Consider the following 144,179-nt stretch of genomic DNA (forward strand, 5'->3'; position numbering starts at 1 on the left):
GTCACCGATATGTTCAAGAGAAGTCGCTCAGAGAATTCACCTGTGTCTCACCCACTGCAATACATTCACGCTCCATTCTTTCATGACCGCCACCCTAAACCTTATATCACCAGGTCATTTTCACTTCCATTAAAATCATTTGCTCCGTTCCATGTCATTGATGTGGGATTCACTAAGGCCCTCCTATGACGGATCGCTTCTTGTCGACATCAGCTCATTATCCAAGAAGTCGATCTAGGAACAACCCTTTTAGTACTTTGAAGCTTGCATGCCTCAATGGCAAGTTTCTCACTTCGGCGACATGTTTACATCAATGGCCTTCGACCGAAATATTTTGCGTGGTGTTCAACGCTAAGTCCCTTATTCACACCACGTGAATTTTACTGTAGTACTTTGAGGGTCATCATCATTATCGATGATTCCTCTCGCGCCTGTTAATAGCTTACATCATTGGTTGGTAATCAGGCGATGTCTTTCCATGTTCGACTCCAGAACATCTCTCACATGGATCGACTTATACTTCGAGTGAAGATCGAACGAGATTGAAGACCCCGGATCTAGTTTCATCCATCTGGGCTGCGATATATATTCAAGAAAATAAAAACATCAAATGTACATCACTGCTGCACAGATAATCATCCAATCTAAGGGATGATGGCTCTACTAGAATCATCAATCTACACTCAGACGATTGTCTGTCTCATGTACATGAAAATGAATTTATAAAGCTGAGAATGGGAATGCCCGCCTCAGCTAGATCATGAAAATATTATGAAGATAATGTATTGTATTGTATCTTATTACAGGTCGCCTTCCAGCTCGAAAAAACTTTGGATCCTCATGATAAAGCATTTCACCCGACATCAAAAGACTAACGACCTCATGCTTTATGGGGCAACTGTTATAGACATTTTTGGCCACTGCAACCCCAATCATAAATTTCCATAAACCAATGGCTCCTAAGTCCCTAAAGGTGTTGTTCCAACACCTAAAAGAACAAGGTCAATTGATTACAACATCTCCCAGAAGTTCTCCATGAAAAACTACTCAGAACTGGTCAAAACTGGACCATTTCACCTGCTCCATGGTCCAAGTGCATTGCATCCCACCTAGATACACACAGTCGGTGTGATGCATGTTGAAAATCCCTTCTATGGGGTGCGATGGGCGAGAGTGGACAAATGGCAGGGTCAATCCGCAAGGTGGAGGATCATGGAATCTTCCAGAAACTTCTCTTGTGACACTTGCCTCTCGGCATTCGCCCAGAGATGAGTAAGAGATCATCAATCTCCAAGTGGAATCAAGAACTATTAGAGAGAGGACGCTAATCAAATCTCAAAAGCTGACCCATTCCCGTTGCAAACATCTATATATGGATCCCTCATCCCAGAGATCTAGAGGCTGGAATTTTGTATCTTGTAAGGAAGTGCTGTTGGTTTCTTGGTGCAAAATCATAGTGTTGGGTGATCTAAGCTTTTCATGACGTGAAGAAGGGCTTTCTTGCTGAGAGGATGATATTGGGTTAGAACAATTGGTTGTAATCCTCTTTGCTCTTTCTTGATTATCAATAAAGCTATTCAAGTTTTCCTCCACATTCTTGTATGATTAATGTTATATGCATTTGTGTGGTCAATATATATCTGGTCCTATATTGTTTATGATAATAGATCGATGTTCTTGGATAGTGTTATGATGCTTTCATTCTACAGGTGCTCTTTGAATATGGGTAGACGAGGAAGCAAGTGGTGAAGACCTATCAGAAAGGAGAGGAATCGAGCAAGGAACCAAGCACAAGACAGAGGTTGGTGTCCTTATTCCATTCTTATCTATTTCTCATAAAGGAAAACAAAAGTAGTTTTTAGTTTGTTTGTTTCTAAGGTAGCTACCAGAATTAGTGGGACTAGCAGTTCTGCATAGACACTAGTTTTCCCGATAACAGTAGAGAAGCGCGAAATGAAAGGAATGTGACAGGGATCAAGAAAAGTTCCTATAATAACTTTTCTCTTCTTGAAAATGATATAGAATGCTCAATCTATAACAACTTTGGCCATGAAGAATCTGAATGCAGGAGCAAATTTCGGCAAACATCTCAAAAGGAGAAAACTCCATTAAATCCCAAGATATGGAGAAGGAAAGAACCTCAAACAAAAAGATGTGGTATAGCCTTGTATGCAGAAGGACAAGAAAATCAATGGTACATTAACAATGGATGCTCAAAACACATGAAAAGTGACAAAGAAAAACATCACTCATATAATGCCTTAGGAAAGGAAAAGAATGTCTCATTTGGAAATGAAACTCTTGTTGTCATCAAAGGTAAAGGATCTATTTTCTTGAAAGAAAAAGTTAAAGCTAGGAATGTTATGTATGTAGACAGTCTGAAGCATAACCTGTTGAGTGTCAGTTAAATTTGTGATCAAGGAAATGAAGTGGTGTTTCGATCAAACGGATGTGTTGTTCGTGAGCTTGATACAGGAGACTGTGATAAAAGGTACAAGAACTCAAAACAACTTATACATACCCAAGGGAGGACAAAAACAGTGCTATCTAAGAAAAAATAATGAAAATTGGCTGTGGCATAGAAGATTGGGACATCTAAGATTTTCTCAAATAAGAAAAACTTGTAGATTCCTGGCTGTTCGTGATCTTCCAAATATCAACATCCCTAAAAATACAATATGAAAACCATGTCAATTCGGTAAGAAAACCATAGCTCACTTCATTGAAAAGGAAGGATCAGCTAGTAAGCCTCTTGAACTTGTCCATACTGATTTATGTGGACCATCAAGGAAAAGTCACCTTGTGGAGAAGAATACTTTATTTTGTTCATTGATGATTTTTCTAGAATGTGTTGGATAAGTCTTCTAAAGAATAAAGATGAATCATTTGAAAAGTTCAAAGCCTTCAAAGCTTTGGTTGAAAATGAATCATACCTCAAAATCAAATGCCTCAGATCTGATCGAGGAGGGGAATTTACCTCGAATGAATTCTTTGACTTTTGTGAACAACATGGAATAAAAAAGAAGTTCTCCACCGCAAGGACTCCTTAGCAAAATGGAGTGGTAGAAAGAATGAACAAAACTATTCAACAAATGGCTGGAACTATGCTAGATGAATTTGGAACACCTGCAACCTTTTGGGGTGAAGCTGCATTCGCCACTGTAACTATTGCAATCAAACAAATGTTCGGGTAAACAGCACTCAAACTCCGCATGAACTTTGGTATCGTAAGACTCCTACTATAAAATACTTTAAAGTTTTTGGAAGAAAATGTTATATCAAAAGGACTGATGAAAAACTTGGTAAGTTTGAGCCCAAAGCATATGAAGGTATTCTTCTTGGTTACTCTTCTCGAAGTAAAGGATATAAATGTTATAACAAAAGACTTGGGAAAATTATTGAAAGTATTGATGTTGTAGTTGATGAAGCATGCAAAAATCCAAAAAAGATAAAAACCAATGATTATGACAATGAAGAAGATGGGGATTATTTTCCCACATCAAATCACAATGATTCTGAAGAAGAAACCAATGAAGCACCAGAAGAAGAGATAACAGTAGAAGAAAAGACTCCGTCCAGGTATGTTCAGAAAAATCATCGAGAAACTAAAATTTTAAGGGAAAAAGAGGCAAGTGTACAGACAAGAAGAACTATTACAGAAACCTCAAGCTATCTAGCATTACTATCCTCCACCGAACCTCAAAATGTAAATGAAGCATGCAAATATGAATGTTGGGTCAAGGCCATGAATGAAGAACTTGATAAAATTGAAAAGAATAATACTTGGGAATTAGTTCCTAGACCTCATGATAAAAATATCATAGGAACTAAATGGATATTCAAAAACAAGCTGAATGAAAATGGATAAGTTATTAGAAACAAGGGCAGACTTGTTTGTAAAGGATATGCTCAACAAGAAGGTATAGATTTTGAAGAAAAGTTTGCACCTATTGCTAGACTTGAAGCCATAAGGATTTTTCTTGCTCTATCTAGCTTTCATAAATTCAAAGTAAACGAAATGGATGTAAAATCTACCTTCCTTAATGGAGACTTAGAAGAAGAAGTCTATATTGAACAACCAAAAAAATTCATTGTTGGAAATGGTGCAAAACTTTTATGCAAACTCAGAAATGCTCTTTACGGTCTAAAACAGGCTCCAAGGGCCTAGTATTACTGCCTTGACAAATATCTCCACCAGAAAGGTTTCTCAAAAGGGTCAGCAGATAGCAATCTATATACAAAGATTGACACTGATAAATTGCTAATAATTTTTGTTTATGTTGATCATATCATTTTTGGTAGCAATGAAGAATCCATGAGCTAGAATTATGGTTCAGTAATGTAGCAAAAATTTGAAATGTCCTTTCTTGGTGAGCTTACCTATTTTCTTGGTCTACAAGTTCAACAAAATAAAGATGGTATTTTTCTTTCACAAAACAAATATCTCAAACACATCTTGAAAAAGTACAGCATGGAAGATTTTAAACCTGTATGTACCCAAATGGTAACAGGATGCAGTCTCAGCTCAAATAATGAATCAGAAGCAGTACATCAACCAACTTACAGATCTAAGTTATTTGGTCCATGGTATTTTGATCCATGGTATTGGTCCAAGGTATCTAGTCTGAGGTATTGACCCTAGGTATTTGGTCCAAGGTATTGGTCCTAAGTGGTTTTGTTCCATGGTATTGAGAAAGGCCTAAAACTATAAAAGGAGGAGAAGATCATTAGGCCAGGAGAGCAGATATCGAATATCTGATGAAGTGTGAGATCTAGTATGCAAGTTATTGGCTTATGGTGTTGTGCTTGATCTGAACCAAGGATGAACCTTAGCGGTTGATAAAGGATAAGATCTAATGATGGATCAGGATCTTAAGGCTTGAAATGAATTATCATTATGTGGTTTGATCATGTATAGTCTAGATCTGAATACTGATGCATGTGTTGTTTTGTAAATATTATGATCTGGGTATAACTGAAGTCCGGAATAGCTGTAGAATTATGAATTAATATTTGCAGATGTGTACGCTGGTTGGCTTTGATAAAAGCACGTATGTATGTAGGTTCGACACATGGAAGTAGTGTATACCTCACAAAGTATGTTTCAGTTGTTTCTGTTTACTGTTGTAGAGTTCTAGATTCTAGTTTGGGTTCTGGTTATTGTATTCTAGTTACAGTATTCTAAATGATCAAATTGATTGTGATTTAATGATGGGTTGCCAAAATGATTGATTGATTCAGTTGTGAGTTTCAGTGATTTGCTGATGCAGATGTATTTGATGATTGAATTATGATGTTGTTGATGGATCCATTCTGAAAATTTATGAAACGTGGTCCTTGAAGGAAGAAAGAAGGTCGTAGCCTTTTGTAGGTTTCCACTTATGTACTAGTAAACATATCAGCTAGTACAAGAGTTAGGGGGTTGTAGCTCTGTTCTAGTAGAAGCTGGAGAACGTGAGAAGGTTGTAACCTTCTGTAGGTAGATGCCTGCATACTGGTATAAGTCTGCACCAATACAAGATTGTAAACAGATTTTCTTATTATTAAAAGAAGACAGAGATGACAGTAGCAGGTGGTTTTTACCCACATTGGGTTTCGACCTTATATCTTGGTGTTCATGTGTGTTTCTTATGTGTGATTCTTTATTCTGCTTTTACTGCACTATCTAATAAATCTCTAATATATTGGTTAGTTAAATGCATGATAAATTGGGTAAATCAAAATTTCTCTACATATATGTTGGTTGCTTTAAGTCACGTGTACATGTTGGTTCACTTAGCTGAAGTAGCGTATACAAATCTATTTGGGAAATAAAATTATTAGCCTAATAACACTGATTCACCCCCCCCTCTCAGTATTATTTCCAACACTTTATGCTCTGACAAGGGAAGTTGTCCGTTTGTCCCTCAGTCCCATCATTTTCCATTGTCCCTAGTGTCAATCCATCAATCACATTACTATTTTCCTCGTGCCTTATTTGATGGTCCTCATTGTCTCACCTGTCACGGGCCTTATTCTATTGACATAAACTCATTTATTCCAGAAGAATGACCTAGAGGGTGGTGTATCTTGGTCCCATCTTCCATTCTTGTTCGGTGCCTCAGATCGAGAAGAGGGACTCATTATTTCCCTTTGACTTGGTTTTTTCATGCTCATGACTGATACACTTGATGGTCCAGTGATGCAATAGATTGTACCAGTGATTCTCGGGTGTGTGTGATATGTTTTAGACCTCGTGAGGGGGTGGCCCTTCAGGTCGGCCCCCACATTCCCAGATGACTTCATATTATGTTATAGTCTCAGATGCAGTTCTGTAGATTTGATGGGTTTGCTTCCTACCAATTGTAGTGTTCATAGCATGCACGTCTCCTTTAGATGATCCATTCAGTTTTGGAAGGTCCTTTCCTGTTCTACAGGGCTTCTTCGATTTTTCTACCCTCCCTCCCACCCGTTTTTTGAGGGAAGGGCCATTATATCTCATGTACTCAGATGATATTTTATTCAGTCATGGGTCATGTTTTTTCTAGGTGCATTATGTATATGAGACACATTGTATTACTTTCTAGCTTAATTGTGCAAGTGTGTCATGTATCATTCAACATGTACTTCATTGCTTAGTTTTATGTTTTTGGGCGGATCATTATTTTTGTACTAAGTTATCTCGGGTGATATAAGTATGCCTCCCCTGCCTTACTAAGATCTGGTACCACAACATACAAGGAGACTTGCATTGGTCTCACCCCCTCTATCCCTATCCTATTTTACTTCAGCTCTATTGGTCTCTCTCTCTCTCTCTCTCTCCACTTTATTTTCTAGTGATTGTGTCTTTACAACATACTTTGTTCGTTTTGATCCTAACACTCGTACATTGGTGGTCAATCTGTTATCACCAAAAAATTGATCATCTAGCCTAATTTACTAGATAGATCAAAGTACATCTTGTAAGGCCAATTTTACAATAGTAAATTTTCTTTCATTGTGAGAAATTACTTAATAAACCACATTCGTTAAGTAATTTATAATTAAAACCATGAAGAATAATTAAATAAATCACTATTTATTTAATTTTCTTCTAGCAATAATTAATTGAACCATTGATTAATTAATATTTCTTGTCATATTTGACCCAGTTATGAAAAATAAACAGATAAATTATTAATTATCTTATTTTTCTCTAGGAATAATTAATTAATCACTGATTAATTATTATTCCTTGTCAAGTTTGACTAAATCCCTTGGGAATAATTAAATAAATCATTATTTCTTTATTATTCCTTAACCATAATTCTTGAGATGATAAATAAATCATTTATTTATTTATTATTTCTAAATAAAAGTTTAAATACTTTTTCCCTCCTAACCAAATATAATAAAATATTCCAAGTGGTTATTCCTAGAATGGGTTTAATAATATTTTATTATTGCTCATTATTCGAGGATTACTCTATATTTTGTTATAAATAGAAGGGTTTTCCATTCATTATCCACTTTTGATCATTTTCATTGTTGCACTCATTGCTATAACATTGATTATTATCATTGTCGCACACTAGTTTTCTTCCATTTGAGTTCCCATTGAGCTCAAACATTTTATTTGTTGGGTTTACACATTATAGATTAGAAAGACTCTACACAAGCTAAACACGTTTGAGGATATCCATGAACCCATCCCATAAAGGGAGACTAGTAACATTTATTTGTTCCCTTCACAGGTGTTATAATAAAATATATTCTTTGTATATCTGGTTTCCATTAGATTATTGGAGTTATTACTATTTTTTCATTTTGTTGTTTAGCTATGATTGTGGTGTAGATTAGGTCTTTGGCAGGTTTTTTTTCTATCAGGAGTTGTAGATCTACAATGTTTAGTAGCCATTTATATTGTTGAGACTATTTGTCATCCACAGTCTTAAGTGTTTCCTTTCATACATATTCGAGGAGAAAACACTGTAACATAATGCCTCCCTAATAGTTTTGTGACCACAATCAATAATAGATAAATAAAAATTTGAATAGAAAGTAGATGGACTATACCTTTATGGCTACCTTCTTTCTCAAACTGATCTTCTCATCGCTGGAGTTTTTGGCTCTTCATCTTCTGATTCTTGTTATAATGTAGAGTCTAATTTTACCTCCTTTAGCTCAAACTCTATCTTCTCAGGTTCCTTTGGTAGGACTTCATGTTTAATAATATATTTCATCTCTGTAAACACCACATCTCGGTTGTACACAACCTTCCTTATTTATGGGTTCCAAAGCTTATAACCTTTTAAACCATCCTTATACCTAATAAAAATTCACGTTTCCAAAGTACTATCCAACTTGGTTATTTTGTTCTTTGGAACATGTACATATGCATCACATCCAAATACCCTCATATATGAAAGAGAGGCTTTCTTCCTAGTACATACCTCATGTGGAGTCTTATCCTCCAACACTGATGAAGGTGATCAATTGATCAGGTAACATGCAATCTCCACCGCCTCTAACCAGAATTCTTGTCCTAACCTGGCTCCAATGAGCATGCTTCTTGCCTTTTCCCTAAACATCATGTTCATTCTTTTTGCAACTCCATTTTATTGAGGTGTGTATGGAGTATTATTTTGTCTTGCTATACCACACTTCTTATAGAACTCTTCAAATACCTTCTTGCAAAAATCTCCATCAATATTTTTCCTAAACATCTTTATCTTCTTCTATGTCTAGTTTTCCACCAGAGCCTTAAATTCCTTAAGCCTTTCAAATACTTCAGATTTATTCCTGGGTAAATATATCCATGTATTCCTTGAGAAGTCATCTATAAATGATACACAGTACATAGATTTACCCAATGATGGAACCGACATAGGTCCAAACACATCACTGTGCACAAGCTCTAATATCCCTTTCGCCCTCTTAGCACTAGAGGGGAAACTCATGTGATTTTTCTTCCCATATAAACAATGTTCATAGAAATCAAAATCCAAAGAGAAATTAGACATACCTTCTACCATACTATTAACATGAAGTATTCGAAGGCCCTTCTCTCCAATGTGTCCTAGCCTTTGATGCCATAACATGGTCTTTTCTCTAGAGACCATTAGATTTTCTGCTCTACTTTAAGGTGCCACATATATGTTGCACTCATCAATAATAGTAGTAGCTAGAAGCTTGTAAAAAGCTCCATTCCAAACTCCTTGCATCAATACCAGTTTTCCCAAAACCACCTTAAAGATATATTTCTCGAACACTATTTTTACACTTGCATCATCCATCTTGCTTACAAAAATCATATTTCTAGCCAATGGAGGAATATGCAGAACACACAGAAGTGTTCTAATCCTTCCACCTTGCAACTTTAGCTTGAATTTTTCATGTCTAGTGATTCTAGCCTTCCTGTCATTGCCTAAGAAGACATCGTCCCCATCATATTTCTCATACTCACAGAACCAATCCCTATGGGGAGTGAAGTGAAAGGATGCAGCTAAGTTAATCAACCATGGCTCATGATCTACATGTGTACTTAAAGAAGAAGTAAAGTACACATCCCCACCTTCATCTGAGGTGGTTTTTGCCTATGAATAAGGAGAATTATCATATCCATTTGCTTTCTTAGTTGCTTGAGATCTACAGTCCTTTTTGAAGTACCCTTCCTTTCCGCATTTCCAACATACATTTACAAGTTTTCTTGGTGTTAGAGCCTAGATTTGTCTCAGGCTTAAAAGACAAGGTTCTAGGTCCACATCAAACCACGCTCAGCCTCGTAGCTAGCCCTACGAGGACAGGAGAGGGCTCTCTCCAGGTCAATCTCGGCAAAAGGTAAACGATGAGGCTCGAGATGACTAAATTTGTAGTTGATCTTAGGCTAGGTATGAAATACAAGGAGTTTGAGGTTGATTTTTGGGGTTTTTGTTGAATCAAAGGAAAAGGCAATTTTGGGTGCGGGGATGAGACACAGTTTTTGCAGAGGTCTACTTGGGGCAAGGTAGGCGATTTTCTTGATGCTTTAAAGATAATGAATGGCTAGATCTGACTGATGAGAAGCTAAGGAGAGCAAGAAGCTTTCAAGGATTCTCCTTAAACAGACGAAAACATGGAAAATCAAACAAACTTAAAGGCAGAGCATAACAATCTATGGATTCTACCTTAACACTTCATTTGTTCAATTGCAGAAGATGAAAGAAGGAAAATGATACACATTAACAACTTACAATTACTGAAAGAAGCACACCATCAACACACAAAGCCATAAGGATCCCAAACAGTGCTGCAAAACCCTGGTCTTTCCTTTGCCAAAAATGCAAAAGTGAATGTACAATAGGGTGTCAAGCTTTTCCCAAGAGTCCAACCCTGAAAATGACTTGGAAATTACATCATATAGGCAAGCCAACCTCTTCCCTTTCCTCTAGGGGTCGAGCTCATCATTCTAGGTGCTATTTCAACCAATTCTAAACAAAGCACTACAATCTAGGCAGTCAAAACAACTTGCCTCTATAAGGTAGGAAACTGATTCATTCATTAAATTTTCACTCTTTGGTGAATGAATCTTCTAGATCAAGTAACTAAGTGTCAAATTACATCATGTTTCAATCAATTACATCAAGAAAAGTCACAAATTACATCACAAATCAAAACTGGTCAAACTAGCCGAGTTTTTGAGCTGAAAGATGAAAAATAGGGCAAAAAATCTATATGTGCCACGCTACTTTGCTGCTGATTTTGAGGCACTTTCCGAAGTCCAAATTCAGCTCAGGTTGGCTTGTTGGAAAGCCCTGCCTGTCTAATTTCCAACCCAAGTGGAATTTTCCAATTTTGTGTCCCATTTCGTTTTCAAAATCGCAATCTCCCAAGGCTGCTTCCTGTGTGTGAAATTAGGGGCAGAAAGGTCATTTTTTGCATGTTTTTTGACCTTTTGGGGACCCAAAACTTTCCCAAATTTTTTTTCCAAGTACCAAAATTCATGATTTTTCATGAAAAATCCAAAACTGCAAGCCATTTTTGATTTGGAGCTCCCAATCCTAAGCACCATGCAAGGTGCGCGGCGCATATAGAGAAAAAACCTGTTTTTAAAGCCAAAAAATTCAAAATTGACAAAATTTTCTCCAAATTCCTTGAAATCTGGGCTGAAGGTGCCTCATCAAGTGCCATGCTCTGCCAAAGAAGCTTCAGCCAAGATTCAGAACCGATCTTGCCTTTTACGCCGTTCCAGTGTCTTCCTGATGCATGCAGTTTCAGTTGTAAAGTTACTGCCTGTCCGCCTTCATGGTGTTTCAAAGTTTGTTTGGCTTTCAATGAGATGGAGAATGAGAGTTTGGCGCAATTGCAAAATGTGGGAGGGACTGTTGGGATAGATTCAGTTAAGGAAATATGGGATGGTTTGGGAGTTTATGTATAGGGTTAGGGTTTGAGAATTTGGGAAAGGGAATTTGGGAGGAGGAATTAATGAGCTTAGGGGGATAGGGAAACTTAGGGAATGATGAAAACAAGGGACCAATGGGATGAGGGAGTGATGGAGGAATGATAGACTTAGTAGAAAAATAGTTAATCAAACCCTGGGTAGCAATCTCTGTTTGGCAACTTTGAAGAAGTAGGGTTTGTAGTTTGTACATTCACCATGCAATAAACACCATCTCAATCTTTGATAAAAAACTATGAGAGAAGCTCATCCTACTTGCATCAAGACAAATCCACGCATTTTGGGCAATTTGGAGCAAATTTGTGAATTTTTTGATGGCTCGACACATTGGGCAACTGGCGTGGCACACATGGAAGGCGCGGCGCATATAGCCTCATTTCTCAGTGCAAAAATACACTAGCGCAGCGCACATGGAAGGCGCGGCGTATATAGCCCTGTGCGTAGCACCTTTTTGCAGGAGACTTTTGGAGGCCTTCCCGGTGTCGAAATCAGGTGCAGGATAGCTTTTGGAAAGGTCTTTGAGTATAATTTCCACCACAACTAGAATTTTTCAATTTGGAGTTTATTTTCCCTATCAAAAATTAAATCTCCCAAGACTGGTCAAAATGTGCCAAATGAGGCTGCCTCAAGGCAGAGTGCTGTTGCAGTCAACTTTTGAATGCCTTCCTCAACTCCAAATTGAGCGCATGATAGCTCATTGGAATGATATTTGTGTCTAGTTATCATTTGACTCATCAAGAAAGTCATTTGGCCAAAGAAGCTAGGAGAAAACTTGATTTTCCCATGGTCACTTCAGAGGTGCATTCATTTCTCCTGAGGTAACGGTATTTTTGACATTTCGCTAAAACCATGACACCTGTGTAAAAAGTGAAGGAGGTTTTTCTTTCTTGGCCTGTTTGTGAAAAAAACCTTTCTCAGTGTTCCCAAATTCATCTTTGATTGCTCAGAAACATCATTTGAGTAAAACCTACCCCGATGTGTGGAACAAGAGATTTGTCGAAATGAAGCGAAATGAAGGAGATAGGGAGCTTCTAAATTCTTGAGGAAATTTTAGGAAGTAGGGGAAAGTAGAATCTCAGAGATTGAGTGAGGGGAAGGGGTCCGAAAGGGAAAAACACAGGCCCAACCTAGAAAATTGCTAGGTTGTAGCAAGAAACTAGGGTTTGTGCGAAAATGAGGAATTTGGGGGATCTCAGTGATGGGAAGTGTTTGATAAGGTACTTTAAGGATAGGGGAAGGTGTATGAACCTCTGGATACAAGTTTTGCTAATGATTTGACCATTAAACAGAAATTGCCTTCAAAACACTAGGAGAGGGAAATGAACCTTGCCTAGGCGCAACTGAAGCATGAACAAGGTGTAAAATGACCCAATGGAATCTGACATGATGATGAAAACCCTCTAAATGATGATAGACTCAGCTAAATAGTGACATAGACTAACATTTGGGCAAATTTGAAAGGAGTGAAAGCAAACCCTAGACCTAATGCCTAGTGACCGAATTTTGCTTGAAGACTCACTGAAATGACAAAATTTGACCTTGAAACTTTGAGACCACTTTGTAAGAGAATATTTGATCACTGGAGGAAGGCTGGAAAGACTGACACTAACATTGGCTCCAATGGGGATGGTAGCTCCTTGGAGGTGCCAAGAACGGCAGATCTTTGGGAGAGCAGACAGTGCCTTCGTCCATTGGGCAATGGAGTCAAAACTCAAGCTAAAATGCATGACTGAAAACTGACACAAACTAACTTAACAACAAGACTAAAAATTGACTCACAAATGACTCACGACTGAACTAAAAACTAACGCGATACTTAAACACAACCGACAAACTGAAAATGATGCTCAAATTGGAGCTTATTTATCAAAACCTACTCTAACAGTTTCATTCATCACCGAGAAGCACCAAATTAAGGTTTCCAAGTTTGTATTTCCCCGAACTTTGGAGTCATAGTGTTTTTTCTTGTTAGCCTATCTCTAGCCTGTTTTGTCTCACATGGGTATATGTGGAAAATGTAATATTATTTGTAAATATGTTGTAAGTGAAATTCCAAGTGCCATTAGTGGAATGTGAAAGGTCATCATATTATGTAATGAGTTATCTGTAAAGAAGTTGAAGAGTCATGAGGGTATGAAATGAGTCACAAAGGGGAATGTCAAGGGTCACCCTACCATTTGCTATAAATAGAACCTCATAACTCGTAGATGACGCCTTTTGGAGCCAATATTTTGGCTAGGCTTAGGCTTAGAAAAGGCTTGGGAGTATTGTGACAAGCCTTGGCTTCTCTACAACGTAGAGACAATATACTTATTTGGAGGAGTAGGTGTTCTTAACTGTAATGTTCCACTATTGGGGCTAGTGGCCGTCAATGGTGTATGTATGGATGGAAATTTCTCTTATAATAATAATATCAGAGCCAACACGCTTTCATGCATATGTTGCTATTGTATTTGGACTACTATGGGTTCTTTATCAATGTATGTTGTTTAACTTAGGCATTTTCTTATGATATTCTATGAATATTTTTGAATGCGTGTTGTCGGATTAGCCCGTCACTTTAATTTGTGGACTATTCTACATTTTATCTTGTGATGTCATTCCGCTCATGTGTTCCTTTCAAGCTACATACTATTATAGGCTTCTAAGGCGCACACTTCATTTTCCCCTCCATGTGTTAAAACACCCATTCATTGCATTTGATTCACCAAAAGGTCACACACTTGCTTCAACCCAAAGTTATCATACTTATCTTTGTGTGCTACTACGGCTAAGGCATTACATTACCCCCCACTTCTCAGACTCCTACTCCAAATGGTATGAGGTGTAATTGGGACTTCTTACTGTGGAGATCCCTTGAATGTTGGTGCTTCCAGCACCATGAACATTTATGGAGCTAGAAGAAGGACCAAATGACAAGCTGAGCCCTTGAAGTTTGTTTTGAATTTTTTCATATCTTTCATGACTTATGTCCAAATCACAACCTCGACATGATTCCATCACTTTATTTATTTATATGTGCTAGTGGATGTTATAGATGAATCGTCAAAGTATAAGTTCAGTGGCGATAATGGATGATCTGATATCTTTTACTTATAGATGCATCAGAATTAAATATAACAAATTTAATTACCCATGGAACTTAAAAGCATGTAAACAATGTAGAAATAATCAGAAGAACACAAAGAACCATGACACAATGATTTTCTTATGGAGTTCGTCCAATTTGGACTACGTCTCTGGGCCCTGCTCAATAGTGGGGAAGCCTTCATTCAATTAGTGGCATAAAAGAGATAAAAGTACAAGCAACAAGCAATTAAAACCCTTATACTTCTAAGCTTAAATATGGGCAGAGAATGGAGAGCCCAACTTCAGAAACAAACAATACCACTAAACTCTTGGCAGAAAATAGTGCAAAAATTCCTATCCAAACACCCAATTTTGATAATCGGGCCTTCGGCGACCTCTCAGAACCTCCCTACTACTCAAGGCGAGGTCCAACCTACTGCTAGGGTCAGGGTCCGTTGTGTCCATGTGATTCTGAACTATGCTACTAACTCCCTCTCCCCTACTACTCCGACACAAATAGTCATATATATAGCATGATGGTAACCCCTCAAAACTCGGGAAGTTTTAACTTAAGAACCCAAGTTAGCATGCGCAATCAGGCCAGAAGGATCCACGACAATAACCTTACCATAATAGTGAATCCATGTTCCAACAAGGAAAAACCATTTCAACTACACATGACAATCAACAACATATTTATCGATGTTTCCAATTTATTGACAAACAATCCAAGCCAAGAAATAGGCATTTTGTGATAACCATGGACCCGACAGGTTTACAGAACCTAATATACAATATATTGCATTCGACGGTCACCATCACACATCGCAATCAGCATTTTGAACCATTAGTGCATTGACCCATACAGTCTGGTAATCACGTGCCCAACAGGAATATGCAATGTAACATATAGAAATATCGCATCCATCGCTCGATCCCAAATTGCAATCCGTCTATGCTGGGGCCGATTCTTCAACACTCATCGACCCCCCGATTTGCAATATGTGCTATCAGAAATCAAAAATAGGCACTGGTGGAGGGCGATTCTTGACCTGTGACCTTTGTTTTTAATGATATGTGATAGGCGAGACCCATTGGTAGCCTACCACTTAGTGCCTCCCCATTCACTGGAACTTTTTCCACGCCATATTCTCCTGCCACCTGGACAAGTCAAACTCGAATTTTTACTTTCTCTAACTTCTTCATTTGGACTCAGATTTGAGTGCCATTCACACTATTGGAGTGAGGATGATGAGCACTTTGCTCTAATGCTAAGTTTATCTAATTTCTATTGCTTTAGATTTTTAGCCTTTTTCCATGCCACTGGTACTTTTCTGAAGATTCACTTAGATCAATCCTCCCCAGTAACAGTTTTTGGACCACCAAAAGAATTTTCATTCGATTAGAAAGTGAGGAAATTTCTCCCTCACTTTTTCCTTCTCCATCCATAGAGCTTTGCTTGGATGCATCCCTTTGAAGCCAACACGAATATACTCGACATCTCCCCGTCTAGAAGTTATGGTTTTTAGGTTGAGTATTATATATTCAAGAAACTTATCTAGATGCTCTAGTACAAAATCATCCACTATAAGAATCTGTGGAACCTCCTTTGTATCCATAATCAATGGAGTTTCATAAAGCTTCAGGTTTCCTACATTTACCACTAAGTACATCTGCATATAAGCAAGCAATTCAAGACGAGAAGCATTGTATCCAATATTTGCCAATATGGTGAAGGGACCATATTGGATGGGTCTCAACTTCTTCCCTTCTCCCTTCATCCTATCCTTGCTGATGTGGAGCCATACCTTGTCCCCAACTTGAAACTTATGGTCAACTCAGTGCTTATCAAGTCAAGCTTTATACCGAGCTTGACTCTTCTCTAACTGCTCTTGTACTGCCTGATGAATCACCTATATCCATTGAATGAAATTCCGTGCTTGGTCCCCATCATCTCGTCCATTGCTATCCTCCTCTTTCCCAAGTGCCATGTCTAAGGGATCTCTAGGTATATAGCCAAAACACGTGTCAAATGGTGAGCTATGTGTAGATGAATTTGATGCTCAATTGTATGCATGCTACACATAAGGAAGTTGTTCATCCAAATACTTTGGATGTTTTCCACAATAGCCTTGCAACAAGTGTACCACAGTACAATTGACAACCTCTATTTTCACAATGGTCTATGGATGAAAGGCCATACTTCTTTTCAGTTTAGTGTCCATCATTCTCCACAAGCTGTTCCAAAACTCCCCAAGAAAGCGAGAGTCTCGATCTAACACAATAGATGTGGGCAACCTAAAATGGACCCCAACATGCTGAAAGAAAAGAAAAATAGTCTACTCAGTAGTGACCTACTTTTTACAAGGCATTAAAATACACATTTTAATAAACCTATCCACAATGACATACAAATAGTCGTGACCCTTCCTAAACATAATCAAACCTCCTACAATGTCCATGGACACACTTTCCCACAGTCAACTCAGAATAGGGAGTGGTGTGTAGAGCCCAAGTTTTCTATTATAGGGCTTTGAAATAGAACACAACACACAACCCTTTACAAAGTGAATCACAATGTTTTTCATACGAGGCCAAAAACAAAACCTGTACAAATGACATAAAGTTTTCTCAATTCCAAAATGACCAAACACCAGAGAGGTATGAGCCTCTGTGATTACATGAACCCTTTCATTACTGGGTATGCACAGTTTTCCAAGGTGGTACAATAGATTTCCCCATAGGTAATAATTTTCCACCTGCGATCCACGAGTCCATTTTTCATAGATTTCTTTAAAATCACTATTGGTAGCATATTGTCCACCATATCTTTCTAATGATAAAGAAACATTTTGCAAAACTACAAATGTAGAAGTAATAGGGCGAGAAAGCATCTCTTCTACTTTGTTGTTGGTGTAATAAGGTTGTCACCAAATGAAAATGTTGGAGGAATCCCATCCATCTGAAGTGACGGGCTTGCTGAAGCTTGGTCTATGACTGAAGATACTATAAGAACTGATGATCCATATCGATGATGGTCTCCTTGTCAATCACATAGTGTTTCCACTTCATTACACTCTAGACCAAGTTGTACAAATCCTTGTCATACATGGGATAATTCATAACAACCTAGGAGAAAGTCTCTGAATGATAACATACATGCTTTCTTTGCTACATCAATACAATGCAAATGAAATATCTATTGGCATCTATTTCAATTTCAAAAGTTTGTTGAAGGTTTGGTAAGGCTAGCACTCTTGCTGTGCTGATCTTCTCTTTCAATGTGTCAAATTATTTCTATTGTTTTCCTCCCCACTAAAAGGTCTACTTCACATTAGTCAAGGCGTTCAAGGGGGCTATGATAATGGAGAATTTCACAATGAACCTTCTCCAATATTGTACCACAACTAGAAAACTTCAAACCTATGTAACTTTCATGGGCTCATGCCAATTCATAATCGCCTCCACTTTAGAGGGATCTATCTTCAATTGTCCATTTCCGACAATGTGGCCTAACTAAATCAGAGAAGTCTTCCCAAACTCACACTTTGACAGTTTTAAATACAAATTTTCACTTTTTATAACATCAAGCACATTCTTTATATGGCACACATGTTCATCCCATGTCCTATTGTACACAAGAATATCTTCCAAATATACAAGAACAAAATGATCAAGAAAAAGCTTAAATAAATCATTCATTACCCTCGTAAATGTGGCCAGGGAATTGCACATCTGAATGGCATCACCATCCATTCGAACAAACCCTATTTGGTTTTGAACGTAGTCTTCCAAATGTCCTTCTCTGCAATTCTAACCTGGTGATAACCACTACACAAATTCAGCTTTGTAAAATAAAAAACATTTTTCAACTGATCTAACAGTTCATCAATGTGAGGGAGAGGGTATCGATTCTTCACGATGATATTGTTCAGTGCCCTGTAATCTATGCACATTCTCCATGTGCCATCTTTCTTGGGCACCAACATGATCAGTGAGCCACAAGGAGAAGAACTCGGTCTGATGACTCCTTGATTTAACAGTTCCTACACTTGTTTCTTGATCTCCTCCATCTCGATAGAAGCCATCTTGTACATGCCAACATTCGGTAAAGGAGCATCTTGTTGTAAATGGATCTCATGTTGGATTTCCCGTTTAGGGGGAAATCCTCTCAGTTCTTGAAACAATCCATCATAATTAGAAAAAAATTCAAATAATTATTTCTTATGATTGAGATTACATCCTTTGAAAGCATTAGCCATCTTGGCCTCTTTCACTCTCACTATCATGAGAATTCACCCTTTGTTGGAATTAACCAGTCGTTTAATCTATCCTACACTTACAAGGTTAGCATTAACTACCCCATCCTTTGTGAGGTGGTATTTGTTTTAATGCCAAAAGAAAATGACCTTTATGTCATATAGATATGGGCTTCCCAAGATGATTCCATAGATGTCCAAAGGCACTACATCTAACTCTACCTCATCAACTAATTTATAAGCAATAACAAATCTGCCCCTACACTACTTGGTGACCTGCAATTTGGCTTTATCACTTACCCAACCAAGCACGTATGGACTCGGATGAGGCTTAGTTCCAAGGCATAACTTTTTCACTAAGGACTCTGACATTAATTTTTCTCGGGAACCTAAATCAAATAGAGTTTCAAACTTTGTATGTTTTATGACAACTCTAATGTGGAATAACTCAATTCTCTTCTACTCATTATTTACGGGCTCATTCAAATAACTAGTATTTGCAACCGAATCATAACTATCATTAAGGGAAAGAGTATCTCTTGCATCCACGGCTGTGATCAATGTATCATCATCGGAATTTGATCCAAGGTATTGTGTTTTTTCCACTATATTCTTCTTCCCCTTTCCACTGAATTGCTTTGGTCTCAACTTTGGGTGCAGCTTCGAGAAATGGTCCTCGTCATGACCATGTTTCTTGCAATGAGTGCAAGATAGTGTTGCTTTGTCCCCTTTCTTGGCTGCAACAATATTCTTATCCTTCCCTTTCCCTTTATTCTAGAATTTTCCATGCTGAGGTTTGAATGGTGCCTTTTTGGCTTGATCATCTTGATCATTCTTGCCTCAGCTTTCAAGATGAATAGCATTTACACTGGTTGCATCAATTTTAGTAGACTTGAACAGTAATAATGAGTGTCTGATGTAACTATGTAGCGCACCTATATACTTAGTTATAGTCTCAGGCACATCTAATGAGATGCCCAGATTCAGTGCTTGTTTCCAAAATTCTTCAGTGAAGCTTTTCACATTCTAGCCCTTACCTTGTCTTAGATATTTCCAGTCCATAAGTGACCTTTTCTTATAACCCAAAGGGTAGAATTGGTATTTCAATGCAGAAATAAAACTAGACCAAGAGGATAGAAGGTTACCTGACTTTGTGCTACCTTTCTGCAACTTGATCTCCCACCAAATGAGAGTCATGCTTCTCAGCCAAAGAAAAGCTAACTATAATTTCACCTCATCTTCTTTGATATGTTGGATTTGGTAGTAAACCTGTATCTGTCCAATCCAATTATTGAGTTTTTTTCAGTACACTCTCCATTGTACATGGGCAGGTCAAACATTACATCTAACTGGAAGAATGGTTTCTTATAGGTATGCTTGGAATTTCGTTGAGAGTGATCAGAACTATCACTAGAAGAAGGAGAGGGAGGAGGATCTTCTCCACCACCTTCCTGATTTTTCGATCCATGACCATCAGCTTCCTTCTTATCATGCCCAAGTGCCTTCTCATACTCTCTGAACAACTTGTCCACTTTTCCTGCCATATCGTAGAATAATTTTTGGAAATTTTGTTCCTCTTCCCAACGAGCTTCTTTATTGGCCATGTTTCTTCTTTGTTGTGCATGTCCTGCTTCAGGATCAAAGGACTTTAGATTTATTTCTCCTTTTCGCATCTTGTTCTAGGTTAGCATAAACTCATGCAATTCGCATCTACAAATAGCTGCTCTAGTACTAAACTTGATCCAATATCTTTTACTTACACATGCATCGAAATTACATATAACATAGTTAATTACCCATGGAACTTAAAAGCATGTTAACAATGCAGAAATAATTAGAAGAACACAGAAAACCATGACACAATGATTTTCTTATGGAGTTCATCCAATTTGGACTACATCTTTGGGCCTTGCACAATAATGGGGAGGCCTTCATTCAATTAGTGGCATACAAGAGATAAAAGTACAAGAAATAAGCAATTACAACCCTATACCTCCAAGATGAAAGATGGGCAGAGAATGGAGAGCCTGTCTTTAGAAAAATACAGTACCACTGAACTCCTAGCGAAAAATAGTGTAAAAATTCCTATCCAAACACCCAATTTGGATAATCAAGCCTTCTGCAACCTCTCAAAACCTCCCTGCTACTCAAGGCAAGGTCCAGCCTACTACCAGGGTCAGGGTCTGCTACATGCATGTGCTTTTGAACTATTTTATTGACTCCCTGTCCCCTGCTGCTTCAACACAAACAATCATATGTATAGCATGGTGGTAACCCCTCAAAACCTAGGTAGTGTTAACTTAAGAACCCAAGTTAGCAAGCGGAATCAGGCCAGAAGGATACACCACAACAACCTTACAGTAATACTGAATCACTGTTCCAACAAGGCAAACCCATTTCAACTGTGCATGAGGGTCGAAGTCATATTTATCGGCATTTCCAACTTATCAATGGACAGTCCAAGCCAAGAAACATGCATTCTGTGATAACCATTGACCCGACAGGCTTATAGAACCCAATAGATAATATATCGCATCTGGCGGTCCACATCGTACATCACAATCAACACTTTGAACCATCAACACATTGACCCATACATTGTGGTAATCACAGATCTGATAGGAATATGCAATGTTACATATAGAAATATTGCGTACGGTGCTCGATCGCAAATTGCAAGCCATGTGTGCCGAGGCCAATTCTTCAACACTCTTTCAGCCCCAATTTACGATATTCTCTATTAAAAATCGAAAATCGGCACTGCTAGGGGCCGATTCTTGACCTACGACCTTTGTTTTTAACAATATGCGATAAGCAGGACCCATTGGCAACCTTCCACTTAGCGCCTCCCCATTCATGGAACTTTTTCCATGTCATCTTCTCTTGTCACCTGGACAAGTCAAACCTAGACTTTGGCTTGCTCTAACTTCTTCATCTGTACATGGATTTCAGTGTTGTTCGTACCGTTGGAGTCAAGATGATGAGAACTTCGATCTAATGCTAATTTTATCCAGATTCTTCCACTTTGAGTTTTGAACCTTTTCCCATGCCACTCGTACTTTTATGAAGATGCACTTGGATTAATACTCCAGGATCCTCTTGGATCAATGGAACACCCTTCTTCCGACACACAATTTACTTTGTTGGCTTTTGTGACAGGCATGATATCCCCTCGGATGACATTGCATATGGGTTGTTTTCATTCACATTCAAAGTGTGCACAAAGCAATGGTGTCACACATTGCTCGCAACCTCTATACACCCTTTAGATCACATGATCAGAGAATTATATTGTGCTTTCATTTTTTATGACTGAAAAACACTTCATCAAAAAATTTTAAAATTCAAAAAGCACTTGACGAATCTCTTGAGCACTTTTATGATCACTTTCTTCATTACTGTTTTGAATTTCCCGAAGATGAAGTTGACTAGAAATTTTTGGAGGGAAGATTTCAATATCTTGTTCACATCTCTAAGAATTGACACGAGTTAGAAACTTCCAACTCTCTCCCAACGTACCTCGGTGTTAGAGCTTTAGAATCTAAAATGGACAAGGTTTTTGTCCCAGGTGACCCCCCCGTCCCCTTCTCATCAATCAGCTCTAGCTCTGCAAGTCAAGGTGGGAGAAGTTGTGAATCCACCTATTGAACTATCACCATCTCCTCCTACTCCACCTTCTCAGGATTTATATGCACATTTGGATTGCAAGCCTGATGGTTGTCATGGGGTCTCATCTGTTCAGTCTCCATACTTTGGTTCCTTCGATCCTCTAGATTTTGGTGTGTTGTGTTCATCCGTTCCAGATTCCACATGTGATTTTCACGAGGATCAAGTTGTTAGGTCCCTATACTACTAGTGTAACCCCTTATTGTTATTAGTGAAACCCCCTTATTATATTATTGTGCCCATATAGTCCCCATGTTGTTATTATTATGCCCCATAGAAGCCCAATATTATTATCGTTGTGCCCCTACACTATTATTGTTATGTAGGCTCTGATGCTATTGGGACCCCTTAGGCTCCTATATATAGGAAGGAGGTCTTGTCATTTGTATCATCCAAGAATTTTTCATTTGTGTAATGTAAAGGAGGTTTCCCCCTTGAAGAGGCTGATTTTTAAGTCGTTGATCTATATTTTCTATCTTTTTGTGAGCTGGTTTCATAACATTTGGTATGAAAGCTTTGGATTCTAAGGTTTCATTGTTCCAAACAGGTTATCACAAAATTTTCGCTATAAATTTATTTCTATGATGTTTCAGAAGCTAAAATTAAAACCCATTTGATATGGAAACTTGATGAACCTCGGATCCAAATTTTAGATCTTGTCTTGCTATACCTCGGGTCCATAATTCCATCTCAAACAGATCATTGTGGAATTTTCGCTATACTTTTGTTTCTACGAAGGTTCAAACTCTGAAATTAAAACCCATTTGAGCATAAATATTGGTGAAGCTTGGGCCCCAACTTCATATATTGTTTCGTTATAGTTTTGGAAATACGGTCCAAGAATTTTAGGATTTTTGCAGACACCTGAATCACATTCCAAACAGGTGACCTTGGTAAAATATTCATAACTTTCTCTATGAGCATCATATTAAAATTTGTAAGAAGTTACACAAAGTGGATGGACTGTAAACTTCTGAGTATTTTTCTCAGGTCCGACGGTCGAAACAATGACATGTGGTAGGTCGTACAAGTTCGCTCTACTGAACGAGTCGATAATCAGGTCATTGTATGAGATGCCACATAACTATTTCTTGAAGAATCCAATTTTGATTAGACTGGTGGGGTTAGAAAAAGGACTTAGAGGGCTACCATAGGCCAAAATTTAAAAACTTGAAGATTTGAAATTATAGAGTTACAGTTGTTTAAATATTTAGCTCCTAAAATAAAGAAAACATAATGACTCGAATCAAGAAAATAGAAACACGTAGGAAGAAAAATTGGATGGATGATTTGAAGAATGCAATTGAAACTAAGATAAATAGTTTTATATGTTCCATGGGAGCTAATATCGATGGTACAAAAGCAGATTTGAAGAAAGGCATGGAATATTTGAAGAAAGACATGGAAGGTTTAAAAGAAGGTGGGACAAAGCAGCTACAAGAAAGGCCTCCCAATGATGAGAACGTAGTAGAGGAAACTCATGATGAGAAAAAAATAACTGTTAATCATGATTTCATAGAATCTAACATTGGATTGAAGACCCACCATATTCCAAAGATCGATATGAGGAATTTTGATGGCAAGGATCCCATAACATGGATATTACAGATGGAGAAATATTTTGTTCTACATGATGTGTAACTGTTACAAAAGGCATGTATTGCATCTTTATATTTAGAACCGAATCAATTTTTATGGTATAAATGTATTTGTTCTCATAAACCACTTGTAACTTGGTCAATTTTCATGGAGGAAATGATAGCACATTATGAGGATAGAAATGGAGACAACCTTTTTATCCAATTGATACAAAGATGGAAGTGTTGTTTCTCCTAACCTTTCACCACCTACAAGGTTGACACCACAACAATTGGAAGAAAAAAGAGCAAAAGGGCTTTTTTTCAATTGTGATAGAAAATACACTAAAGGTCATAAGTGTGCTGAGAAGAAATTAATTTAAATAGATGGGGAAGAGGAGAAAGAAAAGGAACACGAAATGTAAAAAGAAGAGGATATACACCACGAACCAATCCCAGAGAAATAAGAAATGAATCTGACCATATCTTGTAAAGGATTGATAGGAATTACCACTCCTCAAACTCTTAAAATAGAAGGGAAAATCAATAAGAAAAGGGTAGTAGTGTTGATTGATTCAGGTAGTACCCATAATTTTATTCATTGCAAGATAGCCAAGGAATTTGATTTCTTCCTATATCCAGCACCAGAGTGTCAAGTAATGGTTGCAAATGGAGGAACCATAAATTGCTCTAGAAAGTGCCATAATATCAAGCTATACATGGGAGAATATTTCTTGAATATTCCATGCTTCCCATTCCAGTGGGTGGTGCAAATGTTGTACTAGGAGTCCAATGGCTACACTTTTTGGGTACAATAGCTTTTAATTTTCAAGAACTTTTCTTGAAAGTTTTTTGGGAATGAAAGGAAGTTGAATTAAGGGGTATCGAAGGGAAACTAGGAAAAATAATCAACTCTAATAGCATGACAAATCTTATAAATAAATAACAATGGGGCATAATTGCATAATTATGTTCACTAGAGGTTCCCACATCGAAATCATCTATTTATCTAGATCTAAAAAATGTTTTAGACAATCATTCCAAGGTATTTGAGACTCCCAAAGGCATCCCACCTAATCTTGATCATGATAATGATATTCATTTGATTCCAGGAAGTGTTCCCCCAAACATCAGGCCTTACAGATATACATATTCCCAAAAGAGTTAAATTGAACGTAAGGTTGCAGAAATGCTAGAGGTTGGTATAATTAAACCTAGTCAAAATTCTTTCTCTACTCCATTGGTATTGGTACACAAGAAGGATGGATCATGGCACATGTGTCTGTATTATAGGGAGCTCAACAAGCTTACTATTAAAGATAAATTTCCCATTCCTTTCATTGATGAATTATTTGATGAATTACACGGATAAATTTACTTCACCAAGTTGGATCTTCATTCACGATATCATCAAATCAGAATGAAGACTGAAGACATTCCAAATCAAACATTTAGAACTCAAGAGGGTCATTACGAATTTTTGGTCATGCATTTTGGCCTTACCAATGCACCTTCTACATTTCAAGTTTTGATGAATTCCATTTTCAAACCCTTCCTTAGAAATTTTTTGTTAGTATTTTTTGATGATATATTAATCTACAGCAAGTCTTGGAAGGAGCATATTCAACATGTTGACAAGGTTCTCAAATTATTGGAGGAGAAAAAATTATATGCAAAAATATCCAAATTTTTCCTTGGAGTACAAGAGGTGGAATATTTAGGTACTCAATTAGCTCATATCTCATCTTATCATCCTCAATCGGATGGGAAAACTGAGGTAGTGAAGAAATGTTTGGAAGGATATCTTCATTGCTTTGTATCTGATAAACAAACACAATGGGTCAAGTGGTTGCCTTTGGCTGAATGGTAGTATAACACTTCCTTCCATACTACAACAAAAATGACCCCATTTATGGCACTTTATTGATATCATCCACCATCCATCACATCATCTTTAAAATGAAATTCTAAGGTTCAAGAAGTGGAAGATCACATCGAGCATCAACAACAAGTTCTAAAACTCTTAAAGGATAACTTCACTTTGACACAGAATAGAATGAAACAACAGGCTAATCAATAAGTTTTGAGGTAGGTGACCGATATTTATACAACTAGAACCATAAAAACAAATTTCCCTCAAGAAATCTAAGAAGGATAATAAATTATCACCAAATTATTATGGTCCATACAAAGTGTTACAAAAGATTGGTACTATGGAATACAAATTGGAGCTTCCTGCATCTTCCCAAGTGCAACCAATTTTCCCTATTTCATGCTTAAAGAAGGTTATAGGTGAGAAGATCCTAGTTCAAACAATATTTCCAAAACTTGAAGAAGAAGGAAAAATCATATTGGAACCAGAAGCAGTCACAAAAGAAGAAGTTGACAACTATGAAATCGATCAATTTTAGAGTATCTCATCAAATGGAAGAACGTACCCGCTGAAGATTCCACATGGGAGGATGAGAATTTTATATAGAAGCATCTAGAACTACCGAAGCATTGAGGACAACACTTTTTGAAGGAGAGGGGAATTTTAGGTCCCTATACTACTAGTGCAACCCCTTATTGTTATTAGTTCAACCCCCTTATTATATTATTGTGCCCATAGAGTTCCCATGTTGTTATTATTATGCCCCATAGAAGCCCACTATTGTTATTGTTGTGCCCATACAATATTATTGTTATGTAGGCTCTGATGGTATTGGGACCTCTTTGACTCCTATATATAGAAAGGAGGTATTGTCATTTGTGTAATTTAAAGGAGGTTGCCACCTCGAAGAGGCTGATTTTTAAGTCGTTGATCTATCTTTTCTATCTTTTTGTGAGCTAGTTTCATAACATAAGTTTTGGATGGATTTTGTGTTGAACAACCGACCTATATTATCATTTTTTATGTGTATGTGTGGGAGTCTAAACAAGAAATTGTGGTGAAGGATGAGCTCCTTCTGTTCGCACCTTGTCCACTTTATCTTGGCATCTTCCACGATTCTGCCATTTATGTTCCATCTTGTGAAAATTCAACTCCTAATGTTTCCACTTTCAATTATTCATAGAACATGTGTGGTGTCAGCTTTTAATTTTATTGTGGAGAGGACAAATCTATATTCCCAGATCCACCCAATCTCTCATCTTTCATTTCAAGGAACATAGAGGGTGAAAATTCTTGTTTTTCATCACCCCCTCTTTATGATTCATCAAATCATTAGGATGTCATTGTCCATATAGAATTTTTTGATTGTGGTTTCCATGATATTTTCACTCATTCATTTGATCACAATTCTAATTCATCTACTATTGATCTATCTAAGCCCTCGATCTTTGATGATCCATCTTTTGATGAAGTGGAAACTCCTCAAACTATTGAGGCACTTCAGCCTGAGCTGATGGTTATATTAGGTTATTGTAGCCTTGAATTTACTTCCATTTCCAATCATAAATATTTTGAATCTCCCTAGGCTCCTCACCACTCTCTTGATTACACTGAAAATCAATCAATTTCACAATTTTCGTATCCTCCACCAGAATCACACAATCCTATTGCTCATGCATTGGAGGAGTCATATGTAGCAAGCACTTTTTCCAAACAAAATTTTTCTTCTTTCTTTATTTTTTATCATTTGTCAATTTCAAAGGTGTGTACATTCTTGTCTTCCACGCATAATGTGACAAGACTCATGATACATCCCCAAAGTGCTTTTCGTGTGTGTTCAAGTTTTTCTTTTTCTGTGGATGCATTGAAGCTTAGAATGATTTGGTTTGCATTGTTTTATTTTTCTTATATGTTGGTTTCTTGAATATATTTCTTTTCAATCATGTTTTTGCCTACATGGGCCAACCAATACACTAGTGGCTGCACTGGAAATATCACTTCATGTGATTTGATCCTTGCTTAAATTAGCTTAGGAGTAGGAGTAGTGTTTTCTTTCTTATTTTGTTTCTTGATTTTCCTAATTTGTTTTGGTTTGGTCTTGCTTCTTTGCTTTTCTTGTTTGCTTGTGCACCTATAGGTTAGTTTGTCATGAAGCCACGTTTGGCCCTTAGACAGGAAGGAAGAAATCCAAGAGGAACTTGTACAACTATAAACACTTGGTTATCTATCTATTCACTCTATTTATGAGGATATTTCATTTCTTCTAGTCGATAATACCCTAATGGAAAATAAATTCCTTTAAGAGAAAATGATGATTAAATCATGATGCTGCCATTCTTAACTCATACCACCTACTCTAATCAGTTTTCTATATTCGGTTAACCCTTGTCAGCTTAGTCAAGTAGAGTAAGGAGAGGTGGAAAACCTTAACAAGTATGTCAAAGGTATATATAAACATCCTTCTTTGAAGGGACAACCTATTCTACTCTGAATAAGTCAGGATCCCTCTTTTGCCTCATTAAATAAATAAGTAAATATGCATAGTTCTCTCAAAAATGAAAAAAATGAAAAAATAAAATAAAGGTGAAAGAAATGAAAGGCTTCCTACATAGAGAGGTGAAGCATGTAACTCCGCTGGGGTACTATCTAGGCTCACTGGCAGTGGAGAAATGCATGTGTTCATGAAGTGACTTTGTTGGGGTACTGTCCAGGCCTACCGGGAGCAGAGCAACACCAAAGATTAAACTAAAACTCTCATAATCTATTTTACTTGTGCATTTGTATACCGCTCATCCCCAATCAAAACAACTCACTTTTACTTGGCTTGGTACGTATGCTACATCTTTAACTCAAGCTAGTGAAGAAGCTATGACAATTGAAGAATCGAGCAATAGTTATAGAGCAGTTAGGCTCACTTTACATGAGACAAGGTCCATACAGAGTGTTGGATTTCTACTAGTGTGTCGCCAATGCTATAGTGGCTACAACCACCCTCCAAAATTTTTCCTATGCTTCATTTTGGAGTCTCCCTTCTAAATTACAACATCTCATCTTGCACAAACCCAAGTACTTGTGATTTTATTGAGCCTCATCCTTTCCATCATGCCTTGTGTTTTCTCACTTGGTTTACTGTCTAACCCACAAGCTGATCTCTTAACAAGAGCCTTCAACTCCAAAGTTGCATAGAGCTAGTTGACAACCAGCCTTAAGCTGGGAAATTACATAGAGCATGACAGGCATCCCAGAGCCACTCAACCTAGAAATTGCACATAAGCCTCTTGCTCAAAATCTACTTAATGCATGAGCCGGTGAGTTGCCTAGTCCTTCCTAGAACTATGCAAGCTCCTCTAGTAATGCATGGAAGATTTTCCTGAAAATTCAAAAAGAAAAAAGAAAAAAATAATCCCTAGAAAATACGGATCTATTGTAGCAGCCCGAAGGAGGAACTTGATTTATTTTGGAAACTTGCACCAAGTGTCACTTTTTTGTGATTTTTGGCCTTCGCATCATAAACCCTAAATTGGAAAAATCTATTTAATCAATACTACCAGAGCTCATTTTCACATTCGATCTTAGATCTCTAGCATTCCATAGGAGATCAAGGAACCTTCGGTGCGATCATCGTCGCTTTTCTAGGTAAGGCTTACTTTTCTAGTCTTTTGCTGCTTTTTTTGTTGCTTTTCCTTGTTTAGCTTGTGAGAGTGTTGTTTTGCTTCTTTTGTTGAATGACTTCCCACATTTGAACTTTTTTTAGCTTATAGAAGTTTTCTTTTAAGTTTTGCATTGCCTTTCGTAAGTGTTGCATTCATTACCTCATTTTTGCACTAACGGTCATCGTTGCGGCAACTCTCTCCACTTGCTTCGTTTTCCTTCAATTTGATTAACACCTACACTTGTTTCATTTGCATACATAATCATTTAGTTAGATATGTACTCAATGTCACACCATCCTTCAGATCTTCTCATCTTCACACTCCCCTCGGAAAGATATAGGTTTCCCTTGCTAGATCTTGATTTCCCTTGCATGCATAAAAAATTATGGGAGGTCAAGGCCTATGCCTTTGATTATAGAACTGTGTAGAGGTTTCCCTAGCCTGCCTCCAATTGTGCACTACATAGTTCTAGGAGCCAGTATCTCAGTCTTGGCCACTGATACTACGCGATGCACAGTCTCTTCTGGCCTATGCAAAGAATGAACTATGCATTGCATAGTTCCAGTCAGCAAGCCTCCCCCACTAACCAATGGGACTACGTAGTGCATAGTTCCAACAGGAAGCCAGTCACCTATGTGAACCAAAACTGAGCAATCTCTCCCATCATTAGCCCATTTTGTGCTTGATATTGTCTTGCAGTGATTTTGGTTTTAAGCTAACATTTGCATGCCATGGGTGTCAGATCTGTCTCCAGGTACAATAGTTGTTGAGCATCTCTGTAGTAGTTACAGTTAACAAGGCTTCCAAGAGATTTGCATGAAAGGAAACTATCGAGAGTAGTATTGGGGAAGAAGTTCAGCAGGTGTTAGTTAACTTGCTAGATTATGCAAACATTCAACTATTCATTGATAAGGGCACCAAGTTTACATGGCAAAAAATCAAGGATACTTTTGCGAAGAAATTCAATGAAGACTTAGAGGATCGATATGTTTATATCAGTATCCAACGGTCAACCTTATACAAGGTTGCATGTAGGTACCCCACCTTCCCATGTGTGGAGATTATCAGTTGGATTGTCTCACACATAGATCCAGAGACTATGACATTAAGAAGTGCCAAAAGGATAGAGGTTGACACCTTTAAGGCAGAGAACTATCATCAGATGTATCATTTACCTCAGTCGGCGAGGCGCATGGACATGCTTTTCTATGCCACCCACAACCAGGTGAACATGAGAGATATAGTCAAGCACAGGGTTAAATAGTCGTCAAAGTTTATACAAACACGCAATCATTTTTACAAGACAAAGTCTCTTAAGAAGGCCTACCAATTCTTGATGATCTTTGCATGCTAAATATACGGTCAAGAAAGCACAAAGACCTTTCCTGAATGTTGGGCAGTTGTATTGGACCAATTGGTGAGTCATGGAATACCATTCAACTGGTTAGAATTTTTGGCTTATCAGTTTAAATTTCATGTGAATAAAGCACAGTGTACGTCAAAGGATGAGTAAGAAAGATTCTACATGTTCGCATACCTATTGGATGCAATCTGTGCCCATCAACAGTTTCCTGGAATGAGCTGAACATGTAATGGAATGACTGACTGACCATTTCATCATCTAGTTGTACAAGCTGATCTTTGAGCAAGATCGACCTTGAATGTCCCTAGAAGTGATGGAGGTGATATTTAACATTGCAGATTGGTATGCCTCACCCGGTGGCACATTTATTAGAGTTTTTGGCAGAGAGAAGCCTTAGCATGTTATACCAAGGTATTCCAAAGATAAGTTGGTCATGCAATAGGCTCATATCACCTCTCCACAGGGTTATCAATGGGACTGCACAGGAAGAAGAAGGAACCATGGTCCACTCTCCTTTTGCGGATCAGGTTATACAAGATTAAGATCTTTAAATATGCAGATATCAAAGCTAAGGAGATATTGAATTTCCAGTTTGACACCAAATAATTTATTTCATATGATCCCCACAGTGTTTGCAAGAACCAATTTGTGAAGGTGTACTATCTGTGGATCCATATGACATTTCATTAGCATGACGAGGACTATTGTAGATACTGTTACAATGACTCCAAGCTCCACGAGCCAGTTAGTATAACTACAACTTGCAAGGCTACTCTACATGTAACAGTAATGTAGGAAGAAACAACAACAGCAAAAATAATAAGCAACAATCTAACGCGGGACAAGGGAAAGACAAAGATTTATGAGAAATGAGAGGTAGAGAAAAGCTACAAGATGAAAGGAGATCCTATCACTGAGAAAGAAGCTTTGGTAGTGGAATAAAAGAGGGAGTAGTGGAAAAAGAGGGCAGAGTGAAGGAAGAAATAAAATCAAAGGTTGGAGGGGGTCGAATGAAAGTTGCAAGAAAAAAGGAAGAAGTTGAAGGAAGAGCAAGAGATGAGAAGCAGAAAAAGGGAAAAGAAGTAGAAACAGGAGGAAGAAGAAAGGCAAGGCATGATGACAAAGAAAACAATGCCCATATAGGTTGAGGAGTTAGAACAAACAACAACTGAAGAAGAGGGTGAACAGATGTAAGATCGGGAGCTTGCTTCGCAGATTGAGCAACTGATTGAAGTGACAAACATGGAGTTGGGGGATGAGCCATAGAATGAAGACACTAACCTTATGACGAGAGCACCCAAGGTCACCTCTCAGTCTCCATGACCTCCATTGTTGAAACCAGTCTCAAGTGATAAAGGAGAGGCCATTGTCCTTGATGATGATCTGGTTATGGATGTGTATAATCTTTCATTTAATGAGTTGTAGAAGAATATTGTATAGGCATGGAGGAAGCACTTTCTATATGATCACGCATCACCTCCATTCATAAATGAAAGGGAGATAGTGTCAAATGTCAAAAAGCATCCACCTTCCCTTATCCAGGAGCCACAAGCTCCAATGTTAAGTTCTTGCTGGTCGATAATGAACAAATGACAAAGAACTTGAAGGATGCCAGGAAAGAGGTAGAACAAATCAGATATTAGAGTGTAGTTTCCATAATGGCAGACATGAGGAAAGTGATACTTGATGAAGTATCAACACTTGAGACTACCATGCAGAAGCTATATGAAGGATTTGTGACCATGCATAACTCAATTGTCCATGTAAATGGATTACAACATTAGAGTAAAGAGTTTGTTCAAACTCTCAAGAACATATATGCTTCCATGTCCCATGTGTGTTGGCCTGATGCGCCCTAACCCAGGTTTAGCATTAGTCAGCCAAGAAAATCCCTACACTATTGGCCCTTTCGGCATCAATTTGCGGAGCGCAGAATGAAGTCTCACCCGAAGCAGTATGGGGGGATGCAGGAACCAATTTTATACACCCTGAGATGGTTGTGATGTCGGTTTTATACCTTAACTCTTCCTTCGTGTAGATCAATAATCCTTTAGGGCTTATCGATGTACTTTTTTATTAGTTTTTTAGAACTTCTGCTAAGGTATGTGATCGTCCTTTGCATAATCCTAACAAGCGATCTCTGCACTTACGCACCTATGTAACTACTTTATTGTATAGTTCTTTGAATTATCTTAAGTGTTCTCCAATTCTCTCATGAAATTTAGATTATCCTTGCATAAACATATATCTCTACTTGCGTTCATATAACAAAGGAAAACATATAGATTCATGCATCAATTTAGAAATAAAACATAAACCAAGTGCTTAACATAACATAATCACATGCAATTGACAGAAGTAAAAGACACAACAATTTCATAATACTCTTCTTTATTGATGATCCAGATGTTCAATACAGGCTCTAATTAACCTATGCACACAGTTGCAAGGCTTCGTGCACTCAGCTGCGAACTTCTACCCTAGGCATATGCGCACTCAGTTGTAGATCCTTCTTCCTATGTTAAGACTCGCGCTCTTAGCTTCTTTACAGACTCATCAATGACTCCCTAAACTGAACTGAATTAAAACTGACTTAGACTCCTCTTAAGACCTCCTTTTTATACAATACCATGGTCTGTGGACAAAGGGTAGATTTCATCAAGCTGACACAACCTATCTAGACTAAGGGTGGAAACCCTTTTTCACTCTTGATATCTTCACGCTCCGCAACCACAAAATGTGGAGACTTGACATTTTTTTAATACAAAATTCGAGCTTTCTTCCCCAAAACTTGGGTTTTTAACCCCAAAATTGACCCCAAGGGACTTGTTCCCAATAGGCCCCCAACAAAAACATGGTGACTCACCCTCGAGTCACTTGGTCGGTGTGGAGATCTTTTCACGAAGACCTCTCAAATCTACTTATACTACTGCAACTTTAACAGTGCATTATGTTACCACTTGCATCATCTCCTCAGCCAGCTGCTTCGTCATTGGCCCTCTACTATATGATTGTATCTTTTGTTGAGTCGCCTACACACTAGCTAGCTTTCCTTCAATGGTGGCAGTAAGCATATAGGCTTCAACAAGCTAAGGCCCTATTCTGGCCTTGAGGATGCTCTCTTTGTGCTGCGCTTCATCCACCTACTCCTTTAGTACCTTTGCCTCCTACAGTTTGGCTAGCCCTTGTGTAATGGTGACAGTGTGCACCGTCTCTTTGACTTCATCATATCACTACTGTAGCTCCTAGGCCTTCGTTTCCAACATTTGCAAGGTGGGATCCTCTTGCAAATTGGTAACCACTTAGAGTGCCTGCTTGAAGAGCACATTACACTCCATTATGGCATTGTTTATTGCTGCCACAGCGTCCTTCACAGTTGTCTCACACTGCTCTCTGACTTCTGGTAGAGTTGAAGGCTAGGCCTTCAACTACAGTTCTACGATGTTAAGGTTTAGGTCAAATTGAACCTTTGCCAACTCTGTTCTGGCGTCCAAACGCCAGCAGTGAGCTTCTGAATCCACACATCTACGGGTTCATCATTCGGAATGGCCAGCTTTGGGATAGACTTGCATGCCTCAACCACCACTTTGGCCATGCGCTCATTTTTTACTGTGACAGCTTTGACGAGGTTGAGAGCAGAATCTCTTTGCACCATCATCTGAGAATTGTTGACTTTCTACTCACTGATTACCTGTAACGCGCATTGTTCGCGGGCTCGAAATTCCACAATCACACCATCCTGCAAATTGTGAAGCGCCTCACTAGGAAGCATAGCCAAATTGAGCTGAATTCCTTTGAGGGCACTGATAGCAGACTTGTCAGCTTCAGTTTCTATGGTTATCACTCCATCTAGTAGTAGTATTTCCCAGGGATCCAAGGTGCACACCATCCCTGCTGCTTCCAATGTGCCGGGCACCAAACTAGTTGACGCCACGCTACTTCATCACACGCTAGACTGCACCTGTGACGCTTGGATCTACAGCTCATGCAGACCCATCTGAATGGCCCCCAAGGCCTGCTTCTATTGTAACTCGAACTGTTGTATCAGTTCCGCGGTGGTATCTCTGACCGTATCATCAATATAATTTAAATCATGTATTGTTAAGGTGATTGGATCGAGAGAGGTTTTGCTGGCCTTAGACTTCTTTTGCAGCCCTACCTTATGTCGATCTCTATTGCAGTTAACATGAAATGGAGTGGTCTCTAGGTCCGCTCGACGTTGGTCTGACTGATGTTCCTCCTCCTTTTTCTCTAGAGAAGGCGACTTCTAAACCCTGTCAGAGTCATGCTCCTTTTCTTCCGCCTATCCTCCCTCCTTCTTCACAGTGGCACGCTCTACCTTGGCCTTGTCCTCAACCTTGTTTTTTTCTTTTTGCAGCCAACTACTCCATCTTCAACTTGGCATCCTCCTTTTTTCGTTGTGCCACGGTCTTGCTAGACCCAGCTGTCAAGTCTGTGGTAGTGTGCCAATTTTCCAGCCAGTGGTCGACGACCATTGTAATTGCGTCGTCTGTGGCCAGGTATGGCAAGTCACACCATTTCTTCTTAGGGTCCTTTCATGCATGTATTGAGACTCGGTGGAAGTTGGCCTTGAATTCCACATACTCCTGCAGCTTCTCATACACAGTTGGTGACAACTGTGGTTTGCGGTTGATGTCCATATGGATGCTCATCTCCATCGAGATCCAAAACACCTTATTTTCCTTGACCCTTTGAGGGTCCTTCGTAGCCCACAACGAAGTGAACTTTGCTACCTCTGGTAGGTCAGGTGTGACTAGAGGAAATTAGCTATCCTTTGGTAACTCCCATGCGACCAACATTATGCACAACAGCATCTAGGCATAGTGGAACATTTTGATGTGATCCTGTGCCTCTCTACAGTTTGCGAGGAACTCTCTGTAGAGGTATTTCACCTAGTTAAATTGTACACCGTCCGTGCACTGGACTGCTAAGGCTACTACTGGTGTCGACACTTCATCTACGTGATAGTTTCACATAATCTTTCCTGCCAATATTTGCGTTGCGACTTGGACCACAGGGTCAGATATAGTTGTGATGGCATAGCTACATCACTTCTTAGTGAGTTTGAATTTGTCCTTCATTGCTTCAGCGATGTCATGCTTGCCAGGATTTCCGCCAAACGCCATGGCCGAATTTTCTCCCGAGTATGGCAGCTAAGTGATCCTATGGATCAGCATGTCAGTAATGGGCATTTTCTCTTCTAGCCATAGACACCCATCGTGGACCAAACATAGTAGCTGCTTGATCATGACCATGTTTATGGGTGTGCAGTTATAATGTAGTACCCAAAACATGTTTAATAGACCCGCCTTGTCCACCCCTTTCACCCACTTCCTTGGCTCCAACATAGTCACAACAGAGTCTCTATGGAAGATGCGATGCATGAGTTGGTTCATCACTAAATGGGGAAATCATTATACATCATCCAAATCCCAGTCCTCCAATTTTAAAAGGGGGATGTTCCCCACGTGTGGTCCTTCAAAGAAAATTTGGTCTGGGAGTAAGGGTGTGTGCAATGTGGCCTTACTTTCGGAACATTTTCCTTGCCTCTCAATAGAGGAATGTACTCGGATAGTTTAGAAATGGGGTCAGACCCTCCACATCAATGTCCTCTGCCTCCTCCATATCAATATCATTTGTGCCATGTGAAGTTCTTCAACCTCAGCTTCAGGCTCTAGGTCAATCACCTTCCCCTTTTCCTATGCAGTGGGCCTTCCTGTCTAAGGGTGCTTTCTGGGTGATGCGCGCACTGGTTGTTTCACTTTCTGCTTATTCTTCTTCGATTTGGACCCTCCTAGGTTGGCGTAGGCCTCAGCCTGGGTGTTCTAGGGGATTTAGGCACTTATGCCAATACTTCTCCACTTCCAACCTCTGGGGCAGCTCCCTCAGCTACTATTATGACCTTTAGGGCAGTTCCCTCAACTACCATTGCTTCTCCTACACTTAGGGTTTCTGCGAGCACCGACATTATGCTATACAACAACACGTGTCTCTGTTGGAAACTTCTTCAAGATGGAATTCAGTATTAGGGCTTTAAAGAGCTCAGGGTTCATACGCGCCTGAGAGCTTAATACCTCAATTCTCAAAATGGCAAGTGTTTTTTGTTGGGCAGCCACCTGTAATTTATAGGCATTTTCGAATTCAAATCCAACCACTCCCCTCATAACTCGTTCATAAATGCTGGATTGGGGCATATTTTCATAGATCTTGTCCTTAAATTTTGACTTAAATGTCATCCCCCTGCTCCATTTGGTCGTTTTCCAATTGTCAAGTCATGAACAGTGACCATAATGGTCACTTTCCAGCTACCCTATGCACTCCCTCCTTGGATAGCATAGCTCCCTACGCATATCTGTTGATACTGTGACATTCCTTCATTCCACGCAATTCCCCAATAGCGCAGCTCCCCAACCCGAGCAGTGTAGTTTATAGTCTCGCACCCATTTTCAGCTGCCTGGAGCACTAAGACTATGCTTCCATCATGTAGTCATCTAGCTAGATCACCAGTGTATGGCTTCAATCGGCTGTCATTCACCCGTCCTGGGAATGCTTCTCCATTCAATTTTACCAACTGAACTGCTCCACCATCGGTAATCTCCTTCATGACATAGGGCCCCAGCTAATGCATCCTAAATTTCCCTAGAAATTTATCAAACTTGCTATCATATAACAAAACCAGATCATTTACCTTGAAGGTGCATAGTTTGATGTGCCGATCGTGCCAGGCCTTTTCGCGCTCCTTTTGAACTTTTTGATGGAATCCAACTAGAAATCGATCTTCTTCAAGCTCTATTAGCTGCGCGAGCCTCTCCTTTAGGGCTCTGTGATCCACCACTCCTGTGAATTCCACTATAGTTAGACTAGGTACAATGTACTGCATTGACATCATAGCTTCCATACCATAGACCAGCCTGAACGGTGTTTGTCTAATCAACTTCTTGCAACTCGTTCTATAAGCAAAAACATTGCGGGTACACGAACATCCTAGTCATTTCTTTGAGATTGCAAACCTTCGTGAGTGCACTCTCCAAAATTTTATTGAATTCTTCCACTTTCCCATTAGTCTACGGATGATAGGGCTTGCTCTTCTGATGGTACACCTGAAACTCTTCCGTCATCGCGTTGATCGTCTCATTAAGAAAATGTGTACCACAATCACTCATTAGAATTTTACGAAAACCAAAATTTGTCAGTACGTACTCAAAGATAAATTTTGCGGCTATTGCACTCGTGTAGTCTTTCATAGGTTGTGCCTCTGCTCATCTAGTTAAATATTCAGTTGTGGTAATGATGTACCACGCACCCATCTTATTTCCTGGAGGCTAAATTGGTCCTACAAATTCAATCGCCCACTTCTCGAAGGGTTGTAGTGACATCTGTGGATTCAGTGGTAGCTCATCCCTATGCAAGGGTCTAGCCATCCTTTGGCATGCATCGCATGCCCTACAATATGCATTTGAATCCTTATGAAAGGTTGGCCACCATAACCTAGCGCGTAGAATCTTTTGTGTTGTTGCTTTTCCTGTGTAATGACCTGTCGCAGCTCCATCATGAGCCTTAGTGAGGATGCTATTTCATTCAAACTCTGGCACATAACATCACAATATTTCATCTGACCCCATTTTGTACAAATGCCCTACAATGACAGAAAAGTCTATGCCACGCATGACCAATTCCTTCTTCTATTTTCTTATATATCCTTCCAGAGCCATACTCATTGTTAGGAAGTGCATAATATCTTCAAAGTGACTATCCATTATGTGCACTGGAAGGGGTTGCACGTCAGGTAGCCCCTCCTCCAAATTAGTAGGTTCCTCTCCTGTTTCGATGTGTGACAGATGATCCGGTGCAGCATTCAAACGTCCTAGTTTCACAATAACTTCAAAATCATATTCCTGGAACAACAACAACCACCTACATATCTTTCCCCAAAACATAGGCTTGTTGACCAGGGATTTCAACGTGGAATGGTCTGTATACATCTTAAAGTGTCCACCCAACAAATAGTGCCTGAATTTCTAGAGCGTGTACACCACAGCTAGACCTTCGTGCTCTATTATGGAATAATTTTTCTACGCTTTGGATAGCTTCCTACCTGGAAACACTATAGGATGGTCCAAGTACCCTTTATTGGCCTATGTCAATACTGCTCCCAGCACAATACATGATGCATCCACATGCACATGAAATTCCTTCTTCCAATCGGGGAAGAGTAAGATCGGCGTGGTTACCATCTTCTCCTTCAGCACATCCAAGCTCTTCTTGAATTCTTCATTCCAAAATAACATAACATCTTTTTTTAACAATTTTTCCATAGACGCGGTAATCTACGAATAGCTCTTGATGAATTTCCTATAATATCTCGTATGCCCTAGTGTTGCGTGCAACTGTTTCACACTCCTCATCACCTCCAAGTTGATTATGACCGCGATCTTAGACGTGTCTACCATCAAGCCTTGTCTACATACCACATGGTCCATCAAGATCCAAAAAGGGATGCAAAACAAACATCTTCAGATTGAGTGTGATCTGGTACCTTTGGCATGTATCTAGCATCAAGTGCAGATTAGCCACATGGCGCTTCACTAGTCCAAACACTGTCCAATCATCGAAGTATACTTCCAAAAATTTATGAATAAAATCCTTGAATGTCACGATCATTATGTGCGAAAATATCGGCCACGCATTCTTCAACCCAAAAGGCATCATCGTATACTAGAAGAATCCCCATTTGGTCGCGAAGGTCGTATTAATTCTATCCTTCGACATGATCTTGATTTGATGGTGCCCATAGAACCCATCAGTGAACCAATATGCTTCTTGGCTGTCAACATTATCCAGGACTTCATCGGTGAACAGGGTTGGGAAGGGTTCATGCACATAGGAATTATTCAACTTCCTGAGGTCTATGCATATCCTTATTTATTCCTTCTACTTCTTTCCCTAAGCCACTATTGGGCTTATCCAATCAAATTCTTCCACCAATTTAGTAATACCTATCGCGAGCATCTTATCTAACTCAATGCAGACCCTTTCCTTATACTTCAAATCGAGAAGGTACGGTATTTTTTTCATAGGTTTCGTGTCTAGCTTTAGGGTGATCTTCATGACACCCAGGTCTCCTATTATCCCTTTTGGATTGGAGAACTTTGTGGCGAACAAGTCCTGATATTTGCGGAGTAGTTTAGTGACCTTATCTACTGTCACGTCGTCCCAATAGTCCCAAATCTTTGCAAACTTCAGCTTTGCCTCCATTTCAATGTTCACTTGCTTGTTCTTGAGAGGCTTAGTTATGTCTAGGTTCTAGTTGTGGTGCTTCAACTCCGCGGTGACCTTCAGTCTCCAGGATATTAATCTTTCTCAGGTCTTCATCTTCTTCTTCCATTGTTACATTGTAAAACACTAGTACATGGCTCAGCTGGGTAGTCCAATCATGTTGAAACAGATCTAGAGGATCCTGCGGTATCCTAAAGCTGGTTGTCTTAACCTCCTGCAATGCTTCATTGATGGATTCAAATCCATCCTCAAAACTAAACGTCATCAGAAATCCTTGGCGTAAAACATCCCATTCTTCGGTGCCATGACAGAGTTCTATCTCCAAGTACCAGTTCGTTGGTATAATATCCAATTTATAAAAAAACATATGGACCCACTCCGGCTAATTCTTCACTCCATATACTTCAGTCTGTTTGGCCAAATGATCATGCGGATCATTCCTCCTGTCATACTTTTCTACTAGTCGTACGTTCGGGTGGTCGAAGTGTATCCTCATCAGTGCTCTATACTCGCACCAATCCTCAAAATTGTCCTTGTGGGTACCCCACCATCTTACGGGTGTAGTGCACAGCGCCCAATCTAATGCTTGGAAGCGATGCTTCTCGGGCACTTCCCTTTCAAATGCATCCAAAAAGTTATCAACGTCAGTTAACCCATCATAGTGAGGAAGATTTCTTACCTCTGATGATACCCAAGTGCGCTCACGCCTTTGATGTCAACTATTACCCATTGCAGCCTCCCCATTGGGATGGTTTTTTGTTGATTCGCCATCCTTCACTAGATCGAAGACCACTGGAGTGCAGGCATCCCCATTATTTGCCATGTTTGTTTTGGAAAAAAATTTACGTCGGACCCCAAATCCAAGATAACTTGGCCCATTTCATTTTCCCCTATCTGCGCGGTGAGTCTCATCTCACGTCTAGTCAGCGGCTTATTCTTACCAAGCTTTCTGACTACGTGTGGTTCGCCAGTAGCATTGTCCTTTCCAGGGCACTGATTGATCAGTTCTTGCAGTCCCTTCATAGCCTTACTATCGTGTAGTAATTTCATGCAGGTCTCTAAGAATGTGGTAATCATGGATGGGTCCATTTCTTCAACCAGTTTCTCCTGAATACCTGAGGTAGAGGCCTCAGCGAAAATTTTCTTTGCTTCCATAAATGTTTCTTTTGTGCATTCTAGATCAAACTTGGTCTCCTTTTCTGACACTTTACAGAACCACTCACCCTCTCCAAGCTGCTTCCCCTTATCCTCACCGATCATCGTTCCACTCTGTAGCATAATGTTTACCTTAGGGTCTTCCTCGTGAGGCTCAGCCCTCATCATATGTAGGTTCTGAGTTGGATGTGGAGGTTGCACTCCCTTTTCACGAATCTTAGCCAATAATATAGGGCAATCCTCAGTCGCATTGTCAAACTGAGTACAATAGCAACATGATAGTTGTGTTGGATTCATGCAGTCTCTCACGTAGTGTCTTGGTCCTCCACAATTATAACAGATAAGCTACCCTTGGTCTCTACCGGGCCCTCCTCCACCTCGGCCTTGGTTGCGCCCCTGATACTCACCTCACGCTCCCCCAACGCCTTGGTGTAGAGGCCGCATTTCTGCATGCACCCTGTATGCAGGTGTCCTGTCCATCATTAATTCATAACTACAGAAATTGCGCTCGTCATGACCTACTGATTGACAAAAATTATATAAAATATGTTTTGGCGTCTATACGAATTTATACAACAAATGGAAATTGTCAGTCACATGTTTCCTAGCTACCTGGCATATAGCACACCATAGCACGGACCATGTACTTGGCCCTGCTGTAGCCTCTGGCCTTAGAGGTATTGACCCCCTTGTTGCAACATAATTCACAAAGACGAGACAATGATCCTTGTCATGCTCCTGACCTTTTCACTTTAGGCACCAGACTTCTTCGTGTGCCTCTAGCCGAGTTTTTCTTTCTTTCTTTAGAATTTGCATTTAGAGGAAAAGTTTATGCAACTGTGTGTGAATCTGTTGAACCCCCAGTTTAGCATCCTATGTAGGTGTCTCATGCAGTCTCATTGCAATTTCCAGATCTTCTGCCTGGGTCCCAATATTCTATTGTGATGGTTCAACCCTTAGGTGAGGCAGGAGTGAGGCCACAAACCATTTTTGGTGCTACCCATCATTTAGGTTCATGTTGGCTTCATGGATCATACACTTCAATGTTTGGTCCAAATCCCAGGGTGTCTCCCTAGGCTTCATCATGATCTCCTTGAATCCAACAATGGATTGCGCTTGAGACTTAGGTCTACTGAATTCCCTGTTCAGTGCGGTCTAAATATCTGCCAACGTGGACGTTGATGAGCCTCATCATTGGGTAATTATATGGGCCTTAATTCACCTCCTAGCTTAGTCAAACCAACTTTTCTCACAACTTATTACATACTTTTGATTATATTTTGTTTATGAGATGAGTTAGAGTTGGATATTTTTCTTTGTGGTCTAATGTGCATGTAATGCAGGAATAAAGGATAAAAGCAAGGAATTTTAGCAAAGACCTTGGTCAAAACTCGAATGGGACAAGGGAGAGGAATTATAGGTGGGAAATCCTCCTCATTTACTACCCCTCCATTCAAATATTCCTCCATCAGTTCGGAGTGCAGCAGCCAAATCAAGAGGACTAGAAGGCAGTCGAGAAAGTGGAAGTCAAAGCACCATTTTATCTCTAGTTTGGGAGCCGAGCCTCCCAAATTTTAAGGAAGTCGTTGGAGACTTCATTTGTATAAGTAGAGAGGCCTAGTTTTATAACCTAAATCTACCTCAAGCTGAGAAAGGCAGGTCTAGGGTAACATCAAACCACGCTTAACCTAGTAGCTAGCCCTACCAGGTCGTGAGAGGGCTCTCTCCTTGTCAATCTCAACAAAAATATGGCAAGTAAAGCTTGAGATGAATAATATGAATACTAATTTTAGGCTACGTATATGCTCAAAGGAATTTAATTGATTTTAATGGTTGGTTGCTGGATCAAATGAGGAAAGCAGCTTTGGGTCCAGGAAATCAACTCAAATTTGCAGAGGTTTCTGTGGGTCGAGGCACGCAAGTGTTTTAGAACTTTGAAATGAATGTAATGATGAGTCTAAAGACTAGTGAGGAGTTGGAGAGGGCATGCAAGTTTCATGAGTCATCTTCAAACAGCAGAAAACATTTAAAACTAAATAAAACCCCAAGGCAGAGCATTGAACATCAATGGATTCCACCTATGTCTCTTGATTCATTTAGTTATGCAGAAACAGATGGATGATGGCACATATACACATAAGATAAACTAAATAATATAGGAGAAAACAATTCTAATTCACATTACCACAAGAATCCCACAAAATGCTACAAAACACTGGTTCATTTCCTTGCCAAACTGCAAAAGTGATGTACAAAGTAGCTCAATGCATCCACAAGAGTCCAACCTTGAAAAATTGCTAAGAAAGTACAAGATATAGGCTTAAAAACACCTATGCTAGCTATCAAGGGTCTAATCCATGAGTCAAGGAGCTATTTCAGCAAGATCTAAACTAAGAATTGAAAAATAGGCAGTGGAACAACTTGCCTCTAAAACTATGGAAACTGATTCATTCATCCTCAAACCAACTCTAACTAATGTATCTACCTCTTCAAGTCATTTTTCATCATATTTACATCATAATGCATCAAGTTACATCAAATTACATCATTAATTTACCAAAGGGAGAAGAAAAAATCAAACTGGCAGCAAACTAGGCGAAATTCTGAGTAAACAGGGAAAACTGGCAAATTTTCTCCTATGCACAGTGCTTTTTCAAAGCCACTTTTGGAAGGTCTCCTGAAGTCTAAATCAGGTGCAGAATAGCTCATTAGAAAGCTTGGTGAGTCTACTTTCTAGAAAAACTTGAATTTTTTGATTTGGAGTCCATTTCCCCTCCAAAAATGGAATCTCCCAAGACTGCTTCTTGTATGAAAAAAAGTGGCAAAGAGGGCACTTTTTGGGTGTTTTTTGCCATTTTGGAGACCCAAAACTTATCAAAATTTCTCATCCATTTTTGAGCATGCATAATTTTTCATGGTGATTCCAAAAATGCAAACCTTTTTGTAAATGGAGGCCTCCATCTAAAGCGCAGCACCACCTGCTGAAAAAACCTGTTTTTTGCTTCAAAAAATTCAAAAATGTCAAAAAATGCTCCAAATTTCTTGAAATTTGGCATGAGTGATCCTTTTTATGTGCTATGTTGGGCCAGTGATGCTTCCGTGAAGATCTTAAGCTTATCTTTCTCTTTTTTTCTTCTCAAAGCTCTTTTTAGTTTAGCCTTTAACCTCTTCACCCTTGTTTTGCAAATTTTATTCCGGGTTAAGTAGTGATAGGCCATATGGCGCAACATTTTATTCTCTTTGTTAGCTTTCTCAAGCAATTTCTCCAGGTGAATGTTTGTCCTCTCTAACCATGATTCCCGGTCAGCCTCAATTTCTTGCTCAAGGGGTGTCATTTTGATTTTTCTTCTTTTTGCCACTTGCCTGTTTTCTCTAATTGTTTGCAGCTCCATAATAGCTTGTTTGTCCTCTAGTCATTTGTTATCCTGCTCAAGAAAGCTAATGATCCATTTGGCCCTCTCAAGGTCAAGTGACAAGGCTTGGATTTCAGCCTCTTTTTCTTTGATGATCATATCTTTGAGTCTTGAGCTTTGAGGGCCCAAATCAATGTCATCCTCCTCAACCAAGACAAAATCTCTGTCTTGCCCTTCAGTAGGGCCTTCATCATGCACCTGTTTCTTTCCTTTATCTTTGTCTTGTACCTGTTCAGCTGAAGAAGAAGGAAAAGCCCCTTTCACCCCTGGTGAAGATAGCATTTTCCTGTGGTCCAGTGAAGAAAACGAGACCCCTTCCACCCCTGGTGAAGATAGTACTCGTTTGGCAGTAGCAAAAAGCCTCCTGGTGCCTTTTTCATAAGTGACAAACACTGGCACAACTGTAGTTTCAGTCTCATGAACATCTAGCTATCTTGAAGGCCCTCCTTCCTCTTGAAGCACCGATGGAATCACCTGAGGGCCTTTGAAAATCTCATGTGCAATGAAGGTATCCCATGGTATGTTTAGCAAGCTAAGCTGATGCAAAACAAAAATTTTGATAAGTAAGAAGTGGTAAATGTTGTTGATCTGTTGAGGAAAAGGTTTCCTATGTACATATAGAGCCATCTTCTCAATATTACTGCAGATAAAGTATGGGAGGTTCATCATCCTCACTCTTGTGAAATGCATCAACAATCTGATATGGTATGTATATAGACGAGAAAACCTCCCTTCACAGGTAAAATACTTGATGATGAGTTTCATGAGAGGAGCATAAGTGTCCTGCAAGTATTTGAAATGAAAAACCCTATTGATTTGCCTTTGAAAACCAACCTTAATGTAAGGCTCATAATGCTCTCCACCCACATGATGCCCCTTATTCCACTGTCCACCTACATTAGGGATGCCTGTTGCTGCTGCAATGGTTTCAGGTGTCAAGGTGAAATAGAAACCAACAAGGTTCACCTGACCATTGTGAAGATGAAGAACAAACAACCTATCCAACTCATGATGATATTTCACCCTTTCTATCATTTCATAAAACTGATAACAAGATTGATGTTTAAAACAAGTTACTGCAAGAGTGCAAGAAAGTAATTCTGTGAGAGTGGTGGGCTCTTCCCGGATGATTTTCCCTCCTTTATGTGGTTTTATTAGTACATGAGTTTCTCGGGAAGAATCACTAATAGTTTCATCATCCCTCTCATAGGCTGAGTCTGTCTCCATGCTTGTGAATTTGGACTGAAAACTGATGATTATGAAGAGATTTTAAAAGTATGAGGGTTTTGATGATGGAATGGATGTAATGAGGGAATATGAAATGGGAATTAGGGTTTGGGAATATAGTATAGGGTTAGGGTTTGGTAATAGGGATTGGGGTTTGGGAGGTGAGTGCTAGTGATTTTGGGATAGGGAAAGGGAAAAGTGATTTAGGGAAATTAGTTTAAGGGAAAAGAGTGTAGGGAAAAAACTCAAGGGAATAAAAACAATAGAACACAATACCCTTTGCAAATTTTACAAGAAAATTTAGAGACAGCTAGGGTTTAGTGTTTTTGACATATAAATCACTATCACTAATAAAAAATTCCTTGCTAGATAGGATGAGAAGCTTCACTTACTTGTTGAGAGGTCAATTGTGAAATTTGAGGCAGAGGAAGGTGATGAAATTCGTTTTGAAGCTCAACAGACAAGTGCATAGTGCTACCTCTCAGGTGCACAGCACACTTTGTATGCGCAGCGCTCGAACAAATCACAGTGTAAAACCTGCGCCAGATGCACAGCACCAAAGCCCAGTTGCGCAGCGTCGGTGGAATTTCAGGCTTTTTGCTCAATTTTTGTCTCTTTCTCCCAAAAACGCGATTTTTGCCTCTAAACTCATTCACTCACAACAAATGAAGACTTCAAACCATAGATGAGCTTTTATATCTCCTTGCTTTAATTTTTCATTTACCAAACCCACTTTTCTAATGTCTTAGTCACTTTTCTTTAAAAACTCTGTTTTTCAAGTGCAGTTTGACTCTTCTTGATCACTTGATGAACTAATACATTGATGTTTTTGTTTCTTGTAGTGGCTGGAGTTGGCAAGGTGACCAAGGGCAGTAGCTAGAACTTATTACATATAGAAAACACTTTAAATTACATAAAATTTGTACATAGAAATAAAAAAAACTTTGTTTTCACCTCAAAGTAAAAACCATTTATTGAGCATATCATCAGTAAATTTATAATCTTATGAACTTATAAAACCTCCTCATGTGCCTACTGACTTTTTATTGAGTTTTGGATGACCATTTTGGCAAACCCTAGACCTAGTGAGACTAAAAACCCTAAAACTTATTTTGGTAAATGCAATGAAACAAAATGATAGCAAATGACCTAAACATGTGAAAACAGGCTAGTAGGTAAAGGCCATGAGGGAAATTGATAATGAACCACTACCATCAGTTGATCCATGACCTAATGGATTGCAGCTGATTGGATGGGACACCTAATATGCATGCAAAAAGAGAAATTTGATCACTGATGGAGGGATGAAGATGCCAACACTAACACCTAGGACATCAGTAGGATTTGATGATTATTCGGACTTTTGATTGTAAAACTATATTTTATTTTTGAGTTTTAATACTTGTGACATTTTCTTATGTAATCCATTATTTTTTATAATAAGAATGAGTTTTGTTTTGAGCTAACACTGAGTTAACTCAGAGGGCTGAAGCTCTTGGGTTAGGGCCCAACCCTAGTAGCTAAGGCTCCTCTTTACTGTACATGTATGCTAGCATAGATCCATGGTTTAATCATTTATTTTCTTAAATACCTGCATTTCCATTACAACAGTATAGTGCACAGATTCATGGTTTAATCATTCATTTGCTTAAGTAGCTGCATTTTTATTACAACAGTGTAGAGTAAATTGGTTTTGTTTCAAATTTCTAGTTATCCTATGAGATTTGGAGTTTCTTGGTTCATTTCATCGTTATCATATTCAATCACTCTCTTTCTGTAATAGATCTCACTCATATTCACATTTCCTTCAGCACAAAATTCTTAAGTGCGAGCCAATAAATCACGCCTCAAGCAGATTATACCCATAGATCTCCTTACCGTCTGATCGACAACAAACCTAACAAATCATCATCCAATTCATTTCAACGCTTGACTTTATGCTCTCTAGATCTCCACCATTGATCTGTCTAGCTTGATCCAATGGCTATCATGAATTCTTCCATCTACATTATGCACTCCAAATCTCCACCTTTGGTTTGCCGCACCCTTGATCCAACAACTATCACATCACCCGATCGCCAACCAGCTTGGCTGATCTCCAATGTTGATCAACCCCACCTATTCCAACTGTTATCGCGCAATCTCACGTGAATTCTTGCACGGCTGATATCCGCCCGAGAGCACACGAGAAAAGTGGTTTTCTCATGCTACGTGTCACCCAGTTAGGCTAATCGCATAAAATTTTGGAATTTTGCTTATAGCCTTGAGGGCACACGAGAAACTGCTTACTGCCTACGGAAACCCACTCCATCATTCCACACATTTTCTTTCCTTGGATTGCCACATTACTTAATCTTGTTTGCCCATCAATTAACTTAAACCCCATGATAAGATCTCCGCCACTCAATCTCCCGTTTAACCTTGTTCATCCATTGATTTGCTTAACCTATGCGATAAGATCTCTGCCACTCATCTTTCGTTAGTCCTATTTGTTCATCTATTCACTAAATCGCCTGCGATAAGATCTCTGCCGCTTATTTCCCATTAATATTGTTCTCGATCAATCGAATGGTTCCACTGCACTTTTGCTTTGTTATGTCCTCCTTTCACTGATTTCAATATTTTCTTACTCTTCCGCTTAACTCCTTGCATGCTTGATTTTACCAAAAAAACCAAAAACGTGAAAACAACTTTAGTTTAGTTTCTTTTCTTATTCATTTGTTTGGTTTGATGTTCTTTACTTCTGTAACTTAGATAACAATATTAGGTTACCATTCATTTAGCAATTTTTCTTAGTTTAGTTGTTTAAATGGTTAATTAGGATATGGTGTGATTTAGGATTACATGTTATTTTCTTCATTACTGCATTAGAGTAGCTCTCCTAGAAAAAAAATTCTCTTCTTCCATCAAAGAATCAAGCTTCTTATGACTCTATAGAAGTCTGGCTTGGAACCCCTGGGGTCTCTTGCTAGATGAACAAGTGACAACAGGCATGACCTTCTCTACTACTTGTGCATATAACACTGTCACCTCCAAGTTTTTATGAACCCCAGGCTGATAAGTAAATCTGGTAGCCCAAGAATTGTAGCATCCTTGCTACAATACTAGTGCTCATCACTTTTTGGCACTATTGTCAGGGAGGTGTCAGAGTAGAATGTGACTGTTGCTTTCTTTTCTTCTATTCCTAGTCTACTTTCTTTTCTTCTATTGCTAGTCTTCAACTTTCTTACATTAGTTTATTTCTACAAAAGTAATCTAGTAGCTTAATTTCTTTCATTTGTCATCATCTGCTTTCCCTTCCACTCTGCAAGCAGAATTTTGATTCAGCAAGAAGTTTCCTTCTGTCAGTAGTTTTCTGCAAGTAGAATTTCAATTTAGCAAGTAGTTTCTTTCTGTCAGTGGTTTTCATTTCAATCAGCAATTTCATTTCTTCAAAGTACTTTCTTGCTAAAAAGCCTTCCAAAAACCAACCCAAAAACATTTCCTTTCATGCCTCGTAGGAGTAGGGACAATTAAGTAAAATTCTTGCCAAATACCCCCACTGCATCAAATAGCCAACCTTCTCTCTTCTTTGAGGGTTGTGTTGGGCATGGTATCCCCCCAAGGCATGTTTTCGGGCTCAAAGCCTAAGTTTTGACCCAATCTTGTTGTAAATCTCCGCAATTTGCGGGTGTGGGGTGTGAAAGTATGATAGAGTCACATGGTTGTCCACCCTAGTTTTGTAATGTAATGTCGGCTGGATAGACCTACCCATGGTCCACAGACCATGGGATTGTATAAATAGAGCAAGGCTCTAAGTAGAGAGAAGTAGGAAAAGAGTCTAAACGACTGAGTCGTAAATCGAAGTGTGCCTTTGGGTTGTAGGGTAGGAGAAGGCTCTGTAGCTGAGTGTGCAGAGGCCTAGTAATCCATAGCTGAGTCCGTCTACACCTGCAACTGAGTGTGCGGGGCGAAGTTGAGTCTGTAACCGAGGAAGGAGTTAATAAAGAGAATTTTTGTTATAATTCTATGTATATGTTCTTGGGTTAATGGATAATTGATATAATTGGCAAATATATTGGTTATTTACTGTGACACCTATGTGAATGGTTTATATTGTTAAGTATACTTAAAGCACTCAAGTAGGCAAAGCTAATTAACTAAAATTGGAATACCAATAAGGTCTTGGATAATAACACATAGTGCGGCGTTTAGCCCCTGGATAGGGTTGCGCAAAGGTAGTATATCAGATTGCAAAGTACGGGAAAGTGCGTGAAGCAACCTATGCACAGGGTCAAACCATGGACCACATGAACTCATTAGAAATCTCCAGAGTGCGGAAACCTCGTTCTAGCACCCTCCCATACTACTTCTGGTGAGACATCAGTCCACGCTCCACGGACTGTTTCCGAAAGGACCAGTAGTACTAGGATTTGTTTGGCTAAGTTAACTCTAAACCTGGTTCAGGCCCCAATAATCCAAGAAATGGTTTCATTTCCACGACCGAAATCTGCATAGAGATGTTTGATGTCACATCACTGGAATCTGATAAAGAAAGGAATTGAAGAGTGGTTGAAAAATTCAGGAGTTCGCGGTGCAGGAAAATAGGAATCTGTGATTATCGAAGGAAGAGTGGTTAGATTTCTACTGATATACGGAAATCCACAAAATTTTCTTTTCATCCTTTCCCTCTGAGTTGTATGAGTGGATCACAAAGCTAGTAGATAGTCAAGGAAGGTGTAGGCTCGACAAACCTATTGTGTGGACTCCAGAGTTGGTGCATAGACTGGAAGCATCGGACAATAAGATCGTGCGCACTGTGGATCACTGGCTCAATCGAATTATAGGAGGATTAATCACCGAGTTTTCGGTAGATACTTTAGTCAGCTATAGTGAGGCGGAACGATGCTTCCTCAAAGGACTGCGAGGTAAGTACATTAAATATTTGAACACTTGGATTAAAATTCTACTGTGTGAAAAGAGGGTTATGCAAATAAGTTTATGTTTGGGGCTACGCAAAGTGGGAGGATCTACATAAACGAAGGTAGCGCAGAATTAGAAACTAGCCCCTTGATTTCACCTCCACGAGAAAGCAAGCAAGAGCTTGTGAAGGTTTCACCAAGAAGTGTGATCAGTTTGATAAAGCAGTGAATTCCGCGCATACCACCCCCACATACACCACCACCAGTTTCACCATCTTCACCCATACCACCTTTGTTGTTATGAAACTAGCTCACAAAAATATAGAAAAGATAGTTGAACACCTTAGAATTCAGCCTCTTCGAGGGGGAAACCTCCTTTACATTACACAAATGAACAATTCTTGGATGATTCAAATGACAAAACCTCCTTTCTATATATAGGAGTCTAAGGAGTCACAATGTAACCTAGCCGACCTAACAATAATAATATAAAGCCATAAAAATAACAATAAAGTGATTCTATGGGGCACAGTAATAACAATATGGGGACAATAGGGGCACAACAATATTAATAAGGGATACAACTACAATAGTAATGGGGTAATCACTAGTATTATAGGAACCTAACATGCCCCTCTCCTTCAAAAAAGTGTTGTCCTCAACGCTTGAGTAGTTCTGGATGCTTCTGTATAAAATTCTCATCCTCCCATGTGGAATCTTCAGCAGATAAGTTCTTCAACTTGATGAGATACTCTGAAACTGATTGATTTCATAGCTGTCGAGTTCTTGTTTTTGTGACTGCTTCCGGTTCCAATATAATTTTTCCTTCCTCGTCAAGTTCTGGAAATACTGTTTGAACTGGGAGCTTGTCGCCTATAACCTTCTTTAAACATGAAACATGGAAAACTGGGTGCACTCGAGAAGCTGCAGGAAGCTCCAATTTGTATGCCATCGTACCAATCTTTTGCAACACTTTGTACGGATCATAATACTTTGGTGATAATTTATTATCCTTCTTAGCTTGCTTGAGGAACATTTTTTTATATGGTTGTAGCCATAGGAATACCCAATCACCTACATTGAAACTTCTTTTGATGCGATGTTGATCTGCCTGTTGTTTCATTCTATTCTGTGCCAACACGAGGTTATCCTTTAAGAGTTGGAGGACTTGTTGTTGATGTTCGATGTGATGTTCCACTGCTTGAACCTTAGAATTTTCTCTTAAATATGATGTGATGGATGGTGGCTGATATCCATAAAGTGCCATAAATGGGGTCAATTTTTTTGTTGTATGGAAGGAAGTGTTATACCACCATTTAGCCAGAGGCAACCATTTGACCCATTGTGTCTGTTTATCAGATACAAAGCAACGAAGATATCCTTCCAAACATTTGTTTACTATCTCAGTTTGCCCATTAGATTGAGGATGATAAGATGAGCTATGAGCTAACTGAGTACCAAGACAAGAAAATAATTTTGTCCAAAAATTTCTAGTGAAAATGGGATCTCTGTCACTTACAATAATCTTTGGATTTCCATGTAGCTTTTGAATTGTTTCCATAAATGCAGTAGAAATTGTACTGGCTTTAAATGGATGTGATAATGCACAAAAGTATGCATACTTGGTGAGTCTGTCAACTACCACCATGATGACACTCTTTCCCTCAGACTTGGGTAAACCTGTGATAAAATCCATTAAGACCTCCTCCCAACGTTGGCTTGGAATGGATAAAGGTTGTAATAGACCCAAGGTCTTAATTGTTTCAACTTTATTTTGTTGGAAAACCAAACATTCTGCCACAAACTTTTGAATATCCGATTTAAGGCCATCCCAAAAAAAATCCTTCTTAACCCTGTGGTAAGTTTTTAAGAATCCTGAGTGCCCTCCTAAGGGAGAAGTGTGCAATTCCATAAGAATCTTTTGTTTGAGTTGGGAATGCTTACAGAGGTATAAGCGATCTTTGTACCATAACGAATCATTTTGCCAGCTAAATGCATCAGACGTACTAGAATCTTGTTGTAACTTTCGAATAAGTGCCCACACTTCTTCATCATTCTTCCATTCCTCCCTTGCTTCATTTATCCAATCTGGTTAGATAATAGAAATGGTGCACAACAATGCTTCCACATCCTCATCCTTTCTTGAGAGTGCATATGCCACCACATTTTGCTTCCCTTTTTTGTAGATGATTTCAAAGTGTCATAACCCAACATCTTTGTGACCCAACTTTGTTGCTCTTCAGAGGATAATCTTTGTTCTAAAAAGTATTTAAGGCTATCATGATCCGTTTTTACCTTGAAGTGTCTTCCCATTAGGTACGGTTGCCATTTCTTAAGTGCATGTAGTATTTCCAACATTTCCTTCTCATAAATAGCTTTGTGTAAAAACTTCCCTTGATTGGATGACTTTCAAAAGTAATGGGTCTTTCATCTTGCATTAAAACAACACCAATTCCATTTCCTGAAGCATCACATTACATAATAAAGGTTTTTGTGAAGTCTAGTGTAGCTAAGACCAGTGCTTGGCACATTTCCTCTTTAAGATGTTTGAAGGCCTTTGTTGCTTCTGGAGTCCATGAAAATGCATCTTTCTTCAATAATGTTGTTAGAGTTGCTGCTATTCTCCCATAATTCTTAACAAACTTGCGATAATACCCTGTCAACTCGAGAAATCCTCGCAGATACTTTATGGATGTGGGGATTTTCCATTCCTTAATGGATTTAATTTTGCTAGGGTCTACCTTAACTCCTTCATGAGATACAATATGACCCAGATATTCCACCTCTTGTACTCCAAAGAAACATTTGGAACTTTTTGCATATAATTATTTCTCCTCCAATAGTTGTAGCACCCTGTCAACATGTTCAACATGATCCTTCCAAGACTTGTTGTAGATTAGTATATCATCAAAAAATACTAGCAAAATTTTCTAAGGGTTTGAAAATGGAATTCATCAAACCTTGAAATGTAGAAGGTGCATTGGTAAGGCCAAAAGGCATGACCAAGAATTCATAATGACCCTCATGAGTTCTAAATGTTGTTTTCGGAATGTCTTCAATCTTCATTCTGATTTGATGATATCCTGAATGAAGATCCAACTTGGTGAAGTAAATTGATCCATGCAATTCATCCAGTAATTCATCAATGATAGGAATGGGAAACTTATCTTTAATAGTGAGCTTGTTGAGCTCCCTATAATTCGGACACATGTGCCATGATCCATCCTTCTTGTGCACCAATACTACTAGAGCAGAGAAAGAACTTTGACTAGGTTGAATTATACCAGACTCTAGCATTTCTGCAACCATACATTCAATTTCACTCTTTTGGGCATAGGGATATCTGTACGGCCTGATGTTTGGAGGAACACTTCCTGGAATCAGATGAATAGCATGATCATGATCACGAATAGGTGGGAGACCTTTGGGAGTCTCAAATACCTTGGAATGATTGTCCAAGGCTTTTTGGAGATCTGGAGCAATAGATGATTCTGATGTGGAAACATCTAGCAAACATAATTGTGCAATTACACCTCTTTGTTATTTTTTTAGAAGCTTTGTCATACCGTTAGAGCTGATTATCTTTCCTAGTTTCCCTGCAATACCCCTTAATTCAACTTCCTTTCCTTCTGCAGAAAATTTCATGAAAAGTTATTGAAAATTAAAAGCTATTGTACCCAAGGATTGTAGCCATTGGACTCCTAGTACAACATCAGCACCTCCCATTGGAATGGAAAGCATTGGGCTAGTCAATACATATTCTCCAATGGATAGCTTGATATTATGGCACTTTCTAGAGCAATTTATCATTCCTCCATTTGCAATCATCACTTGACACTCTGGTGCTGGATATAGGAAGCAATTCAATTCTTTTGCTATCTTACAATGAATAAAATTGTGGGTACTTCCTGAATCAATCAACACTATTACCTTTTTCTTCTTGATTTGTCCTTCTATCTTGATGGTTTGAGGAGTGGTAATTCCAGCCAATGCATTACAAGATATGTTTGGATTCATTTCTTCTTTATCTAGGCTTTGTTCCTGGAGTATATCCTCTTCTTTTGACCTTTCTTGCTCCTTTTCTTCTTCCTCTTCACAATCTATGTAGAATAATTTCTTCTTAGCACACTTATGACCTTTAGTGTATTTTCTATCACAACTGTAACAAATCCCTTTTGCTCTTTTTTCTTCCAATTTTTGTGGTGTCAACCTTATAGGTTGTGGAAGACTAGGGGCAAAAACACTTCCATCTTTATAGTTATGAGTGGTATGCTTCCTGGTTGCCATAATTTTTCTTTACATTTTTCTTGCTAACCTAAATGCCTTCTCTAATGAATCAGGTTCCCAAAGGCGAACATCATGTTGGATATTATCCTTTAAAGTCCCTATGAACACATCAATCCTATGCTCCTCTGGAATATTTTTTACCCTTATGTTCAATTTTTGGAACTCCTCAATGTGCTCCATTATTGAACCCTTTTGTTTGAGACTTATCAATTGGCTAAAAAAAGTGTTGCTTTTTGTATCCTCATAATGTGCTGTCAATTCTTCCGTAAAAATTGCCCAAGTGATAATTTGTTTACGAGATCAAAGCCATTGATACCATACAAACTGATTTGGTTCCAAATATAAAGTTGCAATACATACCTTTTGTGTGTTTTGCACATTATTGAGATAAAAAAATTGCTCCATCTGTAATATCCATGTTGCGGGATCCTTTCCATCAAACTTCCTCATATCGATTTTTAGAATATGGTGGGTCTTCGATCCAACATTAGAGTCTATGAAATCATGATTAACATTTCTTTTGTTCTCATCATGAGTTTCTTTTACTACCCTTTCACCATTAGTAAGCATTTCTTGTAGAAACTTTGTTAAATCTGTCTTCAAATCTTCCATGCCTGTCCTCATCTCTTCCATGCCTATCTTCAAATTTGTCTTCAAATCTATCTTCAAATCGTGCATCTTAGCTTCCACATCATTCATCTTAGCTTCAACATCATTCATCTTAGCTTCTACGCCTTTCTTTAAATAATCCATCTTAGCTTCTACGCCTTTCCTTAAACCATCCATCTTAGCTTCTACATCTTTCTTTAAACCATCCATCTTAGATTTTGTTCCTTTTTGTGCAAGTGACACTTGTTGCACTTGGTCTCGTAATTTTGATATATCATGTTGCATTTCTTCCTCTTCTTCATGAGTCATGTTAGAGCTTTCAGGTTGCTTACTAGGTGTTTGCATTTTCTTTCCTTGGGGCATCAATACCAATAATAATGCTTTACTATGCCCTTTGAATTCCTTCAAACTAATTTTTCAAACCAAGCTTATGCAAAAATTTAAAAAAAGCTACACACCTTTTTTCACTTTGTAGGAGCTTGATATTGAATCGTATGTATCTCTTTAATTTCAGATCATCTAGTTCTAAAATTGTGACCTACAGTAGTCATCTGCATCCTCTTTCCAATTCCACCAGTCTGATCCAAATTGGATTCTCCAGGGAAGAGTTATGCCAAATCTCCCACAGTGACCTGATTATAGACTAGTTCAGTAGAGCGAACTTGTACGACGTGCCACGAGTCACTGTTTCGACCTTTGGCTCTGAAAAATATATACAAGAAACTAAAATCCATCCTCTTTTTGTACCTTCTTACAAAATTTCAATCCGATGCTCAGAGAGAAAGATATGATGATTTTCCCCAGGTCACCTATTTGGAATGTAATTCAGGAGTCTGCAAAAAGACCAACTTCCTTAGATCATATCTCTACAAATATAGTGCAAAAAGCTCTGAAATTCGGACCCGAGGTTCAGTGCGATTTCCTCTCAAATGGGTTTTTTTTTAGCTTCTGAAATGTCGCAGAAAAAAGCTATAGTAAAAATGCCACGATGACCTATTTGGAGCAGCGAAACCCTAGAATCCAAAGCTCTGATACCAAATGTTATGAAACCAACTCACCAAAAGATAGAAAAGATAGTTGAATGCCTTAGAATTCAGCCTCTTTGAGGGGGAAACCTCCTTTACATTACGCAAATGAACAATTCTTGGATGATTCAAATGACAAAACCTCCTTTCTATATATAGGAGTCTAAGGAGTCACAATATAACCCAGCCAACCTAACAATAATAATATAAAGCCACAAAAATAACAATAAAGGGATTCTATGGGGCATAGTAATAACAATATGGGGACAATAGGGGCACAACAATATTAATAAGGGATACAACTACAATAGTAATGGGGTAATCACTAGTATTATAGGAACCTAACATTTTCCACCACCATAGTTCAATATAGCTAGCACGATAAAGTTTCCAGCGTTAAAGGAGTAGGGAATGAATATCCATACTTGTTTTGGTTCATGGTAAGGGCTGTATGGGAAGCACAGGGAGTCACAGATGAAAATATAAAGAAAGAAACGTTGGTCAATCCTCTGTAGGATCACGCACTGACTTGGTACATTAAGCATTCCAATTACAATCCAAACACAGGGATCACGGATATCCAAGTTGCGATAAACAAGGAATTTAGCAGGCCAAAATCAGAGAGACAATGGATCTTTGGATTTAAGGAAATAGTGATGCTTCTAGGCAAGACCCCCTGGGAGCTGGATTAGAGACTAAAGTGTACAATTCATGAAGCTAATATAACCTTGATGGATGGGCAACACCGCGCATGGTTTGTAGCATCGCGAACGCGCATCTAAGGAATGCGTTGTCACAGTAGAAGCTAACTACTTATGCTGATCCAAATTGGATCCATGAAAATTATCAGAGTTCTATGACAGTATCAAGTCATGACAAACTTCAAAAACTTGTGAACAATGAGCTATTAGGAAGGACCTCTGGATAGTGGCAGTTTGTAGCTAGCACGGACAACGAGGACCTCGGTCAAAGCGCGCTGACCAAGGCCCATGGAGACCACACAGTGGCACAAACTAGCAATTGGGAAATCTAGATCAGAAAATGGAGGTTGTCAAAACCCCTTGAGAAGGAAAAGTCCCGAGCACTCGATTACAAGGGAAGCTAGAGAACTGTGGAAAAATCGCTGAAACAACAGGCGGGTCCCGCGCTCCAAAACCAGCGGAATATCGGAGGCATTTTGGGCGGTAAGCAGGTTTTTCAGAGGACCCAGCAATTCCATATGTTGAACGACGTGTGTCTGGCGGATGAGAGAGAAAACTGCTCTCATCATGGGCTAACGTTTGAACAATTCAACCACACGATAAGAGCGATAACTGTGGGATCTAGAGGCCCCAAATCTAATGGTGGAGATTGCACCTGATGGGAAACCAGATTCGACAGGGGAAATAAGCTACGGTCCATATGACGATTTGAAGTCTGATTTGACCATTGAGCTGGCAGATGAATCATTTCACAGAGTAATTGAAATAACGAACCGTTTGAGGAAGATCTAGCACTCAATTCATGAAGGGACAAGTGTCCACCTCCCTGTGAGACGTTACACAGTGGCGATGATGTAGAGGTAGGGAATTCCAAGCGGAAAAAGGCAGGCGAACCAAAGAGACGGAAGAGGAAGCGAATAGTCATGAGACAGATTGGCTCTAAGCCACAAATAGACAAAGAACAAAAAAAGAAAAATAGAAGAAGAAGGAGACAATGAGAAAGGAGATAGAACAGAGAGTGAAGAAAGAGCAGAGAACAAAGAGCCAAGCTGACCCGCAATGTTAAGGCAGCATTGAGTAGACAAAACCAGGCTTGAGAGGTTCAAGCAATCCCTGAGAGGATATCTGTCAGGAACTAAGTACCAAATTGGACTCATCCTATTAAGACCAGTTGAGGTCGAGACCTGGTAAGGGGGAGTCTGTGCACTCTAGTGGCTTGGGGAATCCAAGAACCACCCTACCAAGCATCATCTATTCCAGGAGACTCAAATTGAGCTCCTCATTGTAAAAACTCTGCTTAAAGACATAATAAGAAAAGGCCACCACTAAAACCTGGATCGGAGATGTAGCCCAGGAGGATTGGGTGAACTCCTTATTAGATTATTGTGTTTTTGTATTTTCTTACTGTGTTTCTCTTACTTTTTTCCATTGCCAGTGTATCTTGCAATCTTATCAATCCATTGCTTAAAATAACATAGGCATATCACACCAGCACATGAGTCTGTAATACCTTCATTAATTAATTAACTGAGAAGGCTCACAAGTGATTTTCAGATCACATGCCGAGGCCTTGGAGATCGCGATGAGACTGCAGGAGACCCTGATACAAGACCCTTATCCTAGGAGTTCAACAGATCCACGTGCAGTTGAAAAACTTGTGCCTTGAGATGCAGAGTTTGAAATAAGGGAGGACAGCTCTCCCAGAAGCACATGAGGAGGTATGGTGCGTAAAGTGCAAAGGTTAGGGACATGACAAGGACCATTGTCCAGTCTTCGCGAAATACCTGGTGGGAGGAGGACCAATGCCATTGAGATCGGAGGCACAAGTAGGACCGAGCACGGTGCCTCCATTATGGTGTGCGATTTTTCAGATAGGAGGGAACCATGCTATAGATAACTGCCATCTATTACAAAAGTATACAAAAAATTCCTAGCAGTTGTTCTGTAATTTCTACAGGTCAGTAGGCCATGATGAGTGCACCTGTAGAAGTTATGAACTGATGATGGATCAAACTCCTACCTACAGAGTTTAGACTGAAACATGGGCCCTCAATCAGAATGCAGGGATGGCACACACTGGATTTCACGGGAATGGATGAGGTCGAGGTGGAATGGGACCAGGAAGAGGTTGCGACGAGCTGATATGCTACAATTACATAGGGCCAGGGCATTATGCTCGTGATTGTACAAATACGACGAGACCATCATGCTTATATTGTACCCATTTTAATCATGAGACAGAGGCCTGTCCCACGCTGATAGCGAGGTTGCGCGATAAAGGAGCACTCTGACCTCCCTCGACTCAGAACCTACAAATGATGAGGTCTAAGTTGCATGAGGAAGACTCGAATGTAAATATCATGCTCCAAAGTGGTATCACGAGAGAAGATGACAAAGACAAGTAGCCCAAAGAGAGTTCTTGGTTTCGCAAGGCTCCAACAAAGGAACCATAATTTGAGTTAGAGCGCACTAAGGAGACATTCATGGAAGCTAAGAAGAGCTTCACAGATGCCTCAACTTCAGGAAGTAAAGACAAACAAGAACCGGAAATGGACCCATCAATGCTCACTACATTTTTGGAGACATGCATGAAGCTGTTGTGCGATAGCAAAGCTATGAAGGGGCTACAAGAACTCATTAATAGATGTGCTAGAACCATGCCAGGAGAACCGCGCGTAGTCCGAAAGCTCAGGAAGCACACAATGTAAATAGGAAGAGAGATGAGATTGATCGCGCAGACCAGGGAATATGAAATGGATCATGTGATTTTGGATCTAGGATTGGATGCAAATGTCATGCCAAGCAGACATGGGAGTGCATGGGTAAGCCTGCGCTACAATGGTCTCCTATTCAATTACAAATGGAGAACTAGAAAAAGATCCTACCTATGGGAAGATTGCAGGGAATAATGGTAGATATTGAAGGTGTGAGTGTGCTACCAGATTTTGAAGTGATAGAGATTGTTGATGACAACAATCCCTATCCTGCGCTACTCGGAATAGATTGGGCCACTGACATGAATGGAGTGATAAATATAAAGAAGCACAAGATGATTTTTGACAAAAAATCACTGCACATAGTGGAACCTTTAGACCCTACGGAAAGATCATGCTACACAGATCCAGTGTGTGACTACAATATCGACGGCGATCTAGATTGTATCTACAAGATAACTGTCGTGGCGGAAAAAGTCGTTTGTGCGGGCACAACTGACCTCCCTAGGAGTCTAAACTCTCTAGCGACAAACAAGACAAAATGGAGTGATCTTTCTCTAAATATACCTTTTAAAACATGAAAACTACAAGTGTTTAGGCTTACCTTATTCCAAAACGCTGTTGTTGTAGTCCGTCCTTGCCGATCCGGATGAGCTCCTCCTTCAAGTCAATTCCTGCAACCACAAACAATCAAACAATTACCAAGCACTTGCATTTCATATAATAAAACATATATTCAACATGCAGACCAAGGAACACATGAAATAACTCATTAACACAAGCTATTGAGAAAAATAAACCAGTTTGTATTAATAACGAAACAAAGAAACTCTTACAACCTGGCCTTGGTGTTGTGCAAGTTCCTCCCAGGGTCCATCAAGTGTTTTCCTCTACTTTGACAAAGCTCACCCACTTCCAAGTAGAATCAAGCAAAGACAATCTCTCCTCACAAGGTTCTAAATGGGAGTCCTAATTCCTGCAGCATTTACCCAAAGAAAATGTATAGCTTCAACCTTCCCTCCCTTTGGCTCAATGCCTTTATTTATAGTGCTGTAAAGAGGTTATTCAGGTCCACCATCAATGGGATAATCCCCCTCTTTGGGTGGGATAGCTCCCTTATTGATGGGATAAGTTCCCCCTTTATAGAGATACATGAACCAACTGGAGGCGCATCCAAATCATCAAACCGACCTCTAGAAAGTTCTAGAAGTAACCACAAGTAACTTTTTTAAGATGAAACTCGCGCATTTTGCCTTTTACAGAAGGACGCACCTGTCCTTTGACATACAGAGCGTCCAAAGACGCAGACTTTGTGAACATGATCAGCGTCCCCACAGGTGAGGCTTGAGAGAACCTGCGACCCCAGAGATAAACATATTTTTTACAAGACTTTCTCTCTTCTTTGAGTTTGAGATGGATAGCAGAGGCATAAGACTTGCCTAAGAGGGTAGCATGACTGTTGATTTGAGCCATACTAACTGTAAGTAGTCATGGTGACATTTTTTAGTGTAACAGATTGCCCCCTAAAGTGCGAAGCCTGGAATAGATTTAGGGTTTTGTAATTCTAGGAAGGGTGAAGCGCTTTATCATTTCAAGGATTGTCTTGTGGATGGCCTGGTTGGAACCTGCAATTTTCAACACAAAATACATGGATAAGATTATATCATTACTGAGGTAGGCATTCCCATACTCAGATTCAAAACTTTAACTAATGGACTAACTATTCTGATACAGGAATGATCTTGCAGTACATCATTTTTATAGACTTTTGTAGACACAGTATGGACGCAGCCATCTGTTTATGATTAGTCTACATAGATAATGAATACAAAACTCCTCGCAGCCTGGATGGTGGAAACTAGATCCAGGGTCTTCACTTCTACTTCCCGAATTGGTACGATTCTAGCCATGTGATTAAATGATTCGATGTCGAACATGTTAGAAACCACTTGATTACCAGTCGATGATGTAAACTGTTAACAAGCGTGAGAGAAACCACCAGTAATGTCAATGGTTCTCAAAGTACCAAGCACAACCCGTGAAATGTGAATAGATGTTTTGATGTCGAACACTTCACGGAATCCTTTGATCGAAAGTCAATGATGTAAACTGACGTCAAAGGCGAGAAACCTGCCATTGATGCATGCAGACTTCAAGGTACTGTCGATTCCTAAGTCATCTTTCTAGATAATGTGTCGATGTCGATAGAAAGCGACCCGTTGCAGGCAAGCCCGCAACACGAAATCATTGTTCAAGTTGAAGAAATGTTGCTGTAAGGACTGACTCAGGGATGGTCAAATGGATGACAAGTATTTTGCAGATGAAAGTTTTTGCTTGCAGACCTCTTGAACACATAACGACACAACAGATGGCTTGGTGACGAATAACTCAAAGTTAATCCCCGAACCCGGTTAAAGACTTTCAAAGTGGTTTGATCAACTTGTGAGGTAAAAGATTTCCCAACCCAGGTGAACGAGACAGTGTCGTGTTCAAGAGCGGTGATAAAGTTTCTTTCGAGACAAAAGGTAACAAACAGGTTCATTCTTCTCTCTTTTCCCCCACCATTTCTGGCAAGTACCTCTTTATTTTTAACAAGCTTGAGGAGGATAACATATGCTTGTTTATAAGCTCATCCTTCGGACGAGTCCAACCTAGTTTAAATTCGAACCCTAGGAAGGAGTGGTTCGTTCCTGTTTGTAATTGAACAGGTCCTCTACTGTAAAAGTTTAACGAGCCCAGTATAGGAGAAACTCGGCATTTTTCAATTTTAGAGAGTCTGAAAAAACTAAAGGAGACTCCACGTTGAACTTTTTCGTATATTTGTGTCCCTCAAGCCCGAAAAAGTATAAAATAATACCTGGGGGAACCGCTTGATCTTGCGACCAAGGAGTACTTTCATAATAGTGTCGTCGACCTGAAAAGTAAAAAGCGATCAAGGACACGTCGTTTTATTTCCTTATCGAGTTTGAAACGACAAAAACCCGGCAATCTTTTTCTGATTTTACGGTCAGAAAAGAGCTAAAAGAGGACCGTCTTTTAATTCCGTTTTAACGAGTGTAAAAGAAACGCTCGGCGATCTTTTCATGTTTTAGGAGTCAGAAAAGGGCTTAAAGATGACTCTGATATTTTTGTTTGTGAAAAAATTACAATTTCCCTTGAAATCCCTTTGTCCTGCACAAAAGCGACACATTACTCATACCTGTTTAAAATAGGCAAAAATACATCGAAAAACATCTTTTCATGGTAAAAAATGAACTAATTCATCCAAAAAACCTATAAAAAGACCTTTTACCATATCATTTTTACCGTTTGACTTTGGAGGTTGAAAAAGGAGCTTTTGACAAGAAACTTCCCGTGGTCGCTGCGGAAAATCTGACCGTCGGAATCGAACGCCGTCTCATCCAGGTATTTTACACATCCTACTCTGCATTTCTATCCGTTTAGAATCAATTTTTAGGTCTTAGTTTCATTTTTTGGGGGGTTTTGGTTTTGGAATGCGCCTCTCGGCGGACGCGGGTGCCCTTCGGATGACCCGCGTCCCCCGACTTTTTCTCATACGGGAAAATGGTCGGGAGACGCGGCCCACCTTCAGGCCAGCCGCGTCCGGGCGCCCTGTGCTACAAAGCCGGGGTGCGTCTTCCGAGAAGTGCGCATTTCAAAACCCCAACTCTCTCAAAAAACTACCAAAAATTCCCAAATCAATTTCTAATTGCTATTTTTGATGTGCAGGGTATTAATCATGTTAGACTGGAGAGAAAGAGAGCATGTAGAGGAAGATGAAGCTGCAATAAATCACCAACCTTCTCTGGATGCCCTAAGAGCATGCGGTTTATACAAATATTGGACCATACCGGGCATGAGGGGCCAGGTAAGATTCTTGGAATGGCTGGTTGAGCGATGGAACGTCCAAGAACAATGCTTTTACATAGGAGGGCACCAGCTCGAGATAGAGCCCTCGGATGTATACTTTCTCACTGGCTTGCCGAACAGAGGTGAGCAACTCAGTCTTGCGGGGACTAGGCCGGGTGGCCAATCCCTTGATAGTCTCCGCGAGGATTGGTGCACACGTGGGGCTCACCATTCAAAAGGCATAGAGATAAAACACATCACTCTACCGGAACTCAAAGTCATAGCGTTCACGGTAACCAGAATTTGCGGCGCGGCCGCTTTACACATTGCTTCCGGATCCCAAATGCGGATGGCAATTGACTGTTACCAAGGCACCATTTTCAACTGGTGTGAAGCTGTGTCGGCTCATATGAAGAGCCAACTGACCAAGGCAAAGAACGGACGACTAAAGACTTTTGGATATGGGCCTATAGTCGTGAGCTTTGCCTTGGAGAGAGTTCCAATGTTGATCCCTCAGCAACTCACTGTTGATATCTTGGGTCCTCGGCAGCCAAAGCTGATACGATGGGTTGCGGTGATGGCCCGGCATCCTGACGAGGGTGCGACAGTGGTTCGATTCTCAGATAGTTACTTTCACTGGTTAGAGGACCAGGTTTTTTCGATACAGGACTTTCCGTATGCCGGAGTGGATTTTAGAGGTGATCCGGACATGGTTCTTCCACCGGGAGAACAATGGGATGACAGAGGTACTTTATTTTTCACACGTTTTCTAATTATGTATTTTTTTATTTTTCATATATATCGTCTCAAACTAACAGTAAAAATTTTCAAAATGCAGATGTTGGTCCACAGCGTCCAGCCAACCTCCGGCCTTTTGATAGACTACATCCAGCTGCACCGGTACCGGCCCCACAGGACGCGGCTGCAGACGTACTAGCTGAGTTGGAGCATGATCTAGAGCGTCTCACGGTAGACATACCTGAGACTACTATGGACGACATTCCTATCAGACTTCAGCGTTTTGTAGTCGCGGTCCCTGGACCGTTTAGGAGATTTTTGCGTAAGGTAGCCCGTGCAGTGGTGTCATACAGAGAGCACCACCAGTGATTGACTAGTCACTTTTGTAGTCACATGTGACATTTTGACTTTTTGTACTTATCATTTTGCCGATCATAAGGTGTTTTTCAACCTATGATCGAAGACGATGTATATATTTTTTGACACACTTCTATCTATATATATCACTATTACCGGCTTATCTTGTTTAACATATGTGATGAAATGTTTTTAAATTTACTTGGATGATTATCGCAAATGTCTGTCCAACATTCGAGAAGCAATTGCATCTGCTAATGTATTCAAAGACCTTGGAATATGTTGATATTCAATGTAATCAAATTCACGTTCCAAGAGACGCACTCTCAAAAACAACCTTAATAACACAGGATTTCTAATGGCATAAACTCTATTAAGCTGTAATACAACAAGTTCAGAATCTAACCTCACTATCAAACGTCGAATTCCAAATGAAATAGATTCGGATAATAATTCAACCACTGCACTGTATTCTGCAATGTTATTCGTTGTTTGACCGAGGCTTACCCCATGCATAGAAACTAACTCGTCAGAGGGCGAATAGATAACCCAAGCTGCGGAAGAGATGTTCCGTGTACTACGACAAGCACCATCAGCAAATCCAATATATGTTTGGAGAGGCGTCGACATCTGCAATATCAAGAGTAAAACCAAGATAAGCCAGAATAACGACGAAAAAACACACTCTCTAAGCTAAGCACACTGGCTAAACTAACAAATACGCTAGCTAGAAAGAAAATCTAACCTATCTAAAGATTTCTCCATCCACCATTTAAGCATAATACCTCTTTAAGTAAAGTCCATTTCTGGGTTTACCCAAAGAGTCCCCATCAAAGTCAACTAGCTCATAAGCCCCTTTTGCTAGCTTTCGCTTTACAATGTAGGGCCCATGCCACATGGGAATGAATTTTCCAGCACCTAGCTTATCGTTAGCTTGATCATATAATAATACTAGGTCTCCTTCCGAAAAACTTCGAGGGGTTACATTTCTATCATACTGAGCTTTCATTTGTTTCGCGTGAGTCTCGATTGCCAATGTAGCGTCACGTCGAGTCTCATCTAATTTAGCCAAGTACAATAAACGTGTCTCCTCTTCGGAAGTAGCTGGAAGTAATTCGACAGCCATTTGAAGTGATGGGATTTCGCATTCAATGGGTAACACAGCTTCTAAGCCATAAACTAGCTGGAAAGGAGTGAACCCTGTTGAATTTTTCACTGAGGTCCGGTATGCCCATAGCGCTGAAAATAACATGTTGTGCCAATTCGACCGATGAACACCAATGGTTCGTCGGATCATGATAACCAGAACTTTGTTGATAGACTCAACCAAACCGTTGGCTTGCGGATAATAAGGAGTAGAGCTATCGTGGCGCAAACCAAGCTGGCTTGTAAGCTCAGTCATCATGACATTTCGAAAATGGCTCCCATGGTCAGTAATGATTGCTTGTGGGACACCAAACCTAGTTATGATATGATTGAATACGAAAACTGCAGCTGTTTTGCCGCTTGCGTCGAATGTAGGCATCGCCTCGGCCCACTTAGTAAAATAATCAACCGCAAGGATGATATACGCATGCCCCCCCCGAGTGAGGGTTACAAGTAATAAAGTCGATACCCCATTTGGCGAATGGACCAACGGCAATTATAGGGTGGAGAGGAGCAGGTGGAGCGCGCATCTTGCGATCAAACACTTGACAGTTGTGGCACTTCCTGACTGCAATGATACAATCTTTAAACATAGACGGCCAGAAATAACCAGCGCGCAACACCTTCTGAGCTGTGGCATACCCAGACATATGACCGCCACATGCTCCCGAGTGACAATCATTTAAAACTCTCTCAGCCTCTTCGTGAGTTAAACAACGTCGAAAAACTAAGTCTGCCCCCCGGCGATAAAGTGTATCTCCAATAATTCTGTATGGCTGGGATTGAAACCGAATTTTTCGACGTTCCGCTTTGGAAGCTTCAGGCCGAAAGGTTTGGGTTTGGAGATAGATGATTATATCCCCGTACCACGGATCTACAGTACTGATAAGAAACAAAGATTCGTCCGCAATGGACTCTTCTGCCACAGTCTCTGTGTCAGTACTAGGGAAATCACACATCAATTCCGCGAAAACTAAGGATTTCTTAGACTTGGACTTCTCGAACTCCAAGTCGAACTCTTGCAGGATAACAATCCATTTAGAGTACTTGCCCCCTAGCAGTTTTTTTGTCAAAATATAAATCATAGGGTTGCAATCCGAAATAACTGTAGTTTTGCGGAGAAGAATGTAGTGACGGAAACGCTGGACAGCTTGAACGGCTGCCAGGGCCAATTTCTCCACATGCGAATATTTTAGCTCAGTTGGATTCAAGGTCCTACTAAGATAATATATCACATGCTCCGCTCCGAATTCATCTTCTTGAACTAACACCATTCCAATGGTGGAATGCGAAGCTGCGAGGTATAAGAAGTAGTCTTGGTTGTAGTTGGGAGGATGCAATAACGGTGCATGGGTTAACGCGTGTTTAAGTGCATCAAAAGATTGTTGGGCAATCTCGTCCCAAAAGAATTGTGCGTTCTGTTTCAACAACCGTGTAAAACCTTTAGTGACCTCGGCATAGTTTAGGATGAATCGGCGTAAAAAGTTCGCTTTCCCTTGCAAACTTTGGAGTTGGCGCAAACTCGAAGGAGGAGGCAATTTGATGATAGCCTCGACTTTCGAGGGATCGACGCGAATGCCGGCTTTTGAAACAACAAATCCCAGTAATCGACCTGTTTCTATACAGAAAACACACTTGTGGGGATTCAACCGAATTCGATAATGCCTACACCTCAAAAAGATTGCTCGTAGATGGACAAGGTGATCAGCTCGATGTAAAGAATGAGCAGGCAAATCATCGAGATAGGGTTGCACAATGTGCTTGATGTCGTGAAATGCATAAGACATCGCCCGTTGAAAAGTAGCCCCGGCATTCTTAAGCCTGAAAGGTAATTTGCAATAAGCAAATGTCCCCCATGGACAAATGAATGCCGTTTTTGGTTGGTCGGCAGGTAGAATATTGATTTGATTATAGCCCGAAAATCCATCCATAAAGGAAAACATTTCACTTCCGGCACAATCATCAATAATTTGATCGATATAAGGCGTAGGATAGTTGTCTTTTGGACAAGCTCGATTTATATCCCTATAGTCGATACAGATTCTTATTGTTCCTTGTTTCTTGTTAACCGGAACAATATTCGATACCCAATCCGTTAACGGGATCGGATAAATGAAACCTGCTTTCAACAGCTTTTCGACTTCTGCTTTAATCGCAGCCGCTTTTCGAGGGTGAATCTGACGCAACCGTTGCCGGACGGGTTTAGCATCCGGGTAGGTCTTTATTTCATGAACAACAATGGCTGGATCGATTCCCGGCATTTCCTCGTAAGACCAGGCAAACACATCGCGGAATTCTTGGAATAGGGCCTTGTAAATTTGGATTTCTTCTTCAGTACATGCGGCACCTATATGAATGTTCTCCTCAATTCCGGGCTTCGCTGAAATATCAATGGGAATAGTACGAGAAATATTCCCTAAATTCAGCTCTGAATCAGAATGTTTCGTTGGATCCTGAGCGTCTTTGACATATTCAGCGGTAAAGATAGATGAAAAATCATTTTCAAATGCATCATCCTTAGGTAAAAACGAAGATCTGTGATGGAGATCCTCCCATGGTAGATCATCTACACTTAGGATTTCGCGAAGCTGTTCGTCAGATGACACGACTTCGGGAAATGCTATCCGTTCTAAGGTTGAGGTGAAAAGGGATTCTTCACTGACCACATTCATTTGGTCGATTTCGGTTGAATGCGAGTCGGTAAAAGACATGACAGCTTCATAAGCAATTTCATATGGACTCAAAGGCATAGCATCACCGAATGAGTCTATCTCAGAGTCGGATGGGACAATCCAAGGATCGTCATAAACAATGTTTTCTGATGTAATCATATGAATTGTCGCAAATGAAGGGTCTACGTTGAGTGGAGGGAGAGGAAAAGTTCCCAGTAAACCGGAATCCTTAACTAAACCTACACCAACGTCCCTATAAGGGATTGTCGTCTTACCGACATGCTGGATACTCTCTGAAGAGGCTGGGTCGGATGAAAAGTATGTCAGCTGATCAATAGTCACGATCTTACCGTTATGTGGAAACTTGATTATTCTGAAGACCGATGAAACGACCGCTGTCATAGCATATGACCAACTTCGACCCAAAAGAAGGTTGTAGTCTAGAGGGGCATCAACCACTTCCACATCTAGAGTAACGGTTTTACCTTCTACCCCTATAGGCAATTCTTGTAGAATACCAAACGGACGGAACCCACGGCCATCGAAGGCCTTAAGGATGGTGGGGGATTGGTTCAACGAAGGAGAACCAAGCGATCTCCAACATTGAATCGACATAATACACGTAGAAGCTCCCTCATCAATCACAGTCCGATGAATAGGTCTGTTTTTGACTATCACTGGAATTTGGAAAGCCATTTGATGGGGGAGACGTGGTGTACTATTTTCTAGATCAAAGATCATTAGGTTCGGGTCCTGAACATCGACAGCTCTGATAGCCGACAAAAGCAATTTTCGTTGTGCTGGACATGATTGCAGCACTTCGAGTGCCGACATTGTTGAAGGTGAAACAGCTAAGTCCTCAACAATGTTGTAATTCTGGGCTGCTCTCGCATGTGGATTGAAAGCAGACCTTCGAAGTACACCCTTGGCGGGCGGCTTAATCACTAAGTCTGGGTTAGGTTTTTCGATCTGTAGTGGATCGGAACCAGGAGCTGAGGTTGATGGGTTAGAGTGAGAAGATTCTGCTTCTTTGCCATCAACAGGAGCCTTACTACTGTAATCTTGCGATCGAGTCGCAATCCTCACATGAGACATCATCAAAATGGGTTCTTCACTGGCATTCGAAGAAGAACCTATCATCTTATTCTCCTGCTCTGGAAATGGATTTTTTAACACAGCAGGAGTGGGAGCACCTTTGACGATTTTCACAACCTCGGCCCGATGAGGGCAATCTCTCGTAAAATGATCCTCTTCACAAATAAGACAAGGATATCGAGGTTTGCGTTTTTCGTCATTGGTTTCCGACTTTTCTGTTTTCTCCTTCGGAGCCTTGTCTGCTTTAGTCTTCTTCTTTCCTTTCTTCTTTCCACCGTTTTTTGATTTGGCCGTAGATGACTCTACAGCGTGAATGTCGGCGGTAAGTTCAGGAGGAGAAGACTCTCCTGTCGGAGAATCAGGCAAAGTGATAATTGGAGTATTGGAGGCCTTGGAAGACTTCTTCTTACTCTTCGTAGTCACGATACCAATCATACCATCAGCGGCATGAGATCCCGAAGGAGCGGCAGCGATTTGATTCGACTTTGGAAGATCCGGAATCTTCTCGTGTAATGTACCCGACTGAGTGTAAACTAAGTCAAGGTATTGTGCCTGAGCAATGACTTGCTCCTCAGTAACTACTCCGGCCTTAGCTACATCTTCAGTAATCTTCGGTAATAATGATTTGACAAACCATTCAGCTAAGATTTGGTCCGGGATAAAAACTTTCACTATTCTCCTACGACGTCTCCACTCATGAATGTGATCAGAAATATACGTGGACGTCGATTGTTTTAGTGAAGTTAATAACTCCGTGCCGTTATCGTATCTGACCGGCAACTGAAAGTGAGTTAAGAACGACGTAGCTAACTGACTAAAGTTGTAAAAAGAGGCCCGTGGTAACTCAATGTACCACTTGGCCGCGAGACCAATGAGTGTACGCTGGAAAAGACGTAAGCGGATGGAATCATCAGAGATAGAATTCGAAGCACACCAGAGGTGGTAAGTCATCACATGATTGGACGGATCCTCTCCAGACTTACCTTCGAACTTGGGTATATCACTGGGCAACTTATTTGGCATTGGCGGCCAGAACGGAAGATATTGAATTGGATCGTTCATTAGGCGCGTCAAGTCTGGTAAATCTAAAGTTGCGATAAACGGTAACTGCCGGTTAGGATCTCTAAAACTCTGGGTCACAATACCAGCCCCAGGAGGAGGATATCCAGGATAACTAGGAACAGGAGTCGCATTTGGGATATTATATCCTCCTGGAAAACCAGGATTAACCGGACCGTACTGGGGTTGTTGAGGTTGTTGATAAGTATACCCAGGATACGGTTGATACTGGTAAACCGGTTGCTGGACAGCTTGCCCAGGTTGGTACTGTCCCTGGTACGGAGGTTGAACAAATTGAGGTTGAGTAGTCACAACCGTACTTATACCAGGCTGACCTATAGGCATCTGGACCGTGGTTTGAATCGTAGATCCAGACAACGGTAAAGATGTCTGAGGTGCGGTAACAGGGACAGTAGAAACTGGAGCCGTCGATACTCCAGAAGTAAGTATGGTAGATGTAGCGGTAGTTGCGGCAGCCGTTTGAGATGGAGTACTAGGTGCAATTGGCGGCTGAGTAACTACCGAAGCTACAGAAGCTTGAACATTGGGCTAGACAGGTTGCGGTTGCTGGGTTGGACCAGAAACTACGGGTTGTCCAGCTTGAGGAAGCATCTGTACACTTGGCTGCAACACCTGTTGACCCTGTGAGGGATCCCACACTAACATTCCAGGGTACTGACCCGTAACAGGTTGAGGGTACTGAGATCCATAACCAGATTGAGGGTAGGATTGATAATTGTAAGGTACAGTTCCCATACTTGGAACATATGACTGACCTTGAGGCGGTTGATAACCTTGACTCGAGTATTGACCTTGAGGTTGATAACCTTGAGGTAAATACTGATACTGGGGTTGACCTTGACCTTGAGGTTGGTACCCTTGAGATTGATAACTTTGGGGTTGATACCCTTGAGGTTGCCATCCTTGAGGTTGCCATCCTTGAGGTTGATATTGATACTGAGGTTGACCTTGGGGTACATATTGAGGCTGGGGTTGACCTTGAGGTGCGTATTGCACCATAGGTGCATACTGACTTTGAGGTTGCCCCCCAGACACAATTTGTGTACCTTGAGGTTGCCCCCCAGGCGTTAGCTGTGGTTGCCCCCCAGGCGGTAATTGGCCACCTTGAGGTTGGGAAACGGGAACTGAACCTGACATCATGTAAATGTCTCCTACACCCAATGGTATATTACCACTGTTTCCAGCAAATAACCCATGATCAATGGGTTGAGGAGATGCCCCCGCAAAGGTACCAGAAAGAGATTGATACCCAGTGGGAACAGAAGGACCACCGTGTAAAAAAGATTCAGAACTTTGAGTAAACACGGACGACTGACCAGTCATATTTACAGGAGTGTAAATACCTCTAGGCGGAAAAGGAGTACGAGGTGGAGAAAAACCTACCCCTGAGTTGTCCAAATAATTGGTTAACGAAAGGTACCAGGTAGTACTTCTAGGAGGACTGTAAAATATGGATTCACGCTCCCTTAGATCAATAGTAAGTTGACCTTCAAGGTTAGAGACACCTATATCCTCCTCTAGAGCAAGTTCTTCTATCGCAATCAAACCAGTAGGAAGATTTTCGGTGATAATTCTTTCTATTCTTGGTGAATCAGGGACACTAGAAGTTGGAGTAACAGGTTCGGAAATTTCAGGTTCTTCGCCTGTTTCACTGGCAGATGAAAAACTACCAGCAAGCTCGGAAACTGTAACAGCTTCGGGATTATAACCTGTCTCTAAACTTTGGTAATCTGGATGGACTACCAAGGAAGATTCTCCTTCTTCAGGTGAACCTACTCTACTGTCACTAGGAGGAGTTACAAGGACCTTTAAACCTTCTAAATTACCCGGAATGTCTTCAGGAGATTCACCCCGCGATTTACGGAGTTTTCTTAACAAATCTATTCCGGTAACAATCTCAGGAGACTTGCCCCGAAGTCTACGGGACTGTCTCGGTAATTCCGCCACAATTAAAGATTTTTAACTACAACACACGAAAACAAAGTAAAAATTTCAAATCAAACCACCTAAAGTCTTCTAAAGAAGCAAACAAATTTGAAGCACACGCCTAAATAATCTAGAGCGTCAAACCACACACAAACAGTAGTCTTCCGGACCAAAAGCGCTAGTTGGTGATGAAATCCAACCTCGCTGGATTCAGTACAGAAATGGCGGGTGGAACAGTTACCCCGGCAACCTGCTTAATGAATAGACCGGCACAAGTTCCTCCACTTTAACCGTCTCGAAGTGAAGTGAACCCCCCGGAAAATCCAAGTGAGTATAACCGACGTCTGCTCCAGGTACAGTGGGACCTTCCCTCCACCGTCACCTCGGTAGAACCCTAAAGATTATGGTCACTAAAGTTACCAATCACAACAATTACACCTGGGGGAACAGTCTAAACTCCGACAGCACGCAAGGGCAGAGTAACAAGCTCCAATCCCCTTACCGGCTCCTTGACAACAATCCAAGGTTTACCGATAAGTGACCCCTGGCTCCTCGACAATGGTTAATCCGAGGTTTACCGTTTGTAATACGTACTGTCTGGCGTCGTTCCCAACGAGGGGGGAATGATCCCCTCACTGGTTCGGACACGAGCTCGTGCTTCTCCTTTAAGAGGAGCTTTCCCAGAGTATAACTGAAACAATTGGATTTAATCTACTCAAGATAAACTATCTGTTTGGTTTTGTAGTCTTGGAGAGTTAAGTACTCACCTACTCCAAGACCCTAGCCTAAGCTATGTTGGTGTTTCAGAGCCCTAGAAAAATAAAAATTACTAGATCGATTTTAATTTAAGCGTTACTTTTAAGGTTGTTTCTTAAGTCAAAAGGTGATGGAAATGAAACCAGTGGTGTGTTGACTCGACTCGAAACCACTACAAAATGCACCTAGAATGATTTACCCACTACTTTACTTTTTCGATGAATTGTTTAACTAAAAAGTTGAGAGAATGCACTTTTTATAAAAGCAACTTCTTAATTAAGGACAATCAAAGAAACAATTCGTTTGTCTTTTCCAAGCATAAAAACATGACCACTCTTTACTTGCACGAAAAAACTCTTTTTCTCTTTCAAAAACAAAAAGCTACTTGAAACAAGACTTCTAAAGAAGATGTTTTTGTATTTTCCTATTTAACGAAAAACATAAATCTATTTTAATAAAAATCAATTGCAAACTATGAAATCTATGAAAAATTCACTCAGAAACGAAACAAATCAAAAGGAAATTACCCTAATTAATCCTAATGAGGCAAAGCCAACAATGATTATTCTAAGGTGTTTTACTTGATCACAATCAAATCAAGGACTAGCTTATTGCAGAACCAAAAACTAGTCAAAACAAAACTCTAACCTTTTTGTTCTTTTGTAAAATGGAAATCAACACTTTATAAACAAGTAATTCGAAATTTGACCCAAAAGACAACTTAAATGGCAAGCTGCTCACACAAGGAGACTTTACGACAGGCCCGACTTCTAAGAAGGCTGACAAACCAGAGAGATCTAAGGTTGGACAACTTTCTACCGTCAAAGTCACTACAGGACCTATTGAAAAATCAAACCCTAGGCCTAAACTTCGTTGAAATCCACTAAAACACTCAAAGCTCACAAAACAAGTTCAGGTGAAAATTCTTGACAGGGTACTAAAGGATCTGGGTAGAAAACACTAAGAAAAATCAAAATCTAAAAGCAATTAAAGCAAAAATGGAGTTTTCCTAAATTCTACAGGAAGACGCAGGCAACCCGTTATAACAGGCGCGGGCCCGCTCTGTGCAGACGGCAACAGCGCTTCCAAAGACGCACTGTGCAGAACTCAGAGGGTGCGTCTCTCTGGAAAAGTTAAGAAAAACCAAATCTAACTAAAGCTAAAGCTAAGCCACCCAAATACTAATTCTCACAGTCAAAAATCAGAAAATAAAAATGATTTTCTCAGAGCAAAGTTCACACAAAGGAAAAGACTTTCTCATTAATGGTATCCCCAGCGGAGTCGCCAATTTGTCGTGGCGGAAAAAGTCGTTTGTGCGGGCACAACTGACCTCCCTAGGAGTCTAAACTCTCTAGCGACAAACAAGACAAAATGGAGTGATCTTTCTCTAAATATACCTTTTAAAACATGAAAACTACAAGTGTTTAGGCTTACCTTATTCCAAAACGCTGTTGTTGTAGTCCGTCCTTGCCGATCCGGATGAGCTCCTCCTTCAAGTCAATTCCTGCAACCACAAACAATCAAACAATTACCAAGCACTTGCATTTCATATAATAAAACATATATTCAACATGCAGACCAAGGAACACATGAAATAACTCATTAACACAAGCTATTGAGAAAAATAAACCAGTTTGTATTAATAACGAAACAAAGAAACTCTTACAACCTGGCCTTGGTGTTGTGCAAGTTCCTCCCAGGGTCCATCAAGGGTTTTCCTCTACTTTGACAAAGCTCACCCACTTCCAAGTAGAATCAAGCAAAGACAATCTCTCCTCACAAGGTTCTAAATGGGAGTCCTAATTCCTGCAGCATTTACCCAAAGAAAATGTATAGCTTCAACCTTCCCTCCCTTTGGCTCAATGCCTTTATTTATAGTGCTGTAAAGAGGTTATTCAGGTCCACCATCAATGGGATAATCCCCCTCTTTGGGTGGGATAGCTCCCTTATTGATGGGATAAGTTCCCCCTTTATAGAGATACATGAACCAACTGGAGGCGCATCCAAATCATCAAACCGACCTCTAGAAAGTTCTAGAAGTAACCACAAGTAACTTTTTTAAGATGAAACTCGCGCATTTTGCCTTTTACAGAAGGACGCACCTGTCCTTTGACATACAGAGCGTCCAAAGACGCAGACTTTGTGAACATGATCAGCGTCCCCGCAGGTGAGGCTTGAGAGAACCTGCGACCCCAGAGATAAACATATTTTTTACAAGACTTTCTCTCTTCTTTGAGTTTGAGATGGATAGCAGAGGCATAAGACTTGCCTAAGAGGGTAGCATGACTGTTGATTTGAGCCATACTAACTGTAAGTAGTCATGGTGACATTTTTTAGTGTAACAATAACCACGTGGGAACAGGACTGGGTGAATCCAATAGTGAATGGCAGACTCTCGTGGGAGTGCGAAATCTCCTGCACCTCATATTCAAATGAGGAAATAGAACAATGGCAGAATCAGTTACACGAGGTAACCACGCTCAACTGTAACATGATGACAAGGTCACTGCACTGCATGGTAGTAGAGGTAAGAGATCTGCCTATGTATGATGAGTTGACTGAGGTGGATGATTTCCTAAACAAATTTGAAAGAGAAGTACTGGAACAGCAGCATTTTGACGCTCTGAAATGGGTACTGTGTGCTACGCCTAAAAGATGGTGGGGTACGCATCAAAGAAGTTTTGAGGACTAGTGCGAATGTAGAAGGATGAAGAGCATGCATTTTGAAAAGCCTTAGATGCGGATGAAAGCCGAGTATGATGGAAAAAACAACCCGCGCACCCACCTTTCCAGATGGGCACAGGTGTATGGTGCGTAACCTCCATGAATGCACACCATCATCACGATAGGAAACATGACTGACAAGTAGGACAATGGCATGAACGACCCCTCTGGTTGGGACCAGGAAGTATGGTACGACCAAGCACGCAGAAGCTTTTGACAAAATATGTGAAGCATTGAACACGGTCCACCATGTTAAACAAACTGACTGGGACCTGCACGTACTAGCGGTTCTCTGGGCTTATAGGACCACATGAAAAACCCTAACAGTGTGGGCACTTCCGAAGCTGAAGTATGAAGCAAATAATGTAATCCCTATGAAGCATGCAAAGCCTAGTCCGCGTGTAGTAGCATCAGTAGATGCGAGGGTTCGCAAAGCCCGAAAAGAAGGGATCACACAACCATAGGAAACAGAATGCATGGGACTTGAGGATGAAATCCAGCAGGAAAACTGTAGACTCTACACACTTGAAGAATAAAGGGTACGGTTAAGGAAGAAAAGTGCCTTGATGGACGAGGAAGTCAAGAAGGTGGAGGACGAAATAAAGAAATATTTTCTCGACAAAAAGACCATAATGGTAAGGCATGGTGCATGTGATCACGATTACAGGATTAAGGCCTATTGTCGTGAATTGATCAGCTTGATGCCTTGACTTGGACCGCATAATGCTGAGCATAATGACCAGGGTAGCACATTGCAAGTAATTAAATACGCGATGCCGAATCTTAATAGTAAAAGTTAAAGATTCTCCAAGAAACATGATGAATGATCGAATGAAACTTTTCACGAGTGGTGTGACCACCTGACTAGCTGAGGGAAGGATAGTCTTAGTGCTACAGGCAATTGGAAGGGAGTGCAGGACTATAAACTATTCTACCTGGGAGCTGCGCGATATTGGAGATGCGTGCAGATGTAAAGAGTCACAAGGTCTGCGACCATGCACGGGGGGTTGCGCTGCTGCGCAGGTTGGCTAGAAAATGACCATTGAAGTCACTATTCATGATGGGATGCTCGAATTGAGGCCAAATGGAGTGAGCGGCAAGCATTTAAGACGCGATTTATGGGAAAAATTTGAGAAAATCTACCGCCAATGGAGCATTAATGAACTGGATTTAGGGGGAAGAGTCAAATTCAAATTCCAAAAGCACTATTAAATACAAAGGGTCACCCAGCAAACAACACTTGGTCATTTGTGAATTGAGCAGTCGAGCAGAACCCTGATTATTGTGATTCGAGCAATGATTAAGCCCCTGAATTCACGAGTGATATATTTCTACACAGATACAATGGCAACAACTAAGGATGGTATGGAGATAGCAGAGGTGACCATCGAGGAGGCCGCACAGGCCCTAACTGTGGGGAATGTTCCAGAAGGTGTCGAGACTGTGGCAGAAATCCTGAAATCACCATGCATGCCAAGACCCAAGAAGGACAAACAAGCAATGGCTCCTGTACACATGTCCCTGCGGAACCCACTACGCAGCAAACTATCAATGAAAGAGAAGGGGAAAGCCAACACTATAGAAACAGATGAAGAAGAAGAAGATCTGCATGATCTTATCATCGTAGAAGAAGATGATGAAGCTATGGAGGTGGATACTCAACCTTTGCATACTATGACAAAACTGCCCGCCTATGTCCCCCCGTGAAAAGGGAAGGCCAAAGTGCCCAAGGACCTATACGAGACCAAGAGCTCGCTCCAGACCCTACTCCTTCCAGATGGCATTATGTTTGAAGACACACACCTAGGCCATGTGCTGAGCCTTAAATTTGAAGATTGGGACACCGCTGACCACGAGAAGTTCCGTCACCTTGACACCAGAAACCTCATGAAGCAGAACATCATGGGGGTGGTGACAGCATTAGAGCCACGGAAGTGGTTGCATGGAATGGAAAAGGCCGGGCTACTGAACCTACTCTAGGTGTCGCATTTCCACCGTGCCCCAATAACCATTTTCGTCATTAGGTAGTTGCTCTACCTAGTGCATTATGGGTGTTTATGGCTGGAGGGGCCCATCCCCATGATGACATATTTGATTCATCACATCTCCCAGCTTCCATACAAAGGAGAGGACCCCGCAACCATATCGAAAGGGAACGATATTCATTTGGCCATCGCAGAGGCCATGAAGAAGAAGTATAAGCTAGAAAAGAAGAAGAGAGGCTACACCATCTCCAACATCAAGGACAAAGCAGTATGCATGGCAACCCAAATCCTCGTAGGAAAAGTTATGCGCAAGTGTCGTGCAGACGAGGTACCTCTACCGGTGGTCACATTGGCCAAGCAGTGTGCGGAAGGGGTCCATTTTGACTGGTCTGAATTCCTCTGCACAAAATCTTTAGAGAATTGTCACGAAGCCAGGAATATGGAAAATAATTCCACTATGCATGGTTGTTGCTATCAATACTGCTCATAGCTGGGGAATTACTGGAGGATAGTCAATTCCCCATAATTGACAGAGATTTACAGCAGGCCGTGAAGTACACTTCGCTCTGGGCCACGAAGGATGCTAAAAGAATACACGACAGCAAGATCTTCTAGGTGCTCATGGAGATGAACCTCAAAATGTGGATCAAACATAAGTCGCGGTTGTCACCCATGGTTTACAACAATCTGTAGAGTTTTGCAGAATTTAAGGTAGACATGCATAACATACATATCAGGGCATGCAAGGACCCAACTAAACAGTGGACAAAGCTACCCTTTGTAGCCACCAACGACGTCATTTTCAATGTGCTGGAGGCATGGCCGCCGGAATGGCGCACCCCAGACATTGCATAAATCGAGAAGTCAGTAGTGTAAAAGAAGAAAGAGGAGGCCAAATTGTGCATCGCATAGTTGGTCGAAAAACAAAGGAAGGAAATAGCAGCAGCAGAAGTGCGGGCAGCACAGGAGATGGCATAGAAAGCAGCTGAGCAGGAAAAGGCTGCAGCAGCAGCAACAACACTGGAAGCAGCCGTGAAGGTGAGCAAGGGCCAAACAATGCCTTCATAGGGGCAGGAAGCAGCGGAAGCAGAAACCGAAGAAGGAGGCTCGGACCCACGAACCGCATCCACACAGCTGAAGCACCAACACCAAACAAAGTAGGCAGGGTCGTGGAAGAAGGTCAAGGCCTCGAAATTATCCATTGACCCGATCACCCTAACCGAGGGTGATCTGCATGACATCGGTGAGATGGTGCATGATGTCACAAATGAGGCTATCCAAGATTTCATGCAGGAGAACCAGATTGTGTTGCGGGTGCTCGGAGCGTAGTTGCAGGAATTACAGGTGTGTCCCCCTTAGATTGGTACCATTTCGACCAACCTCGCAGTCGGATCCACGGAAGCAAAGCAGTTGTTGCACACACAGATGATGAACACAATAGTGCTACCGGAAGGGGCACTAGTGACATCAAATGAGGCTGACAAGTCTTTGGTTAGTGCATTGAAAGGTCTCAATGTTAATCTAGCTGCCCACCCGTGTGAGACATTATATGTGTTGCAGATGGGATAACTGTAGAGCTACGAGCTAGGGAGAGCCACGCGGTGTAGGTCCTAACTGGGTGGAAAATAAATATGAAAAAACTAAGCTTGCAGTGTGACAAATTGGTTTTGCAAAATCAACAGCTAGTACAAGTGATAGACGACGCTTGCCAAAGCATCCCGGAGCCGAACATCCCAAAAAATATGCCAATAGAGGCGCGGATCCACAGGTTAGCAGTAGGGGTCCGCGAGGCCACGGAGGAAATGACAAAGGTTCAACTAGAGCTGAATCTTCAGATCTCCAAGCTACGGTTAAAGGCGCAGCCATCCACTCCCCTGGAAGTCAAAGAAAAGCGCGCTAGCGCTATCACCGTAGGATTATAGGAAATTGGAGGTGTAGTGCGAGGCTGCACCAACATGTTGGAAGAATCACTTGGGGTCCTCACAACTCTGCAGGAGGACCCCAACGTCCAACGCTTAGAGATAGAGGCACAAGAACTCCAGTAGTAGTATGATAGTGTCCGAAGAATAGCGCAGATGGTGGTCCTCACCCAGAGGCTTGCATGGATGCAATAGGCTAAAGCACTAAAGGAGCAGGTGGACAAGGCACGACATAAGGAAGTAGTCCTAAAAGCACACGTCTAGCCTTGGATGGACGAGGCCTTCAACATCACGGCAGACATCAAAGGCAAGCTCGTACACATGCAAGGGATGCACACATTGATGCAGAGAAGCACTCCCAACGCAGAGGTCTCGGAACAACGTATGTAGCAGATCCAGCAAGCAGGAGCTCAGTGCGCTACTGACCTCTGCGCAGTTTGAGAACAGTTGGAGGGACTCCACACAAAGATCACCGCACCGACAGAGTTACTCAAGGGCGAGTCACGGTGTTTGTGTTGGGGGCTTGTTGAGCATGGAATCCCCCCAAGGCATGTTTTGGGGTTCAAAGCCCAAGTTTTGACCCAATATTGTTGTAAAGCTCCACAAATTGTGGGCGCAGGGTGTGATAGTATGATAGAGTCACAGGATTGTCCATCCTAGTTTTGTAATGTAGTGTCGGCTGGATAGACCTACCCATGGTCTGCATGGGGTTGTATAAATAGAGCGAGGCTCTAAGTAGAGAGAAGTAGGAAAAGATTCTAAGTGACTCAGTCATAAGTTGAAGTGTGTCGTTGGGTCTTAGGGTAGGAGAAGGCTCTGCAACTAAGTGTGCAAAGCCCTAGTAGTCCACAACTGAGCGTGCGGACCCTTGCAGCTGAGTGCACAGGGTGAAGTTGAGTCTATAACCGAGGAAGGAGTTAATAAATTTTTGTTATAATTTTGTGTATCTATTCTTGGGTTAATGAATGATTGATATAATTGGCAAATATACTGGTTATTTACTACGCGCACTTGTATGAATGGTTTATATTGTTAAGTATGATTAAAGCACTCAAGTAGGCAAAGCTAATTAACTAACATTGGAATACCAGTAAGGTCTTGGGTAATAACACAGAGCATAGTGTTCAACACTAGATAGGACCGCACGAAGGCAGTATACCAGGCTGTGAAGTATGTGAAAGCGTGCAAAGAAACCTGCGCGTAGGGTCAAACTACAGACCATGTGAACTCATCAAACATCTCTAGGGTCTGGAAACCTGGTTCTAGCACCCTCCCATACTAATTCAGGTGAGACCTCAGTCCACGCTCCATGGACTATTACCAAAAGGGCTAGTAGTACCCGCATTTTTTTGGCTAAATTAACTCCGAACCTAGGTCAGGCCCCAATAAGTGAAAAAGTTGTGAACTAGAGGAACCTTTAGGTGAGCAACTTGACATATTTGAAGAACCTATAGGGGAAGAAGAAGAATAAGAACCTATTCCTACTGAACCAATGGTTGGAAACAAAAATGACAGAGGGAATAGAGAGAGAGTTGAGGGTGCCTTCCCCATCAGGGAAACCAATGGGGACACTAAGATGAAGAATATAAGCCCCTCTACCCTACCTCATTTCCATGGCCTGACCACAGAGGACCCTGACACTTTCCTATTTGAGTTTGTTGTCATATGCTGAACCTATGACTATACAGATGATGAGCAAAAGTTAAAACTATTTCCATCTACCCTCAAAGGCTGCAGCATTGTGTTGGTTCATGGGTTTACCTGGAGATAGCATCACAAATTGGGCTCAGATGCAGTAGGCTTTTAACAACAAATACTAAATAATATATTTTCATGATGACCATGGGCCAGGATGAATCCTTAGAAGAATATGAAAAAATATTCTAGCTCAGTTACAAAATGGTTAGGTGTACACTTGACCCTAAGTCACTAAAGCTGGTCCTACTGAGAGGAGTAAAGGAAGAACTTCTAGATACCTTACACTTGTTAGCAGGAGGGGATATCTACCAATTACCCTATAAGGATATGAAGATTGTCTTTGGAAACCATTCTAGGGTAGCCAGGAAAAAAGGTAGGGGTAGTCAACCTATGGCTAATACATAATATTACAACTCATCCATCAAGGGTGAAATTGGAAATATGATAGAAGATTTCAAAAGTGAGATGTTGCAAACCATTGCCTTGAAATTAGACACCATGATGAACATCAAAAGGAAGAAAGAGGAAGCAGAGAGAGCCTTGGCCATATTTTGTCCTAAATGCACCAGGAGGCATCCTAGGAACGAATGTCCATTGAACTGTATTGAAATTTTCTTAGTATGTCAAGAAAACCACTCCACAGACAAGTGCCCTTCTTTACTTGGACTTAAAGTTGTATATCAAGGAGCTGAAGGGGTCACTGAGCAGCTTTGTTACATCAACCAAAGGAGACCTCCTGGGCCTAGACCATACCAGCAGGGTATGCAAGGGTCATCCCATGCATATTACAACCCCAACCAAACCAAAGCTATACCTTCTTGGGGACCCCCTACTCATCCTTCCTGGTCTACACCTACTCCTTGGTCTTATGCCTCTCAGTATCATTCCCAGCTAGCCATCTAGTCATTTCAACCTTATGTTCAGCCACAACCTCAGTGGAATACCCCACACCAGGGGTGGAGGCCCCAGTACAACAATGCTCCAGCTCTATTGCCTCCACCACCTACCCAACCACAACTCCTACACTCTACTCCACCCAAGCAACACGAGATGCCTGCCCAGCCAAATCCGAACCCAAACAATAGGTAGGCTCAATAAGTATACAATGGAGAGAGATCATACCTAGCTTATGCTGTAGAAATCCAGGAGATCAACCTAAGATCTGGGAGAAATCTCCCAGATAACCAACCTCCCTCTCCACATAGGGAGGTTGAGAAAGAAAGAGAGGAAAGCAACCTTAAAGAAAATCCACCCTTTCCTGAGAGATTAGCCCAACCACTCTAGCCTACCCCAGAAGAAACTGAACTTCTAAGAGAATTGACAAATATATGTGTAAGGATCCCCCTTCTCCAAGCAATAAAAGATGTTCCCATTTACAATAAGTTGATTAAGGAGAAGTTCTTCAAGCATCTAGGAAGAAGAAAAAGAGATGCCCCTACCATTACTATTATTGGGCAGCTGTCTGACTTAATGCTGGGGTAGGTAATATGTCTAAAATATTTGGACCCCAGAAGCCCTGTAGTAAATGTGCACATCAATGGCACCATTGTCCCACACGCTCTGATTGATTTTGGGGTTGTCATTAATGTGATGACCAAGAACACCATGCTCAACCTCAACCTCCAAGGGTCATTGAGGAAGACCACAACAGTTCTGCAACTTGCACACCATTCCATAGTCACCCCTGAGGTAATTGTGGAGGATGTGATGGTATCATTGACTCCTAGGAGTACCCTATAGATTTCCTAGTTTTCCAGCCTAAGGCTAAGCTTACTGGATACGCTCTCATCCTTGGGAGGCCATGGTTGGCCATAGCTAATGCTTATATTAGCTGCAGAGCTAGGAATATGACCATCAAGAATGGGCATATGATCAAGAAATTAGTCCTATACCCTCCTGCTCAACCTTCTTTAGAGCATGATTGACCTTTATGGTTGGAGGAGGAGGAAGAAGATGAGGCTTATTCAGCCCAACTTTATACTTTGGAAGCAACCATAAGAGGAGTAAAACAAGATGAGGATGACTTAATTGAGCACTTGCTTCAAAGTCTAACTCCTAGTTCATTCCCAGTGGAAGAAGAAGTAAGGGAAATCCATGACAATCATCCAATTGACTTATGCTTAGCCAATTCCAACCCACTCCGTGTCAAAACCATATAATTTGGCCCAGAGAAAACTTTGAAAATTAATCCCTCTCTTTCTGCTCTCGAAGAGGAAAAGCTATGCAACACGTTGATAGAAAACCTAGAAGCCTTTGCTTGAAGTTATAAGGAAATGAAGGGAGCACACCCCTCAGTGTGTACTCACCACATATACATAAAAGAATGTTGCGAGCCAGTCAAGAAACCACAAAGAAGGATGAATCCAGCTTTTAAAGATATAGTCAAAGAAGAACTACAAAAATTGGATTCATTTATCCTATCTCTAACAATGAGTGGGTCTCTCCTTTAGTCTTAGTTCCCAAGAAAAATGGTAAGTAGAGGATTTGTGTAGATTACAGGGAGTTGAACAAAGCCACAAAGAAGGATAATTTTCCCTTACCCTTCATTGACCAAGTGCTAGATGGCCTGGGAAGGAAGAATTTTTTCTCTTTCCTAGATGGATTCAGTGGGTATAACCAAATCCAAATCTGCTAAGAAGACTAGGATAAGACCACCTTCACCTATCCTTGGGGTCCTTTTGCCAATAGGATCCTTCCTTTTGGCATATGCAATTCTCCTACCAATTTCGAGAGAGCAGTCTTGAGTATTTTTTCTGAATTAGTATATGATGCAGTGGAAATCTATATGGATGATTTTACACCTTATGGTTGTGATTTTCAAGAATCCCTTACTACCCTAGGCAAAATATTTCACAAATGCATTGAAATGAACCTATCTCTCAGTGCAGAAAAATGTGAATTCTTAATGACTGAAGGGACTGTGCTAGGTCATTCAATATCCCAGCAACAATTGCAGGTGGACCCAAACAAAATAGCAATCATCCAAAGGGTCCCACCTCCTCAAAAGCAGAGGGATGTCAGGAGTTTGTTGGGGTTAGCTGGATACTACCGAAGGTTCATAAATGATTTCTACAAGTTGGCCTCTCCTTTATTTGGGTTTTTGGCTAAAGATTCTAAGTTTATATGGTCAAAAAGATGTCAAGAGGCCTTAGACATTTTAAAGGATAAATTAACCACTGCACCAATTCTTCAAGACCCAAACTGGGCCCTCCCCTTCATATTCAAGACGATGCCTCACAAAAAGCCATAGGAGCATCCTTAGGTCAAGTAGAGGAGAAATTGCCCTATGCCATCTATCTTATCAGTAAGAACCTGTCAAAGGCTGAGCTAAATTATACTATGACTGAAAAGGAACTCCTAGCTATTGTGCATTCATTAAACAAATTTAGGCATTACATTATAGGCTATCAAACATTTGTGCATACTGACCATGCTGCAATCAAATATTTAATGAACAAACCAGATGTGAATGATAGAATTACAAGATGGTTGATTTTATTACAACAATTTGATCTAACTATTGTTGATAAGCCTGGTAAGGAAAATGTTGTTGCAAAATTTCTATCTAGGATGAATATGCCTGCAGGTGAAGAAGGCATGGTGGATGACAAGTTACCAGATGAGCATTTGTTTTCTATTTCAGTTCTCTCCCCATGGTTTGTTGATATAGCAAACTGTTTGGTATCAACACAGTTCCCACCAAACTTTCCCTCCAAAGTAAAGAGAAATATAGACAAGAAAAGTGCCCCCTTCACCTTGACTGGGGGCAATCTCTTCAAACTTGGCCCAGATCAAATCTTTAGAAGGTGTGTAAGGGAAGAGGAATTTTTTGACATCCTTCTCACCTGTCATGATGGGTCTTGTGGAGGTCACTTTGTAGCAAAGAGGACAACATTCAAAGTGTTACAAGTAGGTTACTATTGGCCCACTCTTCATCAGGATGTGAAAATGTACATTAGTTAGTGTGATTGGTGCTAGAGGATGGGAAAGCCTACTCCAAGAGATGAAATGCCCCTACAACCTCCAGTGACTTTCGAGCCATTTGACAAGTGGGGAATGGACTTAATTGGACCTATCAACACTCCTTCAAAGCAAAAATAGTACATAATTGTGTGCACTAATTATTTGACTAATTGGGCTACAACCAAGGTGATTAAGGCAGCAATAGAAGAGAAGGTGGTTGAGTTCCTAAGGGAGAATGTATTCTACAAATTTGGGTACCTTAGGGAGCTAGTCACAGACCAAGGTAGCCAATTTACCTCCAACATGATTGAATAACTGCTCAGCCATCACAAAATCGAGCATAGGACCTCCACTCCCTATCATCCACAAGCTAATAGGCAAGTGGAGGTGACCAACAAGGCACTGGAGAGCATCTTAACGAAGGTAGTTAGCAACAACAGGAAAGATTGGGTAGATAGACTAGTTGAGGCCACCTAGGCCTGTAATACAACATGGAAGACCACCATTGGATTTACACCCTATGAGCTGGTCTATGGGAAAAAGGCTTTGTTGTCTATTGAGTTTGAATATAACACATTGAGGATGGTAGCACAACTATATTTGAACCTGAATCATGCACAAAAAGAAATATTGTTCCATTTGAATGGCTTGGATGAATTTAGAATGCAGGCCCTCCTACATATAGAGATAGTTCAGCTTCAGAGGAACATCTGGCATGATAGACGTATTAAGGAGAAGTAATTTCGAGAGGGCGATTGGGCATTGTTATACGATTCTAGGTATAGAGACTTCAAGGGAAAGCTAAGGACAAGAAGGCTCGGACCTTATGTGGTGGAAAGATGCGATGATAATGGTTCAGTGCAAATCAGAACTATAGATGAAGAAGCCACTCCATTGCTTGTTAATGGATACCAATTGAAAATGTACAAGAGGCCTTTATCAAACAAAGAGTTCATTAACAATATCAATAAGATAGTGATGATGTTGGAGCAAGTTCTAGCTCCTCCCTCATCAGGTCATTGAAAAAAGAAAACAAGAAAAAAAGAATAAGGATTAAGGTGAAAACCTCCATGAGGTGCCTGAGTCCCATATTTGGGTTGAAAACCTCGTGAGGCAGCCCAACGATGAAAAAAATGAAAAAAGAATAAGAAGATCCCTGGGTAAAAACCTTCCCTAAGGCGTCCAGGAAAACATCTAGAGCGAAAACCTCTCTGAGGTAGCCTAGGTGTTTTTCGAAGAAAAAAGAGATAAAAAGATGTAATTGTTATTTGTAGGTGGACGAGAAAGACAGTCAAGGAGCAAAGAGAGGATCTAAAGGGCACCCTGCCTCACACATATCCATCTTCTCCACTCCTTACCATGCATCACCCCATTGTTTCTATCGTTTTCCACTCCATTGCTTCAATTCAGGCGAAGACCATGCCTTTTATAGGATCCCCTTTATTCCTGTAGGCAACCTAACCCATAGAATATCAATAATTAACTACAGGTCTTCACTAAGATGATTCAGACATCAGACTTCAGTCATAGACAACAGAGGAAGAAGAAGAATGACCATGCAACAAATAAACAACGCAACACATCTGATCTTTGACAACTGCAGCATGGCATCGAGACCACAGGTAAGTATCCTGCTCACTCACTCATATGCATAATTTGATCAAAAGTTGTAAAGGTTATGAGTATTTGGTTAATAAGTGAAAAGGTGGCCAGTTAACTAGGCCACCTTCATCTAGTCATCACATACAAAATTGGGTGTCCTCTCACACGTGGCCGCAGTCAACTCAAAGATAGAGGAGGAGTAGGACAAGAAGTGGTTAACTATGGATCTACGAGGTGGGAGATGATTATGAGGAGTGGGAAAAAAAACATCGTTTGCATGCATTCATGCATTCCACATCCTCGAAACGCCCTCACTCAAGTCACACTTATAACTCTGGCCACCCACCGAAAGCAAGGATCCTTCGTTCTACAAAAGAATTTCTACAGGACCATGCACAGGAACAGTCTATAGGAGCAGTCTCCAAGATACACAGTGGCAGTCTACAAGACAGGAAGAGAAGGGTTCAAGAGGGAATATCATGATAACTGTCCACTGCCACCATTCTAAAGAGGTAGGATCTAAAAATCCATCCCCATTTACAAGAAAATGAACTAGAAATTCTCTAAAACCTAGTGGATATAACAACTGTGGGAGGTGAAGTACATACACAGGAAACTTTGCTTTCTCCTGAATTTAAAGTTCTTGTGTCAAATCTCTCATTTCCTCCTCAAGCCTGACAAGCAAGATGACTGGAGGGTTTAATAGGAGAGAACCCACAAACACTGTGAGGATACAAAAACACCCTCAAGTGCTTGAAATATTTATAAGACACCAATGGATGGGGTTTTTTGAAAAATTAATAGGGTATGATGATGAGGTGGCTCAAGAATTTTCTCATTCCCTCACTCCACAGAGGAGAATCCATGCCACTGTTATAGTTAGAGGGATAATTATAGATCTCACCCCAAATCTCATCAGTAAGGTCACCACACTTCCCCTAGGAATTCCATGGAGAAAAGAAGACAAAGCAGACAGTCAGATGGCAAAAAGGAAATTATTTATAGAAGGTGAAGAGCCCACAGAGGATAAAAATGGAGTAAGGAGGGACAGTCTGCCATACCCATGGAATGAGGTAGTTTACCAATTCATCAAATATATCTCATGTGAGGGTAGATACAATATTGTTCATGGCTACCATTTAATAGTTGCTTTGACTAAGCTAGGAGGTGAATTAAGGCCCATATAATTACCTGATGATGAGCCTCATTATTGGGTAATTATATGGGCCTTAATTCACCTCCTGGCTTAGTCAAACAAACTATTCTCACAATTTATTGCATACTTTCGATTATATTTTGTTTATGATATGAGTTAGAGTTGGATATTTTTCTTTGTGGTCTAATGTGAATTTAATGCAGGAATAAAGGATAAAATCAAGGAATTTTAGCAAAGACCTTGGTAAAAAATCAAATGGGACAAGGGAGAGGAATTATAGGTGATTTGAATGCATAAATTAGTAAGATCTTTTCTAGTTCTTCTACAAAATGGAATGCAAGCGATACTGAAAGAATTATTCATGTATGTGATTTAACGGTTAGACATGAAATGATTTTAAGTATAAATCTATGAATGTTTAGATTTAACTAAATCCGCATCAATCACATAATATTACCATAATACCAAAAGTTTGTTACGGAGTTTGTCCCTCCTAGACTACGTCTCTAGGTTCGCCTCAGAAATGTGCATCCGTTGTATTCCTTAAGCCAAGAGAAATATTGCTTACAATGAATCATCAGTTGCACTATTGATGTTGTAAATATGGATCATCTCCTGAAAAGGAAACTTGAATACATATTCTTATCCTTCAACAACTAAGAAAGGATGAGGATGAATTGCACATTATTACTGAAGAACTGAAGCTTGATGTACCTTTGACTATATGGTGGCTGAATAGAGTTTTGAAAATTCGAAGTGGATCTCGTCAATAATCAGTGTACTTCGACACTAAAATTATGCAAGTAGGATGTCCATTACTCCTTTAATAACCTGCAAAACGAAACTCTCCAGCAATTATTTGATATGTTCTCCAGAATGTTCACTTCATCTTGAAGTGGAGAACACTATCTCCTTTCCTCTCAAGCCACTCCTCCTTTACAAAGAAACATCCTTTTATTTTTATATGGGGAGTTCATTAAACTTGGAAAATGAATCCCTTCATATCCTTGAAGAGATATAGATATCCATTGAATTAATGGTTTCATTATCCTAATCCCTAGCATTATGAGTGCTCTCGGGTTTCAAGTCATTAGGATAGGAATGTTGTATTTATATACAATGTATAAAAACCCAAAAATAACTTTAGGATAACCCACAGACATGACAGCAGCTACCCTGCGGTTGTGATCTATTTTCGCGGTTCCGTTACGACGGTTACCATAACCACTAACCTTAAACTCTGTGCTATTCACATTGTTGCGATTTCCGATGGGGTTTCCTCCATGGTGATCATAACCCGCGGCTATCCTCCTTTACGTTCACATGTAACAGCTTTCTGGTGGTTTCAATACAATTATGATAACCGTAACATCCCAAACTCTGTGCTATTCATATGTGGTGGTTTTCCCTGGCAGTTCCGATAACCGTTAAGCCCATGACGGTTACCATAACTCGTGGCTAGCCTCAAACATATCATTGTTCACATGAAACTATACCTGATATGGTTAAACTTAGCCGTAAACTTAACCTGCTACCCCGATGGCTTTCTATTCACATTGCCACACGGTCCCTTTGCAGCTTAGTTCCGCAGTTAGGGACTATTTTTTAATTTGATTTGTTTATTAATGTTTTACAATGACCTGAGAGGTAATAAAACTATGTCTAGGTTTGAAATAACACATGGGTTTTTTTATGCACTAGCTTTAGAACTAGGACATAGGTTTAGTACATAAAATGTATTTTGATTTGGAACATGGGGTCCAATAGATAGAATATGACTTAGGGTTAAGTGCTTTAGCATAGGTCTAGGGTTTTAGGCACAAGCTTAGCATAGGATTTAGTACATAGGATGAAGAAGTAGGATTTAGGATTTTTAGGGTCTAGAATAAAAAATCTCGATTACAACTTTGTCACAATACGACAATTATCCAATACACAGCTTCGACAAATGAAGACACCAAACTTTTCCATGACGACAACCCACATCATTGAATCCAAGTGTTTTTTCAATGACAACTCGGATGATGACTCTATGCCACTGACAACACTGATCATAACCAACACTTGTCGATCTGTCACAGTTGAACTGAAGCGATGATGACTCTGAACGACACCCATATTCACTGATGACGACTTGCTCTGACATTTTGAAAATTGATGTTGATTTCGATATTACCGATACTGATGTCGATACTGATATCGAACTGAAGTCGACGACCATCTTGGTCGAAACACCTGTTTTATTACATTGTCGATAATTACTTATTTCAAAATGACCATCTTGGACATTTGGTAATTTCGATGAAATTTTGAGAATCCAAAATTGGATCACACCTCCCAACAAAAAGAAATTTTGGTTCTCCAAAAGTTTTATTACAATGCTTTTTGAAGAAAATTTAATTCTAGAACCTAGTTACATATTTTCTAGATCTAGACAATTCTTACAAACTCACATAGCATATGGCATAAAATCTACCCAATTCCATTTGGCATTTGATTGTTCTCTAGCAAGTGACTTGGATACATCCTAGGCTGCTGGTTTCGATGCTGTTTCACTTGGAAGGATTGGACAATTGCCTTTGACATGCCCTGACAATTTGCATTTTTGACAAACTTTCTCCTTTGTACTTGTTGAGTTTTCAGAGTTGGGTGATTCTTTTGTAGATTGAAGCAAAATTTTTCTTGACTGCTTCTTTACCTGAAGTGTCTTGTCATCTTCTGATGGCTAACATTTTGTAGCTCCAATTTTCTTGTTGTAGACCTTATGTTTCCAACATTGCTCTACAAAATGCCCAGGACTACTACAAAATGTACATGGATATATTCTCTTAACTGTTTCTATTACCATATTCTGATAAAAGGAGTCACTATCAGAATCATTATTGCTAGAGGATTGCAGTTTCTTACCTTCTTTATCCTGGAGCTTATTTGGTAATAGTTCTGGATGCAATGACCAACATTGGTTAGCGATGTGACCAAGCTTCCCACAATGGTCACATTTCATCAAATCACATCCTAGATCTAGATTATTAGGTCTTTCTTGTACCGTGATAGGTAGAAGCCTCCCTTGTCCGTTTCTTCCCAAGCCTTCACCTTCTTGGTATCCCATGGCTTTCATCATGGATAAGCCTTTGCTTTCAAGAACCATAATTGGTTTTTGACTAGAGACTTCATCAGACTCACTCTTCGATGATGATAGTGAATCAAACTTTTCCTGAGCCAATGATTTGGAGAAAGAACCAATGGCTTCCATTGCATACTTTGGTGAGGCTGAAAGAGAATAACTACTTTTATCTTCCTGTTGAAGAGAAGGTGTAGATTGATTGCTATTTGAAGCTGCATCTTTCATGAGAGGACTGTTTCCTCTTTGATTCCTCCTCAATTCTTCTAGTTCAGATTGCAAAATTTGCTTGTTGCTCTCTAGCGCTTGCACCATCCTCCGTAATGCAGCATTTTCCTGCCTATACTGCTGATTGAACTCCTTGTGTTCTTTTAGCCTTATCTGTTGTCGGGAGTTTCTGCTCATATTCTACCTGAAAAGAACTAGACTGCTCCAATACCACTTGATTTGAATGCAAAAATTACCAATATCTTTTCTAGTTCTTGTACAAATGGAATGCAAGCGATACTAAAAGAATTATTTGTGTATGTGATTTAACGGTTAGACATGAAATGATTTTAAGTATAAATCTATGAATGTTTAGATTTAACTAAATCCACATCAATCACATAATAATACCATAATACCAAAAGATTGTTACGGAGTTCATCCCTCCTAGACTACGTCTCCGGGTCTGCCTCAGAAATGTGCATCCTCTGTATTCCTTAAGCCAAGAGAAATATTGATTACAATGAATCATCAGTTGCACTACTGATGTTGTAGATATGGATCATCTCCTGAAATGGAAACTTGAATACAGATTCTTATCCTTCAACAACTGAGAAAGGATGAGGATGAATTGCACACTATTATTGAAGAACTGAAGCTTGATGGACCTTTGACTATATGGTGGCTGAACAGAGTTTGAAAAGTCGAAGTGGATCTCGTCAATCATCAACGTACTTCGACACTAAAATTATGCAAGTAGGATTTCCATTACTCCTTTAATAACCTGCAAAAAGAAACTCTCCACCAATTATTTGATATGTTCTCCAGAATGTTCACTTCATCTTGAAGTGGAGAACACTATCTCCTTTCCTCTCAAATCACTCCTCCTTTACAAAGAAACATCCTTTTCTTTTTATATGGGGATTTCATTAAACTTGGAAATTGAATCCCTTCATATCCTCGAAGAGACATAGATATCCATTGAACTAATGGTTTCATTATCCTAATCCCTAGTATTATGAGTGCCCTCATGTTTCAAGTCATTAGGATAAGAATGTTGTTTTTATATACAATGCATAAAAACCCAAAAATAAATTTAGGATAATCGGCAAACTGTTAACTGTCAGCTAATCGGGCGGAGGAGATGACCTGTTATGTGAACAAGTGGAATTCCGATAGTTCTGGCTAACTATGCTCCAGCAGTTCCAGCTAACACCTGGCGGTCAGTGCATCCCGATCACGACAGCAGCTACCCTACTGTTGCTATCTATCTCCGCGGTTCCATTATGATGGTTACCATAACCACTAACCTTAAACTCTATGTTGTTCACATTGCTACGGTTTCCGATGGGGTTTCCTCCATGGTGATCGTAACCCGTGGCTATCCTCCTTTATGTTCACATGTAACAACTTTCTGGTGGTTCCGATATAGTTACGATAACCGTAACATCCCAAACTCTGTGTTGTTCATATGTGGCAGTTTTCCCTAGCAGTTCTGATAATCGTTAAGCCCATGATGGTTACCATAACCCGTATCTAGCCTCAAACATAGCGCTATTCACATGAACTTATACTAGATACGGTTAAACTTAACTGTAACCTTAACTTGCTACCCCGACAGCTTTGTAACCTATTCACGTTGCCACATGGTCCCGCTATGGCTTAGTTTTGCAGTTAGGGACTGTGTTTTTAATTTTATTTGTTTATTAATGTTTTACAAAGACCCAAGGGGTAATAAACTTAGGTTTAGGTTTGAAATAACAAGTCTTTTTTGATGTGCTAGCTTTAGAACTAGGACATAGGTTTAATACATAAAATGTATTTTGATTTGGAACATGGGGTCCCATAGATAGAATGCGACTTAGGGTTAAGTGCTTTAGCATAGGTCTAGGGTTTTAGGCACAGGCTTAGCATAGGATTTAGTACATAGGATGAAGAAGTAGGATTTAGGATTTTTAGGGTCTAGAATAAAAAATCCCGATTACAACTTTGTCACAATGCGATGATTATCCAATACACATCTTCGACAAACAAAGACACCAAACTTTTCCATGATGACAACCCACATCATTGAATCCAAGTATTTTTGCAACGATGACTCTATGCCACTAACAACAATTATCATAACCAACACTTGTCGATCTGTCGTAGCTGAATTGAAGTGATGACGACACTAAATGACACCGATATTCATTGATGAGGACTTGCTATAATGTTTTGAAACATCGATGCTGATTTTTATATTACCAATATTGATGTCGATACTTATATCGAACTGAATTCGACAACCATCTTGGTCGAAACACCTGTTTTATTACATTGTCGATAATTACTTATTTCAAAATGACCATCTTGGACATTTGGTAATTTCGATGAAATTTTGAGAATCTAAAATTGGATCAATAGGTGGGAAATCCTCCTCATTTACTACCCCTCCATTTGAATATTCCTCCATCAGCTTGGAGTGTAGCATCCAAATCATGAGGACTAGAAGGCAGCCGAGCAAGTGGAAGTCAAAGCACCAGTTTATGTCTAGTTTGGTTGCCAAGCCTCCCTAATTTTAAGGAAGTCATTGGAGACTTCAGTCATATAAGTAGAGAGGCCTAGGACCTCAATAGTGGTGAACACCATTGTTGCAGCAATAATGTTGCAACTCCTGAGCTACCTACTTTACTCTTATCAACCCGGTAGTTTGTAACAAACTTGGAAGCGATGATGCTGTATGCACAAGTACTAGTTCTTACTGTAGGCTGTCACTTGGTCAGTTGGCGCAAGATCAATAGGAGCTCAAGCCAACTTGTATGGATTCCAGAAGAAGCTCTATATGTGATAAAAGAAAGGAAAGCTTACTCTATAGAGGCTACTCTAATTGCAGAAAGGAAAAGGACTGAAATGTAAAGTAAACCTAGCAAACCCTACTTAACCAACTAATCCTACTTTTGCAGAAAGCATTATGAAAACCATGAAATGAATGAAATTACCTACTCAAGGAAGTAAACAACATCTACTCAAGCTATTCCTAGAAGTAAATGAGAAAAAACATCTTTTTGGATTTTTATGTATTTTTATGTGAAATTGACATGCATGTATTTTATTGTGTGTGAAGGTGGAAGCGAATAGGTGGTGTTGAAGGGCAACTTTGAGGTTCGAAGTGATGTAGGATGGTGTAGATGGGTCCTAGGAGGTCTCGGGTGGCCTTCTAGAGGCTTTTCCCACATTCGGCCTTCAAAAGAAAGCCTACAGGAAAATCTACAAGAGGACATAGGGGATCTACAGGAGGTCTATAGGAGGTCTGCAGGAGGATGCCGAGAGTAGTTTTGAAGGTTTTTTAGGTGTGAGAGTTGGTGGAAAAGGTAGATGAAGGTTGGGATGAAGTTTTAGGGCACCTAGGGTCCACCAAAGATCACTAGGAGAGGGAAAGATGATTGGGAGAGAGGAAGAAATCCTATGGAAAAATGCAAAAAACTAAGGCAGATTTGAGGTGAACTTTGGGTGACCTGTAGGGCATGGATCAGGGAGAGAATGTGATGGCTGATAGGCTGACCTACTGTGAGAAGAGATCTGCTACAAAAGAACTGACAGTCAACCAATGAGATCAAGCAAGCAAGGAAATGAGTACATCAAAAAAATAGAATTTTGCATCAAGCTAGTCTAAATTATGAGCTATGGAAGTAAATGCTGAAAAATGCTACAAGGAGAGAAAGCATGGAAGAAGACTTATTGCAAAGACAAAAATGAGCATGGTGGAAGAGATCTAAAGCAAAGCATTAACCTTCTAACAAACTGCAAACACTAGAAATCCTATGGAGAAGGAAAATCTGTGTTTTTGGGGCAGCAAGAGGGTCTTTGCCTCAGTTCATGGTCCCAAAGGGAGGAAAAGAGGCCAAGGCACTATTTCTAGCCTTTTGAATCTTCTTTTTATCACTGCTTAACCTATTATAGAAAACACAAATGGAAACAACCTTCTAAATCACCAAAAGAAACCTATTCTTAACCAAGAAAGAAATTCATCTAACAGCAACTAATCCATAAACTCAAACAAAGCATATAAATACAAACAAGAGGAGCTTGGTTGCTTGCATTGGGCCCTAACCCAAGAGCTTTAGCCCTCTAAGGTAACTCAGTGCTAGCTCAAAAAGGATCTGATCTTTATTATCAAAATAGTAATAGGATTACATGACTGTCCACAAAAGTAAGCTCGAAGTTGAGCAAAGTTTTACAATAGCAAAAGTACAACAAAAATCTGACAAAAATTCGACCTTAGTGATGCCCTAGGCCTCTCTACTTATATAACTGAATCTCCCAACAACTTCCTTAAAATTAGGGAGGCTTGGCTCCCAAAACTCGAGATAAACATAAGTTATCCTCCACTTGCTCAACTGCCTCCTAGTGCATTGATTTGGTTGTTTGTACTCCAAGCTGCATGAAGGGGAATTCAAAGTGGGGAGTAATAAATGAGGGGGTTCCCTCCTATAAATCCTCTCCTTTGTCCACTTCAAATTATTGCTGCCAATTGTCCATTAAATATTTGACTTTGTCTTCAAAATTCAACAAAAATCTGCATTAAACACATATTAGACCTCATGGCATCATAACTAACTCAACTCACTCCATAAGCATAAATATAATAAAAAAACATGCAATAAGCTAAGAGAATGGTTGATTTAACTATGTTAGGAGGCAAAATGAGCCTATATAATTACCCATTTATGGGGCTCATCATTACCCCCCCTACTGAAGGTGTTGCTCATCCTTTGAGCAACTTAGTCCATCTCCTCATCTTTGATGGCCCTAGTGGCCTCTCTAGCATCCCAAGCTTTTGATGTTATTTCCTCTTCCTTGTCATAGAAGCCTGATTTTCTATCTATCTCTTCCCACTGCCTCTGCTCTTCTTCTTCGGTTCTCCCTTCTAGCATGCCTAACAACAGTGGTGGACTCAGTTTGATGCCAATCCAATTGACCTGCAACCTCTGCATTGAGTGCTTGTACATTGGCACTCTCCTTAGTGCCTCCTTCATTCTCATTGGGGAATGATATTCCTTGATCTTTAGACTATGTGGTAAGGTCTTCCATCTCCTCATACATGCATGCACACAGTCATCCCCAAGTAACCTTTCCATGTACTCAAAATTTGCAATGGCTTATGCTTGATCACTTATATATCTAGGGGTAATTTGAGGATTATTTGCAAGCAGCAGGTGTGTTCTGATGAGAGCCATGGGATCTGATGGCTCAGCTCTGATCATTAGTGGCTCATTATGCTCTCTGATCATCAACCTTTTTACTTCAGTTACCCTTAAATCCTCATGGTTCATCCATGAATCCATGGCCATTAGTTGTAGGTCCCCTAGCCTAGCATTGGGGTCCCACACATTCATGTCTATGAGGGCCATATTATGCAGGTAAAATTCTACCATTTTTACCTTATCTTTTGTTGTGCTTTGGTCACACAGGTCCATAAATTGTTTGTAATCTTGAAAAGGCATTGTGCCTCTTTGTGCCAAAGTCTTTATCTAAAACTGTAGCCATTGGTCCTTGAGGTATAATCCATAGGATTTTGTTGGTGTTCTACATTGCAATGCCTCCATGGATAAGCCAGCCATACATGCCAGCTGGGTTTCTTTCTCCTTTAGTTGCCTTCTTAGCAATTCATTTTCAATTTTGAGTTCGCTTCTTGTAGTTGCCTCCCTATGTCTGACAGCACTTAAATCCCTACCCATTTCTCTAAGCTTGTTCTCCATGTGGCCAACATCCTCAACTCCCTTGGATTTGGCTATTTGCATCCACCTATGTGTTCTTATTCTTTCCTTTTCTAATTCAAAGAATAGTGGGATTGCAAATGTTTGTGGAATTATCCTTCCTCCTTCAAGGAGATGGTAATAGGAGGCAAGGCTAGGCTGGGGATCAGGTTCTTGTGGCTCTGTAGCTTCGTCCTTCCCCTTTGGCTACTCTTGCATTTTTTTCTCAAGCTGTTAAGTCTCTGTAGCCTTGACAGTGTCTCCTGTAGAACTGTCTATGCCTCCTGTAGGACTGTTTTCGGGTCCTATAGTTGCACTTTTTCCTTCCAGGTGGAAGATCTAGGAGTCCCTCTTTCATATGTGATAGGGGTTTTAGAGGGAGATTCTTCCCCTTTGACAGTGGGTGAATCTTCAATTGTAATGGGCACTGTTGAAGATAGCTGGGGTTTGCCTGTTTTATCCTTGTGCTTTTCCTGGCCTTGAAATACATGGAGGCCTGCCTTTTTCTCTTTTCTTTTGCTTTAATTGGTGTGATCAGGGTAGTAAGGGCAGCTGCTGCCTCCCTTTCTAGAATCTCAGGGGACCCTTCAATTTGTTTTGCCTTTGCTGCCTCAATTTCTCCTCCTTTTGTCTCTTTTTTTATCTCTGTTTTCTCTGTTTCTTCCTTCTCTATCTCTTCATCCTTCTCCTCTTCTATCTTAGTTTCTTCCTCCTCCTTTTCTTGTCCTGTTGAGTCATCAGTTGCTTCACCTTCTCCTTCTTTCTTCTCTTCTTCCTCACTATCAGAAGTACTGATATCATAGGTGAGGGCCTTTGTGTCATATTTTACTGTCATGTTTCTAAGGACTTCCCATGCTATAGGGAGTGTGAATGTATGGAGGGCTTCTTCCACTAAAATTTTGATTAACCCATGGTGAGCCAGTTGATCTAGACTCCCTGGCTTAAACTTAATGTTGGAGTCTATGAGGGACTACAAGAGGAAATAGGGGATGCTGAGTTTCTGGGGTGTTGGAGTGTCCATGCCATATCTCAGCTCATGAAGGATTCTAAAATGGTAGCCGTAGACTATGTTATACCTCCCCTCACAGGAAATGTATTTGATTATTTGGTAACTAACCTCATCCCAAGGGTATGTTATGCTTGTCCTTATAATGCCATTTTTATCTTCTACAGGATGTTCATTGTTTTGGAAGAAGTTTTTCTTGGCAGCCTGTCCAATTGGTTTTTCATCTTTGCTCCAGGGTAATCCAAGGGGAAGGGTAGTAACCCTACTGATAAATTCTGGGGTTATTTCCATGGAAAGACCTATAAAAGTGACAGTGGCATGGGTTCTTGAGTGAGGGACTAAAGAAAGGGAAAATTCCTGAGCAATTTCCTCATCAAACCCTCGGAATTTCTCAAAAAAGGTCATCCAATTTGACCTTGTGAATATGGCTACTACTTTTGGATATTCATGGAGCTGGTTGAATTAGTGGGATCCTTCCTCATGAATCCTCCTATCATTGTGCTTATACCCCTTTTGAACACCAAATGTAGAGATGGAGACAAGAATTTTGAAGAAAACAGGAAAACAGAGGAAAACTGTGTTTTTTTTTTTTAAACGGACAATTCCTTTTTATGTAATTCCTCTTCTTCTATGGAATCAGTTCCTCCTTAAAATGATATCATTTCTTGCACATATTGATAATCAAGGTGGGCATGCATGGAACCTGCCTTCTCAAGCCAGAAATCGAGCAAAAAAACTCGTGTTTTCTTCTTAAAAACAACTCACTGCCCCTCCTGTAGAACTGCATATAGGTGCTCCTGTAGAACCTGTAAATGCTCCTGTAGACAACGCGGAGAGTAGGAGGATGGGTGAGATCGATGGAAAAATATGGTTTTGAGTTTGTGGGGTGACAAGGAGTTTGCTACAGCTAAGTTTACGAGGAGAGAATGAGGGAAAAGGTGGTGAGAGTGCTCGAGGAGGAGTACTTATTATTTATTTTAGATATTTTCAGTGATGGGGGTGACCTGGAAAAAATGTACCTTGGCCATATTTGGACCATTGGTCCCCACCTACCTTGTCATCATGGTTTCTTCTTGCAATCATCTCTCATTATTACATCAGAGTTTGCATACCCTCCACTACCTGTCCTTGGTATCTTTCTCTGAGTTGACTATGCGCACGTGTGGGTGACATCTTCGGATGAGTGCAGTCAACTAGATGAAGGTGGCCAAGTTAACTAGCCACCTTTTCCTTATCCAACCTCAACCATCTCATTTGATCATGCATATCTTTCAATTAAACAAATGCAAATAGAGGAGCGGGTGAGTCACTTACCTGTGAGTCGAATGTATGTGCTGTGAGGTTTTTTGGCTCCTTTTACTGTTGCATGCTTGTATTTCCTTCGCTGCATGCTATCTGCTTTCTAATGTGTTTTTGTTTGCCTTGTGCAGGTTTCCTCTAGCTAGATCTAAGCTTCATATGTCTCCTTCAATCCTCATGGCTGCACTTCTTTTACTACTGTAGCTTGATTTTAATGGGATCAGCTGCTACAAGAATTCCTACAGGAGTTCCTGTAGCTACTTCTCCCTTTGAAATTTCATCTTATTTCTATGCTGGGAGCTATAAGGATGATGCCAGAGATGCAGATGGAGATGGAGAGATACTAGGTAAGCTGCAGGTGAGATTTGAGGTGCTGCTTCCTCTCTTATTTTTGTTTTTTTCTTTTTACTAAAAATTGGTTTTCTGTGTTTTTCTAGGACAGGAAGAAAAAATGATGATGATGTGATGCAAGTGTAGAATGAATGGAAAGGTGGGTTGATAGCTATACAAGGGTTTATATGTTCTTCATGAAGCTTCCCAGCCCCTCAAACTACTTTTTGGAACCATTTCTGGCTCTCTGTAATTCCTACAGGAGCCTCCTGTAGAACACACAGTTTCCGAAAAAAACACAGTGGGGTGGAATAAAGGTCAAAAATGATGGAGAAGAGTGTGGAGGAGATGAAATAGGTGCTGGTGTGAATGTCAAGGCTCTGTGGCATCTCCTTTTTCTCTTTGTGGTCCTCCTACAAACCTGCAATGCACATTAAAATTCAGTTTTCTTTTTCTTTTTTCTCTTTTTACTTTTTTTGAAAACAACTAGGGTGCCTCAAGGAGTTTTTCACCCTAATTGCCTGCCCTGGGCACCTCCAAGGGAGGTTTTCACCTAGGGATCTTATTCTCTTTTTCTTTTCTCTTTTTTTGTTTTTGGCATCACTGGACCGCCTCAGAAGAGGTTTTCAACCCAATAATGGGACTCAAGCGCCTCATTGAGGTTTCCACTTGAGTCCTTATTTTTTATTTCTCTTTTTTGTTTCATCAGTGAGTGGGTGAAGTGGAGGCTAAGACATGCTCCACTACCGTCACTGTCTTATTCAGATCTTCAATGAACTCTCCCTTGGAGAGGGGCTTCTTGTAAATTTTCAACCTATGTCCATTGACAAGTGTGGGAATGGCTTCCTCATCAATGGTTCTGATCAAGACTGAACCATTGCCATTGCATTTTTCCATAGTGTAGGGTCCTAGCCATCTTGTCCTCAGCTTGCCTTTAAAGTCTTTATACTTTGAATCATAGAGCAGTGCCCAATCTCCCTCTTGGAATTGTTTCTCCTTGATATTTTTGTCATGCCATATCTTCCTCTTAAGCTAAACAACCTCTGTGTGGAGAAGGGCCTGCAATCTTTGTTCATCCAATCCATTGAGCTGGAGTAATATTTCCTTCTATGCATTGCTGAGGTTTAGGTCCAGCTGAGCTACCATCCTTATTGTATTGAATTCAAATTCTATTGACAGCAAAGCCTTCTTCCCATAGACCAATTCATAGGGTGTGAACTCTATGGTGGTCTTCCATGTTGTGTTGTAGGCCCGGGTGGCCTTAACTAATCTGTCCGCTCAATCTTTTCTACTGCTGCTCACTACCTTGGTCAGAATTCCATCCAAAGCTCTGTTAGTGACTTCCACCTGCCCATTGGCTTGTGGATGGTAAGGGGTGGAAGTCTTGTGCTTACTTTTATGATATGTGAGCAAGTCTTCAATCAAATTGGAAGTGAAACGATTGCCTTGATCTGTGACCAATTCTCTTAGATACCCGAACTTGTAGAATAGGCTTTCTCTCAAAAACTCAGCTACTTTTTCCTTTGTTGTGGCTTTGATTGCTTTTGTTTCTGCCCACTTTGTCAGGTAATCGGTGCACACAATGATGTATTGCTTCTATTTTGAAGGAGGGTTGATAGGACCCACAAAGTCCATGCCCCACTTCTCAAATGGCTCAAAGGTCACATGAGGTTGCATGTGCATCTCATCCTTTGGAGTAGGTTTCCCCATCCTTTGACACCGATTACATTGCCTGGTGTATCTCCTCACATCTTGATGAAGAGTGGCCCAATAGTAGCCTGCTTGCAATATTTTGAAGGCATTTCTCTTTATTGCAAAATGACCTCCATAAGGCTCATCATGACAGGTCAGGAGAATGTCAAAGACTTCCTCCTTCCTAACACATCTTCTCAATATCTAATCCGGGCCAAGTTTGAAGAGATTACCCCCAATCCAGGTGAAGGGGGTGCTTTTCCTTATTATCTTACTCTTCTCTTTTGATGACAGGTGTGGTGGAAATTGTGCTGAAACCAAGTAGTTTTCTATATCAGCAAACCATGGAGAGAGTACTGAAATAGAAAATAGATGTTCGTCTGGCATTTGGTCATCCACCATTCCTTCTTCACCTGTAGGAAAATTTACTCTAGAAAAAAGTCAACAACAACATTTTCTTTACCAGGCTTATCAATAATGGTTAGATCAAACTGCTGTAGTAAAAGCAACCATCTAATAATGCGAGCATTTACATCTAGTTTGTTCATCAACTATCTAATTGCAACATGATCAGTGTGCACGAAGGTTTGATAGCCTGTGATATAATGTCTGAATTTGTTTAAGGAATGCACAATAGCTAGGAGTTCCTTCTCGGTCACTGTGTAATTTAACTCTGCCTTTGAAATTTTTTTATTATAAAGTATATGGCATAAGGAAATTTTTCATTAATTTGTCCTAAGGTTGCTCCTATTGCTTTGTTCGAGGCATCTATGTGAATGTGAAAGGTTAGGGCCCAGTTTGGGCCTCAGAGAATTGGGGCAGTTACTAACTTGCTCTTCAAGGTATCTAGGGTTTCTTGATAGTTTTTAGACCATATGAACTCAACATCTTTGCCTAAAAGGCCAAACAAAGGAGAGGCTAGCTTACAGAAATCTTTAATGAATCTTCTATAATATCTAGCTAAGCCTAGGAAACTTCTGACATCTCTCACCTTTTGAGGAGGTGGGACCCTTTGGATGATGGAAATATTGTTGGGTCCACCTCCAGTCCTTGTTGAGATATTGCATGACCTAACACGATCCCTTCGGTCATAAAAAATTCAAATTTCTCTAGACTAAGGGATAGGTTCATCTCAATACACTTCTCTAGAACTTTTCCTAGGTTAGATAAAGCTTCCTAACAGTCAAAACCATAAGGAGTAAAATGATCCATATATATTTCCACTGCATCATGAACCAGTTCAGAAAATATACTCAATATCGCTCTCTAGAAAGTGGTTGGAGCATTGCACAAACCAAAAGGAAGGACCCGGTATGCAAAGGTACCCCAAGGACAAATGAAAGTGATCTTATCTTGGTCTTCCGGGCTGATTTGAATATGATTGTACCCGCTAAACCCATCTAGGAAGGAGAAAAACTTTTTCCCCGCTAGACCATCTAACACTTGATCTATGAAAGGCAAAGGAAAATGGTCCTTTTTAGTGGCTTTGTTCAATTCCTAATAGTCAACACAGATTCTCCACTTTCCATTTTTCTTTGGCACTAGCACCAAAGGAGAGACCCATTCACTGTCATAGATGGGGTAGATGGATCCTGCATCAAGAAATTTTTGCAATTCTTCCTTAACAATGTCTTTAAGTGCTGGATTCAACCTCCTTTGAGGCTTCCTGACTGGTTTTCAATCTTCCTTAATGTACATATGATGAGTACATACTGAAGGGTGCACTCCCTTCATCTCCTTATAACTCCAGGCGAAGGCATCTAAATGCTTTCTTAATAAGTTGCACAGCTCCTTCTCTTGGGAAGTGGATAGGGATGGATTGATTCTCAAGGTTCTTTCTGGGTTGAACTCTATATTCTTAACACGAAGAGAGGTCAGGTCGGCCACACAGAGATTAGTTGAATGGTTGTTTTGGGTTTCTCTCACTATGTCCTCTAATGGTAAGACATTAGGGGTGGATTCTGAATCAAATTTTCAATCATATAATCCTCATCTTGCAATTCTCTCCCCATGGCAGTTTCTAATGCACAAAGTGGTGCAGAATAGACCTCATCCTCATCCTCATCCTCCAACCAGAGAGGTAGATCATGCTCTAGAAAGGGTTGGGCAGGAGGGTATAGGATTAACTGCTTGGACATATGCCCATTCTTTATGGTCATGTTCCCAGCTCGACAGCTGATGTAGACATCGGCTGTAGCCAACTAGGGCCTTCCCAGGATGAGAGGATACCCAGTGATATTTTCCTTTGGCTAGAGAACTACGAAATCAGCAGGGTACTCCCAAGAATCAATGGAGACCATCACATCTTCCTTAATCCCTTCAGGGGTCACGGTGGAGCGGTCTACTAGTTACAGTATTGTCGTGGTCTTCCTTAAGGAGCCCTGGAGGTAAAGTTTGAGCATTGTGTCCTTTGTCATCACATTAATGGAGGCTCCCAAATCAATGAAGGTATGTGGGATCATGGTGCCATTGATGTGGACATCAACTACTCTGATATTTTGGATAGCTTACCTGCCCCAACATCAGTTCGGATAATTGTTCTATGACATTGATGGTTGGGGCATCTCTTTTGCACCTTCTTGGATGCCTAAAGCACTTCTCTTTGATCAACCTATTGTAGATAGGCACATCTTTTATGGCTTGGAGAACTGGTATCTTCACACATAACTATTTCAATTCTTCCAGTAGTTCAATTTCTTCTGGGGTAGGTTGTGTTGTCCTAGATAGTCTCTCAGAAAAGGGTGGAATTGCTTTAGGTTCATTTTCCTCTTTATCTTCCTCAACCTCCCTAGGTGGAGGCTAGCTATCTGGGAGAACCTTCCCAGATCGCAAGTTAATCTCCTGAATCTCCACAGCATAAGTTGGGCATGATGGTTCCCCACTATATTCTTGGTGAGCCTGTCTATTTTTGGGTTTGGGTTCGACTGGGCAGGCATTTGGGGTTGCCTTGGTGGAGTAGAAGGTAATGGTTGTGGTTGAGCAGGTGGTGGAGGCAAAAGAGTAGGAGGAGAGTTGTACTACGGCCTCCACCCCTGATGACATGCATTCCACTAAGGTTGCGGCTGAACATAGGATTGAAATGAATGAGCTGCTATTTGGGCATGATATTGAGATGGAAAGGACCAAGGAGGAGGCATGGACCGGGAAGGATGAGTAGGAGGGCCCCAAGAAGGTATAGAAGTGACTTGGTTGCGGTTGTAGTATGCCTGAGATGTCCCTTGCATCCCCTGCTGGTATGGTCTAGGTCCATGCGATCTCCTTTCGTTCATGAAATAGAGTGGTTCAGTGGCTCTTTCAGCCCCTTGGTATACAACTTTAATTCTAAGCAAGGAAGGGCACTTATCTGTAGAATGATCTTCTTCACAGACTGAACAAACCTCTATAGAGTTCAATGGACATTCATTCCTAGGATGCCTCTTGGTCCATCTCGGACAAAAGATGGCCAAAGCCCTCTCTGCTTCCTCTTGTTTTCTTTTCATATGCAAGGTATCCATTTGCCTGGCAAGAGTCTGCAACATCTCACTTTTGAAGTCTTCCAGCATGTTTACAATTTCACCTTTAATGGATGAATTAGAAGAGGAGGTACTGGCAATGGGTTGACTCCCCTTACCTTTCTTTCTGGCTGCTCTAGAATGGTTTCTAAAAATAGTGTTTATGTCCTCATAATATAGTTGGTAGATGTCTCCCTAGGCCAATAGATGGAGGGTGTCTAGAAGGTCTTCCGGAATTCCCCTTATTAGGACCAACTTCAGAGATTTAGGGTCACGTGTACACCTAGCCATTTTGTAGCTGAGCTGAAATCTCTCTTCATAATCTTCCAAGGATTCGTCACTTCCCATGGTCATTCGGAATATTTCTTGTTTGGTATCTTTTGACCTACAGTAGTCTCGATATTTGTCATTAAAGGCCTACTGCATCTGAGCCGAAGTTGTGATGCTATTGCCAGGTAACCCCATGAACCAGTGCAATGCTGCATCCTTGAGAGTAGAAGGGAATAGTTTCAACTTTTGCTTATCTTCTGCATGGTCATAGGTTTGAAAAATGACAACAAACTCAAACAAGAAGGTGTTAGTATCTTTTGTAGCCAAACCATGGAAGTGAGGTAGGGCTGAAGGACTTATGTCCTTCATTTGGAGTCCCCATTCATCTCCCGAATGGGAAAGGTACCATCTATTCTCTCTCCATTTCCCCTAGCATTTATGTTTTCAGCCATTGGCTCAGGAGGGATGTTTTCTTCTTCTTCTTCCCCTATAGGTTCTTCAAATATCTCTGGTTGTTCACCTAAAGGTTCTTCTTGATCACTGCCACCAAAGAAGAGAGAATGTTATGAAACCAGCTCAAGAAAAGATAGAAAAGATAGATCAACGCCTTAGAATTCAGCCTCTTCGAGGGGGAAACCTCCTTTACATTACATAAATGAACAATTCTTGGATGATACAAATGACAAAACCTCCTTTCTATATATAGGAGTCTAAGGAGTCACAATATAATCCAGCTGACCTAACAATAATAATATAAAGCCACAAAAATAACAATAGAGGGATTCTATGGGGCACAGAAATAACAATATGGGGGTAATAGGGGCACAACAATATAAATAAGGGGTATAACTACAATAGTAATGGGGTAATCACTAGTATTTTAGGGACCCAACATGCCCCTCTCCTTCAAAAAAGTGTTGTCCTCAACGCTTGAGTAGTTCTGGATACTTCTGCATAAAATTCTCATCCTCCCATGTGGAATCTTCAGCAGATAAGTTCTTCCACTTGATAAGATACTCTGAAATTGATCGATTTCGTAGCTGTCGAGTTCTTGTTTCTGTGACTGCTTCCGGTTCCAATATAATTTTTCCTTCCTCATCAAGTTCTGGCAATATTGTTTGAATTGGGAGCTTGTCACCTATAACCTTCTTTAAACATGAAACATGGAAAACTGGGTGCAATCGAGAAGCTGCAGGAAGCTCCAATTTGTATGCCATAGTACCAATCTTTTGCAACACCTTGTACGGACCATAATACTTTGGTGATAATTTATTATCCTTCTTAGCTTGCTTTAGGGACATTTGCTTATATGGTTGTAGCCGTAGGAATACCCAATCACCTACATCAAAACTTCTTTCACTGCGATGTTGATCTGCCTGTTGTTTCATTCTATTTTGTGCCAACACGAGGTTATCCTTTAAGAGTTGGAGGACTTGTTGTTGATGTTCGATGTGATGTTCCACTGCCTGAACCTTAGAATTTTCTCTTAAATATGATGTGATGGATGGTGGTTGATACCCATAAAGTGCCATAAATGGGGTCATTTTTTTTGCTGTATGGAAGGAAGTGTTATACCACCATTCAGCCAGAGGCAACCATTTGACCCATTGTGTCTGTTTATCAGATACAAAGCAACGAAGATATCCTTCCAAACATTTGTTTACTATCTCAGTTTGCCCATCAGATTGAGGATGATAAGATGAGCTATGAGCTAACTGAGTACCAAGACAAGAAAATAATTCTGTCCAAAAATTTCCAGTGAAAATGGGATCTCTGTCACTTACAATAATCTTTGGGTTTCCATGTAGCTTTTGAACTGTTTCCATAAATGCAGTAGAAACTGTACTGGCTTTAAATGGATGTGATAATGCACAAAAGTGTGCATACTTGGTAAGTCTGTCAACTACCACCATGATGACACTCTTTCCCTCAGACTTGGGTAAACCTGTGATAAAATCCATTGAAACCTCCTCCCAACGTTGGCTTGGAATGGATAAAGGTTGTAATAGACCCGGTGTCTTAATTGTTTCAACTTTATTTTGCTGGCAAACCAAACATTCTGCCACAAACTTTTGAATATCTGATTTAAGGCCATCCCAAAAAAATTCCTTCTTAACCCTGTGGTAAGTTTTTAAAAATCCTGAGTGCCCTCCTAAGGGAGAAGTGTGCAATTCCATAAGAATCTTTTGTTTTAGCTGGGAATTCTTACAGAGGTATAAGCGATCTTTGTACCATAACGAATCATTTTGCCAGCTAAATGTATCAGAAGTACTGGAATCTTGTTGTAGCTTTCGAATAAGTGCCCACACTTCTTCGTCATTCTTCCATTCCTCCCTTGCTTCATTTATCCAATCTGGTTGGATAATAGAAATGGCACACAACAATGCTTCCACATCCTCATCCTTTCTTGAGAGTGCATCTGCCACCACATTTTGCTTCCCTTTTTTGTAGATGATTTCAAAGTCATAACCCAACATCTTTGTGACCCACTTTTGTTGCTCTTCAGAGGATAATCTTTGTTCTAAAAAGTATTTAAGGCTATCATGATCCGTTTTTACCTTGAAGTGTCTTCCCATTAGGTAGGGTCGCCATTTCTTAAGTGCATGGAGTATTGCCAACATTTCCTTCTCATAAATAGCTTTGCTTAAAAACTTTCCCTTGATTGGACGACTTTCAAAAGCAATGGGTCTTTCATCTTGCATTAGAACAGCACCAATTCCATTTCCTGAAGCATCACATTCCACAATAAAGGTTTTTGTGAAGTCCGGTGTAGCTAAGACCGGTGCTTGGCACATTGCCTCTTTAAGATGTTCAAAGGCCTTTGTTGCTTCCGGAGTCCATGAAAATGAATCTTTCTTCAATAATGTTGTTAGAGGTGCTGCTATTCTCCCATAATTCTTAACAAACTTGCGATAATACCCTGTCAACCCAAGAAATCCTCGCAGATGCTTTATGGATGTGGGGATTTTCCATTCCTTAATGGCTTTAATTTTGCTAGGGTCTACCTTAACTCCTTCATGAGATACAATATGACCCAAATATTCCACCTCCTGGACTCCAAAGAAACATTTGGATCTTTTTGCATATAATTGTTTCTCCTCCAATAGTTGTAGCACCTTGTCAACATGTTCAACATGATCCTTCCAAGACTTGTTGTAGATTAGTATATCATCAAAAAATACTAACACAAATTTTCTAAGGAATGGTTTGAAAATTGAATTCATCAAACCTTGAAATGTTGAAGGTGCATTGGTAAGGCCAAAAGGCATGACCAAAAATTCATAATGACCCTCATGAGTTCTAAATGCCGTTTTTGGAATGTCTTCAATCTTCATTCTGATTTGATGATATCCCGAACGAAGATCCAACTTGGTGAAGTAAATTGATCCATGCAATTCATCCAGTAATTCATCAATAACAGGAATGGGGAACTTATCTTTAATAGTGAGCTTGTTGAGCTCCCTATAATCTGGACACATGCGCCATGATCCATCCTTCTTGTGCACCAATACTACTGGAGCTGAGAAAGAACTTTGACTCGGTTGAATTATACCAGCCTCTAGCATTTCTGCAACCATACGTTCAATTTCACTTTTTTGGACATAGGGATATCTGTACGGCCTGATGTTTGGAGGAACACTTCCTGGAATCAGATGAATAGCATGATCATGATCACGCATAGGTGGGAGACCCTTGGGAGTCTCAAATACCTTGGAATGATTGTCCAAGACTTTTTGGAGATCTGGAGAAATAGATGATTCCAATGTGGAAACATCTAGCGAACATAATTGTGCAATTACACCTCTTTGCTCCTTTTTTAGAAGCTTTGTCATACCATTAGAGCTGATTATCTTTCTTGGTTTCCCTGCAATACCCCTTAATTCAACTTCCTTTCCTTCCGAAGAAAATTTGATGAAAAGTTCTTGAAAATTAAAAGCTATTGTACCCAAGGATTGTAGCCATTGGACTCCTAGTACAACATCAGCACCTCCCATTGGAATGGAAAGCATTGGGCTAGTCAATACATATTCTCCCATGGATAGCTTGATATTATGGCACTTTCCAGAGCAATTTATTGTTCCTCCATTTGCAATCATCACTTGACACTCTGGTGCTGGATATAGGAAGCAATTCAATTCTTTTGCTACCCTACAATGAATAAAATTGTGGGTGCTTCCTGAATCAATCAACACTATTACCTTTTTCTTCTTGATTTGTCCTTCTATCTTGATGGTTTGAGGAGTGGTAATTCCCGCCAATGCATTACAAGATATGGTCGGATTTATTTGTTCTTCATCTAGGCTTTGTTCCTGAAGTATATCTTCTTCTTTTGACCTTTCTTGCTCCTTTTCTTCTTCCTCTTCACAATCTATGTAGAATAATTTCTTCTCAGCACACTTATGACCTTTAGTGTATTTGCTATCACAACTGTAACAAAGCCCTTTTGCTCTTTTTTCTTCCAATTGTTGTGGTGTCAACCTTATAGGTTGTGGAAGACTAGGGGCAACAACACTTCCGTCTTTATAGTTGTGAGTGGTATGCTTCCTGGTTGCCATAATTTTGCTTTCCATTTTTCTTGCTAACCTGAATGCCTTCTCTAATGAATCAGGTTCCCAAAGGCGAACATCATGTTGGATATTATCCTTTAAAGACCCTATGAACACATCAATCCTATGCTCCTCTGGAATATCTTTTACCCTTATGTTCAATTTTTGGAACTCCTCAATGTGCTCCATTACTGAACCCTTTTGTTTGAGACTTATCAATTGGCTAAAAAAAGTGTTGCTTTTTGTATCTTCATAATGTGCTATCAATTCTTCCGTAAAAATTGCCCAAGTGATAAATTGTTTACGAGAGCAAAGCCATTGATACCATACAAACTGATTTGGTTCCAAATATACAGTTGCCATACGTACCTTTTGTGCATTTTGCACATTATTGAGATCGAAGAATTGCTCCATCTGTAATATCCATGTAGCGGGATCCTTGCCATCAAACTTCCTCATATCGATTTTTGGAATATGGTGATTCTTCAATCCAACATTAGCGTCTATGGAATCATGATTAACATTTCTTTTGTTCTCATCATGAGTTTCCTTTACTACCTTTTCACCCTTAGTGACCCTTTCTTGTAGCAACTTCTTCAATTCTTCCATATCTGTCTTCAAATCTGCCATGTCTCTCTTCAAATATGTCTTCGAATCATCCATCTTAGCTTCCATGCCCTTTATCTTATATTCCACGCCACTTATCTTAGCTTCTGTTAGCTTTTGTGAGCGTGACATTTGTTGCACTTGTTCTTGTAATTTTGATATATCATGTAGCATTTCTTCTTCTTCTTCATGAGTCATGCTAGAGCTTTCAGGTTCCTTACTAGGTGTTTTCATTTTCTTTCCTCAGGGAATCAGTTACCGATAATAATGCTTTACTATGCCCTTTGAATTCCGTTAAACCAAGCTTACACAAAAATTTAAAAAAAAACTACACACCTTTTTTCACTTTATAGAAGCCTGATATTGAATCTGATGTATCTCTATAATTTCGGATCATCCAGTTCTTAAATTTCTACTTGTAGTATCCTTCTGCGTCCTCTTTCCAATGCCACAAGTCTGAGCCAAATTGGATTCTCCAAGGAAGAGTTATGTGAAATCTCCCACAGTGACTTGCTTTTAGGCTGGTTCAGTAGATCAAACTTGTACGACGTGCCCCGAGTCACTGTTTCAACCTTTGAATCCAAAACACACACAAAAGAAACTAAAGTCCTCCCTCTTTCTGTACCTTTTTACGAAATTTCAATCCGATCCTCAGAGAGAGAGTTATGACGATTTTCCCCAGGTCACCTGTTTTGAATGTAATTCAGGAGTCTGCAAAAATTCCAACTTCCTCAGATCATATCTCCGAAAATATCATGCTAAAAGCTCTGAAATTTGGACCCAATGTTCAGAGCCAATTCTTCTCAAATGGGTTTGTTTTGTGACTTTTGAAACGCCACAGAAAAAAAATTATAGCGAAAATTCCATGATGACCTGTTTGGAGCAGCGAAACCCTAGAATCCATAGCTCTGATACCAAATGTTATGAAACCAGCTCAAGAAAAGATATAAAAGATAGATCAACGCCTTATAATTCAGCCTCTTCGAGGGGGCAACCTCCTTTACATTACATAAATGAACAGTTCTTGGATGATACAAATGACAAAACCTCCTTTCTATATATAGGAGTCTAAGGAGTCACAATATAATCTAGCCGACCTAACAATAATAATATAAAGCCACAAAAATAACAATAGAGGGATTCTATGGGGCACAAAAATAACAATATGGGGGTAATAGGGGCACAACAATATAAATAAGGGGTATAACTACAATAGTAATGGGGTAATCACTAGTATTTTAGGGACCCAACAGAGAAGGTTGGTTGTGTGAGGTAGTGGGGGTGTTGGGCAAGAATTTTCCTGAATTATCTCTATTCCTACGAGGCATGAAAGGAAATATTTTTGGTTGGTTTTTGTTTTTTTTTCACACTGAATGTACCTGCAAAACTGAAATGGATTGAACAAAACAACTTACAACTAACTGAAATGAACTTGCTAAAATGAAATTTGCATAATTGAAAAGGAAAGCAAGGAAATGCAGAACTTGAAAGAAATGACTAGCCTACTCTTGCTGAAATGAAATTTGGAGAATTGAAAAGGAAAGAAAGGAAATGCAAAAGCTAAAAGAAATGACTATTCTACTTTTGCTGAAATAAACTATTTAGCATAATGTTGCGATAAAAAAGAGAAGAAAGCAGTAATCACAAAATACTTTGACGCTTCCCTGGCAATGGTGCCAAAAAGATGGTGAGCACCAATATTGGCTGCCTAATTTACTCTTATCAACTCAGTAGTTGTAACAAACTTGGAAGCGGCGGTGCTGTATCCACAAGTACTAGTTCTTACTATAGGCTGTCACCTGGTTAGCTAGCGCAAGATCACTAGGAGCTCAAGCCAGCTTCTATGGATTCCAGAAGAAACTCTATATGTGATGAAAGAAAGGAAAGCTTACTCTATAGAGGCTACTCTAATTGGAGAAAGGAAAAAGATTGAAATGTAAAGTAAACCTAGCAAACCCTACTTAACCAACTAATCCTACTTTTGCCGAAAGCACTATGAAAACCATGAAATGAATGCCATTACCTACTCAAGGAAGTAAACAACATCTGCTCAAGCTATTCCTAGAAGTAAATGAGAAAAAAACATCTTTTTGGATTTTTATGTATTTTTATGTGAAATTGACATGCATGTATTTTATTGTGTGTGAAGGTGGAAGTGAATAGGTGGTGTTGAAGGGAAACTTTAGGGTTTGAGGAGATGTAGGATGGTGTAGATGGGTCCTAGGAGGTCTTGGGTGGCCTTCAAGAGGCTTTTCCCACATTCGACCTTCAAAAGAAAGCCTACAGGAAAATCTACAGGAGGACACAGGGGATCTATAGGAGGTCTACAGGAGGTCTACAAGAGGATGCTGAGAGTAGTTTTGAAGGTTTTGAAGGTGTGAGAGTGGGTGGAAAAGGTAGATGAAGGCTGGGATGATGTGTTAGGGTGCCTAGGGTCCAAAAAAGATCACTAGGAGATGGAAAGATGATTGGGAGAGAGGAAGAGATCCTATGGAAAAATGCAGAAAACTAAGGCAGATTTGAGGTGAACTTTGGGTGACCTATAGGGCATGGATGAGGGAGAGAATGTGATGGCTGATAGGTTGACTTGCTGTGAAAAGAGATCTGCTGCAAAAGAACTGACAGTCAACCAATGAGATTAAGGAAGCAAGGAAATGAGTACATCAAAAAAACAGAATTTTGCATCAAGCTAGTCTAAATTATGACCTATGGAAGTAAATGCTAAAAAATGCTACAAGGAGAGAAAGAATGGAAGAAGACTTATTACAAAGATAGAAATGAGCATGGTGAAAGAGACATAAAGCAAAGCATTAACCTTGTAATAAACTACAAGCACTAGAAATCCTATGGAGAAGGAAAATATGTGTTTTTGGGGAAGCAAGAGGATCTTTTCCTCAGTTCATGGTCCCAAAGGGAGGAAAAGAGGCCAAGGCACTATTGCTAGCATTTTGAATCTTCTTTCTATCAGTACTTAACCTTCTATATAAAACACAAATGGAAACAACCTTCTAAATCACCAAAAGCAACCTATTCTTAACCAAGAAAGAAATTCATCTAACATCAACTAATCCATAAACTGAAACAAAGCATATAAATACAAACAAGAGGAGCTTGGCTACTTGGATTGGGCCCTAACCCAAGAGCTTCAGCCCTCTGAGGTAACTTAGTGCTAGCTCAAAAAGGATCTCATCTTTATTATCAAAATAGTAATAGGATTACATGAAACTATCCACAAAAGTAAGCTTGAAGTTGAGCAGAGTTTTACAATAGAAAAAGTACAACAAAAATCCAACAAAAATTCAACCCTAGTGAGGCCCTAGGCCTGTCTACTTATACAACTGAAGCTCCCAACAACTTCCTTAAAATCAGGGAGGCTTGGCTCACAAAACTTGAGATAAACGTAAGTTATCTTCCACTTTCTCAGCTACCTCCTACTACATTGATTTGGTTGTTTGTACTCCAAGCTACATGAAGGGGAATTCGAATTGGGGAGTAATAAATGAGGGGGATTCCCTCCTATAAATCCTCTCCTTTTTCCACTTCAAATTATTGCTGCCAATTGTCCATTGAATCTTTGACTTTGTCTTCAAAATTCAACAAAAAGCTGCATTAAACACATATTAGACCTCATGGCATCATAACTAACTCAACTCACTCCATAAGCATAAATATAATCAAAAAACATGTAATAAGCTAAGATAATGGTTGATTTAACTATGTTAGGAGGCAAAATGAGCCCATATAATTACCCATTTATGGGGCTCATCAAGTAGGATTCGATGATTATTCGGACTTTTGATTGTAAAACTCTATTTTATTTTCGAGCTGAAAGACTTGCGACAGTTTTTGATGTAATCCATTGTTATTGATAATAATAATGATTTTTATGTTGAGCTAGAACTGAGTTAACTCGGAGGGTTGAAGCTCTTGGGTTAGGGCACAACCCTAGCAGCAAAGGCTCCTCTTTACTGTACATGTATGCTAGCATAGATCCATGGTTTAATCAATTATTTCCTTAAATAGTTGCATTTCCATTACAGCAGTATAGCGCATAGATTCATGGTTTAATAGTTCATTTGCTTAAGTAGCTGCATTTTCATTATGGCAATGTAGATTAGATTGGTTGTGTTTCAGATTTCTAGTTATCGCATGAGCTTTGGAGTTTGTTGTCTTGATTCAGTACTTTGTTGATTTCATCATTATCATCTTCAATCACTCTCTTTCTATAATAGATCTCACTCATATTCACATTTCCTTCAGCACGAAATACTTAAGCATGAACCAATAAATCATGCTTCAAGCGGATTATACCCGTACATATCCTTACCATCTGATGCACATAAAACCTGACAAATCACTGTCCGATTCATTTCAACGCTTGACTTTATGCTCTCCAGATCTCCACCGTCGATCTGTCTAGCTTGATCCAATGGCTATCGTGAATTCATCCACCTACTTTAGGTGCTCCAAATCTCCATCATTGATCTGCTGCACCCTTGATCCAATGGCTATCACGTCACCCAATTGCCAACCAGCTTGGCCGATCTCCACCCTTGATTAACCCTGCCTGATCCAATGGCTATCACGCAATCTCACATGGATTCTTGCATGGAAGATATCTGCTAGAGAGCACACAAGAAAAGTGGTTTTCTCATGCTACATGTCACCCAGTTAGGCTAATCAAGCAAAATTTTGGAATTCCTCTTACAACCTTGAGGGCACGCGAGAAACTTCTTACTGCCTATGGAAACTTGCTCCATCATTCCACACATTTTCTTTCCTTCTGACGCCATGTGACTTAATCCTATTCACCCATCGATTCACTTAAACCCCACGATAAGATCTCTACCACTCAATCTCCCATTTAACCCTATTTTTCCATCGATTCACTTAACCTGTGTGATACGATCTCCGCTGCTCATCTTCTGTTAGTCCTATTCATTCATCTATTCACTAAATTTCCCGCGATAAGATCTTCGTTGCTCATCTCCCATTAATATTGTTCCTGATCGATCCAACGGTTCTGCTGCACTTCTGCTTCATTACATCCTCCTTTCACTAATTTCAATCTTTGATTGCTCTTCCGCTTAACTCCTTACATGCTTGATTTTACCAAAAAAACAAAAAGCACGAAAATAGCTTTAGTTTAGTTTCTTTTCTTATTCATTAGTTTGGTTTGATGCTCTTTACTTCTATAACTTAGATAGAAGTATTAGGTTAGTGTTGATTTAGTAATTCTGCTTAGTTTAGATGTTTAAATGGTTAATTCGAATATGGTGTGATTTAGCATTACATGTTGTTTCTTCATTACTGCAGTAGAGTAGCTCTCCTAGAATAGATTTTCTCTTCTTCCATCAAAGAATCAAGCTTCTTCTGACTCTATAGAAGTCTGGCTTGGAACCCTTGGGGTCTCTTTCCGGATGAACAAGTGACAGCAGGCAGGACCTTCACTTCTACTTGTGCATATAGCACCGTCACCTCCAAGTTTGTACGAACCCCAGGTTGATAAGTAAAGTTGGTAGCCCAGGAGTTGCAGCATCCTTGCTGCAATACTGGTGCTCATCAGACGTTGGGTTATTGATATTGTACTTAATGTACCACACTAGTGCATGGTCCTTCAAAGAACTAACCAATGTTGCTTTCATCACTTGATCGTTCATGATACCCTAAGCTTCCCATACAGCCTTCATGACAAACCAAAACTGATCCGGATCTTCATTTCCTATGCCCTTAAATACAATTATCTTTACGGAGTTAGCCATGTTGAACGGTGGTGGAGGTGGCAGCGGTGTGGGCGATGGGGTAGGTGGCAGAGGTGAGGATGGAGGTGTTGTGGATGGATGGGATGCGAATGGATGCGATGTAGGTATTCATGGGAACCCTTGTCTTATCAACTGAATAACACTCAACGAAGAAGCCTACGCTGCTCCTTCGTCATCACTTAGAGGAGGCTCAATTAATGAGCTATACTCAGGACCTTTTCTTCCTTCGTCCCTGAAATACCTTCGACTTCGTGTAGCTCCAAACATTAAGGTAATTGCATGACCCACTTTTCACACAAGAGCATCTTAATCCAAGTATTTAATGACTTCAAGTACTTACCTCATGGTCCCTTGAAGAAGCGGCGCTCTGCTTCGCTGTAACTGACCGAAGTGTCGACCGCGAACTCTATCACAAACCCTCCTATGATACGGTCGAGCCAATGATTGACAGTGCACATGATCTTATCTTCAAAGGCTTCCAATTTCCATACTAACTCTTGGGTCCAGACAATCAGACCCTTAAGACTCCACCTCCCTTGGACTTCTGCCAATTTTGCGATCCACTCATATAATTCAACCGGGAAGGAAAAAAAGAATATTTTGTGTATCTTTGTGTATGTAGATATATCCAACCACTATTCTTTAGTCAATCACAGATTCCTATTTTCTTACACCACAAATTCATTGATCTTTCTATCCAACCAGTCTTCAATCTCCTTCTTAGTTAGATTCAAGTGATGCGACATCACACATATCATTATGCAGATCTTGGTCCTGACAATGGAAAAAGTTGTTGGCTTCATGGGCCCTAACCCAGGTTGAGCATTAGTCAGCCAAGCAAATCCCTACACTACTTGCCCATTCAACATCAATCCACGGAGTACAGACTGAAGTCTCACCGAAGCAGTATGGGGGGATGCAGGAACGAAGTTTCTGCACCCTAAGATGGTTGTGATGTTGGTTTTATACCTTAACTCTTCCTTTGCGCAGATTGATAAGCCTTTAGTGCTTATCAATGTACTTCTTTACTAGTCTTTTAGAACCTCCGCGAAGGTATGTGATCGTCCTTCGCGTAATCCTAACAAGCGATCTTGGCACTTACGCACCTCTGTAACTACTTTGTTGTATAGTTCTTCAAATTATCTTAAGTGTTCTCCAATTCTATCATGCAATTTAGATTATCCTTGTGTAAACACATATCTCTACTTTCATTCTTATAACAAAGGAAAACATATAGATTCGTGCATCAATTTAGCAATAAAACATAAACCCAGTGCTTAACATAACATAATCACATGCAATTGATAGAAGTAAAAGACATAACAATTTCAAAATACTCTTCTTTATTGATGATCTAGATGTTCAGTATAGACTCTGATTACCCTGTGCACACAACTGCAGGGGTCCGTGCACTCAACTACGGACTTCTACCCTAGGCCTCTGTGCACTTAGCTACAGAGCCTTCTTCCTATGCTAAGACTCTCACTCTTGGCTTCCTTACAAACTCATCAATGACTCCACTTAACTGAACTGAACTAAAACTAACTTAGACTCCTCTTAAGACTTCCTTTTTATACAATCCCATGGTCCATGGACCAAGGGAAGATCTCATCAAGATGACATAACCTATCTATACTAATGGCAGAAACCCTTTTTGACTCTTGATATGTTCGCACTCTATGACCACAAAATGCAGAGACTTTACATTTCTTTATGAAAAATTCGGGCTTTCTGCCACAAAACTTGGGTTTTTAACCCCAAAATTGACCCCAGGGACTTGTTCCCAACAATTTGCAAGAGTCGACAATGCGGTATAAAGGGACCCTGCTTCACTTGCCAAATATGATGAAGCCTCAGGTAGAGTTGGAGAAAGCAAGAGTCCGAATGTTGATCCAAAACGATGAGTAACTCACCCCATTCGCACCAGCATACAAGCCTCATATGCATGGTTGACAAGAGTTTGGATGTCATGGTGAGAAAACATAGGACACCTTCAATTGCTTCCCTCATCGAGGCTAAACACAAGAACCAAGATCGGATAGAGATCGACAGGTACAAGCAGCAGCTAAGGTGAGAAGCCACCATGGATGACTTGGAGCTTAATGCACATAACATGAAAAAGTACATTGGTGGTCCTGTCATGGTCAACACCATACTGCACATGCTTTAGGATGAGTTGGATATAGGTTCCAAGACCATATACCCAAATTCTATGGAGGTAGGAATCCGCTATCAGAAAGACACCCTCAAGTCATTTGGGGACATCATCACACAGTACCAAGCTTGGCATGAGTACGTGACCGAGAAGCACCAAGTGAAGATTTTCGAGTTGGTCCTTCCCCAAACTTTGGAGTCATAGTGTTTTGTCTTGTTATGTTTTCTCTAACCTATTTTGTCTCACATGGGTACATGTGGAAAATGTAATATTATTTGTAAATATGTTGCAAGTGAAATTCCAAGTTCCATTAGTGGAATGTGAAAGGTCATCATGTTATGTAATGAGTTATGTGTAAACAAGTTGAAGAGTCATGAGGGTATTCAAAGAGTCACAAAGGGGAATGTCAAGGGTCACCCCACCCTTTGCTATAAATAGAACCTCATAACTCATAGAAGAGGCTTTTGCGAGCCAAGATTTTGGCTAGGCTTAGGCTTAAAAAAGGCTTGGGAGTATTATGATGAGCCTTGGCTTCCCCACAGTGTAGAGTGAGTATACTTCTTTGGAGGAGTAGGTGTTCTTGACTGTAATGTTCCAATATTGGGGCTTGTTGCCTTCAATGTTGTATTTATGAATGGAAATTTCACTTATAATAATAATATCAGAGCGATCACACTTTCATGCATATGTTGTTATTGTAGTTGGACTATTGTAGTTTCTTTAGCAATATATATTTTTTAAATTATGTATTTTCTTATTAACCACTTTGTGTGCAATTGTATGAATCTTTTTGAATTTGTGTTGCTGGATTAACCCGTCACTTTAATTTGTAGACTATTCTACATTTTAGCTTGTGAGGTCATTCTACTCGCGTGTTCCTTTCAAGCTGCATATTATTACAGGAATCTAAGGGGCACACTTCCCTTTACCCTCCATGTGTTAGAATCCCCATCCATCACACTTGATTCGCTGCAAGGTCACACACTTGCTTCAAAACATAGTTATCATACTTATCTTTATGCACTACTATGGTCAATGCATTACATTACCACCGACTACCGGAACTCCTACTCCAAAAGATATGGGGTATAGTTGGTAATTATTACGGGGGAGATCCACTAAAACTTGGTACGTCCAACATCATAAACATAATTTTAAAAAAATGGAAAATAAACAATGGTGAGAAACAAAAAACAAATACAAAGAGATTTTCCTATGGATCCCAAAACCGAGACTACTAGATTGAATTTTCATTATCTTCCTTTCAATGTTACAATACATATATATACATATCGAAGCATTCATAAACCCCAACCCATTAACCCTGGATTAGAACATAATTGTAGTTCCCTTAACTGGATCTACAAAATACCATTGGCAGAAAATCATTATGCCCAAAACCATGTGCAAAACCCATTCACAAAACCATAGGTAGGTCCACCCACCTAATATAGGGTCCAAAAATATTTTCCCAGGGCGATGCCCGTGATCCCATATAGGGGGGTTACCACCCCCTGAAACCCCCTGACAAGGGGTCTTGCACCCCCCCGTGTCCCCCCTGCTGCGCTCGGTGCAATGAATAGGGGTGGCTATCCCACCCCCCCGCACATGTGACTAGTCGTGGAAATAATATAACACACACCTGAAAAATTCCTTATGGAACCACAACCTCTTCCTCAATTTAGATGTAATAATATTTTTAATCCCAATTCTTAAATGATGTAGCCAAAACTTGGTATTTTTTATGCTAGTTTTGTTTAAGCCACAATCAATTTTGACTAGATTTTGAGCTAATATTAGGAAGCCTCTTGTCTTCTATGTTCATCTTCTTCTTGCACATTACGTGTCTAGTCATAACCATATTCTTATTGGGGTAAAGACTTGCTTTTATGAGGAGGGCGGAATATGATAAGCTTGTATTTATTTTAATTTTAAGATTGTAAGTAATAAGATGTTTAGGGATTTGCTCAAATTTTCTTCATGATTCTTAAGACAAACTACAAACACAAACACTTAGAATTTTTGCACACACAAAACATTCACACTTTTTTAGTATATCTTCAAACTCAAATACAATATATTTATATAGTTGTTGTGAGATTCAACTTATTCCAAACTTAGTTAGAGAGGTTGAGATAATATATAAACTATCTTTAACAAACAAAAACTAAATTTACTAATGTAAATATTAACTCCAACACCCCTCACCCCCCTCTTAATATTTTAAATCAAGGAGAAAAACACTAAAATCAAGTGCACTCTAAATACATGTCAATTAGAAAATAGTTCATGAATTAGGATGAGCTCCATCAAGTTGTTAGTGTAGTTTCTGAGTTGAATTCCCAAATTCCAATCCTAAAATCCATATCTAGGATATTTTGAAGTTTAAATCCTAAACTGACTCGATAATTATTCATACTAAACTTTTACATGATACTTTACTCCATTAGATTGATATAGTACTGTGACCATTGTAAAAAAAGAAAAAAAATTATAAACATAACGAGTGGTGGTGTTCTTGTGACACCATGTTCACCAAATAAACACAATATTTTAAGTCATGTTACCTTGTTCAAAGGTCATAGATCCATTTTTTTATTTTACAAACTAACTAAAGAAAAAATGGAAAATGAACTTAACAAAGAAGCCAATAAATCCCATGACAACAAAACCAATCACCTTTATTTCAAATCAAATTATCCACTACACTATCTAATCTTACATCCAGAATTGGGGCCACATCTTTCATAAAAGATGAATAAGTTGATATTTTATGGTTCACTAAGATGCATAGAGTGAAATCCAAGCACATAGTCAAAGGAATCTCACATCTAAAACCCAAAAAAAACAATGTGAGGGTGCATCGATCTCATGTTATTTTCCTCTGACTGAAGAGTGTGAGAGTCCCTCTGGTAGGAGCAAACTAGAAACATGAAACCATAAGCTATTAAAGCAATGATGAAACTTTCTCCACTCAACACATCAGAATTGGTTGACAAAATCTCAGGAACAACTAGTATGGGATGTATGGAGTCAACTTAGAAGGATTGAGAGACAAAAATATAACTTCACATATGCACAGTGATGACTCTTCCAACTAACTGAAGTTCTAATGATGCTTGAGATTGAGATTTCTATAGCAAATTTTCCATTAAGACATCCTAGTGGGACTGTATCTCTATTTTCTTTTTCAATGTTTAGAGAATGTCTTCAGTAGTTTGTTCAAATCTTTGTGTATTAAGAAATTGAACAAACTTCTTGCAGATTATGATTTTTCCAACCCATGTATAATCTTTTTAAGATCATAGCTCCTTCTTCTACAATTTTACCATTGCTTCATGGATGTCTTTATGTGATACACATTCACAAATCACAGGCCCAATTACATAGTGTGACACAACAAATATACAAAACCATCGAACAACCTATCCATTCTTACGTATTTTTGGGCCCTTCTGTGAGGGAATTACACTTACAACTATATCAGCTCTGATATCAACTTAGAATTTTTTCACTTACAAAACAATTCACACATTTTTATTATATATTCAAACTCAAATAAAAAATATTTATACAGTTGTTGTGAGATTCAACTTATTCCAAACTTAGGGAGAGAGGTTGAGAGAATAATCCAACTATATTTAACAAACAAAATCCAAATACAATAATGTAAGTGTTATCTCAAGCACAAACCTCATATTGATTTAAAATGAAAGGGCGATGAGATTCTCAAAAAGTGGTTTCTTACCCACTTATATTTTTTGTTACTTTTATATAATTTCATTTTAGTTTATTAGCATTATTTTTAGACATGTTATACATATTGAATAGTAAAATGCATCCATATTATTTTTTTCAAAATTTTCAAAATATATATATTAAACATCACTAAATATATAAGAGGTGGAAAATAATCAATTCTTTTTTATATACCAACCAATATGATTCAGGTGAGGAGTTCATTTAATTTTTATATCAACATAACCTTAAAGCATTAGAACATTTATTTTACCATTGTTAGAAATATGTTGTCATTGATGGAAAATGATGGAAAGGGATGACAAATTATGGCACAGGTGATCATGATTCAGGCACAAGAAGAAGAATGAAGATTAGCATGAATGGAGAACATGCAGTGACTTTGAAGTCATTTAAAGTATAGTATATCGCAAAAATGGTAGATGGAAACCACTTAGATAAAAAGATATCCGAAAGCGATTTCCAGTGGTATGTGGAAGATCAAAAATGGCCTTTTGGATTGAAATTTATGGCCATTCAAAGGTGAAACCCCAAAATTCAAAGCATGCAGAGATAAATATGGTGAAGGTAGTCTTAGTGGCACTTAAGTTTGGTAGTGTGGCCAAGTATGGTAGAGAAGCTAGTGGAAAAATGGCGGGGGTGAGAGTTAAAGACTAGGCATGTATGTTGGTGGATCGAGTGCCACACATCCCCACCAGTGCATTGACAATATTGCGTGGGCTCAGAGCACTCACTAGTTAAACCGTAGGGGGTGGCACAATGGGAGGTTTAACCAAACTACAGATTGTTAGATCGACGACAAATGTGAATTGTGCTACACCCCCTCACCCACTTGCCAGCCCCTTTTAATACCACAAACCATGCAAGGGTGGGGAAGGGGGGTTCGTGCGAACCACCAAATGGAGCACAACTAGGAAATGTGGCAGTAGTGTAGCATGGAAATGGTTAGGACTCTTATAAATCTTAACAAATAAAATTTTCACAAAAATAAGGCTCATGACCCCTTCTTTCTCCTCTCTGAAAAAATAGATGGTGCAATGTAATTGACATGTAGCAAAAAAATGAACACACAAGTGGATGAGGAAGTTAGCATGACGTGACCCTATAGGAGGAGGTCATGTGTCATGCATTTATCGACTTTTCAGGTACCCAAGTAGACCATTTATAGGTGACACGTGTCACCACCCAGATGACACCACGTAGTGTAGATGACATGAGAATGATGTCATCCTTGAAGGTGCATGCGAAGGGTTACGATTGACTGGGCATCAAGATGACAAAAAAGTTGTAAGAGACAACTTAGAATTGCTAGCAGATGATTGGTGCATAGGTACAATGGGTATACCCACCAGTACAAGTCATCTTGAACACTTGACCTTGGAAGGATATTAAAGTGCACAGGAAGGATCATAGGGGTGATAGGTGCCAGGACATGTCAACATGTATAATTTGGCATCTGTGACCAATGGGAGAAGTGGAAAGGAAAACCCACTTGACAACTCACCCACAAGGCAGATGCTGAAATAAATTTGAACACGAAAAAAAAAAAAGAACTGGGGGAAAGCTACTGCGGGATAAAATTTAAGCACTAGGATGTAGTTCTTTTTGGAAAATATAACCAAAGGCACAAAGTTTACAGTTAAGCACTCAGGGACTAAGGCCATGGTTACAGCTTCATGGACCTATTGAAAAAAGGGCCAATAACAAAAGTGCAAGAGGATCAATGGAAAAATATGGAATAATAGAGGTTATTAGCAACATATTTGGCATTTAGCCAAAATGGCAATAAACTAGAGTTGGAACTGCAACTAAAAAATGTTGTTAAACCTTGTAGTGTGCCAGATATCTAAAATTGAAGGTAAAATTCAAAGATTGAGTTTAGAAATGTCATGCAAAGATGGAATTTTATTTTTACACATGAAAAACTCATGTTCAAACATGGTGACAATCAAAACAACTGGAGGACACTTGAAGAAATCATGATCAAAGGTGATCTTAGTTAAAGTTTTAAATGCAAATTAATAAGATTAACTCAGTGATTTTTATAAGAACATCATATCAGTGATTGAAAATAGTTTGAGAAAATTGTGAAGACCTATCCATACAAGATCTATGCATGAAGCAAGATCTTAAGGTGAAAATAAGCTAATTTTTCCAGTCAAGTTTTAAGAAATGAGCATAATCAATTGAGGAAGTTTGTTGTTTTGAATACAACAAATTGAGTTGTTGCTTGTGTAGATTGTGGATTTCTCAGTAATCAGAGATTGTTGATGGTGTTATGGTGAGTGTTTGGAGAGATAGATTTACTTTTTTATGTAAGGATTTGGCACTCATGGTTATAGTTTGAAAACGGATGAAAAATGAATCATAGAGGCCAAGCAATTTGCAGCTTACAGATTAGGGCTTGTTTCTCCTTCCAGTAGTTGTTGGTAGATGTTTAAGGGTTGGATCTCCATTTAGTGGAAACTAATAATTTTTTAGGGTTTTAGCTCCTTTTAGTTGTAGATGATAAATCAGGGGGTATTTTCTTCCTACTGGTTGTAGCCAGAGTATTTTTTAACAAGTTGTAGCTCACCTTGTGAGGAAATTGCAGAAAAAAAATTGAAGAATATCTGTGTTATATTTGTGTTGTTTAGGTTACTTATTTTCATGCCCATATGAATTAATTATTGAATTATTTCATGATGTCCTAAAATATTTTCATAAGTGAAAGAAACTATAAAATTCCTAGAATATTGATTGACCGCCCCCTCTCAGTATTGTCCTGGTTTCTAACAATTGGTATAAGAAAAAGGTTACTTCATAATAGTTTAATACCTGGAAGTAATATCGAGGACCATGGAGAAATGAGAAGGATGATTTACCAATAGGGCACCTATTTTCAACAGAACAAACTACCTGTTTTGCAAAGTAAGGATGAAAACGTGCATTCAATCACTTGGAGGTAATGTATGGGATGTTATGGAAGAAGAATATCAAATTCCTCCACGAGTGATTACTAAAGATCAAAGTATGGAGTTCACATGCACTGATAAAGCCATTAATGCCTACTTGCTAGCCTACCTGAATCATAACTTGTCAAAGTAATGTACTACATAACTGCTAAAAATATTTGGGACAAGATGAGTAGCTGCTATGAAGGTGATGGCAAGCAAGATAAACTTCAAGTTTTTAAAATTCAATTTGAGTCTTTGAAGATGCATGATGACGAAGATATTTCAAATTACTTCTTAATATTTGATGAGTTTGTGAACACCATAAGATATTTTGATGAGATATTGGAATAATTTGCAGTAGTTCAAAAGGTATTGACATCTCTTCCTGAGAGATTTAATCTTAAGGTTTCATCTATTGAAGAGATGACCAATCTCAACACTCTCACTCTAAATCAACTACTTGGTACACTCACTACCGATGAGATGATAATTGCAAATGCAAATCCTACAACAAAAGAGTCATCCTTCAAAGAAGATAAGAAGCCTAAGGAAGAGCATGATGATTCATGATGTGAATTAAATGAAGAAGAAGACAAGTTTGTGAGGAAGCTCAAGAGAGGCTACAAAAAATATAAAGGTAAGTTACCTTTCAAGTGCTCTAACTGTGGCAAAGTTGGCTACTATGCTTCAAAATGTCTTGAAAAGAAGAAGAAGGATTATGATCCAAGAGAAAAATTTAGGAAAGTACAAAAATATAGGAAGAAGGCTAAGAAGAGGAGTCTCTACATCCAAGAAGTGAACACCTGTGAAAGTGAAGTGAGCCAATCCTTAGATGAGAAAAACAATGATGAAAGTCCAAATGAATCCATGCTCATGGATATAGACAATATTAAAGTCAAAGCTATTATTCTTGATGAAGAAGATGTTGAAGTGGATCTAGAAGGAGAGTTGGTAAGTTCTCTTGAAGAAATCAAAATGATGAGAGAGAAAACTAATTCCCAAGAGTTGTTGAACAAGGCAAATGGTGAAGTTGTTGAACAATTACTACTAAAAATTGAAGAAGGTAAGGATTTCAATAATATTTAAATCACCAACTAAGTGAGAAGAATCAAGCTTGTGAAAGGTGAGAGGGTGAAATTGATTTCCTGAGAAAATAATTAGAAAGTGAAAAAAACCAATTGAGCTTCAATCAGATGTTTGGAAAAGGTACTGATAATTTAAATGAGATTCTGGAAGCATAGAGAGTCTCTAGCTATCGAAATGGTAGACGATTTTAGGTCGCATCTAGTGCAGTAGCAGAATTAAAAGGTAAAAAGTAAATCAATTTTGTACTTGCAGCAAAAGAAGGGACTTCCCAACAACTAAAAGACAAAATGCAACCCAATAACTAGTCAAAATATTATCAGCAACAACAATATAGGAAGAGAGACTTCCCTTAGAAAAACACAAACAATTCTAGAAAGGAAAATTGAAATACACAGAAATCAACCCAACCAAGTAATAGAAGATAGTTTTCTAGGTATGTTCATATTTTTCTAGGTTATTGTTTCATCTGCACCAATTATGGCCATAAAGAAATGAATTGCAGAGTGAATTTATGTTACAATAAGTTCAGAGTAAGAGGAAGAAATCAACATATTATATAGAGGAATTCCATACCCATGTACAAGAATTATTTTTCTCCCTTGAACAGTCTATTTCAATGTTTTAAATTTCAAAATTTTAGGCATAAAGCAGTTGATTATAGACTTAAGGATAAATGGTGTGAACTAGATATTGAGAAAATTAGAAAAGAGCGCAAGCTCTCGAAAGAGAAGGAGAATAAAAATAAATGTGATATTGTTTTATATGCTCAAAATGAAGGAAATCACTAGTATGTGGAGAGTGCTTTTTCAAGGAACATGTCAAGAGACAGAAGCAAGTTCTTGACATAGAAACTAGTTAAAAAGGGCAATGTAACCTTTTTTAACAATGCACCTAGAAAGATCATTGGTAAAGGAGTTTTCAATATGTCAATTGGAAGAAGTAAAGTCAATAATGCTTTATATGTTGTTGGGTTGAGGAAAAATCGTCCTAGTGTGTCTCAAATGTGTGATCAAGGCTATGATGTAATTTTTAAGGCTAAGTATTATCAAATCAAATCTGTAGACATAGGTGAAATAGTGGTTGTAGCTACTAGAACTAACAGTAATGTTTATGTTCTAAAAGAGAAAATGGTGAGGTTGTTGCCATGAATTATGCAAGGGTCTATTGCTCTGTAATCCCCTATCTGAAAGGACCACCAAACAAGAAAAGGAAGGTGCATAATGGATAGATAGATTGATCGCAACCCAATGCTTACACATGAAACATACAAATAGATCTAGATTTTATAAGGAAAAATAATGTACCTAGCCTCCTTGAAGATCGGTGAAGGGATTTTAATTCACTACATAATCCAAATGATCTACTTGAACGATATACTTCATCCACACTCAATCTCAACACATGCACACAATCACAAACATGCAAGGACAACAAGAAATCTTCCTCAAAATATCATTAGCTCAAAACATCATAGAAATTGTAAAAAATATTTCTGCAAACATGTAGATATAGGGAAGGAACATGAATTTATATTAATCCAATATGAAAGTACAAATATACATTCACTCAGGTCACCTCTCCAAAATCCAACAGAGTATCCTCACTATAATAGACAAAACATGGGCTCTAACAACATGGCCCTCACAAACTCTATATCTCTCAATAGGAATTTGATGCTCAATAATGAACTCTATATACTCAAGACTTTTAGCTAGCTTGACCCTCTAAAGTGGTCCAATATAAATAGGATGAAGAGAGCTCCTAAGAGGATGAATGTGGATGATGAGTACGAAAAGAAGTTATGAAATATTCTTAATGAGAAGCTATGGTGAGCTCGAATAAGTGATAAGTCAAACATATCTCCCAAGAACCATGAAACTCTATAAGGAGTCCCCTATCAAAACCACAGAATAAAAAGGAAAATACTATAGTTTCTCTCATAAGGTCATGATGGGAGCAACTAGAAGGCTTCAGTCACTCTAGCAAGGTCATCATCCATGCGGCTGGGTGTCATGAATGGAAAAATAAGGTCTAAGGCCTAGGTAAAAGGTCATTCAACATGATTTCTCAGAGGCATTAACCCTAGGGAGAAAATTAGGATGATAATAGATGCACCCTAATGTGTGAGGTATGAAGAGAAGCTTATGGCGAAAATGCAATTTGACAAAGCTCAGAGTTCAAAGCATGAGTGTAGAGACAAATCTAAGAAGCTATATCATAAGACACTGGAGATGAAGTCTCATATGTGCTGATAACATCCCTGACGTGAGCATACCCATGCTTGGTTACAAGAAGATACTAAACATGGCCGACATGAAATAAAATGCAGATCCATGACAAGAAATTTTAGAAATGACCATGAAGACATACATAGTGGATCCATGTGACTCAATAAATATAGCATAGCTGCCAACAAATACAAAGTGGATCTATGTCACAGTATACATTAGTAGGAATATAGACACATGGCAGACAAAGAAGTGTCCAAGGATAGTCCTCAAAGTACATGAATGATACATATCTCCAACACAGTCTGGGAAGGATGCCATATAAGAGTGAGATGTTACTAACGGAGGGTCTTCAACATAACCCTGATGGTATGAATCTACGACATGGGAATAGATTAATTGAGGTCAAGGTTGGTAGAAACCATCTAATTACTAGCTAATAAGGTAAACTAGTAACAAATGTGAGGCAATCCAATAATGAGGAAAATGGATCCCAAGTTACCGAGTACAATCCACTAAGTGTTAATAGATGTGTTGATGTCGAATACCAATGAAATTGACCAATCATAAGCTAATGATGTAAACCCACTTTCGATGGTGAGGAAGCTTACCAATGAGGTCACCAAGCTCCAAGGTACTTACTAGTTCTGATATCAATATCCTGGATAATGAGATGGAGTTGATAAGAGAATATTGGTCGAAGGAGGGCCTTGATGTATCCCCCATCAATCGACATGGAAGATAACATGATGATGTGATGTATGGATGAAGTAGTGAAATGATGAATTACAACTGATATAGAGATGGCCGACTCAAAAAGGTCAAATAGGCTACTATAGGTGGCCAACACAGGCTGAGACTTCCCTTGAACACAAAGTGAAACGACATAAGAGTGACTTGGAAACATGACTAATGAGCACCATGTGATATCATGGAACAATGCAGGAATAATCAAGGCATGCTCCATATGACTGGAAGAGTAACCAACTAGAGGAGTATACAGACTCATATGTATGGTACACCTGCTAAGCAAGCTAAAACCCAACTATGAGACAATGAAACAAACAAGTATCATGTTCAAGGGAGATGCAATGGATGATTCCATTTGATGACTAATGGAAATAAATGTTCCCTCCATTCCCTTTTTATAAGTTCCTTTTTCGTAAAGTTGTCCCCCAAGCCCGAAGAAGAGATAAAAGTATACAAGAGAGAACCACCTAGCCATAGTAGACTAGGGTATTCCTTTTTCATAACTAGTCTATCACAGTCTGGAGAAGGGTTAAAATTAGAATGGGTAGACGTCCCTTCACGTATTTTTACAAGCATGAAGGAGACAAGTTCACTGGACAATATTTTCTAAGTTAAGGAGTCTAAAAAGAGCAAGAAAAATCCTCTTGGAGGAACGAGTGGTATAAAGGATAGAAATTGGTTCCGGTGATGATGGAATTGCTCATGACATAATGAATACAAGAGGTTGGCTAATAATATCACTCATCGCAGTGGTTCCTCCAAGAAAGGATAGAACACCAAGTGAAATTGAATGGTAGGCCAAGTAGATGATGACGATGGAAGAAAGAAACCAAGGCTCAAATTGCAAGAAATAGGTTGATAAAAAGAGGCAATCACAAGGGATGAAGTAATGGAATCCTCCTGGGGTATGGCTATAAATATGATGAAGAAGAGGAAATGAGGCTCAAATTCTAGGTCATGGTAGGTCAGAAGGAAGGATTTTGAAAAGGAGTAAAAATTACTACATGGAAACCAATATGACAACAAGGGACTAAACTAGGGAATCCATGTATAGGTAGGCTCTACTGCTAAGCTACAATGTGCATAGAAAAGAGTGGCTAATTCCATAAGTTGAAAAGTTTAAACCTAAGGCTCAATGATGGCACTGACAGTCAAGAATGCATCAGTGACAGTGATATATGACCTACGCTTATATGCTAGGTTCAAGAGAAATGCACCGAAGGTCCAACAAATGTTGCAATAGAAACACCACCCTATCCTGTAAAAACCATCTAGAAAGACTAGACCCATGGTTAAATCACATAATGAAAGAATTAAACATGGACGAGGCAAAAATGAAACCGTATATTTTTATATTTTTTGAGTTTTATATTTTTTTTGGATTTTGGGCATAAGACATGACAAATATTTACATCACACACTAAACCAAAAAATAAAAGAAAAAGATAAAGCATCACACTCCTATGTACAATATGTACAAGAAAAACACAGTGTGAGTAGTTCATGCTAAGGTGTGCCCACATTCATGCACAAGCTGCATGTTTCCATACGTGAACTCATGGACGGTAAGGGAACCATGTGGCTCACCAAGGTGGGCCCATGCCAAAGGAAGTCAAACTACCCAATTTGGAAAGGTTGACCATGCCAGGGATAGTCCAACATAGTCGTACTCTCAAAATTAACCTGAGGACATAAGGGAGGATCAAGACATAAAGGAGGTACTAGACGCTTAATAACCTTGAGATACCCCCATTTAAGGACCTTGATAATGATTCATCTGAACATATAAAGCATGTGGGCCAACATAACTGGTAAAAGGATTTGACCCCATGGAAAGTGCCCCCAAAGAGCGATGGACCCTCGAGAGCATGGCTACTAATAGGGTTGTAGCTAGGAAGAAAGGATGGAATAGCCTAAGCAATAGCACCAACATAAAGAGGATGACTCATAGAGGCAACAATACTAGTAGCATGGTTGCCCCATGGTAAACTAGCCACTTTAGGAAAGGTATTTTTAGGTGTCGTCCCTCCAAACAATGAACTATATTAGGCTTGTGACATGCTAGAGGAAATGTTCCCCCTAGGATGACTAGGAACAACTAATGACCCACCCCCCCCCCCCCCCCCCCCACACATTTCTAGAAGTAACCACACCTAATTGAGGAATAAGAATCATTGGTTGAGAAAAGCTTAGTGAAAATACTCCTGACCCTACCGGCTTAACTATGATAAATAACCATGGTTGGAATAGAAGTTGAAGTAGGCATGGAAACATTCAAGAAATTTGTGGGAGATATAGATGAAACTGGTGGGATGCCCCAAGAATATGTGAGAGGTGTAGACATAGGATTAGGCATGGCCCCACTAAGAGGTGAGAATGACAGCATTGCATCTAGCATTGTCGACGGAGAAGGTAAAAATGTCTCAGACTCCATCATAGGATAGATAAATGACAATGGTAAAAAGGTATAAGAAGGTGTGGAACCACCAGGGTTCAGCCGTAAAAACTCAGGTCCTAGTAGATCATCCAAAGGTGGATTGGTATTCAATAGAAATTAGATCACTACCAAAAGGACCAGGTATGGATTCGAAAGCTATGTGTTGATCTAATTCTTGAGAAGAAATAGGAACTCTCCATGCAGGAGTAACAAGTCCACCTTGTTTAGGAGGAAAACTATGAAAATGACTTCACTAATGGTGAATATATTTATCCAAGGTGAAAAATTATAATTTATATTGAAAATGGAGCAAGAAAAGCAAGTTTTGACTTTTCCTTTGTCAAACTAGACTAAAATTGGAATTTCTATTTCAGTAGAATACTTGGAGGTAGTTAACTGAGGTAAAATGACACTTGTCACTCAGTTAGTTCAGTTAGTTCAAGTTAGGGAAGCTTGAGTTAAATTTAGCATGATTTATTACTAATTTGATAAAGGAGGAAATAAGGTGGAATACCATAGACAAGACTTCATCCAAGGGTGAGGATGAGGAGAATAGTGCCTTGGCTAGAAAGGAAAAGAAAGGGAAAGGGAAGAAATCCCAGTCCAAAGAAGAATATAGGTAAGGGGAAAGAAGAAAGACTTGTCCAAAATCAAGAGCTTTCACTGTCATGAATTTAGGCATTATGCCACTAAGTGTCCACATAAGAAGGAAATAAAGAAGAATGTAGGAGGAGCAATGAGTGAAGCCATGGCTTCACAATTCGAGCTTGATTTTACTCTCACTGCATGCATGGCCACCATGTTAATCATAAGTGCATGGTATCTCCAGAGCGGTGCCTCATTCCATATGACGGGGAACAGGGAAAAATTTACGGGCTAATATTCGTAGGTGGGATAATTTTCTATGCTTTTTCAAAAAACAAGATTCATGAATTTCCATTTTTTTTTAAGTGATTCGCCGAAATTTTATAGTATAAATATATTTTACTTGAAAAAACACAAAATTTTTATAAAGGATATATAAAGTCATTATAAATTTGAATATTTTCCAAAAATATAACCAAGCATTTTACAAACGACATATTATGGATTAGTAATATTTGCCAAGGTTTATAAACTTTAAGATATATTTATATCCTTAAAATTTTCTCTAATGGGGAATATATATTTTTTCAGCGATTTGGAGGAGAAGTATCTCTAGACACACATCAACATGGGAGATGATGGAAGGTACAATGTGACCACGATGGGTACAGTAACCTTTTAGAGGGGTTTAAGCTCCCCTCTCAAGGTCAAGGATGTGATGTTTGTTCTGTATCTAAAGAAGAATCTTGTATTCGTTGTAGTTTTGGAAGACTGAAGCTATGATGTGATCTTTAGCAAAGGAAAGGAGTTCTTGAGACATGTATCCATGATACAAGTGAAGAATATCGAGGTTTGTGTGAACAACCTCTACAAGCTAGATGTGGAGGATTGTTTTGCATTGAGCATAAAGGTAGAGAAGGTGAAAAGTAGCGATGTCGACAAACTTTGGCATAGAATACTTGGCCATTTTCATCATGGCGCTTGTAGATCATGCAATAGATTATCACAGGTCTCTCTGAAGGAGCACTAGAGAATCAAGACAGATGCAAAGAGTGTAGCTTAGTGAAGTACAAAAAAGCCACTTTCCATGATCAGGACATCAGAGAACATGCAGTCCTTGAAAGGATCCACTCTGATGTTTGTGGACATTTCTCTACAGCCTCCACTTCTAGGCACAAGTATTTTGTTGTATTTATTGATGAATATTCACGAAAGTGTTGGATCTTCATCATGCAGAAGAAGGATGAGACTTTCTCCAAGTTTTAGAGTTCAAGGCAATGGTCTAGAAAGACACATGCAGTAAAGTGAAGGCTCTCAGGAGCAATACTGAAGGTGAGTGTGTTTCAAATGATTATCAAAAAAAGTTATGCAAAAGAAGGAATTCAACAAGAGTTGAGAGCACTGCATAACCCACAACATAATGGGGTGTTTGAGAGGAAGAATAGAAGCATTGTGGGAGCAACATAGGTGTTGTTGTATGACCAAATCTTACCCTTGCACTTGTGGGCTGAAGCATGCAACACAATGGTCTAGTTGTAGAATATGATTTTGCATCGGGTTCTTGGCATGATCGTAGGAGAGGAGGAAATCTCAGGGAGGAAGCTAGATGTGTCGCACTTCAGGATCTTTAGAGCCTATGTCAATTGCCATATCTCCAAAGAGTTGAGGAAGCATTTAGAGCCGAAGGTAGAGTTGGGGGTATTTGTGGGTTACACAAAAACTCCCCACCACTATCATGTCTATTTTCCATCTCTACAAATGATAGTTGTGCAACGAGATGTCAAATTTGATGAAGACAAAGCCAAGTGGCACTCTCTTGAGAAGGAGCTTCACATCCCACTAGAGGAGGAGATTTTAGCTCCAAAGGAGGATCCTTAGGATTTTGTTGAGTAGCCACAAGGGTAGGAGAAGAGAGTGGAGATATCCAATCAAACAGAACCATCTAGAGAAGTTAGGAAGAGAACCAGAGAAGCTAAGATACTTGTGTAGGATGTGAGGGAGAATTTGGGTGCTCCTTCAAATCAATGCATGTAGAGAAGTTCACCAAATCGGTACACTAGATACATAGCTCTTATGACTGAGCTACTAGAGACATAGCCATCCTCTTTCGAGGAAGCAATAGAGATACCAATATGGGTTGATGCAATGGAGGAGGAGTATGAATCCATTGTGAAGAAATATTTTTGGGAAGTGGTCCCAAGACCAATAGGCAAATGAGCTGTGGGTTCGAGATGGATCTTCAAGGTCAATCAAGTAGTAGATAGAAGCATAGAAAAGTTACTAGGCCATCTTTGTGTCCAAGGGGTACTCTCATATGCAAGGGATTGCCTATGAGGATACCTTTGCTCCTATAGAAAGATACTCTATCCATTAGATCAATCCTTTCATTGACTACATAGATGGGGTAGAATATATACCATATGGATGTGAAAATAGCATTCCTTAATGGAGTTATTGAGGAGGAATTTTATATCGAGAAACAAGAAGGATTCAAGACTTTTTTATCAATAGTCTCATGTGTGTAGACTCAAGCGATCATTGTATGGTCTCAAGCAACCACCCTATGCTTGGTACACCAGGATCGATAGGTATCTCATTAGTTTAGGATTCACCAAAAGTGAAGCAGATGCAAACCTCTATCTATTTTGGTAGAAGGAAAATTGTTGATTATTGCTATATATGTTGATGACTTGATCCTTAGTGACAAGAAATTGATTATATCTTGCAAGGAGGACCTTGAAAAAGAGTTCAAGATGAAGGATATTGGTCTCATGCACTACTTTCTTATTTTGGAAGTATGGTAACATGATGGAGACTTATTTGTCTCTCAAGGAAAGTATGCCAACGAGATACTTCAGAGGTTCCACATGGATAGGTTCAAACCTAGGGAGAATCTTCTAGTGACCAACTGGAGGAAGGAGGATGCCACTTTAGGTGAGGAAGTGGATGAAACCATTTACCAGCAGTTGGTGGGTTCACTCATGTATCTTTTGAAGACGTGATGAGGCATGTGTTATGCAGTCAAACAACTAATTCAAGCTATGGTTAGGCCAACCAATTTTTGTTTAAGCATAGCAAAGAATGTTATGTGTTACCTCAGAGTCACTACCTAGTTTGGACTTTGGTACAAATGGATAAAGGAAGTGGAGTTGTGTGGCTTCACTGATGCAGATTGGGTGGGGAGTCCATCAAACTAGAAGAGTACCTCAAGTGGAATTTTTATTGTTGGGTTTGCATCAGTTTCTTGGTACAATAGGAAGCAGAGATTAGTGGCACTCAGCTTAGCAAAAGTAGAATACATGGATGGAATTCAAGCAGCATCTGAGGCGATCTGGATGAGAAAGACACTTGTTGGCTTGTTTTGTCAAATGTTGGATCCTATTGTTATTTACTATGATAATCAGTGTTGTATCAAACTCTTTGAGAATCCAATATCTTTGAGAATCCTTTTTTCACACTTGATCGAAGCATATTGATATCTAGTATCGTCATATACAGGATTGTGTGCAGAGGTGGATTATGTTGTTGCAGTATGCTCCGATAGAGGAACAAGATGTAGATAGTTTGAAAAGGGTCGTGTTAAGAGAGAATTTCAAGTTCCACGGGTGCAAGATATGGGTGGTTGATAATCCCTTTCTTGCTAAGAGGAAGGGTTGAAAAAGCAGCAAGAAAATCTATTTTTTGCTTTTCCTTGGTCAAACTAGAATAAAATTCGAATTTCTATTTTAGCAGAATACTTGCAGGTAGTTAACTGAGGTCACATGGAACTTGTCACTCATTTAACTCAATTAATTCAAGTCGGGGAAGCTTGAGTTCAATTTAGCATGATTGATTGCTAATTTTTTGCAATCTGTTTCAGTTAATTTGATTTATTGTTAGTTTAACTAGTTCTAACTATCAAAAGAACTAGTGGAGGTCAAGTTGTGGAAGTGGAACTTCAACCACACTCAATTATCAACGAGTTAACTGATCAATCAACCCAAAATAATTGTTGCATTTCGATAATTTGAGTTACCTAGTTGAGATGGAGATTCCAAGGTAGTGTACTATCAGTTGTAGCATATTCCAATGTGTACAGGTGGTGCATGTAGTCAAAGGAAGTCCTGAGGTAATTGAGCAATTACATAATGTGAAATTCATAAAAAAATAGGGGAAAATTCCTAACGGAAAAACACAAAGAAATAGGAGTTTGGAGAGCTAGATAATTGGCTAATTATTGGCTAGATTTAGTCAGTCAGGCTGAGGGATAGACTATACACTTGAAGGATGTGCTCAAGCTTGAGCAAGCATATGTATTTCATCTCTATTCTATGATTAATGCAATATAGATAGTAAGGGGTTCTGAGCAGTTTCTTTTCCCTAGATAAATATTTGTGCATGTGTGATGTTTCCTTTTGCATGTCTATGACTCTTGTTCTAGATGGTGAATTAACTTCTGCTAATTAGTAGAGTAGCTTCATGTCTTGTGATTTAGAAAATTTCATGAGCAGTATTGAACCTACTTATTAATTTCTACAATTTAATACAATTATGTTAGTGAAAACACCATAATTCTAAGACTTCTGACTTAGACCAAAGAACACACACTAGAAATGTCGTAAAAGATAGTCACACACAAACCAAAATACCAAGAAGTTGGTGGTGGGGTAGTTATACTAGTGACCTACATCCCAACCCTTTTAGCTACGAACTCGATGCGAGTGCCATTATTAACTATGGTGAACTCTTCGAGAGGAATGAGAGACTATGACTAATACATGCCCCAGGTATAGAGAAGACTACCTCAACCCTAAAATATAGGCCATTATGGTTACTACCTATAATAACACATCTTGGGGGTATAGTCACAGGCCAAATTCACATGCAAGGGCTGAATACTTAGCCCAAAGAGATAAGACCTAAATTCCCTTGATATTTTTTTCCCAAGTGGCCCCTAAGTGTTACAACAAAATTTTAATAACACCATTTGTAATACATGCAAATTTTGCAATATCGCGCCACCCGAAATTAAGTGAAATGGATCATGTGACCTCACCCAGCCCAAGTGTGACCTCATGCTTAAACTTCTTATTAGAAGGGCTTCCCAGAGCACACTATTGCAAGTGACTTTATCTCCCTACCATAAGCTGCTAACTTTATATTATAGTCTTGGAGTAGTTAACTCACACATATATCTCTAAGACCCTAGCCTAAGCTAGTGTTGGTGTACTACTAGTAAAAGAAAAAGACGTGTCTATTTGTTTTTATTAACGCATTAATTTTAGGTGGTTTTTGTTTACATATTTGGGATGTGACATGAAAATTAGATGGTGTGAATGACTCTTATTAGTAACCCTGATGCATCTCTATGCAAATTCTCTTTTTCGCTTCAATGAATTCTAACTCTAGGAGGGTAAGAGTTCTTTCACAACACACTAATGGCTATGATAATACACCTCTCACTAAATTCTAGAATTAAAAAAAAAAAACCCAAATTTAAAGATATGTTGACCCAAAAACAAACCAAAAGGATAAAGTAACTAAAAATAGGCCAAAGAAAATGTCCCCAAGCTATAACACAAAGCACTTAAAAAGCGGCAAAGCTAGGAAAACAAATCCAAAGAAGAAAACAAACTCAAAGCAATAAAAAATAAAGCCAAAAGTGAAAAAGGAATTCAATTTCAATAAGCTAGCGTTGTATCAGAATGGCTCAACAAAGGCCAATGTTCTACAAATGTCAAAACCCAACCCTAGAGGCAGGAAGGCCTAAACGAGATCAAATGAGAGTGATAAAAGCAATGGAAACACAGTCACATGAAATTTTCTAGATGACAACTATACAACCAATCACAATGCCACCAAGTGTGACAATAATAAAAAAGAGAAGAAAAAGTTTACTTGAAAAGAAGTGACAAAACCACCCAAAGGACAAAAGGATCTAAAAGTGAGATATGAAAAAGGTCTAATAGTCACTGAAATAACGCAAACAAATCTGAAAATGAGATGTAGAGGTAAAAGTGAAGCCTCAACCAAAGCACCCAAAATATCTTCAAGAACACCTTGAAATACACCAACTATGGAAGGCCTCAAATGATCCAGGTGGATCTCCAGACACCAGTGGCATGGAAAAGGATCAAAATCCAAAGTGGTGGAAATTTGATTAAATTGAAATTAGATTGAATTACTCGTCGCCGTGTTTCCAACGGTGCAAACGACACTCCAATCCGAGTCCGGATGAGGAAGATAGAGCCAGTGAAATTTTTGGTGGACTTTTGCTGACTGGGAAAGCTTAATAGAGAGACAATTTGGAAGTTTTCCAATGAACAAAATCTGACCAACTCCAGCCGGATTCCGAGTGAAATTGTCGCCTCGTTAAATCGTCTCCTTCGGTCCAAATTTCGAATTTTTAAAAAGGTCCATATTATTATAACTAAAAAAAATTGTTAAAAAAAAGGGGGTGGCGGGCCATCAACTCTGCCACCCTAACCCTTATCATATATGTATTATGGAGGGGTGGGCCACTACCCCTGGCCCCTTCCCCCATACTTGGCAGAACCCTGTGCGAAGGAGTAGGTGGTGGGTTAGCCCTTGGGGCACAGACCTAACCACAACCCCATTAAAACAAGACCGCCCACATGGATAGGGATATGGGCCACCGTTAGAGCGGAGGTGAGGTGGGCGGGCCACCTAAGGTGGGCCTAGCCCAACCTCCCTTCCAAACACATAAATTTTGTTATGTAAAATGGGAGGGGCTAGGGTTTGACCGCCCAACCCCCTCCACAATAATTGGATCTCTAACCACTCCGCCCAATGGAGTTTTTGAAAAATCCGCCAACCTTTTTAATATTTAAACTCAGTTCACCAATTCGCTGAGGCAGAGGGAGGAGCACACATGCAGTTCGAGGCAGACCTTGGGCATGATTTCTAAGATGGGTTTTCAATTAATTTTGCAGGTGGAACCATGAGCGGGAGCAGAGGTAGGTGGAACCATGATTGAGCCCAAATTTGAGAGGGGCCAAATTTTCCTGGTGTCCAAATTGGACAAACTTTATGTTGATTTTATACCTCTCGGTGACATGAACCTGATGGTGGTGTCAAATTCTGCAACAGGGGCCTCTATTTTTCATCCACTTCTTATATGCTCTTGCAAGTGTCAATACTCAATGTGTGAACAGACATTTTGATGGTGATCAAAGTAACAATATTTGATGGTACAACAGGCCAGCAGCAGAGCAACCCATTATTCACACATCCATGGTGCTGAGGTATATATAGTGTTGTTGCATTATACTTCTTCTTTATGGCTTATGATATGTGTTACGATTCTCGCTCAATGTGATGCGGAATCATCATTATGAGTTTGCATTGTGTTGATGTGATCCTTGCGCTTGATGTTTTGATGCGGGATCTTGTTTGCTGATGTTGATCAGAGATGTATTGTTATGGATTTATGTTATTTTGAGATCCCCATGTAACTTGAAAAAGGGATTCTCTAAGTCATTAGATAGGAACATATTGGAGGTTTCTAGCCACTCCTACATGAGGGCAGTTCCTGTTGTGGAACGTATATTGGGGGTTTCCAGCCACTCCTGTGTGAGGGCATTTCCTATATGATAGTGATAACATACATGTACATCTTCAACTTTCTAACACATAATGTAGTGGCCTAAACCATCTTGACACCGAGGCCTAGAGATGTAGTCCCTCTTGGATTAACTTTGTTATCAACAACTTATGTTTTCATGTGCTGATGATTGTCATGTTCTTCTTATTTATAGCATGTAGATGTATTCATTTATGTTTTTTCTTTAATAATGAAATTTAACACGTCACAAAAGTAAAAGGTCTTGAAAATGTCCTTTATCACAACCGGACCCTGATCAAGTAGTATCAGATCGGTCTTCTTGTTGATGTGAATTACTCTTGAACGTGTAGCCATGATGGACAAATACATGTACAAGGTCATGATCAGGTTGTCTGAGAAGGTGTACATGTTGGATAAAGATTATGAGAAACAAAAAGCAGATAATGCAGTGATGAAAGTTCTTCTACAAGAAGAGAAGGAAGAGAAGCATCAGCAATAGCTTGAATTGCAAGCCACAACAGAGGCCTTGGAGGAACTGAAATGCAATGAAGGCATAGAGAAACCCTCTTCACCTGTGTTGACATTGAAATCTGAGATAAACGACCATAATTATTCTACAGTTTCATGTTCACATGCTTTCATTTCTGTTGGAGATGTGGAGATACCCATTGCAGATACAGGCATGAGACTCCTTACTAGGATGGGTTATAAAGGAGGAGGTCTTGGTGCTAAAGGAAAAGGCTTGATTCAGCTATTGGAGGTTGTATAGAGACCTCATTATGCAAGATTGAGATACAATGAAGGAGAGTTCTCAACGAAGACATAATCTTCCATGATGTTGCTAAAATCTTCAAAGAAAGAGGAAGATGGGAACACTTCACCATTATATCATGATAGTGGATATTGCAGGGAGAGAGCTGAGGCAAGCTCTCATCACCATGATTGCAACTGAGACCACTAGGGAAGGTATAACAAGTCTCGATATTATAATCATGTTCATTTTGATTATCACCATGTTGTAAGGATAAACATGAGTCATGGCATAGGCATGCATGTTCTTTTTATGGTTTGCATAACCATGTGCTTGCAAGGTGTTGGAAATGAATGGCAGCACAAAGAAAGATGAGGCGTGAAAGGCCTTTTCCACAACAGAGGAAGAGGCATGTTAAACAGATCTGGAGGAAGAAAACTCATTGTAATAATTGTGACAGAAGTGGCCATCAAAGACCCACATGTTGGAGGCTCCATCCAGAGCAGCGCCCTACAAACAAAACACATGTACACGACGTAGTTGAAAGAGTCAATCAACAAGCATATCTCCCACAGGGAGATGGTCTATTCACTATGATAAAGAGATGGTTCTCTAAATAGTTTTCTATATTTTCTTGCTTGTCATGGCTATGTTATTGTAAATCATTTGTCGCATTTGCATTGTAAAAGTGATGATGTGTTTCCATCACTTGTTTGAGCGACAATGATGTGTGGCTTTATTTCGATCGCTGGGTTATTATTGATTTTTCATGTTAATGTAAACTTGACCACCGAGTATGTGTCATAAACTCATGGCAAGTATGAGATGCATAGGTCTAGTTGGTCATGAAAGTCAAGCATGTAATTTGAAAAATAATGTACTATAGGTTGCATAGGTTGCAGGTGTCGTCTCATTGCTTAAGGCTCCAAAGAACAAACGTGAAGGAGATGGAAGAGAGACCTTTTAGGATGCTTGAGATGTAGACAAGGTAGAAAGAAGTTGCAGATTATTTTTCATGCTTTTAGAGGACCAAAAGCTCCTCAGTGGGGAGGATTGATCCAGGTGGATCTCCAGACACCAGTGGCATGGAAAAGGCTCAAAATTATAAGTGGTGGAAAGTCGATTAACTTGACATCAGATCGAAGTGCTCGTCACCCTGTTTCCAACGGTGCGAATGACGCTCCAATCCAAGTCTGGATGACAAAGATAGAGGCAGTCAAATTTTTGATTGACTTTTGCTCACTGGGCAGGCTTAATGGAGACACAATTTGAAAGTTTTTCGGTGCACAGAATCCAGCAAACTTTGGATGGATTCTGCGTGAAATTGTCACCTCATTAAATCGTCTCCTTTGGTCCAAATTCTGAATTTTTAAAAAGGGCCATATTGTTATAACTGAAGAAAAAAAAAATATTAAAAAAAGGGGGTGGTGGGCCATCAACCCCACAACCCAAACCCTTATCATATATGTATTATGGAGGGGCAGGCCACTACCCTCGGCCCCTCCCCCCATACTTGGTGGAACCCGGTGCGGAGGAGTAGGTGGTGGGTCGGACCTTGGGGCACAGACCCAACCACAACCCCATTAAAAAAAGACCACCCACGTGGGTAGGGATATGGGCCACTGTTAGAGTGGAGGTGAGGTGGGTGGGCCGCCCAAGGTAGGCCCAACCCGACCTCCCTTCCAAAAACAAAAATTCTATTATGTAAAATGGGAGGGGGCGAGATTTGACTGCCCAACCCCCTCCATAATAATCGGATCTCTAACCACTCTGCCCAATGGCGTTTTTGAAAAATCTACCAACGTTTTTAATATTTAAGCTCAGTTCACCAGTGTGCCCAGGTAGAGGGAGGAGCACACATGTAGTTTGAGGCATACATTGGGAATGATTTCTGAGATGGTTTTTCAATTAATTTTGCAGGTGGAACCATGAGAAAAAGCAGAGGTGGTGGAACCATGCTTGAGCCAAACTTTGAGAGGGGCCAAATTTTCTCAGTGTCCAAATTGCACAAAATTTATGTTGATTTTATACCTCTCGACGACACAAACCTAATGGCGGTGTCATATTCTACAACAGAGGCCTTGATATTTTGTCCACTTCTTATATGTTATTACAGGTGTTAATACTTAATGTGCAAGTAGATGTTTTGATGGTGATCAATGCCACAAGATTTGATGGTACAACAGACCAGGAGTAGAGCAACCCATTATTCATGCATCCATGGTGCTGAGGTATATATAGTGTTGTTGCATTATACTTCTTCTTTATGGCTTATGATATGTGTTACAATTCTCGCTCGATGTTGTGTGGAATCAACATTATGAGTTTGAATTGTATTGATGAGATCCTTGCGCTTGATGTTTCGATTCGGGATCTTGTTTGCTGATGTTGGTCACAGATGTATTGTTATGGATTTATGTTATTTTGATATCCCCATGTAACTTGTAAAGGGGATTCTCTAAGTCATTAGATAGGAACATATTGGAGGTTCCCAGCCACTACTGCATGAGGGCAGTTCCTGTTGTGGAACGTATATTGGGGGTTTCCAGCCACTCCTGCATGAAGGTGTTTCCTATATGACAGAGATAACATACATGTACATCTTCAAATTTCTAACACATAATGCAGTGGCCTAAACCATCTTGACACCGAGGCTCGGAGACGTAGTCCCTCCTATACAAACTCCGTTATCAATGACTTATGTTTTCATGTGCTGATTATTGTCATGTTCCTCTTATTTACAGCATGCAGATGTATTCATTTATGTTTTTTTTAAGAATGCAATTTAACACATCAAAGAAGTAAAAGGTCTTGTAAGGGTCCTTTGTCACACCTAGACCTAGATCATCAAACAATATAATCAAAGATGGATCAAATCAAATAGAAACAATATCTAATCAATAATAGAAAATTACAGACCCAACAAATCTCCAATAGACCAGATAAAGATAAGAAAATCAAATTTCAAAAAAAAACCAAAAACTTGTCTCAAACAAAGAAAATTGAAGT

The sequence above is a fragment of the Pinus tabuliformis genome, chromosome Q (assembly GCF_031772625.1).
Source record: "Pinus tabuliformis cultivar Carrire ecotype Pingquan chromosome Q, CPIR1, whole genome shotgun sequence".
Taxonomy (NCBI): Eukaryota; Viridiplantae; Streptophyta; class Pinopsida; order Pinales; family Pinaceae; genus Pinus; species Pinus tabuliformis.